This window comes from Rana temporaria, chromosome 9 (assembly GCF_905171775.1).
Source record: "Rana temporaria chromosome 9, aRanTem1.1, whole genome shotgun sequence".
In the NCBI taxonomy this organism is placed as follows: Eukaryota; Metazoa; Chordata; class Amphibia; order Anura; family Ranidae; genus Rana; species Rana temporaria.
In genome coordinates, this window is record NC_053497.1 from 125438570 (window position 1) to 125582748 (window position 144179).

General features: G+C 44.5%; 2 protein-coding genes across 8 annotated transcripts; one reads left to right on the top strand and one right to left on the bottom strand.

The window, feature by feature from the left end:
* The first annotated feature begins 377 nt into the window (after positions 1 to 377).
* SPACA9 (sperm acrosome associated 9) lies at positions 378 to 12938 on the top strand. Of its 4 annotated transcripts, none has more exons than XM_040324429.1 (5): positions 415 to 504; positions 3214 to 3274; positions 4532 to 4699; positions 6510 to 6712; positions 8407 to 9006. In XM_040324429.1, exons 3-5 carry the CDS (start codon positions 4556 to 4558, stop codon positions 8756 to 8758), a joined length of 699 nt encoding a protein of 232 aa, XP_040180363.1. In that variant the 5' UTR covers positions 415 to 504; positions 3214 to 3274; positions 4532 to 4555; the 3' UTR covers positions 8759 to 9006. The 4 variants fall into 4 exon arrangements, with proteins under 4 accessions (XP_040180365.1, XP_040180363.1, XP_040180362.1 ...); XM_040324428.1 differs by lacking the exon at positions 3214 to 3274 and adding an exon at positions 12860 to 12938 and having other exon boundaries at positions 419 to 504; positions 8407 to 8762; XM_040324430.1 differs by lacking the exon at positions 3214 to 3274 and adding an exon at positions 12860 to 12926 and having other exon boundaries at positions 419 to 504; positions 8407 to 8621.
* Positions 12939 to 16352: 3414 nt separating this feature from the next.
* On the bottom strand, positions 16353 to 82830 carry TSC1 (TSC complex subunit 1). 4 transcript variants are annotated; one of them, XM_040324434.1, is made up of 23 exons: positions 82741 to 82830; positions 69000 to 69188; positions 67190 to 67293; positions 65707 to 65859; positions 64362 to 64506; positions 63475 to 63629; positions 63059 to 63132; positions 58434 to 58600; positions 57511 to 57608; positions 51799 to 51928; positions 50076 to 50188; positions 49948 to 49990; positions 48217 to 48309; positions 40905 to 40919; positions 39019 to 39574; positions 35316 to 35359; positions 31408 to 31574; positions 30814 to 30996; positions 29872 to 29982; positions 28176 to 28298; positions 25844 to 26031; positions 25158 to 25319; positions 16353 to 19042 (listed from the first exon to the last, which is right to left on the bottom strand). In XM_040324434.1, the coding sequence occupies exons 2-23, from the start codon at positions 69103 to 69105 to the stop codon at positions 18571 to 18573; spliced, it is 3402 nt and encodes a 1133-aa protein (XP_040180368.1). In that variant the 5' UTR covers positions 69106 to 69188; positions 82741 to 82830; the 3' UTR covers positions 16353 to 18570. The 4 variants fall into 4 exon arrangements, with proteins under 4 accessions (XP_040180368.1, XP_040180366.1, XP_040180367.1 ...); XM_040324432.1 differs by having other exon boundaries at positions 51799 to 51931; XM_040324433.1 differs by lacking the exon at positions 82741 to 82830 and adding an exon at positions 82656 to 82729 and having other exon boundaries at positions 51799 to 51931.
* Between the last annotated feature and the right edge of the window lie 61349 nt (positions 82831 to 144179).

A 144179-nucleotide genomic window follows, 5' to 3' on the forward strand; every position in this document is an offset into this window, starting at 1 on the left:
CAAAGAACTATAGAGGGTCAGCATCCCAGCCAGGCATTTGTTAAATTTTTAATGCACAGCTCCTCCACTTTGCCTAGATATGCCATTCGAGACAACTTATGGCATGAAAGCAATATGATTTGAAGCTGATGTAACTAGGTCGCCCTTGGAAACCCGATTTTCCAGTCTTCGCTAGAAGAACGCAGGTACGAAAAATATTGTTAGCTTCAGGCAATACTATTGTACTTTAAATCTTCATCTTCTTAGTTTTTACCAGGTTTGTGGCTCAGAGTATTGACAACCAGGGGGGGCTAGATTTCCTATTGTAAAGGCTTCCTTTAATTTGTATACAGGGTTTGTTGGCCCAACTGGCTGTAGACGTCACAACGGTTACCTAGCAACGGCCCAAACAATCACACTGCTGGAGTCTCCAGACACACAGGAGAGTGATCACAGATCTCTATTATCTCCGAGACTTACACACAGTGCCCTCAGGGGCTACCTAGCCTCATCTACCTGCTGCAGGTAAGTGTCTGCACACAGCATTCAGGGGTTGCGTCAGTTATCACCATCTACCATTGTATATGTAGCAGTTTCATACTACAATACTGCTAGATCTCCCAACCTCCAACATGGGGAGACAAAAACTTTTTAGCATAGAATATTTAATTATTATAGAGGATTTATATAGCGCCAACAGTTTGCACAGCGTTTAACAAAATGAAGGCAGACTTTACAATTTGGTACAAGAGGAATAAGAGGGCACCGCTCGTTAGAGCTTACAATCTAGTTTTATTTAGGCAATGCATGCACCTCCTAGACATACCGGTTATATAGGGACCGTGACAAATAAAAGCCCAGGGATGATCATGTAACGTAGATGTGAACCTTAACTGGATGCCGTTTAGTTTGCTAAAGCACTGCGTATCATGAACAATTGCTATTTTTTTTTTTAGGACTGCAACACTTTTTTTCCTTATTACCCAGTGGGGCTTTGTGTTGACTGTTGCCTGTACACAAGCTTCTTTGCGGCAGAATTGTGCATTTTCGGCCCCTTAGGGCTAGTTTACACTTGCTTCGGCTTCAACAAGGCTTCGGACACGCTTTGTTAAAGCTCTCTGAACGCTGATCAAAGCCCCTGTCACTGAATAAAATGGTTAGCTTACAGTCCTGTTTACACCTGCTTTTGTTTTGCTTCAAAAGTTATACCCCATGTAGCTTCAGTGGTGCTTCAAAGCCTCCATAGAAGTCTATGACAAAGCTCGCTTAAAGCCCCACTGAAGCCCCGCAAAGCCCCACTGAAGCCTCGGCAAGGTGTAAACAAGACTGTACACTAACCATTTTATTTAATGACAGGAGCTTTGACTGGTATTCAGAGAGCTTTAATAAAGCCTGTCTGAAGCCTTGTTTTAAAGTAAGTGTAAAGTAGCCCTTAGGCCTCGTACACACGACCAAACATGTCCGCTGAAACTGGTCCGGCGGACCAGTTTCCGCGGACATGTTCGGTCGTGTGTAGGGCCGACCGGACAATTTTCCAGCCGACCGGACAGGTTTCCAGCGGACAAGTGTTTCTTAGCATGCTAAGAAACATGTCCGCTGGAACCATGTCCGCCGGACATGTCCGATGGTCAGTATGACTCATCGGACATGTCCGCTGGCCCGAGAACCCGCGCATGACGTCGAAGTGATTCGACGCATGCGTGGAAGCATTGAACTTCCGGGTTCGCGCACGTCGACGCGGACCGTTTTCATCAGACATGTTGGGTCGTCTGTACGAGGCCTTGGACTTCAATGGGATCGTGTTTTCGCACATATTTCCGGTGCTCCAATTTAAGCCCCCCATTCACACCTTGTGCACTCCAGGAATGTCCAAAAATGCGCATTGCGCTTGTGGTGCCATTAATTGTTAATAGCACCCCAAAAGCGGCTAGAAAAAATGTGTTTTATCATGCAAACAAAAAAAAAAAAAGCCATGAGAGCTTCTTTTGGAGCATGTGCACATGCAGGGTAGCCCAATTAAAGTGAATGGGCTGCCCCCATTCGTACATTGTGTGAAAAACATGCCAAAAAAAAAAAAACACATGAAAAATACATCTCATACTGCACCCGAGAAGGCGGGGGATGATGTGTGAGATCTGACAGTTGACAGACTGTCAGATTGCAGGTAACCTCGGATCCTACAGAAGCTTTTCCAGGTACTGTAACCCTCTTTTAATATATAGGCCACCATTGCTTATTTATCTTTACGAAAATGCTAGTATCCAAGCTCCTATGTTGATTCTGTGCCTTTAAGGTTTCTGAGTCACTAACTTTACTGGGCTAATGAATCCTGAGACAGCCAGGAAACTAGCCCAACACTGGGCTTCCCACACGTTTCCCCTCTCTCCTGGAGGTTCCCCCAGCGTGTTTGCTATATGCAAGGCCGTCTTTAACGTGGGGGAAAAGGGGAAGCTGACCCAGGCCCAGTCATTGTTGTGGGCCCAAAGCAGCTGAGCTGCCCCTTGAGCCTGCGCTGCCTGCAAATAGTGGCTAGGTGGATTTGGCTATCACTCAGGAGATACATGCCTACAGCCTGTGAGGATTGGCCAGCTCAGTAAGCTAAAATTTGTCTGGGGAGATCGCCCATCAGTCCTGACCACAGTCACACCAACCCCTCTCCCTCACCATGTTCAGCAAGTCGCACACCATTGGCCCTCTGAAGAACTTCTTTGCCAAAGGGTTCAGCAGGGTGTGCTTTGATGATTGACATCCTCTGGACACAATCCAGGTGAGATTGCTGGGGGGAAGGTTATGCATGGGGTCTGTGGAGGGAGGGAAGGGGGTCCTGTGTAAAAATGGGGTAGTATGGAAGGGGTCCTGTGTAATGATGGGTGTAGTATGGAGTGGGGTCATGTGTAATGATGGGGATAGTATAGAGGGGGGTCCTGTGTAATGATGGGGGTAGTATGGGGGAAGTCCTATGTAATGATGGGGGTAGTATAGGGGGGCGGTCCTGTGTAATGATGGGTGTAGTACAAGGGGCGGTCCTGTGTAATGATGGGGGTTAGTATGGAGGGGGGGGGGGTCCTGTGTAATGATGGGGGTAGTATGGGGGGTCCTGTGTAATGATGGGGGTAGTTATGGGGGGTCTTGTGTAATGATGGGGGTAGTATGGGGCACTATGATGACACCATGTACTCTCTGTATGTACGCAGTCTTCTGAGATGCATGACACTGGGCATCATTTAATCTCAGATGAGCGAGGACATCTTCTGACAGAAAATAAGTATTGCGGAGGACAGCGCTGGATTAAAAAGTGAGCACTGCAGCTGAAACTTGTTTTTTTTTTGCTTTTTAATACTGCTGGAAGGAGAAATTAAAAGAAAATAATCCCAGAGTTTGGCTTTAAGACGAAATCCAGCAATCTGACACTATTCCCTGCAATACTTATTTTCTGACACAAGATGTCCTCAGTCTTCCAGGTCATCTAACTCTCTGTGTGACTGTGAACCAGAAAGACTGCTGCCATATTGTGACAGACAAGAGGTATTGCAGGGGACACTGCCTGATTGAAGGCGAGTATTGCAGCCTGAGGTTTTACGTGATTTATTTATTACAGGTATTTATATAGTGCTGTCAATTTATGCAGCCCTCTACGTATTTTTTTTTCTATTTAATACTACTGGGGGAGCATTTAACTGAAAATGAAATTAGCCTGTGGTTGACCTTTAAGAAGAATGTCATCAATGGCAGCCTTCTTGACGTTTATGCTATTTTTTTTTGTAGTCAAGAAGCTCTTGGGATGATTAGGGACTGGGTGTGCAAGGGGGAAAGTGCCAAAAGCAGGTGAAATTTTATTCAGGCTCTTATTTTAAAAAAAGCCAAAGTATTTGGGGAGGGTATATCAAATAGCGCAAATATGTAGGAATGCAAATGTAGACTGAATGTGTAAAGCTACAGTAGGTACATTTAAAATGAATAATAGAAAAAAAAGGCACTGTTACTATTCAATCTACTGTACATTCAAGTGTATCTTGTTCATATTGATATGGATCACTCAATGGTTTCTTGTATTGCTTTAGTCCTTTCACAACTGTTTTAAGCTTCACCCTTTTTAATCGCCCAAGTCTTCCCAATTTTACTGCACCATGGGGCATCACATGCACACAGAAAATCCTTTATTCCACCTCTCCTCTGCCATGCAAATGTGTTTATTACAGTAAAGCACCCATTCTGCTCTAACTGTAGGTCTTTTATAGACTGGTATAATAAGGGGGGAGGAATATGCAATAGGCTTTCTCCTCCCATCATTATGCTTCTTGTCAACACATGAACAGATTGTCTCCTTGTGCTGCTTCTACCTCTGACTCCAGCCCTGCTGCTGTGCAGGGACTGCAAGAGGTTGTTCATAGTCAGGCATTTACACGACTTGTGTTTTACAATGATGCAAATTATGTATTAATGAGCTTGATCAGTTTGTGTCTTTATATCTGTCTGGAGTTTAACTCTATATAAATAAAATAAAAAAACAAAAACAAGTTTGGCTTTAATTATGTACAGCTTTCATTTGCAGAGTGAAAAAAATATAGAAGTCACCATGAATGTTACCAGACAGACCCTTAAGGCCCTGGAGCAGCGTACCAAGCTCCTGCAGCAGCAACAAAAGACTTTCATTAATGCATTGGAGCGGACACGGGAAAGTGCCCATGACAGAATCAGACCCGTGAGGACCCTGGCACAGGTACAAAGCTGGTACCAATTTTTATTCTTCTTCTTTGATTGGTGTTAAATCAGTTTTGATATTTTTTTTTGACAATGCAGGCTTTTTCATTTCATAAAAAAAATTAAGGGTCAGTACATTAAAGTGCTTACATACAGCATATACCCAGTGACGTGAGTGGCCTCAGGGGATACACAGAGATAAAACAAATCCTCCTACCTAGGTTGTATCTGTTTCTCTGCAGCCCTCTCTTCTCTGCATCCCTTCAAAGTGCTGAATTTATAAGCCCGTGTTAGAGTTAATTTTTCTCTTGGTATCAAGAAAACTTACGAAATTATTAATGCTGATATCAGAAAATCAATCCGCAGACATAAATGACACTTAGTGCTCCTAATTGAGACACTACACACAAGTACACACTATATAGGCATATGCTTTGTTCACATTTCATGTCTGAAGTTTACAACCACTTTAAAGGGAAAGTATAACGGATTGTCAGGGAGTGCTGATGTTGTGTTAATATTGCAATGTTAAAGAGGAGTTCCGCCCACCCCTTTAGAAATTAAAAGTCAGCAGCTACACATACTGTAGCTGCTGACTTTTAACATTAGGAGACTTACCTGTCCTGGAGTCCAGCGATGTCGGCACTGCCAGCCCATGTTATTGCTGGTGCTGCCGCCGCCATTGCCTATAACGGAACCTGGTCATGTAGCCTTTTGGCTTCACGCCGGGTCCCTACTGCGCATGCACAAAATGCGCTGCGCTCTCACTGGCTCGGCAGACAAGGAGGGAGGCCGAGCTGCTGACGTACTTCACCAAAGCCTGGTCTCCCGAAAGTGGCAAAAGGGTACCTGTAAAAAAAAAAAAAAAAAAAAACAAACACACACACACGTAACCAAACCCCCCGCCCCCCCCGAAAGACGCCAAAATGTGGCACCAGAGGAGGCAAAAGTTCCACTTTTGGGTGGAACTACGCTTTTTAAATTTTAAACAGCAAAGGAATGAAAAGTAATTTTAACTTATTTTTTTCATGCACTTAGAGGGAAAAAATAAATAAAATAATACATTAAAAAATGCTCTTGTGCAATTGCACTGCTTTGTCACATATATTAATTCATTTGACGTTTACCTGCGTTACCCTAGCAGCAAGAAGACAACCAAAAGCCAACCTGTTCCAATAAAGGTCCCAAAAAATGGTTGTCATGTGGAATGCCATAGTTCCTTCTATGATTCCCTCCCCAAACCTAGAATGGAAACATGGTGATGCCTACATGTGTGCCTCCTCACTGCTAGTGATGGGCCGAACACCCCGCGGTTCGGTTCTTACCAGAGCTCCAGAACATGTAAAAAGTTCGGTCCCGAGCCGCGAACTCTATTAAAGTCTATGGAATCCGAACTTGAATAATCAAAAGTCCCCATTTTGAAGGCTTATTTGAAAGTTATTGGCCATAAAAAGGGCATGGGGGCCCTAGGTACTGCCCTGGGGGACATGTATCAATACCATTTTTTTTTTTTTAAAGTTATTACAAGAGCAGTGATTTTTATGATGCCTAAAAATAAAAAAGTCCTTTATATATCGTGCCTGGGGGAACCTTTAGTCTGTCTTTAAAGTGACGCATCTGTACCATGTATAGAACCTGCTTCAGCAAAACTGACATACTGTATATAAAGAACAAAAAATGTGATATTCCTGGCTGCAAGCCATTGCCAGCAATACAAAAATGTTAAAAAAAAAAAAAAAAAAAAAACAACAACATACAGTATGAGTAGTGTAGGGGACTAAGTGGCCATATTTCTTTTTGGTAATGTTTATATTTAATGGAATTTACAGGTACGCAACTACTTAGACAATCATTGCAACAACAGTACAGATCAGCGTATCCTCACTCTGTTTTTGGATGTCTGTGCGGATCTGGCCGAGTTCTGTATCCAGCTGGAATTTATGCAGAGGGACACACAATCAGCAAAGGGGATCATAGAGCAAACCATTGCTCTTCTCAATCCAACCAATGACCTGTCTGGTCTGAGAGTCAAGTAAGTGCGCAACATTAAATGGCAGGCCTAATAGTGGACATAAACCCTACCTGAATTACAATTACTGGTAATCTGCTACAGAATTACATATACCCAGTGGAGTGACTGGCCTCAGATGATACACAGAGATGAAACAAATCCTCTTACAGAAATTGTACCTGTTTATCTGCAGTTTTCTCTCCTCTACATTCATTGAAAGTGCTGAATTTATAAAGCTGGTGCGAGCGGTCAGAATAAAGGGGGTGGAGAGAGGAGATTACACACTACAGAACTCAGTGAGAACAGTGATTGGAGGGAAGGGACACACCCCCTTCACACAGAACACAAGAACAGAGTTGAGGTTAGCAATCACAGGCCATGTGCTGGAGGGTGCCTCCCGTCACCATTTTTCTCTTGGCGTCAGGAAAACTTCTCAAGTGGCTTATGCTGATAGCAGAGGAACAACGCAGCAGACAGAATAGACACTTATGCCTTGTACACACAGTCGGACTTTTGACCGTGCAGATGGAGGCTACACACGGCCGGACTTTCCTAGAAAAAAAAAAAAAAAAAAAAAAAAAAAAGCCCATCTGACTTTTTTTCTCTGAAAATCCGGCCGTCTACGAGGCCTTAGAAGGTCCCGAGGAAAGAACCACAGCTCTATAGTGTGTACTTGCCTCAGAGCACTAACAGGCCAGGTTTGCAAGATAACTGAAATACATCACAGGTGATATCATTTACTGGACAGTGATTGCAGTATTTTAGTGAGCATTTCCCCCAAGGTAATACTTAAAATCTGTCAGGTTAGTGGGTCCTGTCCTGAGGACAGGAGTTGAGAACAACTGCTACAGCGGGATATGCTTTCTTCACATTTAAAGCGGATGTGCCATCGCTCGTCTCTCTGCTGCTCCCCCCGCCATCCACGCTGAGGGAACCAGGAAGTGAAGCGCTGCGGCTTCACTGCCCGGTTCCCTACGGCGAATGCGCGAGTCGCGCTGCGCCCGCCGATTGGCTCACACGCTGTGTGCTGGGAGCCGAGTGTTCCCAGCACACAACGGGCGACAGACGGGAAGTCAGAAAAACCCGTCTTTTGCCCGTAGCGTGTGGCCGGAAGTGGGTGCAAATACCTGTCTTTAGACAGGTATCTGCACCTCCCTCCCCCCTGAAAGGTGTCAAATGTGACACCGGAGGGGGGGAGGGTTCCGATCAGCGGGACTCCACTTTAGGGTGGAGAACCGCTTTAATGCTTACACTTAAACCTTTATACATCCTTTGTCAGATCTTGGTGCTGCCAATCTCCTACAGCCTATTTAAAGCATCTTCCTGTCTACATGCACTCCAGCAATGGCTATATGGCATTTCTCAGGATAGTTTTCCTGATGGTGACAAAGGGGAATCTGACTAGGTGCACTACTGGTGCAACCCAGGTATAATTTTTTATTTTGTGTGTAGTATACAAATTTTCAAGAAACAGTAAGATTCTTCCTTTCACATGGGTGTATAGACGAATCAGACATACAGTCAGGGCTGGAACAAGGGGTGGCCAGGAGGGGAAGCTGCCCTGGGCTCAGTGGTTTAGTGTAGGGATGGGGGCATCTCTTGGTACAAGCCTGGGCAGTTTAGCATCTTTACCCTGGGCGCTGGATTGACCTTGTCCCAGCACTCCGATCAATGAGGTCCTGTGTATTTCATTAATACATTTGTCATGTTCCCAGGTATCCCCACGATGTTTTGAATCACCTCAGCTGTGATGAAGCGCGTAACTTCTATGGTGGTGTCGTGAGCATTGTTCCCATCATCCTGGATAACATCCGTGAGGCTGTGTTGAGGCTGGAGAAAGCCCAGCCACTTGCGGAGGACTCCGAGACCATGGACAGGCTTGTGGCTATTCAGAAGAACAGGCAGAAGCAACGCAAGGCAGAAAATCAAGGTGCGATACAAAACGCAGGGGTTCAGACCACTCTCAGTCAGGGAAATGCCTCTGCCCTCTCAGTAAAAAGAAGGAAAGGCTATCCACAGTCCTTCAAACCAGCCTGGAGGCCCTCTGGCCGCTACTATACCACCTAAACTGGTAATCGTCATCCCTTTACATGTGGTTTAAAGAGCGAGCAGTTACAAAACATAATTTTCATAATTCTTTAACCAATACAGCAGTCCCCTATTAGCTCCATCATATTGTCGTACTTTGTTAGTATTACCCTAAAAGTGTTTCAAAGTGTAGCCACTTTCTAGAATCACTATCCTACTTAAAGCGGGGCTCCACCCTAAAGTGGAACTTCCACTCATATGAACCTTTCCCCCTCCGGTGTCACATTTGACACTCGGCTCCCAGAACACAGCAGGGAGCACAGCGCACACGCGCTGTAGGGAACCGGGCAATGAAGCCGGAGTGCTTAACTTCCTGGTTCCCTCACCAAGGATGGCGGTGGGGGCAACAGAGTGATGAGCGATCGCTCGTCCTCTGCTGCCAACGGCGCTGGACTCCAGGAAAGGTAAGTGTCTTAATATTAAAAGTCAGCAGCTGTAGTATTTGTAGCTGCTGGCTTTTAATTTTTTTTTTTCGGCGGACATCTGCTTTAAATTCCTACAGGTCTCGTGCATACGGAGTAAAAAAAAATGCCAATTTTACAAAAGTATTATATTTAAATAGTATTTTAATGCAGAGACCGTACTCAAAGGTTACAAAACCATATCTCTAATCTCTATCTCATTAAAAAAAAAAAAAAGAAGAAGGAAGGGCACAATATAAGTGCAGCAAATTAGAACATTTATTCATTAAAGACACAAAAAAATTTGCCATTCACATGTAAGATAGAAGAGTGCATAGAATATAGCTTATGAAATGCACGCTTCTATCCTATTACACGTGACCAATTTGTTTTTTATGACTAAATGATTTAAGTTGCTGTCCTAAGAGTGCGCCATCCTGTGCCTTTTTTTTCTTTTGTATAACTACAGACAATCTTATCTACTGCACAAAGTTTTTAAAGTCAGCTGAACTGACCCTTGATGTACCTAAATGTGGATAGGATGAACTTTTCAGCTATTACGTCACCACTTAAGAGTGTACTGGTTGTCTTTTTCTTCTCCAACGAACTTGTTTGCCGACGAATCATTCACATTATATAAAAAAACAAACACACACACACACACACACACACACACACACACACACACACACACACACACACACACACACACACACACTTTTTTGCAGGTTAATAAAAAAAAAAAAAAAAAGAAAAAAAAAATGCACATTTATTTGTTTTTAGAGCCGATCAGCTGGTGCCATGCAGGTCTCCTGCAGACCTGTCAGTGTATCTGTGTATCCATACAAGCAGGCAGATACACGGACAGGAAGAAATCAATGAGCTACCACAGCGCTTTGTTTTTCTGGGACGGCAGACTCCCGTCTTAGGAGGCTTTTGAAACCAAGGTTTCATAGGCTGGAGCTTTTTAGTGCCAAGAGGAGACAGGACAATACAAAATCCTTCGGCAGACATGCAGGTACTGAGAACTGCTGATGGGGGACACAAATACAAACAGAGTAGGGGTAACTTACACCACATAACAGAGGATAGAAGTGTCACTGGGTTATACTTTGACTATATATATATATATATATATATATATATATATATATATATTACTATGCAGTGACCCTGCAATGGGACAGGAAGTTAAAGGATGTGTAAAATACATTTTATTGCTGTATGTCTGTATAACAAACACTTTTTCTTCTATTATGGAGACTTCTTGGTATCAATTCCCATAAAGATGCACATTTTCCCAGTCCCATCTTTTCCAGTAATTGGAATTTCCACTCTTTGCTAGTGTCCATTTCACCTGTAGGTGGCAAGATAACCCTAAACTGCATAATTATCAAGCTGTGTCCCTCAATGGACCCAGAGAAGGATTATATGAAGAGTGCAAAAATTCTATTTTTATTGGCAGCTATCGGCAACAGCTGCAATTTTTGATTGGTTATAGAATAGCCCCCCCCAAATCAGTATTTGATCTCTTAAAAGTGTAATAAAAACTTGAGATTGGAGCAGTGACCCATCCGATATAAAATGCAGCTACTTTGTAAACCGTATTCTGGAGAATGCAGCCTAGGGCAGAGTTACAGGGAGATTCGCAGAAACTACCTGTGCAAACTCGTTACCGAACGTGTAGGTGCAACTCTGGACTTTTATGGTTTTGGATGGAGTAGTGAAAATCAAAGACTGCCATATTTTTATTGTTGTCTAGGTCTTCAATGAGGAAATTTCCCATTAGAGCCTGTTAATGGGACAGGAAGTTAAAGGATGTGTAAAATACATTTTTATTGCTGTATGTCCTTATGGCCAGTCAAAGAGAAATTCATACAGATACCATGGGGTACGTATTTGCGCGTTTGCATACAGCGTCGTCCGACGTTTTTGTACTTCGACGTTTTTTATTTTAGCCAATAGGAAAAATCATCATCTTTTCATCACTTGTTGCTATGTTGGTAGATTTTTTTTATCTTCTGCCTGGGTGAAATGTTCTATTGATTAAAAGCGACAAAACGCCCGTAGCAAACGCTCGTTGTCGCGCTAGTCACTTGAATCGAGCGTTTCCATTACTTTCTATAGGAAATACAAAACGCTTAAAAATGCCCAAATCGCCCCATTTGCGCGACAAAAAAGGGTCCGTAACTAGTTTGAGCTTCAGGCGTACGGCGTTTTGAAGTGGAGATGTGAACCATCTCCATTGAGAATAATGTATTTTTTTCCCCCTCTAGCGTTTGAGCGTCGCGCTTCAGGCGACAAAACGCTCAGGTGTTAATGGGCACTAATAGTACAAGGTGCTGTGCCAATGCCTTCTGGGGCCCATGAAGTCCTGTGAGTTTATGGTGCCCAGCACTTACAGGACATCTTCAGGTTGAATGGTGCCACACAATGACAAGATGTCCTGTCTTCTTTGTTGAATGACAATGGGCATCATTCAAAACAACTTTCTGCCAATGCTAAAGGAGGCACAAAGCACAGGCAGCAAGGGGAAAAGGTATGGGGTGATTCTGCATATCTGCCCATGTGTTTACAAGTAGAGCTCCATGGACACTGGGCATTTAGCCCTAGTGCATGGGGCTCCATTGTTTAGGTGTGGGTGGAAGGCACAGGTGCTGCCGGCAGCCTGTAAAAGTCTATAGGAGGCTAAAAGCTGCTGGGACTAGATGGGGTAAGGAGTGCTACTAATGTTTAGGGGAGTATGTGCCCATAGACGAGCAGTCATGAATTAAAACTTACAGCAGTCCAGTCAGTAAACACTTATTTTGCCAGGATGTTGCACTACAACACGTCACAGCCCCCACATCATTTTTTTAGCCTATCATTCACATCAGAGCCCCTTCTTTACACCAGTATTCTCAACCCCCCCCCCCCCTTTTGCATCACAAAACACCTAACATCAGAGTTTCCTCGCTTACATCAGTGTCCATAGTCCCTCGCCCCTCCACAGCAGTCCCAGTGTCCGCCGTTCCCGTACCCTTTCAATATAAGCCTCCCCTGCACTGTCGAGGCACTTATCAGCTGTGTGAACTCCCCAAGTCTCCAACAAAGTCACTGCCGTCATCCTCACAGCAGGGCAGAGGGTAGGAGAAGACGCAGCTCTAGACGGAGGCTGGACGCTGCTCAACTTATGTTGAGAAGCAGTTCATCCGAGGATGACAGCTGCAGCCAGGCAGGAGACTTGGGAGAGCACACAGCCGATAACTGCCAGCCACAGTCTGGACAGGACGGTCACTCAGTCCACGGTCCACCACTTAGTGATCCCTGAGTCTGAGTTTTACAGGCTGCTGGCTGGATTGTGCACCGGTGCCTTCCATCTGTATCTAAAACATCAATGTGCATGGAACCCCAACTGCACAGATTGATTGAATACATTTTGGGTCATGCATCATTGCTTTCTATAGCAAATATTTAAAAAAGTTATTTAGCCAATAATTGAATCCGTCTTCTTGGTTTTAAAGTAATTTTCAAGGAGTCCAGGTTGCTATAACAACATTTATATCACAGTATAATCACCTTCTCATGTGTGTGTGTTGTAAGCAATGAATTATAATCACTGGCGGTTATTCTGTACATTTAATAAAATTAAAATGAGTTACTCATGTAATTCCATGATATTTTTTTTTCTTCTTTTTAGGTTAAGTGGGCCTGTTCATATTGCTTTGGATTTTCTCCATAAATAAAGAGAACATAATGCAAATCATCATTTGAGTGTATTGTGCATTTTACAAACTTACAGTTATTGCGAGAGTCAAATGCATGTGTAAAAAGTTTTTCAGAACAAGCATCTGTATCATCATCCATATAGCTTTATATTATATCCCCATCTCTGCCTCATAAGTAAACCTGTGCTCCCCAGCAAAACATACCTTCCTTCAATCCCCCACTGCTACATTCAGATGCCCAGGACTAGCAAAGGATGCTCTGTGTAAACTAAGTCAAGTCACTCCAGTTGCTTACACATGGCTGAGGACTCATTATTGAAAGTGGTGCTAGTTCCAGGTCGGATATGCAACTGTGCCGTATACCACACAGGTTTGTCAAGCTCTTATTGGAGTGCTTGCCACCCCATTAAAAAGCAATTCATTGCGGATCGCTTTTCAGAGGCAATAAGTCACCTCCTTAGCTTAGTGCCCATTTCAACCCTGAAAATGCTATACCACGGCCTTTTTCAACTGCGTGCATTTAACACACAGTTGCAGAGTGATTGGGACTCATTCACTTGTTGTGTTCTGTGGGCAGTACTGCTGCCAATCACAACCCATTCGAGAGGGTAGATAATTTTTGCTGCAACCACGAAGCAAAGCATCACATTTGTACACCCCCGGAATAAAAACTTCGCTCAACCACTGGGAAGTTGGGCAACACAAATCCCCAGTGTGACAGATACAGCAAATCTGTCAAGCTGTGAATTTAGCCTGCTGTCAGGATTGAGGTAATACAATTCCACATACCGCAGACAGATGCATTGCACTGTGGGCATTTTGTGCATTTCCGATATCAAACTTTTAGTTTTAGGCTGCATTCACACCTGAGCGTTTTGTCGCCTGAAGCGCGACACCCCAAAACGCTAGAGGAGAAAAAATACATTATTCTCTATGGGAGATGGTTCACATCTCCACTACAAAACGCCTGACGCCGAACGCCTGAAGCTCAAACAAGTTCTGGACCCTTTTTTGTCGCTCGAATTGAGCGTTTTACATTGGTGACCCTAGACCTGTACAAAATCGCGGTAAAAAACGCTGTGTTTTGTCGCGGTAAAAAAACACGCTCAGGTGTGAATGCAGCCTTAGTCTCAAACACTAAACATTTTTTATTGTATGAGGAGATTTTTTTGTTACCAGTCAACTGCTCAAAACAATTAAAATCTAAAAATTGAATAAACTTCATTGGGAAGTTGCCTCAAAGAACCAAATACATACTTTAACACCCCCCCCCCCATTAAAAAGAGTGGCTTGGGAGCATCTTTTTGTACAAACTATACAATTTAGTACAGCAATCTCTTAGCCATTTTGTCTTAACCAGGGGGAGGACACACAGACACACACAGCCATTGGGAGGGGGTACAGATGCTGGAACAGGTTACATGTTCCACCCTAAAAAACAGGTGGTGCATGAAACGTGTTCCAAAAGGAGAACTTGGTAACCTGCAATAAACAATTGAAATCCCATGTAGTCCACTTTTTACACTTCTTAACTGTGAATCCTGAGTGGCTGCAATTGTAAATAAGCATTATTGTTACTGAAAAAAGTGCTACCATGTAAGAAACAAGCAATACTAGTGCAAAACAATAACCTGCTTTATTTGTTCACAGTTAAAACACAAGCAAATAGTCTTAAACATTTCTGGGCATCCTGGTTTGGGCTGCTTCGGCCCAACATACAATTTCTGTAGCCAGTCCAACTGCTAGCAGAACATGTGGATTCAATATGAACTGTGGCCTGCTGGACAGTGACTGGGAACGGCAAGAATGTGACATGTCTGAGGAAGGAAGGGGGGGGGGGGGGTAGTGTGGCAGAAGAAAAAAAATAAAAAATAAAAGCTATGCAGTGAAAACTGTTACACACGGACTCGCAATTAGCATTCAGCTGAGGAAGCAACTGTGAATGCTCCAACATGATCACGTGAATAAAAGGTGTGGCGTTATACAAAATGATGTCTAAGCAGAAATAAGGTCAAACTGCAGTATGCATCTTTTTGCAAAGCTCTACCAATCATGTGAAGTATCCTGTCAAATGCTGTTTAACAACCAAAGAAGGTCCAGTGCAAAAAAAAATGCAGCATGAATATGATCATACAGGAGTATTTCAGCCAGAAATGTTCTTTGTTCACCTGCACTATACCTGTAGATCTCAGAATGGTTATTGACAACTCAGACAGCCAGAACACACTTGCTGCTAAAGAACTGGTCTGAGATCCACTACAATACATCTGGGAAAGCATTGCCGAGAGCTGCCATATTTTTGGTTATGAACCAACCCAATAGACCAGGCATGGCCTGATTGGCTTAGGATGCAAAAAGAGGACATGCCATCTTTGCTGGTTGACAGGCATTAGGGCCAAAGTGCAGAGGAAGGATGGATGGGCTACTTCATTAGAGGGGAAATTATTCTGGCACATCCTGCGTTCATTTGACTGAATTCCTGCAAGGTTTTGAAAATAATGTAATAAAACTAGAACTTGTCTAAACCTTGAGGAAAAAAAAGGAAAGAGTGGGCCTCTTATCTTCGATTCATTGAAAGAACCAGAGTTCCCAGAGTAAGTAGATTTCACCCAAAAATTGAACTTCCGCTTATTGGAATCCCCCCCCCCCTCCGGTGTCACATTTGGCATCTTTCGGGGGGGGGGGGGCCCCTGCTGTCTTCCGGAAGACACAAAGGTCCCTGAAGACAGCAGGGACCATTCAGATCGCGCAGCGCGACTCGCACACACGCAGTAGGGAGCCATGAAGTGAAGATGGCGGCGGCAGCACCCAAGAGCCGAGGGACAGATCGGCTTTGGGTGCCGACATTGCGGGCACCCTGGACAGGCAAGTGTCCATTTTAAAAGTTATCAGCTGCAGTATCTGTAGCTGCTGACTTAAAAAAAAAAAAAAAAAAAAGTTTGGCGGAACCCTGCTTTAAAGTTAAGCTTGAGGCCCTTTCATGTACTGAACCATGTCCCCTGTCATTCAGCTGTTAAATACCAGAGTCTCAGTGGCCAGTAGAGTCCCTGGCGTTTCACAGTTGAAATACACAAGGTGGGTCATAGTCAAGGAGAACCAGGGGCTAAGACCCCTTTCACACTGAGGAGTTTTTTAGGCGGTACAGCGCTAAAAATAGCGCTGCTATACTGCCTGAAAAACTCCTGCCCAGCAACCTCAATGTGAAAGCCGGAGGGCTTTCAAACTGAGGCGATGCGCTGGCAGGAGAGAAAAAAAATCTCCTGTCAGCAGCATCTTTAGAGCGGTGAGAGGAGCGGTATGTATACCGCTCCTTCCCATTTAAAACAATGGGAAACCGCGGCAATACCACCCACAATGCGCCTCTGCAGAGGCGCGTTGCGGGCGGTATAAACCCTTTATCGGCCGCTAGCGGGGGTTAATACCGCACCGCTAGCGGCCGAATCCCGCGGCAAATCCTGCGGTATAGCGCCGCTATTTTTAGCGGCGCTATACCGCCACTGCGGCTCCCGCCCCAGTGTGAAAGGGGCCTTAGTAATCCACTGAGAGATAAGTCAAAACCCTATATAAAGCCTGGGCCTAGGATCAAGGGTCCTCCCCAGACACAAAGGAGCAGATCTGAAGACAAGAACAGATATCACAAGGTGTCAAAACTTAGCTTATACACCTCAGCAGATACAACAGGTTCACTTTAAATATACAGGTCCATTTTAAGAGTACCTGTTCAAGACACTACATAGTCACTTGCATTGCCCCAATGCTTAATGCTGTGTGCGAGAGAGATTCCTAAACATCTTTAGGGAACAGAGGGCCCTACGGATAGAACACAAACCAGCTTCTAATGCTCCTTTGGCATATTGGTGAAGGATTGACAAACAAAAATGTAATAGTGTGTTTTAGTGTAGTAATAGATTCTTCTCTTAACCTGCAGGTTTCAAAACTGTTACTATTGGAAAATACAATTGTCTTTTTTACAGATTTGGCCCAGAGTTATCCGAGCAGTTTCAGAATGTAGTGTCTAAATTGGGAAGTGTTGTGTTAAAGTGCAAAAAAACAAAACAAAAAAACAAACCTTAAAGAGCTTAAATGTAAGGACCAACTGCCTTGAAACTGTTCTGGAACGGCTTCTCTGCCCTAGGGCTTACTGCAGAATGAAACGATGAAGGAACCAAAACGTTAGCTTAGCTTGTTGCAAAGAAACAGGCTACAATTACTGGGCAGGTCCACACAAAATTGGTAGGTCTGCTCTAGACCCAAAAGCTTGCCATATCTTTCAAGATATACAACTCTGCACAACCTCTGGAGCCATTACAAGACAATCTCTTGATTTATGACAGAGAATGGCTACTTACTGTATATTATGAAATCAAACCCAAAAGAGACTCCCCTGCAACAGAAGGAGCAGCCAGATCCCAAGAGAAGTAGAAAAAAAAAAAATCTACAGTGGTCTATGGAGTAACTGACAGATCTAAGAAACCATTGGGGTGCCTCAGACCCCTTTGACTCCACCGACAAGAGAAAGAGCAGTTTAGAAACAACCTTTAAAGTTAACCTGTGCTTTGCCCATACACAGCAAAGCAAAAAATGTTCACTCCAATGCTGGCATTGCTAGCTGCCCACACTAGTCTTTCTGCTCTGTACAGTCGCCTGGTGCACAGCGATAAAACCTTGTGCAAGCTGCAAATCAAGTTTTGGCTCTTACACAGGTGAGGAGGAGCCTTTCCCCAGACCAAGGTGGCTACCCTCCAACTATCAGTGCTGGGATGTTTGGAAGTAGAATGACTCGCATGCTTCTCCACACCTGGAAGTACCCAGTAATTTCCCTCACTCCAGTGGCTGATCGGACTGGTGGGAAAGTAAGGGTACAGCAAGTACGTGCAGCTGGTTGGGCAGCCATTACAATGAGCCTCTTGCTTTGCCTGAATGGACAAAGCAGGGGTGTTCTTTAACACAATTGTGTGCCAGAAAAAAAAAATGCCTTATAATTGAAGAGCCCAGAAAAAGAAGAGAGAAAAAAAAAAAAGCTCTTGGTCCCTTGTGACATTTTGGCATCCAACTAAAAATTAAGGCCACTTCTAACAAGCATTATGCTGGACTCAGCTGCCATTTTCCAGCGCCGGGGGAGGGTCTGCAAGAATGCTAGATGATTTGTCATTTGAGGGAGGATGAACATGGCATAGTTCTGACAAAAATAAATGTTCCTTCCAGTATGCAAATATACAGGCTACACTAATAAGAAAAAAAAAAAAAAAGAAAAGAAGAAGGATATCCATGACCAATGAAAACTCATCCCAGTGAGCAACACCAGCACATGGATACAAGTCATGACAGCCGCCAAACAGGGCTCCTGTCTCAGTCTGTACTGGACAGTGTAAGGATTATGTAAGCGCTTGGACCAGGGTACCCGCATTATTTAGCCAATTATAGGTCTACCTTTTACAGAAGGAGTGGAAGAAAATGGTTTACTGTGGAGGGGGAAGTAGGGCTGTAGTTGAGATGATAGGGAAAATAAAATAAAGCGGGGTGTGACGTGATGAGATTTCATCCCTTCCAGTTCTGATGGTCCGCTACTGTTGCACTGCAGAAGTAGTGAAACTGTTCCTGAAAGTTCAGATACTTTTTGATTAGACCCAGGAATGAGAGGGAAAGTAACACTGCTCGCCTCCCAACTGTGGTCATGATGTGTCTAATCGTAGTCCATTATCTGAAAATCCCGCACACTTGAGGGGCCAGCATTGCCAGCAGATGAGCTCACAGCTCTGGCCTCAGCTCCAGGTCCCTGACACAGCTCTGTCTTCAGGATCTCCGAAAGACTGCTGATCCCTTCCTCATCACAATGGCTCTCGCTCTTGTTCCGAAACAGCTCCCGTGCTCGGATGCCTAGAAAACTCTTGGCATTTGGGTAAGAGCCAATGGTCAGAGGACCTCCAGAAGGTAGCTCCAGCAGCTCTCTCCTGCTAAGCGGTAGATTATATCCCCCTTTCTCTGGCGTGGACAGGTTGCTGCTGCCGCTTCCACTGAGACTGCTTCCACTGCGACTGCTTCCTCCGCTGCTTAAGACACTGGTGTGCATGGAAGGGTTGGCATCATTGCTACCATTCAACTCTTCTCTGATGAAGTCATCAGGACTGGAGACAGCCGGGCACTCCACATCATGTCTGCAACAAAACAAAATACAAGGAATATCTAAAACATTTGAAATATAATGCTTGGTTCAAAAGTAAAGCCGGAAGAATTTGTAAGCCACACACAAAAAAAAAAAAACCCAAACACATACCACATTAAATGCCTAGTACCTACATCCCATGATTATGGAAAAACATGGAATAGGGGGGACTAAAGGGACTTTCACGGTACCACTTGTTAGCTCTCACAAATTCTTTAAAACATATTGTGTTATTGCAACACGTAACAAAGATTTATTTTTAAAACAGTTCCTAAGACTATTACATACAAATATCTGTGCAGTTAAAAAAAAAAAAAAAAAAAAAAAGATCTCCTTCATTGTGATGGGAATATCTCCGACTCAGTACCCCTATAAGCAATAGGGGAGAAAAGATGTTTACCTGCATCTTGCACCAGTCTCTTAACATGTTTTGTGGGGGTTATCGCTTTCTCAGGAGTTTAAGAGGAGCTCATCTGGAATAAAGGCTTCTCAATCGCGTCCTTACAAACACACTAGGTATGGTGGTGGGTGTAACGGTATGGCCCCTGGGACCCAGAAGGGTGTGGGGTACTCCTGTTTCAGCTTTACCAATGACATTCACCAACTGACTCTAAAGAGCAAGAAACGTCCCACGAGGGAGATACCAACTCCAGTACAAGTAATCCTCCAAAATATTTTAACTAAAAAGGTACACCTAACACTAGTGGTACTACTAAGGCATCAATTACAAGGGGATTTTCTAGACCAAGCTACGGCATTGGCAGAGGCCAAAAAAACAGGGGAATCTCCCCAGCTGTATGGTTCGCAACCCAACCACTCAAGCTATACAAACCAATCAGAATTAAATGTTATTAATTTAACCGATGTGCAGCTTATCCCTGCACACATCTCGGTACTGTGCCTGGGTTTGCGTTTCTGCCCCTCTCAACCTATAGACATTATAGAAACAATTAAGGATCTATATAGTTTTTTTTAGAAATCTGACATAAGTACGATTGGTCTTTAGACGAGCTACAAAATTGAGCAACAAACTCACAAGTAGTCATTATGATTCCTCTACTTCTATTCGCCAGGAGGGACTTGGTGTTGTGGCGATTGTCAAAGATGCCCATGGGTAACAGGGTCGAGGAATTTATTTACCAAACAGACATGGACACCAATTTATGTGCTTTTGCAGATTGCAGAACACAAGGTGTCATTTATCTTACGAGTTACCACTGCAAAGCTTTTAGGACGGCAAGACCTTCCGAAAAATCTGCCAGAGGATTGGGGTCCATGTATACTAATCTGGTATTGGCAAGATCGTTACCCCGATTTTTAGACACATTTTCCTCCACCATAAATTTGACAATTTTTTTTTTTTGCATTGGAGGTAACCCTCTGGATCGAAAGATTGTCAGCTACTGTACCTCCAGGAATACAACTCTTACAAGCCTTCTTTAAAATGGAAGTAAATCTCCCATCTCCCTATACATGGTCCAAGTACTTAAACCCCTATTGAAGCACTATAGAATTACACTGTCTAAGCCTTCCCCCTTTCCATCCTAGCATTTTGTCCTCTCTCATCCCCCCTTTTTCCCCCCTCCATTCCTTTACCCCCTTGGAGGAAAATGTATTACATGTTTGGGATTGCCCCTACTTAAAAAAAATGCAAGATTTATATAGCTACCTTTTTTCTATTGCATGTATTTTTCTGCCCCTTTTGATTTTGTGATAATTGATTGCTACAAGGTGTTATGGTATATATTTGTTTTCCCTCTTTTTCCTTTTTAGTTCTCTATGGATGGGCCCTCTGCATTGTATTTATTCATCCAGGAGACAGTATGGCTCTATGGAAATGGTCTTATCCTGCTGCTCCCTGTGAGTTTGTTGAACGTGGATAATCTTTGGTCATTATCCTGGCATGTGTGCAGCTCCATGGGGTTCCTCACCTTCCGCCTATTTGACACCAAGGCGGCTCACTTGCACTAGGTGTGGTTTAGCCATCTGGTCACTGGCTGCGGTGAAGCCGGGTTTGGCTGGGGACTCAGAGGGGCGATTGTATCATACGCCTCGGTTGACGAATTCTGCAGCAATGCGCATTTAGGAGCCGGGTCTGGCGACGTCATCCACCAATGCAGTAAGCGGCGCTGGCGGTACAATTGCCAGGCAGGAATCAGACACAAATAGGAGGCACTCTGGACACTCACTTGGGGGTGCTGCAATTGGACCGAGACCGCAGGTACAATGACTTCTGTCAGTGTTTTTGGATGAGTCAGACAATGGGATAAGAGGATTTAGCAGCCTTGTTCAATAGCATCATTTCATGATCTCAGGCACTCACCTATTCATGAAGGTGCGATTGTCTGCATAACTCTCATATAGGATGTGACAGACTCGGACCCTCTTATGTCTAAAATCATCCTATGTCCACTAGGGGCATAGGATGACAAAAAAATGATATCTTGGACTACCTGAGATGGGATTATTATGTAATTATTGTCCACAATATATTCCAGGATATCTGTAAAGAACTATTTACTAGTTTTTGATTCTGAACTCAATGGGTTAATTGTAAGAGTGACTCATTCATACTTTTAGATACTAATGCCGTCACCTTCAGCCATCTGTCTGTTCTCTTTGCTAATTGACCCTGCTATTGTGTGAAGATGTCCTGTGTTTACACTTATGATAATGTGTATTGTATAGCAGGTGAGCGGAGTCGGGACGTCTACTCTGAAATGTCATATCTCAGAGTCAACTCGTCTGGGTCAATGATTAGTTAATTAGCTCATGTTAATTTATGTTCTGGTTACCTCCTCTTTAAAATGTATACAAGGTTGCATTCTGGGTTCTATTAACACTCCATGTTTAGCACACAAACAAGTCTCATCTTGTGTGTTGAGGGCAGCTGGAATATCTGATATCTATATCCAGACTGATAGGAAGCGGTATATGACGGAAGCACTCAAGCGGAGTGTGGGACGCTCCGTTACATAGGATTATACTTGATAAAAAAAATATCTGAAACTGGTACATCTGCCTGACTGGGCTTTAACACTTTATTGCAACTTAAGCTGTATCTGGAAGTTGAGTGGCGTGGCCTATGTATACAGGCTTAGTACACCCCGTTTTAACTCTTAGAGACACCGTCTCGGTATGCTGTATAAATATTTTATATAGATACTATTGACCCATACTCAACACTACAGACCACCTGTGTTTCCTTTCTTTTGGTCCTCGTTGCATATAGCGCCAGGAGATAGTGCAGTTATGTCTTACATATTGTCATTGTTTGATCCCACATTGGCCAGGGAGACCTCTTGCTTTCCAATGCTTCTGCCACTCCTGGGCATTTGCCGGGTGAGTTTGAGCTGTATATGCATTGTTGGTGACTCACTCGGGAGCCGCTGCGCATGCCTGGTGGCCGCGATGTCTGCTGGGCACCCGATTGCCTGTCACACAGAAGGACCGTGGAACTGTGTGTAAACACACAGTTCCACATCCTGTCAGGTGAGAGGAGATGGATGATGTGTTGCCAGTACTGTACAGAGGAACACTGATCGGTCTCCTCCCATTGCGAGTCCCCTCCCCCCCAGTTAGAATCACGCCCTAGGATACACATTTAACCCCTTGATCGCCCCCTAGTGTTAACCCCTTGCCTGACAGTCACATTACATTAAAAAAAAAAAAAAAAAAGCAGATCGCCGCCATTACTAGGAAAAAAAAAAAACTTCCATAAATTTATCCCCTATTTTTGCAATTTTTTTAAATAAAAATACGTAGAGGAATACATATGAGCTTAAACTGAGGATATTTAAAAAAAAATAATAATTCAATGGGATATTTATTATAGCAAAACGTATAAAAATTGTGCATTCTTTTCAAAATTGTCACTTTATTTTTTATTATAGCGCAAAAAATAAAAACCGCAGGTGATCAAAAGGAAGCTTTATTTGTGGGGGGAAAAAAATTATTTCATAAGGGCACAGTGTTGCATGACTGCGCAATTGTCATTCAACGCGTGACAGCGCTGTAAACACACAGCTCCCGGTCCTGTCAGGGGGAGAAATGACTGTTCGCTGTTCATACAATACAGGAGGAGGAATCGGGTTATGCAGCTTATGCCCTCTACTACAGCGCCAACTTTACAAGCAGTCCCTCTGGTTTGCACTCTGTGTGATGCTCTGAGATGGTGGGTCAGCAAGCCAGAGTGCCATCTACTGGTTGCTGACCCACGGCCAAGGCATTCTCAACCTGACCATTTACAGCTGATCTTTCCTCAGTCCTGATGCTACTGGGGTTGAATCCTCAAGATCTGTAATGACCCTCCCAGTGACAGTGGTGAGTAAAGACATTCCAACATACTGCAGAGAGTTTTCTGTGTTAACTCTATTAAAATGTGTAATAGTATAAACTAAAGTTAGTTTCGTTTTCTCTGCATAGATTCATACTGGGGATCATTTTTGTCAGTTTCCTTTTGCAACCCCCCCCCCCCCCCATCTCTTGCCCTCTATTGGCCAATCAGGATGTAATAAAATTGCAGTGCAACCCTCCTGATCAGTCAAGCCCCTCATCTGAGCAGATGTGCCCATTTTGCTGCCTCCACCAACCCCCTGCAATTTTCCTCCTATGGATCTCTTCTCTGCCCCTGCCAGTCCCCATAGATCTTGCACTTGCTTGTTTGAGAGGACAAGAGAAGAGCACAACAGCAGCAATCTGCTCTTGAGCCTCACCGGCACTGTGCTATGACATCTGGCTGTTCTGTGAAGTCTTGTTACAGAGCTTAGGAGCATGCAGAGGTAGGGACAGAATTTCAACTGCTGGGCTCCCTCCTTGTACACAGCCCTTCCTCCCTTTACCAATACTGGTGTTGTCAACCAGCATAGTTTAATTATAAGATTACTCCCTCCCCTATTGATATATTGATATTGCGTGGAAGACTGATAGGAAAGCTTGCTTCCTGCACAGAACCTGCCTCTTCCTCTGCCAAATATACAGCCCTAGGAAACTGTTGACAGCTTTACTACTGCTGCCTCCAACTCATCAGCCTGCTGTCTGGCATAGTAGAGAGCAGGCAGAAGACAGACAGCAGCCAAAAAGCTTCTAGGCAGTCTGTCATCCATTGTGTCAGAATCTCTGGCTGTGTGAGCAGGGAAAAGGGCAGGCTTGGTGCAGGGATGAAGTCCGATCAGCATCTATGCTGGCTGGCAGCATCTTAGTAGCTGCTGCTTAGTGCACACTACTCCCTGCACTAAATCATCCCTCCTACAAGGTCAGTCAACCCCTTCACCCACAACCCCTCTTCCTGCAATGTCAGCAAGCATGTGTCACCTCCTCACTGCCTCCTTTGACACCTAAAAGCCTGCACCACCACCTCATGTATTGCACGCAGTTGTGTCATGGCTCCATTTGCTTTAAATCGGTCACGTCTAGCAGACAGTACTGCCCACTGAACATGACAGTGGGTAGGTGGAAGGAGCACCACTGTACCTTGCTTATGTTGTATACTTTATTTTGTAACCAAGGACATCTTTCGCTAGAGTAATCAGTGATGTCATCACACCCACCGTCCCAGTGCAGGGAGGCTTACATGCCAATTTCGCTTTTCTTTTGCGAGTACATCTATGTAATAAACTTATGGAATTTTAATGGTGCTGCACTATTCGGCCGCTTCCTTACCTTCGCGGCATATGATCATTTGGCAGAGAACTACAATTTTAATACTGGGCTATGAAGGAGACATTGGTTGGGGCTGCTGGGATGCTTTATTGTATGAGCACTTATGACCTCCTATAACCTGGGGGTCAATTGATCTGGTAAGAAGTGTTTGCACCTTGCCACTGCAGCGATTTAAAAAAGGACCAGTTCACTTTATAGAAGTTTCCTATATACAGTAGTTGCTTACATTTTCATGCGATTTGCACCTTCACAATTTTCAGATTTGCACATTTGTATTACTAGTTTATACGCATTTATGATAATTTATATGAAATATTTATAGGGCTAGCAGACCTTCCTTTGTAATTAACCCATCTAGTATTCTAATGTTCGAGTGCTGCTGCCTTACACCATTTTTTTTTATAAATTTATTTTACAGAGTGCAAAGTTTGTTTTTCTGTGCTTACCTTTCTTCTGCAACTTCTGCCGTTTCTGCCTTCTCTTCCATCCGTTTCTTCAACAGACCTTCACTCTCCAGCTGGCAGTACAGAGATAAGATTTCTCTCTCAAAAGACTGGCTTATCCTTTTCTGAGCATTATACTTGCTCTCCACTGCCTGCAAGTGACCCCTAGGAGCCAAGCAGAAGGATAACAGAAGATAATTTACAGCTTACATATTGAATTCAAGGACCAATTATGAAACATGCTTGCCTCCAACCAACTCACTGCAATAAAAGGTACTTGATTAATTTTAACACACAGAAGTGGGTCTGTGAAATGACAAGTGCGCCATTAGGCATGTCCAGCAAAAACAAAAACAAAAAACGTGCAGTACCCATAGCAAACAAGATCCATCTCTTACTTTGAGTGAGAGAAGGAAGTAAATTCGGATTGGTTGCTTTTGGTCATGGAACTTTCCATCTGTAGTTTTAGAATAAGCCAATATCCTTTCTAGCCAAGCTGTAATGCTGGATATAACCTGTGGGTGCCACTGTAGGGCACAGTTGTAATTTCAGATTGGGAACCGCTGTGGTGGTGAAGGGTGAGGGAAGCAGTGATGACATTAAAAATGGACATAAAAACTGGCTAGGATAGTCCCAAGGGATACAGTAATCGGGATAGGCGTACAAACATGCAAATTCACAACCGTTACCTGTTCTTGACTTTCATATCTTCCAGAAACTTCTTCTGTTCCTGGAAGAGCAGTTCCTTTTTGGCCAGCTGCGCCTCCAGCTCCATTATTCTTTTCTGGGTGCTCTCCAGCCTCTGATTATGCTGAACCACCATACAGCGAGCCTTTTCCAGTTCCTTCTTAAAGGAGACCTGCAACATCTCCACTTCCTGTGCAAATTACATGATTTATGTCAGCCAATATTTACAGAATTGTCATATGTGCTACAGCAATCCATAGACCACCAGGCAATAAGGGAACTACAACTGACATTCTGTTTCAGCCACCGCTGCCAAGTTTGCCTTATCTAGTTCTAGATTCCAGAGTTCCTCCCCAAGTTCTAACTGTCATCTATTGAGCCATGACACGCCATTATCAAAATCTTTAGATATAGTGACATACCATGTGATCTATAATTCAAGTTAAATAAATGTTAATATAAATGCTCAATAGAATTTTTCAACTTGCCATAAGATTTTTAGGGGTTCATTGATGAACACAGAGATACAGTCAGGTTATGCTGTAGCCTACACTAGGATGGGACACAGGCACACAGAACATTTGTGGGACAGTCCAGTATAAAACCATATTACCAAGCATGCCTCAGTTTTGTGGCAAAGCAGTACCAAGAGCACGATCCCAGAGGGGGCAAGACCTGGGTTTCCCAATGAACTCCCAAGAAAAGGCCTTTTCATCATGTACAAAAATACTCTTGTTCATTGAGGGACACAGATACAGTTGGAATGTCTAAAAGCAGTCCGACACGTGGGCAGCGTTACAGCCCATACCACCCCTACTAGCTGACTATAGCCATGGAATAACTGGGGAAGTTAGGTCTTCCTACTGGTGAGCAGAAAGGCTCGTTTGATGTCTAAATTCTAATACAAGATCCACTTGAGGTCAGTAGAGAACCCATTACTTTGAGCAATACTGGAATCAATGCATAGACTATGGATTATATGACACTGCCTTTGTGTGATTGGCTTTGGGCAAAAGCTTTACTGGGTCCCCTCCCTAGTGTGTGTCCCTATATAAAATCTTGTCCATTGTGCAAGGCTCCAGTTTTTATTAGTAAGCAAGGCCGAGGCAGCGGTGCTCTCCGCGGATCACAGATCGGTCACGATCCGTTGCATCACTAGTGGCAACTGACGGCCCGTTGCGCGGGCCACATGGAAAGGTCTTGCGGGCCGGATTCGGCCCGCGGGCCTTGTGTTTGCCACCCCTGGTGTACATGGTCACATTGAATGAGTCCGTTTAGCAAGCGTCCCGTGTACATGGGGCCAAGACGCAGAATTTAAAAAAGGCACATCAATACTCTCATCTTTATAACACCATACAGGCCACAGAAATCTATTCACAGAGCATGAAACATCCTCAAGCACTAATTGAGGGGTAGAAGACAATACAGCTAAGCAGAAGCAAAAGACCCAGAGGAACAATAGGGATCAACAGACCCAAACAAACTTAACCGTAGAACAACCTCACTGCTGGAGCAAGCAACAGCAGAGCGATAACAGCTGTCAGGCACCAGATGCAAGAAATCAAGTTCAGGGGGCCACAAGTCTCTTCTTGATTGGTTCTGGGGCTGTGAGGGCCACCGACCTGGAAGTTGCTAGTGAGCCCTGAGGGCAGTTAAGCAATCAGATACCAACATGTCAATCTAAAGAGGTTAATAAATCAGGTTAAAAATAAAATATCTATCTAAATCTTTTTAAATAACAATAATAACAATAACAATAATAATAGGGACACAGACCACAGCAAAAATTTAACAGGCTTTAAAAAGGGGTTGTAACGGTTTGTTTTTTATTTTCTAAATAGGTTCCTTTAAGCTAGTGCATTGTTGGTTCACTTACCTTTTCCTTTAAGCTAGTGCATTGTTGGTTCACTTACCTTTTCCTTCGATTTCTCTTCTAAATGTTTTTTTTCCTTTGTCTGAATTGCTCACTTCCTGTTTCTCCTCAGTAAGCTTGCCCCTATTATCCGAGTCGTTCTGGCTGGGGGTTAGTCAGCCAGAACAGCTTACTGAGGAGGAACAGGAAGTGAGAAATTCAGACAAAGAAAACAAAGAAAAAACATTTAGAAGGGAAATCGAAGGAAAAGGTAAGTGAACCAACAATAAACTAGCCTAAAGGAACCTATTTAGAAAATGTAAAAACAAACCTTTACAACCCCTTTAATCCTTTCCCTGCATTACGCAAATAAGTGAAAACTTTTTGGCTAGTGTGAGTCTTCAAAAATTGATACAGAGGGGAATAGTAGGCTTTTTACAAGGCAATTTCAGTAGTCAAAATGTATGCATAATACAACATACCTTATCTGCATTGGTGTTTTTATGCTGCAGCTGCTCCACATAAAGTTCATTTACCTCCCCGAGAATAAGAAGCTGCCGGTTCAGGAACTCCATCTGATGCTGTACAGACTCGCTGTTTGACAGCTTTCCAAAGAAGAAGAAAAAAAGAAGACCGGTGAGTCGAAGAATTATCTATGAAAGCATACCTGTGCCACCAAGTATTCTTGCACTCTCCTTAAAATAATTTTTGGGAGTCCATTAGGGGGACAGCAATTCTTGGACTGTTGGGTTATACTGTCCTGCCTACAGATGAAATGGACACCGGCAACAAGAAAACCACAGGCTAACGCAGGATGTACTGATCCCGCAGAATCGCTAGAGAATCCACTGCTTTCTAGAAGGATCCATTTACCTGGGACAGCCTGTTCAGTTTGTTGTTGAACCTAAAAAAGGTCAGAAGGTCCACATTTGGCATTACCCAGCTGCTCCTGAAACACCAAAAGGTGCAAGAATCCCTCCTCCGAATACAGGTACTGAAGACTGCCTGGCGATCACATAAGCTAGGGTGGAGAAAGCAGCAACGTGAAGCTTTGTTTAGGACAGGAACTACAGTCAGGTCCATAAATAATGGGACATTGACAACGCTAATATTTTTGGCTCTATACATCACCAAATCAGGTGAATTTTGTAGGAATTTACAACAGTTTGTACATGTGACTCCCCCCTTTTTAAAAAAAGGGACCAAAAGTAATGGGGCAGATTAACAATCATAAATTAAACTTTCACTTTTTAATACTTGGTTGCAAATCCTTGGCAGTCAATTACAGCCTGAAGTGTGGAACGCATAGACATGGTTCTCCAGCATGCACAGAACGTCGGACGGTATTTTTTGTACCAGCAAAAGGTCTCGACATTCTGCCTGTGTATGGGAATTTAGAATTCCAAATATTCCCGGACTACAGACACTTTAGAAAATGTTTTACTAGTAATCCCAGATAAGGGCTCAGACTTTACACAGCCCTCAGCTCTTCCCTGAACACTGATGAACTCTGAGATGCAAGTACATGAATAAAGTTAAACATTTCCTTGAAAACTTCTTACATTAAAATTGGATAAGCTCTGATCTGAACACACAGGAGGCTCTTATGCCAACACATGGTGGTTAGGGCATCAAGTAGTATATGACAAAACAATGCAGGAAAACGAAAAAAAAAACGAAATAAAAAAGTCAAAAAGGACCAATACAAAAAAGGTAAACTATAGAGCATTTTAGTAACTCAGTGAAAAAGGTCACCTTATGTTATTGCTGAATCTTCTCATTGGCTCTCTGCACGTTTTAGCTATGAGAAATACTGAGGACAGGACTTAATGTTGGGACAATGTGAGTGATTGATAAAGTAAATTGTGTGAACTCTTTCATGTACCCATTTATACTTTATAGTAGGAATACTGATGAGACTAGACTTATTTCTCTGTCATTATAGGACCCCCATGGCTCTAAAGCCATCAATTCTTTTACATTCCACGCTACAATACCATAATTTGAGGCCAAGAAGGACTTTGTGACTTTCCAGGCACTGCACTTTCTAGCTCTGAACCAATACAGCCCTGCAGATGGGCACTGCAATATACGTAAACAAGGGCTTTAGATACTTCTCAGACTAAAAACACACACACACACACACACACACACACACTAGTGACAGACAATTCTCACCTTTTGAGACACCTGACCGAGTTTGAGCTCAGTGTTGCACACCTTGTTGTTAGCTTGCTTCACCTCAGACCGCAGGTCAGCTATCATATTACGACAGTCCTCTAGCTTAGTCTGTGTCAATGCAATAAGGAGCAGGTTAGTACTAACCTAAAACAATATGCAAGTTTATTCAGTTAAAGTGATAAAGTCAAAACTTTTTATTTTTTTACCTTACATGCTCTGTGCAAAGGCCCCTACCTCCTTCATTGGCAGTCCCTCCCCAGGCGCTGTCACTCTTATTCCAAGTGCCCCCTTAGCAAGCAGCTTGCCATGGGGACACCCATATGAATGCGCTCCTGACCTAAGAACCACTTTAAAGCGGATGTTCCACCCCAAAAAATTATTAAAAGCCAGCAGCTACAAATACTGCAGCTGCTGACTTTTAATATAAGGACACTTACCTGTCCTGGAGTCCAGCGCCGTCCGCAGCAGAGGACGAGCGATCGCTCGTCACCCTGCTGCTCCCCCCTCCATCCACGGTGAGGGAACCAGGAAGTGAAGCGCTGCGGCTTCACTGCCCGGTTCCCTACGGCGCATGTGCGAGTCGCGCCTGCCGATTGGCTCCCGCTGTGTGCCGGGAGCCGAGTGTTCCCAGCACACAACGGGGGGGGCGACGGGATGTGACGCAATGCCCGTCTTTTGCCCGTGAATGCCGGGCCGGAAGTGGGTGCAAATACCTGTCTTTAGACAGGTATCTGCACCCCCCTCCCCCTGAAAGGTGTCAAATGTGACACCGGAGGGGGGAGGGTTCCGATCAGCGGGACTTCACTTTAGGGTGGAAAACCGCTTTAAGTCCATTTTCAGGCGAACCAACCCCCGCCCCCCCCTAAACCTTCCCAAGTTTCAGCAGGAAACCCATGTTTTAAAAAGATAAATAGATGTTGACTGGATTTGAAGTATTACCTGTAATTCCTGGCTCTGGTTGTAGAATTCCTCTCGGTCATGCTGGAGTTGCCGGATCTGGCTGTGAAGCTGGGTGACCACTGTGTCCTTTTCTTCCTGTAGCTTCTTGTACCGTGCCTGCTCCTTATAAAGGCTTTGCTTTATAGTCTGGAGATCAGATTCCTGCAACTTTAACTGGCCCTTCTGATGAAAAAAATAAATGCCTTAGCCCATGTAAAATACTCAGCTTTTACCAAGCTGCTTATGAACTTTATAGACATGCCAGAGCTACCTGACTACAATACATGTCCCCAACAAAAACAAAACAATCAAATACACCCGATACTCTTAATGTTCTTTCAGCTGGAACCATAAATGTGTTTTCTATGCAGAAAGCAGATTAGAACCTGTATGCTTGACGACAAACCTCAATCTGCTCATCAGTATAGTTTGGGTCAGTCATGTGGTTAGTGTGAAAATGTTTGAAGCTCTGAGTAGTGTTTTTAAATTGAACCGATGTCCCCATTACAGAAAGTGAAGGGTAAATGTTATGGCTGTTGATACAATTCTCTTAGATAAAAATTAGTTTTCCCCCAGGAGTTAGAAAGAACTTACCATGGCAGCATTCTGTTCCTCAAGTGATGTCACCTTGATGACCTTGCGCAGAAGACGGCGATTGCGCAGAGCGTGCTGCTGCCTCTTGAATCGCTCATACAAAAGCTGGTTATGTAGAAGCACCAACTGGTTTCGCAGTGTGTGGATCTCATCAGATGGGGGGGAACCTGATGAGTAAAATCAAGTCTAAACAACTGGTACGATGCAATATAACAGGGGTAGAGAACCTGGAAAGGAATGCTGGGATTTGTAGTTAAACAAAGGAGGAAAAGGTTCAGGCTGCATTACCAGGACATTATGATTCTAACAATATTGAATTACTGTAATCATTGGAAAGAAAACTCCACAAAGAACCCAACTGAGGGTCACATTTTAAGGTTAAGCTCTATCTGATCAGGGAAGTTTACATTTTTTTCTGCAATGTATAAAACACACACACAAAACGTGGCATGGTTTTTGGTGCCAGAAAGGCTGGTCTGAGTATTTCAAAAATTGCTGATCTACTGGGATTCTCACGCACAACCATCTCTAGGGGTCAGAAAAAAATCCAGCGAGTGGCAGTTGTGTAGAAAAAACAATAAGGATATGGACAGCCGCACTCCAGTAACTTGAAAAAGACGTGCCCTTTATTGGGTACAGGAAAAAATGCACTACAGATATCAGCACACAGTGGGATAAACAGCTGACGCGTTTCGCATTGAGTGTCAATGCTTAATCATAGCTATCATTAGCTATGATTAAGCATTGACACTCAATGCGAAACGCGTCAGCTGTTTATCCCACTGTGTGCTGATATCTGTAGTGCATTTTTTCCTGTACCCAATAAAGGGCACGTCTTTTTCAAGTTACTGGAGTGCGGCTGTCCATATCCTTATTGTTTTTGCACATCCTGTGCATTGCCAGCACCCATCTGCTTCTGAGTGGACATCAATTACCCTAGTGAGCTCACCTGGAGCGGCAGCTCTCTTACCTGGCAGTTGTGTAGACAAGAAAATTCTGTCAGAGGAGAATGGGCAGACTGGTTCAAGATGACGGAAAGGCAACAGTGACTCAAATAACCACTAGTTACAACCAAGGTATGCAGTATACCATCTCTGAATGCACAACACATTGAACCTTGAAGCAGATGGGCTACAGCAGCAGACAACCACACCGGGTGCCACTCCTGTCAGCCAACAGGAAACCGAGGCTACAATTTGCAAAATTGTACATCAGAAGATTGGAAAAATGTTGCCTCATCTGATGAGTCCATTTCAGCTGCAACATTCAGATGGTAGGATCAGAATTTGGCATTAACATGAAAGCATGGATCCATCCTGCCTTGTTTCAACGGTTCAGGCTGGTCGTTGTGAAATGGTGTGGGGGATATTTTCTTGGCACACTTTGGGCCCCTTAGTACAAATTGAGCATCGTTTAAACACCACGAGTATTGTTTCTGACCATGTCCATCCCTTGATGATTACAGTGTACACATCTTCTGATGGCTCCTTCCAGCAGAATAATTCACCATGTCACCAAGCTCAAATCATCTCACCACTGGTTTTCTCGAACAGAACAAAAGATCTCCAATGGCCTCCACAGTCACCAGATCTCAATACAATAGAGCACCTTTAGGATGTGGTGGAATTTTTTGATAACGTGAACAGCACTGTGTACTGTCCATTGTATCATTTGCATAGGAGTTTGAGGGACGTTAAAAACGTCTGTTTTCAATGCCAGTGTGAACTTGGCCTAAGCTGGCCATTGTACATGATGAAAAACGCCACAGCAGTACAATTTATTTATTTTTTTCTTCTGCACCGATTTTACATTGATGATCACTGTGCAAGAAAATGTTCCTCTGGGTCAGACAAACTAAAGTCAAACATTGTTTTTTTCCTTGTTGCAATTGTCCCAAGGCTCAAGTTTCTAACTACATCAGGGTTTTCTATAGGATTTCATCATATTGGTTATAAACTCTACTCTCACAAGCATCCAGGACTTCTTGTGAAGATGGCACATTTATGATTATATGCTGCGTTTTGCTTACTACAAAGGGTATTGCTCTCATGGCCAAAATTATGACTTTGAAAGCCTACTGTGAGTTCTCCATCTGGCTACCTTCAGTTGCTTGAACACTGTATACGAGATGTCAAGAGTTTTAGTCAACAGCAGCTTTTGCCACTATCCCATAAAAGCTTTAACAGATGAAGCACCCAGGCAACAGTTGTATGCAGAGCCTCCCCAATCATAACCACAAAAGCCCATAGCTTTTTCAGATTGCTGATGGGTATCTTGATGGCTTGTCTTTCTAGTAGTACTGCAACCATTTCTGAATGGCCTATTCTTCAGATTTACAGTTGTGCCATACTCTGTTTTTCCCATCCATTTCTTAAACCACAGATTTAACTGTGCTCAGTCTATTCAGTGACTTGGAAATGTTCTTCTATCCAAAGTTATGCTTTGCAATCACCTTTTCATTACAGTGGTTTAGCATTCTCTTTTTGGTGCAGTTTGTGCCACAATACTGAATAGTCAGAAATCAGACCTCCTAGATATACATGTACTTACACTAGAATCAAATGGAACTTCGTGACTACAAAACAGGTGACCTCCATTTTAACCAATGTGACTTAGGTGGTTTACATTAAAAATATATATATAAAAACAACAAAGACTTTACAAACATGTTACACTTACCTGCTCTGTTGCCGCAATTTTGCACAGAGCAGCCCACATCCTCCTCTTCTTGGGTCCATCTTTAGTGCTCCTCCATCCTCATGTTCAGTGTCCTCCACAGAAAGCAGCTTGCTATGGGGGCAGAGCCGAGTCCCAGCTCCATGTATCTGTTCAGAGCGAGCCATGGCCCAGCCTCACCCCTTTTCTCTTCCGATTGGCTGACAGACAGCAGCGGGAGACAAATAGAACTGTGCTGCTGTCTCAGCCAATGAGGAGTGGAGTCACAGGCAACTGAGACACTGCTGGATCTAGATAAGGCTCAGGTAAGTATTAGGGGGCTGCTCCACACAGGTTAATCTTATTGCATAGAATTCATTGAGGAAAAAAAAAAAAAAAACACCTTTTGCCTTTACAAGCACTTTAAAAATGGTGTGTAGACAATTAGTGTTTCTTCATTGTAAATAATTTACATTTGCAGAAATCTGTTTATATCTTTGCCGTTAAAGACAGACAAATATACAAACACATAAAAAGAAATAATCAAGTTTCCCGTGATCCACTGTGAAAAAGGCGAGTTGATCAATTTTACTCTGAGGCGAGATGGGTCATTACACATCACAGGCACATGTGATCACAACAGTCACTAAAGTCAGTATTAGCAAACAAATCTGCACAACATGTAGTTCTTTCCTCTCAGTATTTTGGCTACTGGACGAGTATTTGTGAAGCAGACTGTTCCCAAAGCTGTTTATGTACAGATAAATCAGGTCATTTAAAAAAAAGAAATTTTTGAAAAACGGAAGGTAAAGGATTCAGGATAGAATACCTGTTAAGGGGACTTATTTTGTCACGGTGTTACTGGCCGTGTGCGTAGCTGAGGCTCCATTCACACCTAGGCGTATTGTCGCCTGTAGCGCGGCGCTATTGCAGCCTGCAATACGCTGGAGGGGTGATTTAACATTGTCGGCTATGGAGATGGTTCACATCTCCACGCCGTACGCCTGAAGCTCAAAACAAGTCCCGGACCTTTTTTTCAGGCGGCTTTCGACATAGCCGACAATGTTGATCACCCCTCCGGCGTATGTTAGGGTTTAAAAACGCGGCAATTTGTCACGGCAAATCGCGGTAACATACACCACGTTCAGGTGTGAATGCAGCCTTAAACGTCATGAAGCCCTCACCTAGACATACGTATGGATACAAAATGTCTACACAATTGTTTGCCATAAAACGAAAACAAAAAGGCATACCTCCAAAATGAGTCCAGTCAGCGGATTTGCTGGGTAAAGGCAACCTAAACAAAGTAGAATAAACATGAAAACGTTAAACAGGTTTTCCAACAATGAACAGAGCAGCAACTGTAATCTTCTGAGATACATGAAACCTCTTTAAAAAAGATAAGTTCACAAAAAAATAGATAAATAAATACATTTGCAAGTGAAGACAAATAAATAAAAAATGTACTATTTTTCTCACAAGTTTGCAGAGCATTGCACCGTGATGAGCAGATATAGGGTGCAATGTCAGGCTTCTGCAGATAATCAGTACAGGTGTCAGCCCAAACCTCCCATAAAGGGCAGACAGTTGCTGAAGTGCAGGAAGAGTATTGAACTACAAGGGCACTCATCAGCGTCTCATTTCAATGACTACAAGCAGTCTGCCGCACCTGTAGCTCATACAAGCTCACTTGTATCTCATCTAGTCACAGATCTGTGTGAATGATGTGGCTGGGCAGGCAGAGCCATGCAGTTTTACAAATTTAAACAGCGGGTGCAGGGAGAGGATATTTCGCCCACTGTCACTTGAGGGGAATCGGGGAGAGGTGTGCAGTAATAGGTTACACCAGGGCTCGAGTCCTGCGGGAACGCGTGGGAACGACGTCCCTGCACTATTTTTACAGCAGGAACGCGCGTTCCCTTTGCAGGACGAGCCGCCCGAGCCGATCAGAGTCCAGCCTGGCCTGTATGAGATGGGTATGCGACACCCTCCTCCTCTGTGGCGTTGCTAGCGGGGGGGGCGGGGGTTGCACCCGGGTGACACCAAGGCAGAGGGGGGGGGGATCGTGAAGAGATGACAGTGCGTGCAGTGCAGGCTTAACTGTGCCCGATGGCAGATGAACATGGCATGCACATCGGTACACAGTAACAGATAGATCACTGCTGAAGTCAGACCCTGCACAGAGCTGCAGCGAGGTGCCGAGTGCTGGAACGATCCCTGCACTCCTACACTCAGCAAAGTAGATATCCATTCCACTGCACCCCACAGATTATTTCTAGTCCCCGCCTCTGACATGATGTCATTCAGAGGCTGGACAGGAAGAGAGAGAGAGGTACCGCGCGGGAATGAGCATGTTGCTGGGATTAGGTAAGTGAGCAGACTGTGGAAAATATATGTTGCAGTGACTCTTTTCCAGTGCACAGGACTTGTTAATGTCTAATTCAGCACAAGGAGTTAATGAATACTGCCATTGATCTCTAATGCAGTAGTGCCCAGTAGAAGTTAATTAACCCCCTTGTGCTGTATTAGTGGTCAGTGTCAGTGTTAATGAACCCATTCATGCTGCAATAAAAAGGGGTAACTAACACTGACCACTAATACAGCACAATGGAGTTAGTTAATACAGCCACTGGCCACTACTGCATTAGTGATCCATTGCAGTGTAAATTAACTCCTTGTGCTGCAGGGCTTTAAAAAAGCATTAATACCACTGACCATTAATTCCAGGGCTATTATTGTAGCTACTGCACCAATGCTTTGAATCATTGTAGAAATGGACACCAATGCTGACAATTATTTTTGCAGAAACTGACACTGTACTGGCAGCTATTATTGCTGAAACGGGTACTGATCCGGACGGGGGGTTGTTATTTCCTGGGGAGTTCTAATTTTTTTCATATCATATTGTTAGTTAAATGTGCTAATTGCTTTATAGTTGTTAACGACACTACTATTGGCATTATATGCAGTCTTATATGGGAAAAAATACAATGGGGGGGGGGGGTGACACCATTTCTTACCGCACCAGGTGACACCAACCCTAGTGACGCCCCACCCCTGGCTGTATACAACCCCCTACCACCCCTGCCTGTGACTAACCCCCTCCCTACCACCCCTGCCTGTGTCTAACCCCCTCCCTACCACCCCTGCCTGTGTCTAACCCCCTCCCTACCACCCCTGCCTGTGTCTAACCCCCTCCCTACCACCCCTGCCTGTGTCTAACCCCCTCCCTACCACCCCTGCCTGTGTCTAACCCCCTCCCTACCACCCCTGCCTGTGTCTAACCCCCTCCCTACCACCCCTGCCTGTGTCTAACCCCCTTCCCTACCACCCCTGCCTGTGTCTAACCCCCTCCCTACCACCCCGGCCTGTCTAACCCCCTCCCTACCACCCCTGCCTGTGTCTAACCCCCTCCCTACCACCCCTGCCTGTGTCTAACCCCCTCCCTACCACCCCTGCCTGTGTCTAACCCCCTCCCTACCACCCCTGCCTGTGTCTAACCCCCTCCCTACCACCCCTGCCTGTGTTTAACGCCCCTCAATACCACTCCTGGCTGTGTTTAACCTACCACCCGTGGCTGTGTATAAACCCCCACCACCCCTGGCTGTGTCTGAACCCCACCATCACTGTTGCATGTAAATCTGACTTACTGATACATTTCATTTGGGTTTTAATTGCAATGATATAAAATAATTAATGTGGGGGGCCTTTTGGTGGGCAATATTTTTTATTGGAGGGGGGGGGCAGCACTTCATTCCTGGGCCCAGGCAGCACAATGTCTTGGGCCGTTCCTGAATATATATATATATATATATATATATATATATATATATATATATATATATATATATGTGTGTGTGTATTTTTGAGGTGGGGAATCTTGGGTGAGTTCCCACACTTTTTTTCCCAGGACTTGACCCCTGGGTTACACCCTAAATATAGGTGCAACAGGTTAGTAAAAAGGTGAACTTAGCCTTTAAAGTTGAACACTAGCCAATCCAGTTTTTTTCTTTCTTTTTAAGTAGAGAAGGGTCTACTGTGCTCTAGCTTCCACTATGAACATATCCTCCTTACATCCCATCTTGGTAAGTGGTACTGATTGGAACCCAAAGTAAAGAAATCTTTCCAGCGAGAATACAGATTGCAATAAAAACAAAGCTGGTTACATACAACCTGGTTGTACTATCTACTTCTGTTACAAATGAGAAACATTGACGTCACCATCGCAGACCTCTCCCTTCTAGTTGCCTGGCTGCAATTATGAGCTTCATGCTTTATGAGTCACTAGACCAAAACACACACAGACAAGGATATTTGACTTGACGCCGACTTTCTAAATCTACATTTTAGTTCCAGGTCAGTATAATCAGAAGTATACAATCCAGTGAATTTGCATAACAGCCAGGCAACTAGCATTTACAGATTTCCAGTCAACAGCAGGCCAATAACTTTATAGAATGTGTCAGTCACTACATATTGAGAGAAATTTATCAAAACTGGAGCAGACAAAATCTGCAGCAGCAGTGCATGCCAACTTATCAGATTATATGGTACATTTTTGAAGCTTGACAGAACAAGCTGAACATAGAAGCTGATTGGTTGCCCTGCACAGCTGCTCCAGATTCGGTCTGCTCCAGTTTTGATATGGCAATAGATGGAGCAAATTTCTTTCCTGCAACCAAGAAAAGATGAGTACTTTTAAGTGGCAGACTTTTTCACACCTATGCAATCTTCCTGTATAATCTTACTTTACAGTTCTCTATACTCAGTTACATGACATCTTAGAGCCATAAAGTTTGTGCAGGAAGGCTTTTCTCTGCAAACACTGTTCACGGGTCAGAGGAGGGAGCACTCGGCTATGTGTTACCTACAATGGGTCACTGACTGCAGGCCCTACTCCGATTGATGTGCCAACATATCTTAGTACTGGTCTAGAGGTCAAATGCCAGTGCTTACTTGTTCAGCTCTTTGGTATGGGCATCAGCACCTAGCTGTATGAGCCGGTCGAGCACCTCCGCAGGAGAGACTGATGTGCTGTCGTCCTCGACTTCCTCGTTGCTCCCTCTGAATTTTTTGTACAGCTCTTCTGTCTTTTTGGAGATGAAAAGGCTTGCCGTTTTAGGCAGAGCCAGCTCAAAAAGGTGCTCATAAGGGGCAGGATTGAAGCAGGATCTGCAGTGCGCCTGAGATTTGCAAGGGCTGGGGGTAAGGATGGTTCTGTCACTGGGTAAAGAGTTAGTAGTCTGCGACTTCCCTGAGTTGTCATTCTCTGTGCCGTTTGGTGGCTCAATAGGAGTGAATGCCTGTTTAGGTGTGTCCTGGGACCCGTGGCAGTTGAGCTTGTCAGCAGCTCGGTTGTCACCGATTTGGGTCACATTGCAGGTGTAGTTCTTTTTCGGATGGGCAGGTTGGCTCTCGTTATGAAGATAGAAGGGGGAATCAAAGCCTCCACGACGTATAACAGGCTCACGTTCAGATGTTGTGATCTGACACAGCTCCTGGGATATAGCAGCTACAGAAAAACAAAAAAGAACATGGAATGAAAAATTCAGGGGCTTGGTTATTGAAAAGCATAATGTCCAGAATAGTACAAAGTGACAATTTAAAATTTCTTAACCTTGGTCAAAAAAAAAAAAAAAAAAAAAAAAACCCCCTAGCCTAGACCTATGAGGTCAATTAAAAAATGTCCTGGTTTCTGAAAAGGTTAGGGCTGTTGAGAAATAAGTGAACCTTCTAAGCTATACACCTGGGAGAACATGTTTGTGCCTACCCCGCTTTAACGCAAACCTGTGCTTTGTCTATGAAGAGCAAGTCAAAAAGAAACCCAAATGCACCCCTCCACAATAGCGCATATTTATCTCATAGCTGCTTCAATGCCACTTCATTTAGCTGCCAGGAGTGAAGAAAATACCCAGTAGATTTGCTTACAGAGGAGCATGTGGCATTACAAGTGCTTGATAACTGGCCTGTCACATGGCAGCAGAGAGTCTTCAGCCATATGCAAGCTCAGACTGGAGCACCGCAAAGCTTGTATAAAGGTCTTTATTACTTGGGTTTTGGCATGTAAAAAAAAGTAGAGGGGGCAAAGCACAGGTTTACTTAAAGATCAATTTGAATAACTGGTACCCAAGCTGGGTCTGTTCCTACCCACACTATTTTGTCACGAGTGAAAAAAAAAAAAAAATGAAAGCCAGTGTTTGTAATTTGAGCCAAAAGCTCCCGATTCAGAACTAAATCAGGTATGGCATACATGGGTTAGGAAAAATTTGTTTATATATATATATATATATATATATATATATATATATATATATATATATATATATATATATATATATACACACATATATACATACACACATACATATATATATATATATACACACACACATACACATACACACACACACACACACACACACACACACACACACGAGAAAGGAAGAGGGGGACGAAAGGAAGAAAAAAAAAGGAAGGGGAGGAGGAAGAAGAGCGGACATTTTTTGAAGCAACCTCGTAGATATATTTTTTCACACAAATGACTGTTGAAACCACGGTCTGAAAAATAAGTGTATACCCTCTTTATAAGTTCCCCCCCCCCCTTTTTTGGCTATATTGTATTATGTCCAGTCTTAATGGAAATGGTGTTTAGAGTTCTTCTTCAAGAATTGTATTAATGAGCGAAAACCACAAAACGTTTCTCCAGTGCACAAAGTAAAACACAGGTGTAAAACAGCGATAGCCCTCTCTTCCCACCACCACCTTTCGAGAAACCATTTGTGATCACCAACCATGATGCCAGCTTGGCATTTTGAGTTACCTTTCCAGTCTTACAAACCTACCATTTTTCTTTATTCCTGCAGATGGAGAAAATTAAGCAAAAACAAAAAGAGAAAAGCACCACTACCTAAGTGTAGCACTTATTAAAACACATTTATGAAATGAAAAATATGCACACACATTTGAACAGTACTAAAAAGTGTATTGATGATTTGTCAAAAAAATGGCATCTTGGCTTCGCACTTATCTTCTGTGATGTAACATATAAAAAAATAAAAAAAACGACAAGTCCAACCTATGTGTGTGATTATATGTCAGTATTACCTTGTATATCCCTGTATGTTGCGGTCGTTGAGGTGCTTATCTAATATTTTTTTTTAAACCAACGATGCTCCATGCTGAAACCACCGCCTGTGGAAGGGAATTCCACATCCTTACTGCCATTAAAGTAAAGAACCCTCTAGGTAGTTTAAGGTTAAACCTCTTTTCTTCTAATTTAATGTTTAGTCTGTTGTGGTGTGCTGGTGGTGGCTAGCACAGTGGAACCTTTGGAGAACACTTGGGAGATCTGAATGGCATTAAAAAGAAGCACCAACCTTTTACCTTTACGTACAGTGAAAAAAAAAAAAAATAAATAAAAAAAAACACCCCACAATGTTTTTCTTCCCCCGCACAAACTTCCAACTTATGTTTATGAAGTCTAGTTTCAGGTTAATCGCACAATTTTTTTGCGGCAAATTTATTGTACGATACATTTATTCACTTAAGGTATTTTTTCATTTTTTTGAGCGCTGTACTTTTACATTTAGCATATTGACCTCTAGTGCTAGCTGCTATAGTCTGCTGAGCGCCGACTACATTTGTATACACGTGAAGGCATTTATCACCCATACGAAGATGCACAGGTGTTCTGTTGATCCCGGCACATTGCTGTCAATTGGAATGCAGCAGCTGCACGGACGCAGGTGGAATAGACCCCCCCATCCATCTGTTTTTGGCAGAGGATCAAATTGGGTGTCAGCTGTCTGCCGACATCCGCCACTTCATAGAGAAGGAGGGTCCAATATAGTCTGCCTAAAAAACTGACAGGAGGGCCAGATCACATCACCCATGTGAAAGGGGCCTTATGGCGATTAGAGGGGGGGGGGGGGAAAAAAAAAAAAATGCTCTCACCAGAAAATCTTTAACTTCGGGAAGTACAAAAGCAGTACAACTGAGGGGGTGGGTGACAAAATAGACAATAACCAGCCCAAGGAACAAAGAACTACCTGAAGAACCATATGCTACAACAGTGTTTCTCAACCTTTTTCCAGTCGGGGCACCCTTAAAAAGTATTTTCAGTCTTGAGGCACCCCAGTCCAAGGCTTGGTTCACATTATGGTGTGTCGCAGAACACGCGCAAAATCGCGCTCATTCCTGACACACAGAAAAATGCTCTGCTCTTTAGGGGTACCATTAATTCTTAATGGTACCCCCACACATTGGAAAATGTGGGGTGCTTTTGCTGCAGTGCAATTAAAAAAAAAAGAAGAAGGTTGGGGACTTGTTTCCCTGCATTTTTGTGGGTACAGAAGCCCATTGAAATGAATGGTCTGCCCTACATGCAGCTGCACAGATGTGAACCAAGGGCTTGTTAACATGTCAAAGTGGCGGTAAAACCACATGGTTGAGCCGTTTTTACCACCCCCAACTTCTCTACCTTTAGCTGCAGAGGCAGCAGCTGGGGTGTTCACATGCTGTGGCTGCAACTGGAGGTATACCGAGGGTGAATGGGGCTGCACTGCAACTACCCCGCAACTGTGTGCATTGCACGGTTGCGGTGTAGTGATGCTGCATTTACGGGCTTAAAACAGGTAGTAAAGAGGCAACATAATGCCTCTGTACCGCCTGTCAAATGCCTCTGAAAAGCGATCTCTGCATGGATTGCTTTTCAGAGAAGCAGCAGTCCTTGCTATCAAACAAGCCCTACAAAAGCCATTCTCATGGTACAGGAATGGGGGGGGGGGGGGTCAGGATTAAAAGTAACATACATACAGACTACAGACACAGGCTTACACATGCATACACATACATACATACATACATACATACCAGGGTTGCCAACTTTCAGTAAATTTACGAAGTTTGTAAAATCCGTACTTTTTTCATCTGTCCTTGAATGTCCATTGCGGACATGTAGGCTGCATGTCTGTAACTGACATTCATGGACAAATGCAAAAAGTATGGATTTTACAAACTCTTTGTAAATTTACTGAAAGTTGGCAACCCTGATACATACATACACACACAGACAGACAGTCACATGTGCACACACACACACATACAGTCACATGCGCACACACACATACAGACAGTCACATGTGCACACACACACATACAGACAGTCACATGTGCACACACACACATACAGACAGACAGACTACATGCACACACACACAGACAAATGTATAAAGCCATTTTTAAAAAAAATAATGTAGCTTCTAGCTCAGTACCTTTTCAGATTTCTCTTTAGCCGGGTACTGCACTCTAGGGGGAAGCAGAGAGCACAGCACACTCCTCTGCACTTTACTTTCATTTTTAAAGCCGACAGAGATTCTCACAGTTCGGCAGGAGAGCTCATCTGACAGCCTTATCTCCACTGACCCCCGCGGCACACCTGAGAACCTCTGACGGCACACCAGTGTGCCGCGGCACACTGGTTGAAAAAGGCTGTGCTACAAGATGGTATCAGATGGAGGTCTAAAAGTCCACCAACGTACAGAAAAAAAATAAAGGGTAAAACCAGTGACCGCCTTGCATATATGGGAAACTGTTGATGCCAAAAAGCAAGAGAGCCAACAAATTTATTACAATGCACTTTGACATAAAATGGTCATTGCGACCATAAGCTTGGATGGCCTGAGACACCTAGAAATGGTGAACCTAGACCAGGGATAAGCAATTAGCGGACCTCCAGATGTTGCCAAACTACAAGTCCCATAAGGCATAGCGAGACTGACAGCATCAAGCATGACACCCAGAGGCAGAGGCATGATGGGACTTGTAGTTTGGCAACAGCTGGAGGTCCGCTAATTGCTTATCCCCGACCTAGACCCTTTCCAGGATGACAAAAGGAGAAGCAGTCTTTCTGAAAGCAGCACTGGCTGAAAAAGACTAAACCACGGCCAGTGGAGGGAACTTTCCTTTTTGTGAGCTTCAGTTGAGAAGAGGAACAGAAGTAAAATATCCTGGTTGATACAGTCAGAACAGACAGTCAGAATAGACAGAGAATACCCAAGACAAAAAGAAAGCCCTGGGGCTTCAACCCCATGTCCTAATGCAAAACTAAAATGTTCTTTGCAGGCTAGAGTCACAACTCAATATAACCTACAGGGCCAATCGCTACCAGACAAGCAACCTTATGGATGATAGACCGCAGAATGAAGTTCAAATTATGTTTTCTGAAGATTCAGACCCCACGTAGTCGCAGAAGAATGGAAGTGGAAGAAATCCCACGGGACCCAGCTGAAAGATTCATCCCACTAAGAAACTAGTGGGGTGGAGCACCAAGTGAAATATGCCTTCCACATTTGATGAGACCCTGGCAGGAGCTGAACTTCCTAACTTTCAGCATTGTAGGAGCTACAGATCCAAGGATAACCCTGTCCCTCAGAACCAGGACTTTAAGGGCCATGCTGTTCCATGAAGCAAAATGACAAATCAGTAATTGGGAATAAGTAGATCCTGATGATCTGGAATTGCTCATGCAACATATGCTACGAGTTTTACCAAGTCAGCATTACACATTTATCCGAGTCAGACCACAACAATAAGAACTAATGGAGTGCCCTCCATCTAGATACTGCAAAGACAATGAGAAGAAGGTTCAGGGGAGGGCAGGGTGTACAGATTCCCTGTTGTCAGATCCAATATGCGGTTTCGCATTGCAATGCAAGGTCTTACCTGAAAAAGATGTCGTCTGGATGGAAGCATATTCTGCTATAAAGCCTGCATATATCTTTTAACCACTATTGTACCCCCATTACCATTAAGATTCAGACTTTTAAACTAAAAGCCGATAAGCTGGAAGGTCGCCATCCTCTTTAGTCCAGAGAATGCACCGCCCATGGTTGCCCAAAAAAATAAAAATAAAAAAGGGGAAGGTAAAACTTTTATTTGTCTGACCACAGAATATTTTTCCCACTTTGCAACAGATCATTTTAAATTATCTTTGGCCCAGAGAAGACAGCGGTGTTTCTCGATCATGTACAGATATGGCTTCTTCATTGCGTGATAGAGCTTTACCTAGCATTTTTGGATGGCACAGAGAACGGTGTTCACAATCTGTGGTTTTTGGAAGTATTCTTGAGCTCATGCAGTGATGACCATTACAGAATCATGCCAGTTTTTACTGCAGTGTCTTAAGCCCCATACACACCATCAGTTTTCCTGACGGTTTTCTCTTCAGGTTTACCAAAACCATCTAATATGAGGTCAAACCTCAAGAGTTTCAATTTGTATGCAATCAGGCAGGCCCTTGCACTACATGGTTTTGGTAAACCTGATGAGAAAACCGTCAGGAAAACTGATAGTGTGTATGGGGCTTTAGAGGCTGAAGATCATGGGCATTTTTATATTGCATTTCAACCTTGTCCCTTGCCTGGATTTCTCCAGGATTCTCACAATCGCTTAATATGTACTGTAGTTCAGCCTCTCTCAACCAGGGTGCAAGAGCATCCTGGTTGAGGCAGGCTGTCAGATCTGACCAAGCTACCACTTCGCTGAACTGTACATCTCAGCAGCAGGAGCATGCATGTCTTTTTAGGGCTCCTTTAATAACAAGGACTGACCTCTGAAAAGTGATCCATGCTCGGATCACTTTTCAGAGGCATTTGACAGGCAGTGAAGAGGCAATATGTCGCCTGCTCACTGTCAGCCCCCCAAATCCAAATCACTGTGCCACAAAAGCATGCTATGCACGTAGTTGCAGCAAACCCATTCACTTGGGGTATACTCCCAGCCATGGCCAACGTTTGTACGACCCTGGATGTTGCCACTGCAGCTAAAGGGGAAGCAGTTGGGGATGGTTAAAATGTGCCTCAACCATGTGGTTTTACTGTTCAACATCACGTGTTAATGAGCCCTTGGTTCTCATCTATGTGGCGGTGTATAGGCAGACCATTCATTTCAATGGGCCTCCCTACCCACAGAAACAAAAAGATGTCCAACCTCATCTTTTACTAGATTTCGCTGCCTTTGCCAATGTGTGAGTGTCATGCAAGAGTTATTGGCACCCCTGTACATCTGCTAAAGAACAGCGCATTCATTTTGTGCACGTTTCACGACACGCAGCAAACCAAGCTGTAGACTGGGGTGCCTTGAGATGGAAAATACGTTAAGGAATATTATTCTGAAATTTTGGGACAATTTTTAGATGCAGCTTTTCACAGATGAACCGCTGCCCATCTTTACTTCTGAGACACTGACTCTCCAAAATGCTCTTTTTATGCCAAACCATGTTACTGGCCTGTTACCAATAATCCTTATTTGCTGCAAAATTTTCTTTGAGCTCTTCCTTGTTAGAACCACTTTGCCAGCTTTTTGTTGGCCTGTCCCAAGTTTGAGGCCTGTCACTGCCATCAATTACCCCCCCCCCTTTTTTTTTTAATTGGTACATTTTCTCAGTTTAACCACTTGCCGTCGCCGCACCGTCATAATACGTCCACAAGGTGGCTCTCCTAGGCGAGATCACGTATTAGGACGTCCTGCCTTTTAGCCGCCACTAGGGGCGCACGCGCGCCCCCCGCTCGCCCCCGACTCCCGTGCGTGTGCCCGGCGGGCGCGATCGCCGCCGGGCACACGCGATCGCTCGGTACAGAGCGGGGAACGGGAGCTGTGTGTGTAAACACACAGCTCTCTTTCCTGTCAGCAGGGGAAATGCTGATTTTCTGTTCATACAATGTATGAACAGAAAATCAGTGTTTCCCCTAGTGAGGCCACCCCCCCCCCCCCCCCACAGTAAGAACACACCCAGGCATACTTAACCCCTTCCCAGCCCCCTAGTGTTAACCCCTTCACTGCCAGTGGCATTTTTATAGTAATCTAATGCATTTTTATAGCACTGATCGCTATAAAAATGCCAATGGTCCCAAAAATGTGTCAAAAATGTCCGAAGTGTCCGCCATAATGTCGCAATACCGGAAAAAAAAAAAAAAAAAAAAAAAAAAAAAAAAAAAAAAAAAAAAAAAAAAAAAAATCGCTGATCGCCGCCATTACTAGTAAAAAAAAAATAATAAAAATGCCATAAAAATACCCCCTATTTTGTAAACTCTATAACTTTTGCGCAAACCAATCAATAAACGCTTATTGCGATTTTTTTTTACGAAAAATATGTAGAAGAATACGTATCGGCCTAAACTGAGGAAAAAAAAAGTTTTTTTATGAATTTTTGGGGGATATTTATTACAGCAAAAAGTAAAAAATATTCATTTTTTTCAAAATTGTCGTTCTATTTTTGTTTATAGCGCAAAAAATAAAAAACGCAGAGGTGATCAAATACCACCAAAAGAAAGCTCTATTTGTGGGAAAAAAAGGACGCCAATTTTGTTTGGGAGCCACGTCGCACGACCGCGCAATTGTCTGTTAAAGCGACGCAGTCCCGAATCGCAAAAAGTACTCTGGTCTTTGGGCAGCAATATGGTCCGGGGGGTAAGTGGTTAAACATCTGATATACGTTTGGTATTGTGAATAACATATGGGTTATAGTATAGCATACTTCCTTTAGAGCAAGTGAACCATTTAGTGGAATTTAGAGGAAGCAGCACGGTAGCCAATAGTTAACACTTCTGCCTTCAGCTACACTGGAGTGATGAGTTTTATGTAATTTGTAAACACCCCCTGTATGTCTCTGTACAAATACAGGAAATATGTTAGTCATGGAAATACAGCACAGTACTAGAGACATGAAGGAAAAAAACCCACATGCAAAAAACAAAAAACAAAAAAACAAAAAAAAAAACAGACAGGCGGATCCGAGCAGGCCGATCGTGTGAAAGGGGCCTAAAGCGGCTGTCAGACTCATCAAGATCCTGGGGGTGGCAGAGGATTTTAACTAAAAGGCATCAGCAAAAAAGCCCCACAGGTAGAAAATACAGAATATAGAAACTTAGACCGTGGCTGCCCGTAGCTGTGCGAACTGGCTCCATTGAGAGACTCACACTCTCCGACCTGCATATATGTGAACCCGGCCTTAAAAAACAATCATGCCAATTACTGCTGCCCCGCCCCCTTAACACCATTTAGACAAATAAAAACAAATATATAAACACTGTATGTATTTGGTAACAGAACAGAGCCGACAGGGTGACTTGCTCCGTTATTAGACACAATGCTCACCTTCTTCTGTATTACTGTGGTCAGCAGCCAGCACTCCTATAACTTCAGAAAGCTCACTTAGAGACACAGTCTTCACAACTTTGGGAGAGTTTTCTGCAGGTATAAAAAGTAGAACACACACCACAACTTTAGATGTCTTAACTGTTTCAGCAGCCAAAAACAAAAGAAATACACCGCTGACATATTAACACTGTCACAACCAGTTCTTCATTCAGACTGGTCATGGACCTACCATTTAGGAGCCTGCTCAATCACCCTCACTGCAGTCATCCTCATCAAGCAGACATTGGCGGGAGGACAGCTCCACATGGGCGGCGGCGGGGGGCACGAGGCCGATATCTGAGGCAGCACAGCTCCGGAAGGAGGGTGGGAGTTTAAGTTAACAAGCAGGTAATTGGTAGCTAGAAAGAAACCAGTCACCAGCTGGTTACCAGGAAAAGTTGTGCAGCCGTCCTACTTCCGATGTCAGCCTCCTGCGTGGAGCTGTCCTGCTGCCAATTTCAGCTCTAGACTGATGTGCCTCCCGCCTTGTGTAGATGTGACAGCTCTCTCCTAATTGTCCTTGGTGTGAAGGGGGCCGAGGACAGAAATGTAAAAAAGGGGGGGCTGTGATGTAAAGGGGGAGAGTGGGGTGGGGGCTGAGAACACTGTTGTGAAGACAGGATTGTGATGGGAAGGAGGATAGGTTCATAAAACATTGTAGAACACTGTGTTCTACATGTAGGCATCCTATTCATTTCAATTAGATGTCTTGCATGCAGAAAAAACAAAAAAGTAGTGCCATTAACCCCCTTGGTGGTATTCCCAAGTCTGGCTCGGGGTGGCATTTCATTACCAAAATCGGTAACCCCGAGCCAGACTCGGGATCGCCTCGCAGCAGCCACAGTTTACTTACCTTGTCCCTGGATCCTGCGATGCCGCTGCGCTGTGATCGAGCGGTGTCTCCTTGCTCGATTCACAGTGTCCCTGTGTGCCACCAAGCTCCGTTCCCTGTGACGTTACAACCCCCGGGGCGGAGAATGGCGCCAAATTCAAAAAAGTTAACACAATACATACAGTATACTGTAATCTTACAGATTAAAGTACTGTATGTAAAATACACACACCCTTTGTCCCTAGTGGTCTGCCCAGTGTCCTGCATGTACTTTTATATACCGTAATAAAAACTGTTCTTTCTGCCTGCAAACTGTAGATTGTCCATAGCAACCAAAAAGTGTCCCTTTATGTCAAAAGTGCTTTTAGACCAGCTAGAAAACAGCGATAATAAATTATAATCACTTGCAGAATTGAGCGATAGCGATTTGTGGGGAAATTCGTCAAAAATAAATAAAAGTAATGACAGCGACAATTCTGCAACGGAGAAAATTTCAGTGATTTTGAGTTGATTACATTATTGAATAATTTTTATTATAATTAATCTTATTTGTTATAATTATTATATTATAATTTATGATTTTGTTTTTCAAACCCGGGATGTCTACTAGACTCTGGTTTGGATAGATTTAAGTGAGTTATTCCTAAGAATTACAGGCCTACAATGTAAAACGCCAAATTTCCTTGCAAAATAATGGTACCGCTTTCAGCACCTAAAATCTGAATTAATCATACCGCCAGGGAGGTTAAGAATCAAACATACAAAGAGAGGAGGGTTGAAAAAAAAAAAAATTACGATTCGGACCCCTGCTAAACACAAAAACGCACAGATATCACTACAGTAAACTTGCAGCTTACCAGAGCCCTTTTCTCCCCTGATGGTGTGCTGATTGACTTCAGTCTACAAGATAGAGAAAACCACATTAGCAATGCATTGGGTAGAGGAGTGCAATAACAAGTCTTCCAATGCCATCAGTTCTACTTACCTTTTTGGGAGGGGTTGCAGTGTAGGAAATATTAATAGGATTTGCAGAATCATCAGAGCTCATAACAGGAGGAGGAGAGGTTGCTGGTGTGCTCATGGGTGTTATTTTTCCACCTATGTTATAAAGGATAAAAGCACAAAATTAAAAATTTGATTTTGATGGGAAAATATAATTTTTTGTGCGCACCATAAAATCCTTTTCTTGGAGTCCAGTGAAGGACACAAGCTCCACCCCTTCATGCTATAATCATAATTTCAGTGGCTTTGCAGGTGTATAATAGTTTTTTCTTGCCAGTGTCCAATTATCCTGTAGGCAGTAGTTAATGACTTCCATGCCCCGTAATGGACGCCAAGGAAAGCATTTTCACAGCAAGTACAAAATCCTATTTTTTCGTTTCTTGCCTATTGAGGGACACAAAGAAATAACCTGGTTTTGGACAGGATGTTCAAAAAGTCCAACAGAATAGTGGACAACAAAGCCAACAATGCTAACAGAGCCAAGAAAAGAGAAGAGAAAAAATAAACCCCAATACACACCAGAATCAAGGACTACCTGAAGCTCAGAGCTGTCTAAGGGTCCTTGCATGCAAAAGCTGGCATCAGAGGATGCCCAAATATACCCCTGGTAGAACTTAGAACTTGGGCCTCCTTATTATGCACGTGAAGGCTGCTAGTTCAGCCATTGGCCTTGCACTGGAGATGTTACAAGGAAAAGCAACTTGTTGTCAAGAGTAGAGAGGAATGTCTTATAGGTTTTACAATGTGGATTCTAAAGCACAGAAAGAACTAGATTCAGATCACACACACACACACGAAAATGGGCGAGGGAAGCCACATTAGAGACTTAATCAAAAAGTGGGATGCCAATGGTATCAAGAAAAAAATAGAAAAAAAGGACAGAAAACACAACCGATGACAAAGTTAAAAGCCAGATGCTGGTCCCAATTCAGTCCTAAGGAGAAGCTCCTGAAGTGAAAAACTTCCTCAGTCTTGTGCATGGTAGGATCACAGGCTGTAAAGAAGGAAGGCAAAAACCACATCCAATTCGTAAAAGTGTGAACCCAGGCCAAGACTTCGGATGTCTAAAAAATGGACGCGCAGAAGCACTGTCACTTAATTTTACTTCCTTGCTCTTCTGTAAAATAGATTCATGCAGAATTACATATAATCAACCAAACTGCGTGTCACTTAGTTACCCAAAAAGTGATACTAAAGTCTTTTTTTCCCCCTACAAAAATACTTACCTGCTCTTGAAATGGTTTTGCACAGAGCATCCTGGATCATCCTCTTCTTGGATCCCTCAACGCTCCTGGCCCCTCCTTTTTGTTGAGGGCCCCCACAGCAAGCAGCCAATCAGGAGAGAGAGTCCTGGACACACACACAGCTGGTTGTACAGGAGTTGATCGGTAGACTTCTGTAAAACCAGCCTGCCTATGCGTGGATAGAAATTTGCCTGAATACCGCTGAACTTCGATCCATGTATGACCGCCCTTACACAAAAGCCCAGAGCCTGCTGAATGAAGCCAAAACAAGCTCATTGCGGTTACTGTTAACCTCTTCAGACTTTGGATGTACTAGACATGTTTATGTGTTTAACTGAAAGCACTATGAAGTATTTTTTGATCACTTGATCTTTAAAGAGTAAAAGTCAGACAGGTTGGCCTTCGAATATAGCTTAGCTTTATAACACCCCAGCAAACAAATCATTTTGCTACAAGACCTACCAGGTGTGATCAGTGCTTTGCTGGGAGGACGGGAAGGAGGCAAGGAGAAATCTGGTGCTGGACCAACAGGAGAGCTGGGGGGCGTGGTCATTCCGCATAAGGTAGATGGGCTCCAAAAAGAATCCTGATTCTGCTAAAAATAAATAAATAAATAAATAAATAAATAAATAGAGAATTACAAGGAAATTCTGTACACAGTACATGTAGGCGACAAAAGCTAAAATCTATGATACACACACACACACACACACACACACACACACACACACACACACACACACATATATATATATATATATATATTCATATTATTCAATTTCTCTGCATTATTGTTCATGATCTATATTATGTACACTTATTATACCAATCATCAATTACCCTTAAATTGCGCTACTATTTTTTGCACCAATTAAATGTATACATGATTTTTCCAAATATACACTCACTGGCCAATTTATTATTAGGTACACCTGTTCAATTGCTTGAAAAAGACAAAATTGCTAACCAGCCAATCACATGGCAGCAACGCAATGCTTTTAGGCATCTGGACATGGTGAAGACAACTTGAAGTTCAAACCAAGCATCAGAATGGGGAAAGAAAATTTACGTGACTGTGAAAGTGGAATGATTGTTCGTGCCAAAAGAGCTGGTCTGAGCATTTGAAAAACTGGTGATATACTGGGATTTTAATGCACAACCATCTCTGGGGTTTACAGAGAATGGCCTGAAAAAGAGCGGCAGTTGTGTGGATGAAAATGCCTTGATGTCAGAGGAGAATGGGCAGACTGGTTCCAGTTGATAGAGAGACAATCGTAACTCAAATAACCACTCGTTACAACCATCTTTGAATGCACAACATATCAAACCTTGAAGCAGATGGGCTACAGCGGCAGAAGACCACAAGGGTGCCACTCCTGTCAGCTAAGAACAGGAAACTAAGGCAACAAATCGCACAGGCTCACCAAAATTGGACAATGGAAGTTAGTAAAAATGTTGCCTGATCTGATGAGTCACGAATACAGCTGCGAAATTCAGATGGTAGGGTCAGAATTTGGCGTAAACATGAAAGCATGGATCCATCCTGCCTTGCATCAATGGTTCAGGCTGGTGGCGATTGGTGCAACATGTGGGGGATATTTTCTTGGCACACTTTGTGCCCGTTTGTACCAGCTGAGCATCATTTAAACGCCATGGCCTCCCAGAGTATTGTTGCTGACCATGTACATCCCTTTATGAGTTATGACTACAATGTACCCATCTTCTGATGGATGCTTCAGGCAGGATAATGCACCATGTCACAAAGCTCAAATCATCTCACCACTAATTTGTTGAATGTGACAATGAGATCAACCTTAACCCCGCCCCCCAAAGTACTCGCCTATACCAATTCTCGATGCCATGTTTTTTTTTTTGTTTTTTTTTAAAGGTCATGCGACAGTGGCACCAATATGTAGCATTGATGACACGTGTACTGTGTCAGCGTGTTTATTTTGTATTATTTTTACAATTTAATTTTAAATATATTTCATCAGCCCTGTTAGGGGTCTGTTAAGACCCTTGATGTCTCACCAAAGCCTCCCCCCCCCCGACATCTCCCTTTTGAGACACAGAGAGAGACCAAGGACAGAGATTCCCCCAGTCCCTCAGCAGCTTCAGCTGCACTGGAGATGAATAGAGGGGAGAAAGGCTCCTCTCCATTCATAAGTTGAAGCATTGTAAACACAGTTTACGATGCCCAGTTATGAATGGACAGAGTCAATTATTATAATACAGGATTTATATAGCGCCAACAGTTTACACAGCACTTTACAATATAAAAGGGAGACAATACAATAAAATACAAGAGAATTAAGAGGGTCCTGCTCAGAAGAGCTTACAATCTAATAGGGTGGGGCAGGTGGTACAAAAGGTTGTAACACTGGGGAATAAGCTGAAGTGGTAAAAGATTAGTCGGAGACGTGATAGGCTTCCCTAAAGGGCTGAGTTTTCAGGGATCGCCTGAAGGTAGCAAGAGTAGGGCATAGCCGCACAGGTTGAGGTAGCGAGTTCCAAAGGATGGGAGAGGCTCTGGAGAAATCCTGGAGACAAGCATGGGAGGAGGAGACGAGAGAGCTTGACAGTAGGAGGTCTTGAGAAGAGCGGAGAGGACGGTTTGGGATATGTTTGGAGACAAGATAGGTGATGTAGCTCGGGGCAGAGTTGTGGATGGCTTTGTAGGTTGTGGTTAGTATTTTGAATTTAATTTGCTGGGTGATAGGAAGCCAGTGTAGGGATTGGAGGAGAGTTTTGGCAGAGACTGAGCGGTTGGTAAGGTGGATAAGTCTGGCAGCAGCATTATGATAGACTGAAGAGGGGATAGCCTATAGAGAGGCAGACCAATAAGAAGGGAGTTGCAATAGTCAAGGCGAGAGTTAAGGGAGTGAATGAAGAGTTTGGTGGCTTCATTTGTTAAAAAGGGGCGAATTTTAGAGATGTTACGAAGGTGAATTCTACAATCTTGACAACGATTGGACTTGAGGCTGAAATGACAAGTCAGAGTCTAGGATTACATCTAGTGCCCTGGCGTGAGGGGAGGGACTGATGGTTGCATTGTTGATTTTGATGGAAAAGTCATGGAGGGGGGCACGGGCAGGGGGGAATATTAGTAACTCAGTTTTAGAGAGATTTAGTTTAAGGAAGTGGTGCGACATCCATGCTGAGATGTCAGTTAGTAAGTTAGTAATGCGAGAGGAGACTGAAGGAGTGAGGTGAGGAGTAGACAGATAGATTTGGGTGTCATCGGCGTATAGGTGGTATTGGAAGACGTGGGCGGTTATCAATGACCAAGGGAGGAGGTGTATATAGAGAAGAGAAGTGGTCCAAGATCAGAGCCTTGGGGGACCCCCACAGAAAGGGGCAATGGAGAAGGAGGAGACAGTTGTAGGTAACACTGAAGGAGCACTGTGATAGATAGGCAGAGAACCAGGATAGAGCAGAATCTTGGAGGCCAAGGGAATGCAGTTTATTGAGAAGGAGCGGGTGGTCAACGATATCAAAGGCTGCAGAGAGGTCAAGTAGGAGTATGGAGTACCGGCTGTTGCTTTTAGCAGTTAGTAAATCACTAGTGATTTTTAGTAAGGCAGTTTCCGTAGAGTGCTGCAAGTGAAAGCCAGACTGTAAGGGGTCAGGAAGGTTATTTTCACTGAGGTAGGAGCCAATAAGGTTGAAGACTAGGCGTTCTAGGAGTTGAGGTGAATGGGAGCAATGAGATGGGCCTTAAGTTGTTCAGGTTGGTGGGGTCCAGTGAGGGCTGTTTAAGTATGGGAGTGATCTGTGCATGTTTTAGAGGGGAGGGGAAGGTGCCACTAGAGAGGGAGAGAGATTGAAGATGTGAGGGAGCATAGGATAGAAGAGGGTGACCGTAGTAGTTGCGAGGGAACAGGGTCCAAGGGACAATTGGTTGGGTGGTCACCTGAGAAAAGTTTTGTAACCTCTTCAATAGTAGCCAATTCAAAAGAGGAGTGTGTTGAAAGTGCCGTTAGGCAAGTTCTGTTGGGTGGTGAAGATGTACGCACAGTGGAGGGGTCCTCACAAATTGCATCAATCTCGTCTTTGAAGTGATTGGCAATCTCTTAGGCAGTGAGTGAGTTAGTGGTGAGAGGGGGTGGGGGACGAAGCAGAGTTAAAGGTTAAGAAGAGCTGATGGGAACTGGATGACAAGGTATAAGAGAGAGACAAAATAGTCTTGTTTGGCAGCATGGAGGCAGGAATTGTATTTTAGAAGGGCAGATTTATATAGGGTGAAGTCCTGCAGGCATTTGATTTTACGACAGTGTCGTTCAAGAGCACAGTAATGTCTCTTGAGATTTCTAGTGTTGTCAGTTTGCCAGGGTTGTAACGATCGGGGCCTAAATCTGCGTGTGGTTAGAGGAGCAAGTGTATCTAGTGATGAGAGTGAACCGTTGTAGACAGAGGTGGCCAGGTCAGGATAGGACAGGGGGAGAGATGTCATGTAGGTGGTCAGTAGCAGAATAGAGAAGAGAAGGGTTAAAGTTGCGAAGGTTCCTACAAGTAATTGTTTGCCACTTGGAGGGATGGTTGGTTGGAGGCAAGGATACAGTGAAACTGATGAGGTTGTGATCAGAGAGAGAAAAGGGGGTGTTTTGTGAGGTTGGCAGGATTGCAGAGATGGGAGAATACAAGGTCAAGAGTATTACCTTTGGAGTGAGTGGAAGTATGCGTCCATTGGGTTAGGTCAAAAGATGAAGTTAAGTTGAGAAGTTTATCTGTAGTTGGGCTGTCAACATTGACAGGAATGCTGAAGTCACCAACAATGAGAGTGGGTATTTCAGAGGAGAGAAAGTAGCATAGCCAGGCAGCGAAGTCATCAAGAAAGCGCAATACCGGTCCGGGAGGCCGATAAATTGCTGCAATTTTCAAAAGAAATTGGAGAAAACAGACGGATACAGTGCTTCTCGAAAGAAGAGAGGGATAGAGAGGGAGTGATAGGAAGGACTTGGAGGTGCTTTGTGGGGATAGAAGAAATCCAACTCCACCTCCTTTCTGTCCGTTATGTCTGGGGGAGCGAACCCAATGGAGGCCTCCATGGGATAGGGCAGCAGGAGAAGCGGAGTCCAAATTTTGAAGCCAGGTTTCGGTTATGGCAAGTATGTTAAAGCCTTGAGAGATGAAGAGGTCATGTACCGATGTTAGCTTGTTAGAGATGGAACGGGTGTTCCAAAGGGCGCATTAGATTGGTGGGCTGCTTTGAGGAAGCAGGGGTATAGAAATTATACTGAGTGGATTGCGGTTGCCAGAGGAGGGGTATTGGACATGTGGCTTACAGTTGGAAAATGGCGAACCAGGATTAGGAGAAATATCACCTGAGACTAGGAGACAGAGGGTGATGAAGGCACGATGGGAGTGGGATGTGCATAAGCGCACATGTCTAATGGCCCTGGTGTTTATGTCAGCATGTGAGTGCAGCAAATGCAGAAGATAATGGGTGCAGTAGTAGGGAGAGAGTAGGAGTGAGGGCGATATGTGCATGCTGCAGGGTAGAGAGAAGGGGTAGAGTAAAGATAATTTGAGGGTAGAAGACACAGATGTGAGAAGGAGCATGATATTTGATAGAGAGTGGGAATCCGACTTCATATAAAATGTCAAATGCTGGCTTGCTTGTAGTCTCAGAGTGGAGCAGAGTTCTTGTTTTATCCTCATCCAGCTTTAGTTATCCTGCTATCGTTAAACTGTGGCGGTGAACTTGTGCATCGCTCGTGACAGAGCCATTTAGGAAAGAGCCAGTGTCTGCGCCCCCCCATAGACCGCTTTAAAATTTATAGGGAGACTGAGCAGGCATGCATTTCTCAATTGGTCATTATGAGGTCAGATTTGAGACACCTAAATATGGAAGAGGATATGGGCAATGCCAGACCAGCTACAGACACAGGCGAGAGAGAGAGCGCGAGCGAACTCCACTGAAGCAAATGAGTGCAGATTGTGCTCTATTGGCTACAGCAGCCAGTGAAAGTAAACAGCAGATACCTGAAGTGACTAAATCCTTGTAAATTCCAGGTTCTCACTAGCTAGGGGCCCGCAGGATAAACAGGAGTGCAAATCTACCAGTGGCTCCCCTTTCATACAAGTTGGACAACTAATGCAAGAGACTACACCATTAAAATCCCCTTTTCTGGAAAGTTGTTTCAGAGGTTAACAAAAGTGGCACTCGCTTACCTGTGTTTCTGCTTGCAGACGAAGTGCTTGGGTGCCAATATAAAGTGGATCCTGTGTGCACAGCCTGGGAGTAGAAAAGGGTGTGGAAGTGCTGCTTCCTAAACACCAGTAATACAGTTTAGAAAAAGAAAAATATCTTATGGAGAATCTAATCTTAACACATATCCTACCACTGTTGAAATTATTTATTTTTTATTTTTTTAACACAAGGTCTGGGGCTTCCATCCATATTCTTGCTTTACCAACAAAGTCAAACCCAAAAGGAAACATGCATCAAGTGTCCTAATTGCAACATACACCAACCAGCCATAAGACCCCTTTTAACACCGAGTTGCTTTGCAGGCACTAGAACACTAAAAAAAAAAAAAAATAGCACCTGCAAAGCGACCTGAAACAGCCGCTGCAGTCTCTAGTGTGAAAACCCGAGGGCTGTAACACTGGAGCGGTGCGCTAGCGGACGGTAAAAAATAAAAAATAAAATAAAAAAAAAGTCCTGCTAGCAGCATCTTTGGAACTGTGAAGCAGCGGTGTGTATACTGCTCCTCCACGACTCCTGCCCATTGAAATCAATGGGGCACTGCGGCTATACCGCCTGCAAAGCACCTCGGCAGAGGCGCTTTGCGGTGGTTTTACCCCTTCTCTGCCGCTAGCAGAGGGGTAAGAGCGCCCTGCTAGCAGCTGAATAGCGCAGCGAAACGGACGGTAAAGCACCGATAAAAATAGCGACGCTTTACCGCCGATGCCCCAGTGTGAAAGGGGCCCAAAAGTGTATAGTGGAAAAAAGGTAACGTTTGTCTTGAAGTGATAATTTAACAAAAACACAACCTTTATCACCACGTATTCATTTTCAGAAAACGGGCCACAACACCATTAACACACACACACACACACACGATGAATGTTATGTACTGCCTTTTACATACCAGAGTTGCTGCAGATATCGGGATAGGGACTGGATGCCACGTCCTGCTGCCTTTGCCGAAGGCGAGTTGAAAGGGGAGAATATCCTTCTTCATAGGAGGCTTCATTGGGGTCCAGAGAGATTTTGGCACATTCAACAACAATGTCATGAGTTTCCAACCTCTTCCATCTAAGACAAGCATAGCAGTAGCAGTCAGGAAGAGATACTCTGAGCCAATATATAACTAAAAAGTCAAAAAAATATGGCAGCACAAAAATGGACAAGCAGTTTACGTGGGCACTAACGAACACATGTGAAAGTCAGACGAAATATTATTGAAACTGGAAATCAAAATGTCATCTGTCACTAACAGGTGACAATACGGGGTCTACAGATAGATGTCCATGCACGCTGTACCATAAACTGACAATGCACTTGTCACAAGGCACTACAATAAATAAAAAAAAAATAGAAAAAAAAGGGGGGGGTAATCTATAAAATGCAATCCTAGGAGCATGCATCAGTAGTTTATCCCAGGGGTAAGTTATTAAAAATACAGGTAAACTAAACACATGGACTAGGTGACGCCTCTATGTCCGTTTCGTTTGACACGTCTTCAGGAAGCGTCTGAAGACGTGTCAAACGAAACGGACGTAGAGGCGTCACCTGGTCACATACTGAGGTCACCTCCGGTTTCCTTTGGCTCACTGCGGTGCAGGGTGGAACGCACGCCAGCGCACACGAGTCGGGACCATCTCCACCAATTTGATTCTATGCCATCCAGCCTCAGCGCCGGGCCTTGGGCACTCCTAAAGTAAGCAGCAATTTGGCTTTTTATATTTGAAAATTTTTAAGTTTAATAAACGGGATTACACTATTTCGGACCTTATCTTGTCATTTGCATATGCCGTCCTGAGTCTCCATAGGTTAAGAGGTTGTTCAATTATCTGCTTATTTCATCTGTTAATAGCAAAGTCCAACTTGCTATGAAGCACATGTGACCACTTTAAAAGGGTCAACTATTTGTGGTAAGCTGCCACCTTTTGAGCACTTTTGTGGGTGTCCTTATCAGTCGGTGAAGGTGGACTATTACCTTTTATCACTGGATATTATTTCACTGGATGTTCGTGGCAATTGTTGTGGATCTTGCAGTACACTACAGTTCTATGGACTGATAGCAGCACATGAATGTATTGAATTTATGTTATTGTGATTATTTATGGAATATTGTTATACTCTGTTTTTCACTTAATGATCACTAATTATCAAGTTTATCTATTAGGCACCTGTCACGTTGGGGACTAGATAACGTGTTTTTTTTTTTAGATATTTAGGTTATATAAAAGGTAGGCTGGTGTTTCACTTGCTGTTCATTTATTTATTAATTTATTTTTTATTATAATTTTATTTATTAGCTATTAGCGCACTCACCAGTCTTGGGGCGCTGTTCACACTAACCCGACGCCAAATTAGTGCTACTTTCAGTGCATCTTTGGAGTCCAACTTTGATGTGCCTTTTTACACTCTGGACAGACTTGTGTAGAATCAGGGAACATTGTATTTCACATGTCATCCGACTTGGATCCCACAAGTCAGATCCCATGTCGCAATGAGATTTAGGCATGCGTTTGTTTGTAAATACTATCCCAGTTTGTGCGATAGTGCCAACCAACTCTCTCCACAAGGGCCTTTTCACATGGGTGGACCAACCGGGTCTACCTGTCAGTTTTGTAGGTGGACCCGATCTGACCCTCCAGTCCCCTCTATGAATCAGCGAGTGTCAAGGACATGTGCCCTATCCCCAAAAAACAGACAGGTGAAGATCCATTCCCCATCCGTCTGGCAAGCGGTCCATTTGCATCCAACCACCCATAGGGGAGAGCGGGCTGTGTCTGCTCTGCATTAGTAGAGCAGACACTAACCAGCCATTCACCTGCTCAGCAGACAGACTCCAATGGAACCACAATAAATAAGTTTGGCATTGGGGAACAAGGACACAGGTGTATGGTGTCTTGTGGGAGACCAAAAAGCAGCCGTTTAGAGCTTGCGCACCAGGAGCGGTGCCAGAAATGAAACAAACTAAGAAAAAAAAACAGCCACAAACAGAAGCGCTGAATGGAAACTCTGTTAGAAAGAAAGCAGAAAATTGATATTTAACTACTACTTAAAACAGCCCCCGATAGTGCCGATATAGTAAAAGTAAAAAGACGTTTATTAAAACAATGATGTGATCAATAAACAGATGCAAAAAACCTTCTCAGATGGATGAAATTGCTAGTTGACGTGAACACTGAGTACCTTAACAAGCGATGGGCTATGATCCAGCCCTATGGAACGGCGCTGCAGTGATCAAGCCAAGCTCCTCATCTGTGATGAGCAGAACCAGATGTAGGGGGATGGGTGTCAAGCCACATGGATTGAGTAACCAGTCAGGTTGGAGGACACACGATGAAGCAGGAGCTCAGCCACTTGGAGGAGCCAACCAGCAGCCATGTGGATAGGCAAGGGAAATGCCCGAAAGCAATGTCAATCACTCGGGAAAACACTGATCCAAAACGAGGCTTGATACACGGAGGTGTAAATGGAACGCAAGCCAGGGGAGGGAGTGCAGAGATGGTTGCTGGTGTCTCGACAACACATTTCGGAATGACTTGACAAGGGGCCACGCCCCTCACAAGCTTCACATAATGCACTTTGCCCTACAATAGATCGCACAATTGCGGCAAAAACGCACTGCACCTGCGTTTTGCAATTGTATTGCAGAATTGCACTGGTTCTGAGACAATCCCAGAACACCCCAGTGTGAACAGGGCCTCAGGAAGTGGACACCAGAGCTCGATTTGGCTGCTCAGCATACACTTTTACCACCCCCTTATTTACTCGCTCATCAGAACTGCTTTTGCTGAGCATTTTTAGAGCCAGACACTCCCCTTTCCCAACAAGCACCCAACAGGTGCTCGTCACACTGCAAGATCTCTCCCCTCTCTGCTGGTCCCTTGGGTGTGGTGCTACAGACGGAGGCGAGTAGGAGATAAACAGTGCAATATTAAAAACCATTATAAAAAAAAAAAAAAAAAAAAAAAAAAAAAAAGTTTAAGAAGCCTAAAGCCCCTTTAGGTTTTTAAAAGCACCTCTGCCTAATAAATAAAAAACAAAAAACACATCAAATATTTTATCAGGACAATTAAATTGTCCTGAGGGACAAGTAGATTGGGTCCCGATTTAGTCCCTTGGACAAGTCGTAATTCTTTTTTTTTTTTTATTTCCACACATGCTAATAACCTTAGATTGTTGAAAACTTGCCAATTGAGGTTTCTGTCGATTAGACAAGTACAAATTGAAATGCTCAAAAAAAATCCTTCTGCCTCCATGGGACTAGAATATTCTCTCAAAACTCATTGCAGATGTGCGACATGTCCCCAATAGGCAGAGCCTTCCACAGAGCAACATCGATCCAGAACTGAAAATATTGCCGACTTTAAAGCAGATATCCAGGTTTATCATTTTAAATAGTTGGTCTGGGCCAAGCACAAATTGTTTTAATGCCAGAACAGTCTGTCCACTTGGGCTGCTGTAATAGATCGTAGTACTATTAGCTGCATAGGAGTAAGCGGTGCCGTGTTCCAGCAGCAGAAAAACACACACACACACACAATCTCTGCTGCCTGGTAAAGATCATGTCAATCATTCCCACCATTCAGGAGAATCTTGTATTTTTTTTTTTTTTTTAATACAAGGCTTCCCATAATTGATAGGAGGTGAAAACCTTGACATCTGCCCATCTTGGCCAATCAGAAGGAACCTTGTATTCATTAATAAAAAGGCAGAGATTCACCTACACTGACTCAATCTATACCAAAAAGCAGAGGAACTGTCTCACACTGCTGCCAGCACACACAGCACCCACTTGCTATAGGTAATGCTACTATTGTCTATTACAGAAGCGAGACTGTTCTGGCAAGGAAATAATTTTTTGGGCAAGCTTGGCCCAAAAAATGAAATAAACCCAATTTGAGGCAGTATTAAACTCATAAGCAAACTATAAAATTGCAGCTTACCAATTCTTAGAGAAGATGGCTGCAATAATTATTTTTTTTAGGCTTTCTTCTATTTTCATTTGGTGATCTAACTAGCCTGTTATTTAAAAAAAAAAAAAAAAAAAAAAAAAAAAGGAGCTCTGTTCCAGACGTATCAATTCGCAGGGATGAAACAAACCATTCAATACCGACAAGGTGCTTAAAATGATCAGCTTTTATTAATGCAAAACCTTTATCCCAAAAAAAAACAAAAAAAAACCGATTATAAAGTAATAACTAAAGTTTGGCTTCAAATTGTTAGTGTGTTTAAAACTACATAGTTCATGTAGCACTCCCCTTCCTACATATTGACAATGCTGCTGTCCAGAAGGTGTCCCCTGCTCCTTCATCCAGAGTGGGGGAACCCCAATACAGGTGGTGTGTTACTGGCCAGTAACCAGGTGAAAAAATGCAGCCACCACATTGGCTGAAATATATCACACTTCTGGTTTAATACCACTTTAAAGTGAGGAAGTAAACCTGGAATTTTAAATTTACGACAATGCACACACTTTAGGTCGGCTGTCCACGGTTTGAATATTAGGAAACGTCTACATTATAAAATTAATACCTGCCAGGGTCCAATTCATGGTCTTTGGAACCAGTAACCAGTTCAGGATGAATTCTCACATGCTCCATCATTGGCTGGAAAATAAAAATAAAGAGATTTATGGAGATCTCTAAAGCCTGAATTTGAAAGTAAAAATTTACAGCTGAAGTTGAGCGATATGCCGGCTATTATCTTGGTATCTCAAACAGCAAAATTTCCGACCAGATTTCCCAGATCCATCCAATTAGCAGAGTTGTTAGAAACCTAAAATGATGGTCCCATGCTAGACCAATAAATTCTCTGAAAATTTAGCAATTATATCACAGTCATTAACTTTTTGAAAGCAGAACGTGAGTGGTTGCTATGGACAATGGCACCATTTGAACCTTGGTGCTGGTTCTTAAGAGACATACAGCTTTTCCCAAGAATGCTTTTACCTTGACTATTTCCTCAAATGTCTCCAGATTTTCCTTCATGCTGTAATGAGATCGTAGGAAGGACACAAAGTTGCATGGATACATCCCGTAGAGGCGATGAAAGAGGGCGTACACACTGGCATGAAGATGGACAAGACATGTCTCTGCTACATGACCTGCCATAAACAGAAAGCACACGTTACTTTAACTGCCCAGTCTTCAGATGTCAAGCCAGTGGTAGTGGCTTTACACATTAATAGAGGAACATTTTGCACAAGTATCAATGGCCTTTAGAAAAAATACATTGAAAAATAGCATATACACCTTCAATGGAAACCCCTTTCATACGTGCAACAAAGATTAAATAAATCTTTCCAGCATCAGTGTGAATTTTTTTTAAGGATACCGTACTACTTCTCAAATGGTACCCCAATACAAGCTTATACAATATCTCAGTGCAAGGAAGCAAGAGAGTGGAAAAAGCACAGTAACCGCTAGAGCAAAGAAAAAGATGGACACAGGCATCTGACGCTCCTGGAATTGGTAAAGACTTTAAACAGTTATTCTATATAACCCCTATATAAAAAAAAAAAAAAAATTTCTTTGAAACATGCAGTTACAAAGACAACAACAGGACAAATATAACACAAGCGTTCACAATTTTAACTGAAGTCAGCTGGAACAGAACGCAACCTAATTTTTTATAGAGACAATGCCCATGTAGACCGGGGTAATGCCCACTGCGCCATCTCCTGCCATTAACAAGACCGTTCCACAAACCTGTTTAGCACAGAAGCCTTTACATTGGTCCATTTCACTAAACCCACTGCTTATATAACAGGAGTAGGTGCCGACTTTATTCCAATATAGCCATCACCCAATACAAGAGAAAAGCCTCTCAGACTCACCTGGGTTTTTCAAGCACCAGCCTGACAGGCGGCCAAAAATGTCAAAGAACTCGTGCAGATACTGTTTCCCTGACTGCGGAATCATTGGCAGCACAGTGATTAACACTAGGACTCCAGTGGTGAGAACCACAACATCGGTGTCTGTCTGTAAAGAAAAACATGTCGTTTAAAAAAAAAAGCAAACTTGGGCGTATTTTCAGAAAATGCATACAAGCAAATTACTGGTATATTTAAGGGACAGACATTTTTCATCCATCACATGCTGCTTACTGGTTTTGACATTTCTTATGCATTATAGAAATTCAAAAAGTGAACAAGCAACATGTAGCGTCATGTTTTACTAAGTATACAAACAGAGGCTCCTCCAAGTAGCAATATGGTTACATTTAATGAATGTACAACATTTAGCAAGTCACATTAGCGATGATTAAAAAAAGGCACAAGTATGCAGGCATACGGGGATAAAGCTGTCCACAGACTGTCCTCCGCACCGCCATCCCTTACATGCTGTGCTTCATGGGCGCTTCAAGCCTCGCTTTCATATCACTCTACTGCAGGGTAGTCTTCCCGGTCATGATTGCAGACTGACAACCGTGAGAGCCAGCGGTGAGGATGTGGACAGCTTTACCCCAGATGCCTGCGTACTTAGATGTGCCTCTTAATCAACATTTAGCAACTCACATGCTTGATGATTAAAACAGGCACATCCAAGTATGCAGGGATCCGGGGTAAAGCTGTCCACATAGACCGTCCTCACCACTGGCCCTCACCGTTGTCAGTCTGAAATCGTGACCAGGAAGACTACCCTGCAATGAAGTGATCTGAAAGTGAGGCTTGAAAAGCCCATGGAGCACAGCGTGGAAGGGATGGCGGTCCGGAGGACGGTCTACGTGGGCAGCTTTACTCCGGATGCCTGCATATTTAGATGTGCCTCTTTTAATCATCAACCACGCGACTTGCTAAATGTTGTATGTTCATGAACTGTAACCATATTACTACACCTCGAGACGCCTCTCTTTTGTAGCTCCTGCTGGATTTTGCTTCCAATCCCCTTCTGATGCTTTCATTTGTGGATGGACATTTTATGGTTACACAACCCAGTCAAATTGCTATCATCTTTTTATATGGACTTTAAACTGAAGGAAATAAATGGTTGTGGAACAAGTCATCTGAGTTTCTATGGACAATTCACTTTGATATACAAGTGCTTAGGATTACAAAGCATGTTTCCGGATCCAATAATGCTCTCAATCCAAGGTTTTTCTGTACTTTAAGCTCCAGACTACACACTAGAGATGTAAAAGGTAGGCACATAAGAAAGTGAAGAATAGTAGATTAAAAGTACCTTAAGACACTTCAGTAAGGACTGCAGGACGGGTGCTTGTGACAACTTGTGCTTCCAAGACGGCTGACGACGAATAACATGGCCTAATAGTGTCAGAGTTGATAAGCGGGTAGCAACTTTTCCCAAGTACTCATTTATCTTGTCCAAAAGGTGCTGATACAGAATAGAACAGTTATTAGCATCTCAAAATTTACAAAGTTGAAGTACTGCAACTGTACAAAGAGTATTCTTACTAGGTCTTATGAGTGATAAACACAAAAACAAGGTTTCCTTCACATTGAGTAAAATAGAGGCTTTCTAACCTGCCGTAAAAAGTAATAAAAAAAGACAAACACTTTTGTTTGCTTTGGATAGAGTGGCTTAAAAGGTTTCAGCCTCTGCCATTTATTTCTGTCTATGCTCCCTTTGGGAAGATTATCCCTCACATCCACATGTAGTGAGAGAAAACCTTTAAAATGGGGGGGATGCAAGCAGCAATACCAGACAAACATTTTAGCTCATTCTCTCTAAAACAATTACAGAAATTAAAGTTTTGACTTAAAAAAAAAAAAATAAAAAAAAAAAAAGGAAATACCAGCTTGTAAATGGCTTAAAGCTTGAGTTTAGCAACAGCATAAAGCTCAAGTGTACCATCGCTTCCCACAATGAAAAGAGCTCTATGAATGGAGGCATGGTGGATAAAAGAAAGGTCTACCTTCTCTTTTCATTGAGAAAATTGATTGCACAAATTTATGCATTGAGCACGTGGGCAGGAAGGGAGGGCATAGATGGAATGAGGAGTGCATGCGACGGGTCCAATGGCTCATATTAACCCTCATAGTAGCAGAAGATTACAGCTGTGAGGGTAGAGGGGCAGAGAAATAAACATTCCACTAAACAGAGCAGCCACCAGCTAAGGGATACGCCTCATTCAATGCAAGCACCCTCCCTTTGTGCTGATCTAAATAAACAAAAATGTAATTTAATGCAAAATGTATGTCACAACTGCAAAGCTACCAAGGCATGGCCACCCACCTAAATCGTCAGGCGGGGCAAGGAGAGCATTAATCAGAGAAGCAGCCAAGAGCCACAGCTCAGGTGGGAGAATCTGTCTACAGGACAACTATTAAGCTGGATACACACTATACAACTTGTTTTTCTTTAGGATTTACCTTCAACCATGTAGCACCAGGGCCTGCCTGGTTGCATACAGAATGAAAGCATTTAGGTTTGACCTCATTTTATGGTTTTGAGAAATAAAAAAACCTAAAAGAAAATTGTAGTGTGTATCCAGCTTTAGTCGTGCACTCCACAAATCTGTCCTTTATGGAAAAGTGGCGAGAAGAAAGCCAGCAGACCATCATGCTCCTGGGCAAATGATGATTTTACAGGGATTCAGCAGGATTTGATGTGCCAAGATGTAGTAACTACTTATACATAGAAGAAAAAAAAAAATCATCTTCTACCCTCAATACTGGCAAGAGAAGAAAATATCAAGTCTTACCTTGTCATGGGGCTCCTGTACCATAGAGAGGATTAGCATTGCTTGTTCAGAATTTGTTTCCAGATAATGATCCACCAGATTGTTCACTAGGACTGGAAAGCGGTCTAGGATTGAGAAGTAACCAATGAATGAGGAGGTGAAATACAGACAACAGTCATTCGTTTGCAGGCAGACACTTATCCAGGGCCTGTGCCAGAAGATATACACAGGGATTGGTTATACCTGCCAAATCATTTATAAAGAAAACACTCTTGTTATGTGGACCCACCTTTTGTGCCAATTGGCTGCTCTTAAAGCCCATCTCTGCTCACCCCCAGCAATGACCACCGTGCTAACATTTCTATCACAGCAGGATTTACTTTAGAACACATCTACACATACAATGTTACAGTAACAAAGTAATTTGTTATCTCGCTGGAACCTTAAGACACGATTACCATGCAGGACACAAAGGCCCTCTCCCATATACGCACCTTACACAGCTGGCTACAATTCAGGGTATGGAGTGGCACAAGACCTCCTCTCTCCTGTGACAATGCTCAAGTAGCAGCCAATCCATTGGCCCGAACATGGCCACGAGACCCATCACCCCCCTAGGTATTAATGGGGGAGCGATAAGCACTAGTGAGGTTAGTATGGGGGGGGGCAGAAGTCTTTGCAGAGGACACTTTGCCACGCATGGGGATATTACCTCTCAGAGTAATAGTCTGCCATGGCTGACCTGCTTCTAATATTCCCCAGCTTGGCTGCAACAGGCCTTAAAGCGGAGTCTCCCTCTCCACATACTGTAGCTGCTGACTTTAAATATAAGGACACTTACCTATGATGGAATCCAGTGATGTCAGCATCCCAGCCAATGTTTACATCGTCTGTCAGGTGCTGCTGCCACCATTGCCGGCAAGTAACCTACTACTGCTGCGCCCTTACTGGCAGTGCAACAGGAAGGAGGAGGGACGAGGGGGGGCTTGGGGTGAACTGGCTCCCATGGTGAGGTCTGATGAAAGTAGGGACAGGGTACCCATCAAAAACAGGTACCCGCTCCCTCCTCCCCCTAGAAAGGTGCCAAATGTGGGGGAGGAATCAGTGAAGTGCAAGTTGCACTTTTGGGTGGAACTCCGCTTTAATGTTTTCTATTTCACAGACCAATCACAATTAAACAGCCAGTGGCATTGGCATTACTAATCTCAATGCCTGCTCAGAAAATACTGAAGCCACAATCAGTACAGCAGACAGAAAACTAGCATTTTCAGGAGGAAAAGTCAGAAATATCAGCTTATTGTATTCCCTCTAAGTTTTCTTTTAATAAACCTTGGCTGAACTAAAGGAGGAAGTCTAAAGGACTGTGGTTTTCAAGCACTGTGGATCTCAAAAGGCGATACACACAACCACCCTTCTCACTGCGACAGCCAATATTAAAAAATATATACTGACAACAGTTCCATCGAGGGAATATATATATATATATATATATATATATATATATATATATATATATATATATATATATATATATATATATATATATATATATATTAATATATATATATATATATATATATATATATATATATATATATATATTCAGTATTCGAGCCACTGTTAAGTTTTTATTGTAACATTGTTTCTATCTGGGAGCCATTCCCTTTACTTTTTGGCAAGACTCGGTCTAATGGGGTCATTTTTTTTTTTTCCCTTTTTTTTAAGAAATGAGAAGGGAAGGACCCATTTATTTCCAGTAATCCACCCCAGTGTTTCAGAAACCAAATTGGAATAAATGTAAGACCCGACATGTAATATGCATACACTATACCAGCATTGAGGTGATCCCTTATAAGCTTGTGGATTTCATCCAGTTGTTGCAGATCCGGAGACTCGAGCAGATAAAGGTGCTCCCACACATTGATTTGTTGGGCCATGCTGCTGGACAGGTATATGTGCTGGTGACAGGACACGGGAGGATAAAGGTCACAGCAGGGTCCTCATCTGTGCCTCCTCCAACCTAAGAGTGGGGGGAAAAAAAAAAAAAAAACACTAAATATATTGATCTGTACAACATAGATATTTTAAAAGGGGCTGTAAAGGTACATTTTTTTTCCTAAATCGCTTCCTTTTCCTCAGTGCAGTCCTCCTTCACTTACCTCATCCTTCCATTTTGCTTTTACATGTCCTTTTTTTTTCTGAGAAATCCTCACTTCCTGTTCTTCTGTCTGTAACTCCACACAGTAATGCAAGAATTTCTCCCTGGTGTGGAGTGCTGTGCTCGACCCCTCCCTTGGACTACAGGAGAGTCAGGACACCCACTAACACAGCTACTTTCTCTATATGCAAAAGAGCAGCATCCTGACTCTCCTGTAGTCCAAGGGAGGGGTCGAGCACAGCACTCCACACCAGAGAGAAAGCCTTGCATTACTGTGTGGAGTTACAGACAGAAGAACAGGAAGTGAGGATTTCTCAGAAGAAATAAGGACATTTGAAAGCAAAATGGAAGGATGAGGTAAGTGAAGGAGGACTGCACTATGGTAAAGGAAGCCATTTAGGGGGAAAAGATTGTGTCTTTACAATCCCTTTAAGGGGGACATACATGGTTAGAAAATAGTTTGAAAAAGCGTTCGATGCACTCAATCATTTGACTTTCGAAAGGCTAGTGGGCTCATTTCAATTCTCGAAATGCAAAGTTTTAAAGTGGTTGCAAAGGCAGAAGTTTTTTTTTTTTTTTTATCTTAATATATTCTATGCATTAAGATAAAAAGCCTCCTGTGTGCAGCAGCCCTTCCTAATACTTACCGGAGGTCCCCCTCTGTCCAGCGATGTCCATAAGTGTTTCAGTCATCCAAGATTTTCCTTCCTGATTTGCTCCCGCTGCTGTCAAAGTCAGCTAGCCAATCAGGGAAAAGAGGGGGTAGGCAGGGTCAGGGGTCGGTGTCTGAATAGACACAGGGAGCTGCGACTCAGCTCGGGTGCCTCCATAGCACGCTGCTTGCTGTGGGGGCGCTGAACAGGAGGGAGGGGCCATGAGCACAGAAGAGGAGGATTTGGACTACTCTCTTTGGTGGCATTTGATCACCACTTATTTGTATTAATTAATTAAAAAAAAACAAATTTTTAAAAACAAACATTTTCTGTTATACAACATGCCAGATAAAAATAAAAAAATAAATCAAATTTGGGCCAAGATGTATTCTGCTACAGCTCTTTGGTAAATAAAAAGCTCAATAAGTATATATTTATTGGTGTGGGGGTGTGTGCGAGATAGTTATAGCATCTACAAACAATGGTATATATGCTGGAACTTTTTATTTTATTTAATTTCTAAACTTGTAATGGAGGCGATCAGCGACTTATAGTGGGACCGACATAGCGCCGCAGGCAATCTGACACTTTGTGGGAATTGACACCAATACAGTGATCAGTGTTATACACTGTCACTGTACTGATGACACTAGCTAGGAAGGGGTTAACATCTTGAGTGATCGAGGGGTTTAATGTGTGCTCCTTTTCATTAAAAATCTGTGCGTTTCTTATCTCTTTCCCTCTGTACAGAGCCCTATGTTGATTGTCAACACAAGGCCCTGGACTGTGATTGGACACAGCTAATCAGCAGGTCCTGGCTATGAATCATTGGCCAGGACATGCTGACAAAGTTCCCCTATGCTGAATCACAGCAGAGCCAGCAGTTGGGGGGGGGGGGGGGGGCACGCACCCTAAATCCTGAGGAAACCTGCAACATACAGGTACATTCTGGGGCCTGTACAAGCCACCCTGCCACAGTATATGCACTGCGGTGGCTTGGCAAGTGGGTAGAGCGCAAACTAAATGATCTAGTTTAGGGTTTGCATCTACTAAGAGGACTACTTTGGACAGAGCTGGCCCTGTTGGCTGCAAGTAGTAAACATGAGACGTATAACAATATTTCAAAACATTTTCCTTTAACCACTTAAGGACCTCCTAACGCCGATATACGTCGGAAGAATGGCACAGGCACGTACCTGCACGTCGCTTTAAGAGCCCAGCCGTGGGGCGCGTGCGACCCGGTCCGAAGCACCGTGACCGCGGACCCAATCGCCGCCGGTGTCCCGCGATCGGTCACAGGAGCTGAAGAACGGGGAGAGGTGAGTGTAAACACACCTTCCCCGTTCTTCTCTGTGGCAGTGTCACTGATCGTCTGTTCCCTGATATAGGGAACGACGATTAGTAACGTCACGCCTACAGTAAGAATCACTCCCTTAGGGCACACAACCCCTTAGCGCCACCTAGTGGTTAACCCCTTCAATGCCATTGTAATTTTTACAGTAATCAGTGCATTTTTATAGCACTTTTCGCTGTGAAAATGACAATGGTCCCAAAAATGTGTCAAAAGTGTCCGCCATAATGTCGCAGTCACGAAAAAAAAAAAAAGCTGATCGCCGCCATTACTAGTAAAAACATTTTTTTTATAAAAATGCCATAGAACTATCCCCTATTTGTAAACGCTATAACTTTTGCACAAACCAAACAATTATTGCGATTTTTTTTACCAAAAAAAAAAAAAAGTAGAATACGTATCGGCATAAACTGAGGAAAAAAAGTATTTTTTTTAATATATTTTTTTGGGGGATATTTATTATAGCTTAGCTGGGGGATATTTATTATAGCTATTAAAGTTAAAGATATTGCATTTTTTTCAAAATTGTCGCTCTATTTTTTTTTTATAGCGCAAAAAATAAAAAAACACAGAGGTGATCAAATACCACCAAAAGAAATCTCTATTTGTGGGAAAAAGGACGCAAATTTTGTTTGAGAGCCACGTCGGACGACCGCGCAATTTTCAGTTAAAGTGACGCAGTGCGGAATCGCAAAAAGGGGCAAGGTCCTTAACCTGCATAATGGTCCGGCTCTTAAGTGGTTAAAACTAGGGTTGTCCAGATACCGATACCAGTATCGGTACCGATACCGAGTATTTGCGCTAGTACTCGTACTCGCGCAAATACTCCCGATACCAAAATAGAATACTTTTTTTTTTTTTTTTGTGACATCGAACACAAATTGGATGGCACCATTGGATGGCACTGATAGGTGGCACTGGCATTGATTGAATGGCACTCATAAATGGATGGCACTGATAGGTGGCACTGGCATTGATTGGGTGGCACTGATGAGATGCACTAATAAGCTGCCTCCCTGCACTGATAGGTGGCACTGGCTAGCTGCACTTTTGGGCACTGGCACCGATGAGCTGCACTGGCAGTGATCACTCCTTCAATGATATGTAGTTTTCCAGTACCGTATGCTAAAAAACAGCCCCACACCATGATGTACCAGTTCTTCATAATTCTAAAGAAAATATCTTTGGTCTGTATTGTGGTTTGAAAACGGTCACATGACATTAAAAAAAAGTATCGGTATTCGGTATCGGCGACTACTTGAAAAAAAAGTATCGGTACTTGTACTCGGTCCTAAAAAAGTGGTATCGGGACAACCCTAGTTAAAACACATGCTTTAGAGACATAAATGCAGGGCAAGGAAAGGGGTAGCGATATATTTTTAGTAACAAATGTTTAATACCTGCATATGAGTGTACCTTGGGATTTCAGGGCTCCTGTACAAAATGTTATCACCTTACCTACTTTTCGCATGAAAAGGGAAAACGGCAAAAATGTTTGCAAAGAAAAAACAATTGTGCATGCCAAGAATGACTGCGTTATATTAAAAAGGGCGAAAAAAATTAATAAAAACCTGGCGACTTTCCTTTAAGTGATAGTAAAGCTTTTTTTTTTTTTTTTAAACAAACACACAACATACCGTATTTATCGGCATATAACACAAGCGTATAACACGCACCCCAACTTTAAGAGGGAAGTTTCAGGAAGAAAAACTTTCCACAGCCCCCTGCGTATAACACGCAGGCACAGTTTACCCTCTATTTTCAGGGTAAAAAAGTGAGTGTTATACGCCAATAAATACAGTACATATACGCCACTGTGCAGCTCGTTTTTCACAGAGTGGCCCCCGATCCTCCCCTTCTGGGGGCCCTCGGGAGTTCCGATTTCTCCTACCAACATTAGATAACCCTCTAGTAGAAGCGATCTCCTGAGGGGGTTACCTTGCAGCCACACTCCTGAGTCATACACTCTGTGTCCAAAGATGCCGCCCCCGGTGTCATTAGATTTGATTGACGGCAGTGGGAGCCAATGGCTGCGCTGCGTTCAATCTATCCAATCAAAGCTGGGACTCTGTGGAGAGAAGTACAGCGGGGATGCGCCCATGGAAAATCGGGGCTCAGGTAAGTATAAACAGGGGGGGGAACACTGCAAGATGTTTTTTCACCTTAATACATCAAAAAAACACAAAGGTTTACAACCCCTTTAAAAATCTGTATTTGTTAACATCAGTGAAGACTTTGTAGCAGGGAAACAGTTAACAGTCACAAGAAAGCACTTATGCTAGGCCAAGGGATGAGCAGGGCTTGCTCTAATCCCTCTCAGCAAAAGCTGTACTTTAGCTCCATAGATTGTTTTACTTTCTTCTACCTTCAGTCTGAAACATTTATACAATAAACCCACGCTACTGACCAGATTTTAAATGTCTACAGAAAACAAAAAAGGCTCATAATCAATGGGCAACCTGGTGGTAGCATACTGGTTAGTAAATATTAAATCAGTGCAAGGTCCTAAGGAAAAAAAAAATAAAAAAAATTGCATGGAGGTTGTATTTGTTTCTACAGTTCAAGTTTCCTCTTACATCCCTTAAAATATTATTTTGCTTAGAATTATATCAACTATATGACAATTACACCATGATCTTCTCTGGGGGCAGGAAGGGATCGGAGCACAAGCTTATTTGGGGGCAGGGGGCTAAAGTGGAAAACCCTTGCACAGAGAAGTAGAACATGTTTGTTAGTTAACCACTTAATCACCGCCCTATAGAAGAAAGACGTCTACAAGGCGGTTCCTTAACTCTGGGAGGACGTCCTCCTAGAATCGCTCGCACACGGGAATGTCCGTGACTGCCGGGTCCGGGTCACGGTAAATCGCCGCTGATGGCGGTTTACTACGTGATCGATCCGTCCAATGACGGAGCGATCACTTGTAAACAAACTGGCATAATGTGATGACGCCATTTCCTCCCTCCCCTCTCTGTACCGAACGGTACAGTGTGAGAGGAGAGGGGAGAGAGCGGATGCAGCACGAGTGCTGTGGGCTGGACCTGTGACAAAAGCAGTCACAGATCCAGCCATCCATTTGCTCCCGGACTGTATGCACATTTATATTTATATATATATATATATATATATATATATATATATATATATATATATATATATATATATATATATATATATATATATATATATATATATATATATATATATATATATATATATAGTAACCTCCATGTGCACTAAAAGCAGCTTCATAAATATCCAACATCTAAAAATAAAACACACTGATGGATTATTTTTAACACGAAACACCAGAAAAGCAGCCATCTACCTTGCTATATATGAATTGCTTTATCTACTTGGGCAGGTGAGGGGGTCACCACTATTTCCCCATGAAGTTATGTCATTTCCTCCATCACCTGACTGTAGACTGGATGATGAATAAACAGCATTACATTGCAGCCTTTCCCTTCTAAAGGCATGTACAAGATCAATAGCCCACACATTGCTGGTGCCATCCTCTACAAGAATCAAATGGCTGTTGGAACGTTGTGCTTTTTCCTTTAACTGACACAAGTAGCAGGGAATTGATATGTGTACTGTATACTTATCTGTGCGGAGAACACGCATTGCCTGTCAAAGTAATCACCGCACAAGACCACCACCGGCTATCTATAGATTTCCAGGAATCAGAAGTCTAAAATAGAGCTAAAGACTTCTTTCTACTTTCCAGAGTAACCCACAAATAGAAATACAAGAGGCAAAAACCACAGACAATATGCCTGATTGACGCCATTTCATTGCTTTACTTTTTAACCACTTCAGCCCCGGAAGAATTTACCCCCTACCTGACCAGAGCACTTTTTGCGATTTGGCACTGTCGCTTTAACCGACAATTGCGCAGTCATGCGATGTTGTACCCAAACAAAGACGTCTTTTTTCCCCCACAAATAGAGCTTACTTTTGGTGGTATTTGATCACTTCTGCGATTTTTTTTTGCGCTATAAACAAGAGCGACAATTAAAAAAAAAAAAAAAAAAAAAGCAATTTTTTTTGCTATAATAACCCCCCAAAAAAAACATTTCTTCAGTTTAGGCCGATATGTATTCTACATATTTTGGGGGAAAAAAATAAATAAAAAAATGCAATAAGCGTATATTGATTGGTTTGCGCAAAAATGATATTCATTTTATTAGTAATGGCGACGATCTGTGATTTTTATGACTGCGACATTATGGAGACACATTTTTGGGACCATTGTCTTTTATACAGCGATCACCCCTAAAAACTGAATTGCAGCATACACCAACCCTTTATCTCTGAAAGCTGCACTTCTATTTCTAACTTTGAGGACAAGCAGTGATTAAATCTCTAGAGGTCAGAGCTTGGCTCTCCACAACACTTTTCTTGCTGCTCCATCAGCGGGAGTCTCATACCTCTAGCTACAATCACCACATTAATAGGGAAATGTCAACAAGGAAAGAAAAAAAGGAACGTTTTGTACATATTTTGCTTCTTTATTATTGGTATAAAATGCTACATATAAATATTAGTTCAGCTTGTTCATATCTCGTTGGTAGGAATTTCAGGCTCCTTCCATCATATAGTACTGTACTAAAGTTTTAGGCCAGGTTCACGCTAGCTGTGGCCACAGCTTGCAGCAGGGGGTCTTGGTGCATCCATGTTCCCCCGTTTCGGACCTGAAAACTGAGCCAAAGACACACAGGACCCTTACCCAGTGTGGACCGCGGCCGCCCTGAAGGTGTGCGATCTGGCTCCATAGAGAGCCGGTCTCAGTCTCCTGTCATGCAAATTGGATGCAGAGAAAGCCATATCCAAGTTGCATAAGTGAGACCCCAGCCTTATGGCCCGTACACACGATCCGAAAATCGGACGATAAAATACCACTTAGGAAGCGATCGTACGATAATCGGATAGTTGGTACACAGCTTTAGACTCTTTAGGCCTTATGCACACAAGACATTAAAATAACATTATAAAATACGCCAGTAGCTTTGCAGTAAGTTTTTCAATGTTTTAGCATTTTTTCCAAGTTAGCGGTTTTTTTTTCCCCAATAGATCAACAAGAGCCAAAAACGCTGGCGAGCCGTGTTTGAGCGTTTGTCAACGTTAGAACGTTTTTACAGCTGAAAAACATCTTTTTTTTTTACTACTCAAAACTGCTGATAACAGTCTGTCTGTAAGAACACATAGGATAACATGGAGAGTTTAATGACTGTAGAAAAAAAACGCCTACAGCCAAAAACAGCTGCTGTAAAAATGTCAGCTGTGACCTCCAGACTCTGCTCCTGCGAGTTGCAGCTAGTGTACAGGGAAGGATAGTGTCATTTACTCTCCTCATCTAGTCGTAAAACATCTCGTATTTTTTATCAAAGCATACAAGGCATCCTGTGATTGGACAAGGAGTGGTCCTGTTGATAATTCTCTCCTAAGTTCACCATAGCAACGCAACGTGCAGAAATCCACCATGCTTCACGGTTGTCTGCAGACACTCATCCTTGTGTCACTCTCCTGCCTTTTGACAAAAAAATGCTCTCTGTAAAAACCAAATATTCCAAGTTTGTACTCATCAGTCCAAAGCACCTGCTCCCAATTTTCTGCGCCCCACTTCTTGCGTCTTCATGCATAGGAGAGTCACTTGGGCCAATTTCCATATCGGAGGTTTGGCATTTTAGTTACAAATCTGACCAGACCTCCCCAGACTGTGGATGGGTACCCAATCAGGGTGAAATGTGTCAGTGGGTGTGGCTAATGGCTGGGACTGTTAGACCTGAAAACAAAAAGTATTTTCCTGTAATAATGCCATTAGTGACATGGATAATGCTACAGAGTGTGTACAGACACCTGTCACCACCCCAGGCCAGGGCAAACAGTGGAGTCTGGAGCAGCGCTCAAATGAGTGGATAACCCAGACAGGCAGGCTTCGGATTTATCTGTGCCACCAATGCAAGTTTTTATTTCAGAGAGAAATGAAAAGAAACAGTGGTGGGTTCCGTGCCTACTTCAAAGGGATCGCACCAGACCAAGCCTGGCGTGTGGAATAGTAAACTCTCCGAAGACAACCTGCATACAGACAGAAAAATGACAATATCCTGGCATAAGCAACAGTCCTTCTCCCCCTCGCTCTCACTGAGCAGAGGGGCGGCGTAGGGAGCTGGAGAAGCAGCTGCAGTCCCCATTCATTATTGGGGAGTGCTGGCTCAAAAAAAAAAAAAAAAAGTGTTCAAGGGTGATTCATTCATATACGTTTCAAACCGCCACCTAGTGTCTATAGCCGACATTACACAAAACAGGAAATTACTAGGAAATAAATGATACTTGTAATAGAATAGGACCATGTCCCTCGAGCTATTTCAGGAGTATACGGCCAACTGTGCAGCACCATTCTGCACGGCTCCCAATCAAAAGTGAGAGAGAAAAAAGATAAAAATCCATCACTCATCAAGTCCGCACCCCTAGAATTCTGCATGCAAGCATTGCCCCCATACATGGCAATGTAAAAGCAAATCAGAGAAAGTGCTCAGAACTAACTCAATGCAAAATGAACATACCTGAGAGCACGCTGCACCTACCTGTCCACACAAGTCCTAATAAAAGGTGAAGGTGACAAAGAGTGAACAATACTAAAATGACATAGTAATGGCAAACTAGTTCCAGCTAACTCCAGCCTTCCCCCCTAGGCTTCATGTACACGGGACGTTGTTCAACCTCTCCTGAAAGATTTAACTTGACAGCTAGAAACCGGCGTCTAAAAACGTCCGCATTTGCGTCTAGAAGCGTTTGATTTTTTCTTTTTGGTTAAAATGAAAAACAGTCTAAAACAAAACGCTGCTAAACGAGAGTTAGCGCATTAAGTGCCGGTTCACACTGCTGCAGTATGAATTTGTTCCGTTTTTTCAGTCCATTCTGAGGTAAAAATTAACAGCGATTTTAATGCGACTTTCAGGAGTGTCTCTAGCCAATGGAATCAGAATTGGAAAAAAAAAAAAAAGGGTGTTAACTTCCTATGTACTTCCTGTTTTTTTGTGGAGAATGGTGTGGTGGAATTCGCACATATGTGAACCATCAAATGCGATTCCAGAACGATTTACATTCATGTCTATGGAGACTATATTCGCAACGCTGCAAACTCACACAAGACCCTTTTTACATCGCATTCTGGGAGGAATCACAACGCATAGGTGTGAACGACAGTCATTGAAAACAATTACTTTTTGGATGACATGCGAATCTAGTGTTTAACGCATCGCATTCGGTATCAACTCGCACAAGTGTGAACCGGCACTTAGCGCTTGAAATGCCTCTAAATTCAGCTTCTGAAGGCATTTTTTGGGGGTTCCAGAAAAAGCCTCTAAACGACTATATAAAGACCCTGTGTACATGTACTGATAAGATAACAGAGGAGGGTTCAGGAGCAGTTGAAAAAAATGCCCAACTGATCCTAAACGTCCGTTTACCAGCATCAGTGTACATGAGGCCTTAGTCTGGCACAGCTGTACGGCTCCTCTTCTGTACTGAAATCATTCCCTCAATCACGGGGGGCTCAGCATAACAGGTGGCCATTACCTAGTGTGGTCCGTCTAGTAACAGCAATTCCTCCAGGCTTACATCCTACTATCAAGGCATTTTAACATCTGTATAACTCCACCTAACAGCCAGACCACTGCTTGCATCCTTACTGAGGGCTAGGGTTGCGCCGACCGAATACAAGTACCGATACTTTTCAAGTACTGTAATCCCACTTTGTTTTGTTTAAGAAGTTTGCTTTTTTTACAATTTTATTTTTTTCATTTTTTTTACAATATATTATATTATTTTTACAATTTAAACTTGATTTTCTTTTATTAACCCTATTTGGGGGAGGGGGGTTTTGGTGAGGTATCGGGGGTCTAAACAGACCTCGGACATCTCCCCTTTGAGACAAAAACGAAGGACACAGATTCACCAGTCTGTCTCTCAGCAGCCTCCGCTGCACTGAAGATGAATGGACAGGAGACAGAGGCTCCTCCCCATTCACAAATAGAAGCATTGTAAACATAGTTTAGTATGCTCAGTTATGAATGGACAGTCAGTGATCACTGACTGAGCATTCAGAAAAGAAAAGAGCTAGTAAATGACGGAGGACGACACCCAGAGGAAGACACGGGAGGACAAAGGGGACATTCTGTGTGCAGTTACAGGCACCGACCCCTGTATAGCGTATCAATAAAGGGGGAGTTGGAGAAGCGGCTTTCAGCTATTGAAAGGCTATACGGGGGGATTGGTGCTTGAAACTGCCTACAGCAATCATCTATGAGGCTGCCCAGCACCCCCTGCTATGCTGAGGACGTCTGACCCAATACAATAGGCGTTGGATCAAGCATCTGAGCCTTTGCATGAGTACCGATACTCAGGCAAATGTTTAGTATCGGTGCAACCCTACTGAGGGCTCTTGGGGAGTACAGGGCACTGTGATGTTTTCAGGAAGCCCTGTACAGCACCCTGCCGACTCCTCCCACAAGCCATGATCTGCTTGCATTGCACAGAGATCCATGCTAGTAAATCTGACACTCCCCTCCCCCCGGCATTGTCACTGCTGTCCCTGTTCTCCTTCAGGAAGTGTGAGTGGGGTGCTCCAATACAGGAGGTGGGTTACTGGCCAGACCACTAGATGAAAGAGGGAAAAGCCTAAAAAAACAAAAACAAATGCAGTCACCACATCTAACGATTGGCATGTTGCAGTATATGACATTTTTAGTTTAATACCGCTTTAAAGTGGAACTAAACCCTATAATTTCAGCCAAGCAAGCTGCCATCTTGGTCTCTGATCTGCAACTGCCATGGTGCTGCACATGTGATCAGTTATGACATCAGCCAAAAGGTCTGACAGTCTGGTTGAGAACACAAGCAAAATGTGACCGTTAGCAATCCCAGCCTGCCAACTTTTTTTTTTTCTCTTAAAAGATTTTTTAAAGTGGGTTAAGTTCCACTTTAATGGGGAGAAAACAATGTGGAACTAAACCCTCCCATCCTTTACAGCTAAGGAAACTGCTTCTGTTTGATCTGCAACTGCCATGGTGCTGCACGTGTGATCAGTTATGACACCAGCCATTTGATGGTTTGGTTGAGAACACAAGCAAATGTGAAAGCAATTCCTGCATTCCAGCATTCCAGAAACGCAACTGTTTTTTTGTAGCTTTAGTTCTGCTTTACCATTTAATTCTGTTCAGAAGCTCTGGGCTTCAGAAAAATGGCCGCCTCCAGCAAGAAGACAGGAACAATGCTGGAGGCAATTTACAGCACACACTAATTTTGGAAGTATAATTATTAACGTAAAATGTATGTTCCTGGCTAAAAATATTTTTTTTATCAAGTTATGGGTAAGGGCCCTTTCAGATGTGCGGACCGTATGCGGATGAAAAAAAGACATACATGGGTCCCTATGTGATTGCGGGTGTCAGCGGATAAACATCCACTGACACCCGTTATCCCCCGCCTCCGTAAAGATCTGATTTTTCAGACGGAAGAATGTCCTATTCTTTCGTCTGCGGATTGGATGAACACGGACACACGGTCCGCGTTCATCCGATCCCCCCCATAGGGGAGAGCGGAGAAAAGACAGGGCGGTCCCTGCACAGTGTGCAGGGACCGCCCTGTCAGCCGCCGGCTCAGCGGGGATTTACGGAGCGGTCCCCGCTGAGCATACGGACACACGGAGGCGGATCATTACTGATCGGCCCCGTGTGAAAGGGCCCTAAAAGTTCTGCTTTAGTGGCACTGCAGAGAATGTATTAAAATGGAACTAAACCTTCCTATCAATTTCAGCAATGGAAGTTGCCATCTTGGGTTCTGTTTAATCTTCAGCTGCCATGATACGGCACGTGAGACCAGTTATGACAACAGCCATTTAAAGGTTTGACAGTTTGGTTGAGAGCACAAGCAAACGTGACAATACGACTGGGTTCACATATATGCAAATTGGATGTGGTTTTCCCCGCATCCAATTCGCATGACAGGCAAACGTGTCCGACTCTCAATAGAACCAGTTCACACAGGTGCAGGGTGGCAGCGGGGTGCAAAAGGGTCCTGTGCGCATTTGTGTCTGGCTCAAGTGCCAAGGCAAAAATTCGGACTTGAATCACACCTGAAGCGGTGAACAGACACGCACCGGAGCCCAGGCATGAACCTGTGGCTGCATGTATGTGAATAGCCTCACATGCCAGGATTCGCGGCGGCCTTTCGCACGGCACTCAGTTTGTTTCGTCACGTTTTTTTAAAGTAAAAATGGATCAGCTTCTCAACAGTTTTTACATGCACTACCGATGCAAAAAATGTACTGTTTATATCCGTTTTTCGTCTGTTTCGATTATTTCTACGGAACAAAAAAAAATAGGGCTTCCTTCGATAAAAAAAAAAATATACGTGAACAGAAGTGGATGTAAAACGGATGATCATCCACAAAATTTGACTTTAAAATCACTTTGGTGTATGTAAAGCCAAAACGTTTTCCTCTTGCACCCCCTCCCCCGGGGCAGACACGGGCCCCTGCACTGGCATACCCCCATGTGAACAAATCTAATTGTTCTGCCGATTCCTATGTGAGCGTTTCCCACACTCCTGGGAAATTTCCTCTCACTTCCTATTGTATGGGAAGTAAAGGGAAATCCCCACAATTGGAAGATTAACCCCCAGGAGGTGCTCTCCTTCCATGAGATACGAGGGCACTGCCATTCCATCTACCAATAGACTCCTGTGTGCCCACCCACCACTGAGGAATCCTCAACAACCAATGAACTTCTCCTGCACTGTCCCTTCATATAGGAGGCAATGGCTGACAGCAGGGAGATGCAATTAGCAGACCTTCAGCTGTTGCAGAACTACAAGTCCCATGATGCATAGCAAGACTCTGACAGTCACAAGCTTGACACCCAGAGACATAGGCATGATAGGACTTGTAGTTTTGTAAGAATTGGAGGTCCTCCAATTGCATATGCCTGGTGTACATCATTCCATGTATTGGACACTACCCCTAACATGAGTGCCCCCCTGGATGACCCCTGTACAGCACGGGTAGGGAACCCGGGACCCTCCAGCTGTTTTGGAACTACATTTCCCATGAGGCATTGCAAGGCAGACCGTTACAATTACTCTCAGAGGCATGATGGGACTTGTAGTTCTGCAACAGCTGGGTGGCCCCAGGTTGCCTTCCCCTGCTGTACAGCCAGGCTGAGCCTTCCACCCCCTGATTGTCACCAGCAACCCCCCTCCTCCACTTCTCTAATAAAACATGGCCGCCTCGTGTCAGGCCTCTTGCCTTCCCCGGCTGACCTCTCTTTCCTTCAGCAGCCCCCAGAACCCGACACGCCGCCTGGATTTCTGTGTCTGTCAGCTCCGCAGCCCACAGCCTGTTTACCTCACAACTCCTCAGGGCGCCGCCATCTTGCATCGCAGCGCTCACCTCTTCCGTCCTTCTCCTTCCGCCGGAGACACAAAGTAGTCCCCCCGCATTTCCTCCCTCTACCTCCCCAATAGCCTGTCACCCCCCACTCAGCCGTACCCCGTGAAGACCAATGGATCAGTCCCTGTCATCTGTGGTGACGGCAGAAGCAGGACCCCCTTTGAGAGAATAAGCCAATCAGCGCGGCGGAAGGATATCAGAGCGGAGGCCGTATGACTCGTGACTGAGGGGAGCCGGGACTTTTCGGCTGCGGTGACGTCATTGGATTCTATTAAAGTCTTGCATAGGGGCGGGGAGGGGGCGTCACGTGAGGTGAAAATGTCAGAGGCTGAGCCCAGGAGGGGGAGGAGTCAGTGTAATCAGCCCCCAGGAGGGGGAGGGGCCAGTGTCATCAGCTGCAACAATGTAACATGTGCAGGGAGACACTCCACCCGGAGAAAATTCAGAAAAACATTTTTTACAGGAAACAATGTAACAATACAGTGTAACATTCTCCCAGGAAACAAAGTATACAATTCAGAAAAACATTCTTCCAAGAAACAGAGTAACAATACAGTGAAACATTCTCCCAGAAAACAAAGTACAGGGATACACCCCCCCCCCTGGAAACAAAGTAACAAATACAGGGAGACACTCTTCCAGGTAACAAGTAAACACCCCCCCTTCAGATAAAAAAAAAGTATATAAAAAAAACACCAGGAAACAAAGTAGATAATACAATGTGAAGTTCTCACAGGAAACAAAGAAACAAATTCAAGGAGACACTCCCCAGGAAAGAAAGTAACACATTCAGAAAAACATCCCCCCAGGAAACAAAGTAACAAATATAGGGAGTAAGGGATACATTCCCAGGCAAGGTGTCTTGTTGCTGAGGTCCCCAGGCCACATTTCTGCTCCACCCGAGGACATGAGAACACCGGCTCAGCTTTATTTTAGGAGGGTCCCCCCTCCCCCCACACACACTGCACTGCAGGACATGAGCATTTATCACAGGGCTTTACCTATCAGCCGAGTATTTGCTTACCATGGTTTTATAGTAGATTCACCATGTGCATGTACGCTGGACTGAGCACATGTAGGCTTCCTGAAGACACTCGGCTATTGGGTGCAACACATTGACTGGGCACATTTAGGCTTCCCGAGGACGCTCAGCTATTGGGTGAAACATGTTGACTGGGCACATATAGGCTTCCTGAGGACGCCCAGCTATTGGGTAAAATGTGTTGACTGGGCACATATAGGCTTCTTGAGGACACCCAGCTATTGGGTGAAGTGTGTTGACTGGTCACATATAGGCTTCCTGAGGACGCCCAGTTATTTGGCGAAACGTGTTGACTGGGCACTGAGAGGCTTCCTGACGATGTCCAGTTATTGGATGACACGTGTTGACTGGGCACATATAGACTTCCTGATGACTCCCAGTTATTGGGTGAAAAATGTTGACTGGGCACATATAGGCTTTCTTACGATGACCAGTTATTGAGTGAAACAAGTTGATTGGGCACATATAGACTTCCTAAAGACTCCCAGTTATTGGGTGAAACATGTTGACTGGGCACATGTGTGCTTCTTGACGACTCCCAGTTTTTGGGTAAAACGTGTTGACTAGGCACATATAGGCTTCCTGACGACACCCAGTTATTGGGTGAAACATGTTGACTGGGCACATATATACTTTCTGACGACATCCAGTTATTGGGTGAAACATGTTGACTGGGCACATATGGGCTTCCTGACAACTCCCAGTTATTGGGTGAAAAATGCTGACTGGGCACATATAGGCTTCCTAACGACTTCCAGTTTTTACGTGAAACGTGTTGACTGAGCACATATACGCTTCCTGACGACTCCCAGTTTTTTGGGTGAAAAATGTTGACTGGGCACATATAGGCTTCCTGAGGACGCCCAGCTATTGGGTGAAAAATGTTGACTGTGCACATATAGGCTTCCTGACGACTCCCAGTTTTTGGGTGAAACATGTTGACTGAGCACATATAGGCTTCCTGAGGACGCCCAGCTGTTGAGTGAAAGGTGTTGAGGTGGAGTTTGGGCACGTGTCACTTCCGGGGTCAATCTTTCTCCCTGTAGCAGCTGGCTCCTGAACTCACTCTATACATTCTGTACATATCTGGTGCCCGATAATGAGGCACATTTAAATGTGAGGTCACTACCCGTCGTTTTGAAGCAAGACGTGGTGCCCAATGAAGGTTGTTACTTCTGGTGCTGTACGGTTCTGATGCAGATATCTGGGCCGGGTGGCGCTGACATTCAGGAGCCAGGAGCATTGGCATCTTCATTGGGCGCATACTGACCCATAATTCCTGTGAGGATAGCAGGCACTTCAGATGCATGGACTGTCTGATGATTGGATAGGACTTTGGTGATTGCATGGTGTACATTGCACTAAAACCAGATGTTTTGGAACTACATTTCCCATGATGCTCAAGCACTCTGCAGTGTAGCTGAGCATCATGGGAAATGTAGTTCTAAAACATCTGGGGTGCCAAGGTTCACCATCACTGCACTAAATCCACTTCCATGTATGTATATTATGTGTTATAGATTCCTACATGTTCCTTTTACATCTCATCATAACTCTTCATTAGCAAGTCAAAGGGACACAAGGATCATTTCCTCACCTAGGGATCATTGAAACATTGCGCACTCTTTTATTTCATAAAATAAATCTTCAATCATAGACTGTTAGCTGTTCACCCAATAAGAATGTGGCCAAGAAACTGCTGGGGATGGTGTGTCACCATTCAATAGTTTTACTGTTCTGCTTGTAAACAGCCATCTAATGGTTCTTTATTCATGCGCCCTCTAGAGGACATTTAGCAAACTGCACGTTGTTTTTCTGCAAGAACAATCGTATGTATGAGCAGTCAGTTGAGCATAGCTGCAGTGTCCTAGCTGTAATCTATGGCATTTCATCTCTGAATCTTTTTTTTGCAAATCATTGTAGCCTCTGTGCATTAAAAAGCACCCAACATACAAACTATGATCAGGATTGAGTAGCTGATACATAAACATTAGACATTTCTGATTTAAATGAGCAGAAAAATGAATTTTATGGACTGATCAGTGCCTCCAAACAAAGCATGGTGAACCGTTTGTCTCGGGACCGGTAGTAGAGGAAGCAAAACCAGCAATGTGGCATAGATAGTGACCTAGTGAAATGATGTCATTACCAACTACGTTATTGTAGTTCTGCATAAGAACTGTTTTCATGGGCCACTTACTGCTGGTAAAGGATTTCGCTTTCCCAGTAGCTTTTTCATGATGAACAATTTCACTCATAGGAGTGTATTTATTTTAAAGCGGTAGTATAGTCCATTTTTGGGCTTTTACCTACAGGTAAGCCTATAATAAGGCCTATAATAAGGCTTACCTGTAGGTAAAAAGATTATCTCCTAAACCTTTACGGTTTAGGAGATATTCGCCTCGCAATGAGCCGCTGACTGCAGCGGCGCATGCGCACAGGGGATTCTCGGCTTAAGGCCCGGCAGACGCCAGACCTTGCTGGAAAGAAGTCTCCCACGCGCATGTGCAGGAGTCACGACATCGCGGCTCCAGCCACTCACAGCACTGGAGCCGCGATACCCAGAGGCGAAAATGTCATCTCCCTCGGCATGGACCAGGTAAGTTACCAATGCCTCGTTCTAAGGTAAGTATTTCATAATGAGCTAGTATGCGGTGCATACTAGCTCATTATGCCTTTTGCCTTACAGGAGATTAATAAAAATAAAAAAAGCTTTTGGGGACTATTCAACCGCTTTAAAAAAAAAAAGGAACGGTATAGCTGTTCATCCATTAAAACTGCGTAAACATTTATTCTGATGATTAAGCACTAGCTCAGTGCGAAACGCGTCGTCTGTTCCCCTGTTCCTTTGCTGTGACCTTGTGAAGTGATGTATTTGCTGTTCGTTTGAATAAAAAGACAACCTTTTTGGTTATTGGAGTCCGGCTATCCATTTCCTCTCTTCGTATCTCATGCATGGTCAGTGCATTGCCAGCACCCACGGAATCCTGAGTCAGTCTACTCCACATAGCGACCCACCTGGAGCGGTGATCCTCTTTTTTAAACATTTATTCTTTGCTGGGAGGCAAAATCAAATGTTCCCAGGATATAGGGCCAGATTCACGTAGAAATGGGCTACGCTGCGGCGGCGTAACGTATCCTATTTACGTTACACCGCCGCAAGTTTACAGCGTAAGTGCCTGATTCACAAAGCACTTACCTGTAAACTTGCGGCGGCGTAGCGTAAATCCGCCCGGCGCAAGCCCGCCTAATTCAAATGGGGCGGGGACCATTTAAATTAGGCGCGTTCCCGCACCGAATGTACTGCGCATGCACCGTCCCTAAAATTTCCCCGACGTGCATTGCGCTAAATGACGTCGCAAGGACGTTCGTGAATCGGCGTAACTAGTCATTTGCATATTCTACGCCGACCGCAATGGAATCGCCACCTAGCGGCCGGCCTAGAATTGCAGCCTAAGATCCGACGGTGTAAGTCACTTACACCTGTCGGATCTTAGGGCTATCTATGCGTAACTGATTCTATGAATCAGGCGCATTGATACGACAATCGTATCTCAGAGATACGACGGCGTATCAGGAGATACGTTGTCGTATCTCTTTTGTGAATCTGGCCCCTAGTCTCTGCAGATCGAATGTTATTTATTGAAAAAAATGGAGGTGGAGGTGATGGAGCATACTTATTTGCTATAAAATAATCAGCGCCACCTAGCGCCCATAATGTGGTATTTTCCCCAGGCAAACTTTTTTTTTTCTGTTTCAATTGTATTTATTGACACTTTTCAATTCAAAGAGCAATGGAGGTAACACGGATCCTCAAATTGTCCCCCCCCCCCCCAATTAATAACATTTGATATGCAGAGACTATAGCCTAAAAACTTTTGATTTTGCCATCTAACACAGAGTGAATTTACATTCGTTTTGAAGGACGAACAGCTATGCAAATTTTACACCCCATAAAGTTACCGATCAAAAAACATATAAAAAAATGTAATATGGTGCAGCTTACCAGCCCTAAGTATTGGTGGCTGCATCAGTTTGATTTCTTGCTTTATTTTAGCCTGATAACCCTGCTAGGAACACAGGGCCAGATTCACGTATTTCCGCGTAACTTTGCCGCGGCGTAACGTATCCCATTTACGTTACACCGCCGCAAGTTTACAGCGTAAGTGCCTCATTCACAAAGCACTTACCTGTAAACTTGCGGCGGCGTAGCGTAAATCTGCTCGGCGCAAGCCAGCCTAATTCAAATAGGGCGGGCACCATTTAAATTAGGCGCGTCCCCGTGCATTTTTTTACGTCGTTTACGTAAGGCTTTTTTGGGCGTAAAGTTACCCCTGCTCTATGAGGCGTAGATGAGGCGTACCAATGTTAGGTATGGACGTCGATATGGAGGACAAATTTTTACGTCGTTTGCGTAAGTCATCCGTGAATGGGGCTGTGCTTAAGTTACGTTCAAGTCGAAAGCATTGAGTCTTTGCGGCGTAATTTGGAGCATGCGCACTGGGATACGTCCACGGACGGCGCATGCCAACCACTTCCACATTTGAATTAGGCGGGCTTACGCCGGCCCAGTTACACTACGCCGGCGTAACTTAAAGCGCAAGTTCTTTGAGAATACGGGACCTAAGTTACGGCGGCATAGTGTATCTGAGATGCGCTGCGCCCGCCTAAAGATAGGCGAATCTACGTGAATCTGGGCCTAAATGTTTAAATTGAAAAAATTTACCATTTTGAAATTGATAACAGCAACACTTCTCAAAAAAAAGTTGTTTATTTCCTATGATCAACAGCTCCATCTAATGGCTATAATGATGCAGCTTCCTGATTGAGGTTATTCAGGAAAATACCACATTAACCACTTGCCGAGCAGCCAACGTAATTATACTGCGGCAAGTCGGCAAGTTCCCGCGAGCCGTTGTAGCTGTACGTCGGCTCCTTTAAGCGGGATAGCGGGAGCGCATCGCGGGGGTGCCGATGCTCATAAACACACACACGTCCCTCCTGTCCTGTTCTGTGAGGAAAGATAGATTGTGAGTTCATAGCTAGGAATCACGATCTGTCATTTCCTCTAGGTCAGTCCCCTCCCCACCACAGTTAGAAACACACGAGGGAGCACAATTAACCCCTGTCATCGGGAACAGCGATCAGTGACGTGTCACTGGTAGCCCAGCCCCCACACAGTTAGAATCACTCCCTATTACACACTTAACCCCTTCCTCACCCCCTAGTGTTAACCCCTTCCCTGCCAGTGACATTTACATAGTAATCAGTGCATTTTTTTTCGCACTGATCGCTGTATAAATGACAATGGTCCCAAAAATGTGTCAAAAGTGTCCGATGTGTCTGCCATAATGTCGCAGACCCGATAAAAATAGCAGATCGCCGCCATTACTAGTAAAAAAAAAATAATGATAAAAATGCCATAAATCTATCCCCTATTTTGTAGACACTATGGGCCAGATCCACAAAAGGGATACGCCGTCATATCTCTGTTTCTATCTATGCGACTGATTCACAGAATCATTTACGCATAGATATTCCTAAGATTCGGCAGGTGTAATAGTTTTACACTGCCGGATCTTAGGATGCAGTCCCGTGGCCGCCGCTGGGGGCATTTCTCGTCGAAATGCCGCTTCGGGTATGCAAATTAGCACTTACGGAGATCCACGAAGCGGTTTCCCTTCGTGAAGTCTCCGTAAGTTGTTAGTTTGCAAACGCAAAATTAGGGCTACTTTTACAAAGTGTAAAGTTAGTACACCATGTAAAAGTAGACCCTTCTTTCCCGCGACGCTGTCAATTTTTTTTTAAAAAACATTTTTTTCCCGACGCAACTTTTTTTTCCCGACGCAACTTTTTTTTCCCGGCGCGATTCACAAAACTCGGCGTAACGTAACTTCGCGCAAAGCACGTCGGGAAAATCGCGTCGGGAGCATGCGCAGTACGTCCGGCGCGGGAGCGCGCCTAATTTAAATGGGACTTGCCCCATTAGATTGGGCACGCCTTGCGCCGGACACATTTAAGTTACACAGCCGAAAATTTCTAGGTAAGTGCTTTGTGGATCGGGCACTTAGGCAGAGATTTTGCGGCGGTGTAAACTTAAATAGGAAGATTTAAGTTAAGCCCGCTGGCTGTGGATCTGGCCCTATAACTTTTGCGCAAACCAATCAATATAGGCTCATTGCGATTTATATTTCCAAAAATATGTAGAAGAATACGTATCAGCCTAAACTGAGGAAGATTTTTATTTATTTTTTATAAATTGGAAATATTTCTAATAGCAAAAAGTCAAAAAAAAATTTTTTTTTTCAAAATTGCCGCTATTTTTTTGTTTTTAGCGCAAAAAAATTAAATCGCAGGGATGATCAAATACCACCAAAAGAAAGCTCTATTTGAGGGGGAAAAAACAACGTTGATTTTGTTTGGGTGCAACGCTGCACGACCACGCAATTGTCAGTTAAAGCGACGCAGTGCAGGATCTCAAAAAATGGCCTGGTCATTGAGCAGCCAATTCTTCTGGGCTGAAGAATTGGAAATATGGAAATAGCTACATTCCCTCATGTACCCTACAAAATTGAAAATCATGAGGAAATGAAGATATTTAACCACTTCAGCCCAGAGGATTTGGCTACCAAATGACCGGGCCACTTTTTTTGCGATTCGGCACTGCGTCGGTTTAACTGACAATTACGCAGTGGTGCGACGTGGCTCCCAAACAAAATTGGCGTCCTTTTTTTTCCACAAATAGAGCTTTCTTTTGGTGTTTTTTGATCACCTCTGCGGTTTTTATTTTTTGCTCTATAAACAAAAAAAGAGGAACAATTTAGAAAAAAAGCAATATTTTTAAATTTTTGCTATAATAAATATCCCCCAAAAATATATAAAAAAAAATGTTTTTCTTAGTTTGGGCCTATACGTATTCTTCTACATATTTTTGGTAAAAAAAAAATCGCAATAAGCGTTTATTGATTGGTTAGCGCAAAAGTTATAGCGTTTACAAAAGAGGGGGTATTCTTATGTCATTTTTATTATTATTATTTTTTTTTACTAGTAATGGCCGCGATCTGTGATTTTTATCGTGACTGCGACATTATGGCGGACACATCGGACACTTCTGATGCTATTTTGGGACCATTGTCATTTATACAGCGATCAGTGCTATTAAAATGCACTGATTACTGTGTAAATGACACTGGCAAGGAAGGGATTAACCACTAGGGGGCGAGGAAGGGGTTAAGTGTGTCCTAGGGAGTGATTTTAACTGTGTGGTGGATGGGCTACCACTGACACGTCAGTGATCACTGCTCCCGATGACAGGGAGCATTAGATGAGTATCATGTCACAAGGCAGAACTGGGAGAACCCTAGTTTACATAGGCATCTCCCCGTTCTGCAGCTCCGTGACACGATCGCTGGACACCGTTGGACACAAAGTCCGCGGGTTCCGTGGGCACGTTCACTGAGCTCGCAGCCATGCCAGCCGTGCCATTCTGCCGACGTATATCTACTGGCGGCGGTCAGCAAGCAGTTAAAGTGCCCAAAACAGCACAAAAAAAAATCTAAATACAGCAGCATTAAATTACATAAAATCAAGTTTTTTTTACTCTCCAGAAATAATGAAAACGTTCTAAAAATGAATCATTGTCAAGTGAAGATATCAGCCACAACCCCAGTATCGTTTTTTTCAGCTGGCGGTTGGCTTTCTCATGAAACCGTTCTGAGTGGCTCAAAACATTTTCCAAAGCGGCGGGAGGCCCCCCCCTGCAGCTTGCTGGGATCCCTCCCCCCCCCCCTGCAGCTCGCTGGCGATTCTCGGGATCATCGTTTCCGCTGGTTCGCCCAAAGAAAAGATCATACGGCGTGGCCGACTGCTCCCATAAGCGATTTAAAAATAGGCGATTGAGCCACAGTTTTACTGCCCCCTGACCACCCACCTTAAGACACAATGTGGCAAAAAATGATATGACACGTATGACATGTTCGGGCAGTATTTCCATCAATAGGCTGACGCAGGTGTGAACGTAGTTCGTAGTTACTGCTCAGCAATTCCATATTGCTAACATTAGCAAGTAAGTATTTGTAGCGCTACCCCCTCAGGAGCCGCTGGTTGTTGTTGGGATCGGCATATTAAGTTACCTCTTACCGCTGTCTAGGGGTGAAGTTGATGAGTAGATTAGTGAGCGAATGTCCAGACAATAAATTAAGGTTTTCTGAATGCTTTATTCTCGGTCCAACATGACCAACATCAACAGGAGGTAGAGAGAAAAGGTTGATGAATCAATAGAGAACTTTGCAGTATCAGGCCTGGATATGAGAAAGAGCAATCCTGCTCTCAGTAGTAGTAGATGCGATTCGTCGCCACTTTAGCCAGAGTGGGTGAAGTGCCTCCGGACAGACTCCTGCCGCGAGTTTGGCGGCCGAAGCGCCACTTTAAGGTTGCTGGGAGGAACAGGCCTCTGCCACAGACCTGGCTCTAGGGACCTCTGCCACAGGCCTAGTACTTGAATGAGCTGAATGGATTGAGCGAATCCACCCAGTACATTAGATTAGGGTCACCGGGTGACAGTTGAAGTGTACCTGTCAATGTCCCGGTCACCAGATCCCCGATGGTTCGTTCAAGCCCCTCAGATAACCTGCCTCTGGGTTCTCCTTGAGCCGATTCCCCACCGTTCAGCACATAGCTTGACATCTCTTCAATAGAGCCGGGGACCCAGCAAGTCGCTGGGGCCCCTTTCAGCAACATGGAGCTCCGCGTAGCATGCGATCGCCGGGGTCTGTTGGATGCGCACACCCTAAAGGTGGGTGCCGCACCTGGAACCTGGAACCCGCGAAGAACCAACAAAAATGGCGTCTGCCACAGATATACTCTCCCCCAGCATGCCCCGCGAGGGAAAACTCCTCTAATTGGCTGCTGGGGAAAAGTGGCTCTGCCAGAACCCCTCTAGCGCCAACTGTCGCCCAGGGGTGGGATCGGCACCCCTGGAGCGCAGACTGACCTACAGGACAGTTCAGGAATGACAGCAGCCCAAATTTAACAAATTATGAATGGGAGCAAAATAACTCTCCCATTCCCCACTAACTTTAGCGTAGTGCCCATACTGAAAGTAAGGGGGCGCTACATATTAATAAGCTATGAATGACTCTATAATTGTGTAGCGCTTGGCTATTTTCAGAGCCGCTGCTATGTTAAATTTAGGGGAAAGTTCAGAGAAATAGTTAGCTCTGAACTAGTTTGATTGTTAAATTTGGGTCTGTGCTCTAGCTTGACTGTGCGCTATCCTTTTGTCTGGGGACTCCCGTCACCCCCGGACGGCAGGTGGCAGCAGTGGGGTCAAGCGTTTAGGTATCACTCCTTAGCAGCCAATCGGGAGGTTGGGTCACCTCCCGCTGTGCATGCTGTGGAGGGTTATTTAGGGGCCGACGTCATTCGCTCGAGGTTGTTCCTCGTGTGGTGCCCACCAATAGGGTAGCCATTCCACGACACCCCGCAAATTCCATGACATCCCGCAAATGGCCCTCCTGACCGGGGTGTGCGTGTGTCGCAGTGTTCCTGGTTCCGGGACCACGTTGGCCCTAAGCAATTGATCTGCTGTGCGGACCCAGTGATCAACTGGGTCCCCAATTTGGAGGGGGTTTGAATCCCGACCACGACACCATCTGCCTGGAGTTTGCATGTTCTCCCTGTGCCTGCGTGGGTTTCCTCCCACACTCCAATAAATTGGATCATGTCCAAATTGGCCCAGTATATATATGTATATCTGTGTGTATGACTGTGTGTCCCAAGTGTGTCACGATCCTACGGGGTAAAATGATCGCACCAGCCAAGCTGACACTGGCTGGAAAAAGCGCCCAGAGGCGATCCAGTTCGCATGAATAGCGCTATACAAGTCATTCATTCATTCATTCAGGCGCCGTCGTATCTCTTTCTGAATCTGGCCCACTCTCTTTTCTACAACTCTCATCAAGTACCCTAGAGGGCGGAGATACAGAGGTAACATGGCACCCAAAACAAACCAGCAGCTCCTTCAGGGGGAGGGCTACAATAATAATAACCAGGCAGGACGTTATGTGCGACACAATGTTGGATAGACTAATGTTCCCTGGGAAAACTCAGAGATCCACACCCCTTAAATCAGTCTGGAATGAAACTATATTTATAGAGGCAGCTGAGTATGACAGCAAATAAAGCAGAGAATGAAACATATGGGAACAGGTGCGATGCGGGTGACAGTATAGGCACGGTGCCAGGGAACCATAGTTAGGTAAACAAAGCTGTAATATAACTTCAGAGGAAAGACAAGGGTTCTGTCTATGTCAGTACTAATATCATGTTAGAAAAAGCAGCCAAGCTCAATAACCCAAGGGTAGACTACACATCATGACCCATGCCTAGAAACTCAGAGGCCCAGTGACAACGTCAGTGTACTGGTTGAAGGACCTACATAGGATACCAAGTTCTTAAAGTCTATACCCTGGCACAGCCTGAGGGCAACTTAGTGATATTAAATCTCCAGCAACTGCCGTCGGGTTGTTCTTCCATGTGAAGTGTTCAGTACTGGTCCTCATATACCAGTGATGGTGAACCTTGGCACCCCAGATAGTGTGACCATGTGTCCCGGATTGCCTGGCACAGTCCCGCATTTTGCATGTCTGTCCCAGGCACCTTCATTCCAGGACAATACAGTGTCCCAGAATGAAACTGACACAGCCACCCCCCCTCCCCTGGCCGATCTGATGCACCCAAAAAAGGCCTCCACGGGTCTCGGCCGGCCAGGACAAGTACTGTCAGTGAGTGAAGTGGTGATGCAGCGGCCTTTTTCGGGAGCGTAATCAGTGCTTCTGGGTAGAGCGCGCACCCGCCGCACCAGCTGTGCTGTGCATTGGTACATCACAAACTGATTTTACCCTGTGCTGAGCCCTCGATAAAGAGGGAGTGGTGTTGCCCCCCAAACGCGTTGGTTGTTTTTATATAACTTATTTTATCAACAAATAAATATATCTTTGACTCTTTTATACAATTTTTGTCTGGTGCTCCTTTCTGTATTTTTAAAGTTATTTATCGTTGTGTCCCAGTTAGGCCTCATTCACACTGACGGACCGTTCGGGTCCGCCTGTTAGTTTTGACGGCGGACCTGAACGGCCGCCCATGCACCCCTTTGGAGCGTCGGATGTCAGCGGAGACATGTCCGCTGATATCCGACCCTATCCGATCCGCTAAAAACAGACGTATGGGGGGCACGTCTCCATCCGTCCATGGCGGATCGGATAAGATCTGATGAAAACGGACATGCTGTCCGTTTTCATCAGATCGCTCCATAGGAGACAGCGGTGTCCGACAAGCCCCTCCCCGCTCAGTGAGCAGAGAGGAGCTTGTCATTCGTCGGCTCAGCGGAGATCTGCGGACTGATCTCCCACTGAGCTGGCAGGAGCAGGCGGACTCCGTAGCAACGGAGTCCGCCTTGTGTGAATGAGGCCTTAGGGAGATACATTCCCACTCTTTGTCTTGATGACTATTGTCACCAGGACAGAAAGTGAGGGGACATCCAAAATGTTAAAGTGTTTGTTACCCCAACATTTTATATTCCTGCTATGCGCCTACTGTACCATGTACTTGTGTTCAAAAGTATCCTGTTCTATTTGGATTTCTTCCTTTGTGTGAAATGCCTGGTGATCCTACCTATGTCTCTGCTTTCCTATTTAGAACTGACCACATTAGGCATAGAAGCTTAGTGACCCCCCCATTCATGTGTCCAGCCCCCATACAGGATGCCGGATGCATGAATTCCAATGAGGGTTTTTTTTTTTAAGCATGTGATTAGAGCCAGAGGCTTTAATAGGCTTCAAAACGGGTAGGCTCAGGTTTCAGAGCGCTGCAAACTGAGCCCACCCAGTTGCGTGACAGTAGCGGATGAATATTCGCTATTTTCACACTGATTCTCTTCCAGGCCTATCAGGAAGCAGGTCTGAGACCCGTTTCCCGATTGGCCGAAAGGAGAATCGTTCCGATTGGCCGCCAAGGAGGAGGGAGGAGGTGGAAGCCACTGTGATGCCCATGGAGGAGAGCAGGGGGAAGGGGAAGCCAAAGCTGTCCCGGGTGAAGCACCGCCCACCATAGATGGGGTAAGTGCTCCAGTCCCGACCGAAGGGGGGGCTCAGCTGGCCCTGAGCTGAACTAAATTTACCTACATTAACAGTTCTACAATAACAAGGCTACACTATATATATATTTATATATAGAAATGTTTTGTCTTGCATTTCTATTTTAAACTAAATAGGCTGCTTTACGAGGTGAGAATTCACACATACTTTAAGGTAGTCACCAAAATGCGAGTAGTTCATTTTTTTTTTGAATGGGCACAACTGGTCTGGTGACAACTGTCAAAGTCTAGGCTTCCCCTCACTTTAGGAAAATTCTGCTTTCTCTTCTTGGATCTTATCTGAAAAAGGAAGTGAAGGGGATACAGAAAGCACTACAACTTGACTCCTAACCCTACTCTAGCTAAAACTTTATAAAGGTTTTCGAGTTCTACTTAAATCTCCAACAAGAGGCGAGGGCCCGATGCTGGTTTGCAATTCAGTATGGGTTTGCTGTGACATGGGCTTGTCCATGTTTCCACGAAGCACACAATGGCCCAGATTCAAGTAGAATTGCGCGATATTTGTGGGGGAGCAGGGCAACGATTTTGCCCTGCGCCCCCGCAAATATTTTGCGCTGCCCTCGATTCATGGAGCAGTAGCTCCGTGAATTGCGAGGGCGCGACGGCAAATTTGCCCGGCGTAAGCGCGCGCAAGTTAAATGATCCCGCCGGGGGCGGGAATCATTTAAATTAGGCGCGCTCCCGCGCCGAGCGTACAGCGCATGCTCCGTCGGGAAACTTTCCCGACATGCATTGCGGCAAATGATGTCGCAAGGACGTCATTTGCTTCTCAGTGAACGTGAATGGCGTCCAGCGCCATTCACGTTTCACTTACGCAAACGCCGTGAAATTCAAATTTCACGGCGCGGGAAGGCCGGCTATACTTTAGCATTGGCTGCCCCTACTATTAGAAGGGGCAGCCTTGCGCTAAAAGTAGCCGTACGGAAACTCCGTACCTGGCTTGCGCGGGGCCCGCGCAAGCTTGTGAATCAGTGGTAGTATGCAATTTGCATACTACTCGCTGATACACAATGGGAGCGCCCCCTAGCGGCCCCCGCAAGAATGCAGCCTAAAATCTGCGAGGCATAAGAGCCTTATGCCGCGCAGATTTTAGCCTGCAGTCGGTGTAACGAGGTTCCTGAATCAGGAGCACTCGTTACACCGGAGCAAGTAAGCACTTGCGCTGCGTAACCTATGGTTTGCGCGGGCGCAAGTGCTTCTTGAATCTGGGCCAATATCTCTGGTTACTTGGGAGGTTTACTGTTTCCTACAGCTGTCCTCCTTAAAAAACATTCAAACCTAGCCTTGGAGCACAATCAGCAAAGACACAGGGAATAATGGCTAGAAAAGACTTACTAGTCCACCTCCCCGCCACATCACAAGGCTCACTAGCCTATTTGCTTAAAGTGGATGTAAACCCAAAAAATGTTATTTATTTTTTTATGTCACAATGTATTGGCGTTCGGCCATACAAAGCAATGGGAAGACTTTGTTAAAAAAAAAAAAGTTACACACTCGCGGCAAAATACGCCGTGTACGCGGCGTATCTTGTTGCGGAGGTGTGAATGCAGCCTAACCATCTTCCAAAATTAGAATAGATAAAAAAAAATAATAATAACGATTATTCTAACCAAATTCTTGAATCAGGAAGTCTGGCAACTCGAATGCTCTTGAATTAAAGTACTTTATTTCTTACATGGGTACAGGCTATTACTGACGCGTTTCGGCTATGAAGCCTTCATCAAAGCATGGAATAGAGCAGAATGAAAATAACCGTTTTACGAAATTAGAATCGATTCAAAAATAATGATCATTCTAACAGAATCCAAATATATGAAATAAATTACGAATATATAAAACAAATTCCCGAAAACCAATCATTTTAACATTATGCATTAACAACTGTGACAAAACATAATTATTAACTTAACAAACAGATCTGAAACAAAGTTAATTTTTCCATCATGCACAATGTCTACATTTTACATCACTTACTAACATTTCATACTCCATATTAATAGTTGAACACCCCTTTACTGTAGGTCAAAATCATCACCACTGAAAAAGAGTTTTCTTTGGCTACTCTATCTACCACCTCTATGAACCTTGAAGAGCTACCTTGATCTTTTAGGCATACAGGGCCAGATCCACGTACCTTGGCTCATCTATACGTCCGGCGTAGCGTATCTCAGATACACTACGCCGCCGTAACTTACAGCGTATTTTCCGTATCCTCAAAGAATTTGCGCCGTAAGTTACGGCGGCGTAGTGTAACTGTGTCGGCGTAAGGGCGTGCAATTCAAATGGATGAGATGGGGGCGTGTTTTGTGGTAATTCCTATTGACCCCACGTAATCGACAATTTTTTGGAACGGCGCATGCGCCGTCCGTGGGGGTATCCCAGTGCGCATGCTCGAAATAAACCCGCAACAAGATTCAGATCGATTCATTATGTTACAAGTATTTTTTTCGGTGAGGATCTTTTCCGAAGAAAATTTTGGGGCCCCTTACACAGCTTTAGACATGGCCCCCCTGGAGCAGAGAACGGGGGGGGGGGGTTGTTTCATTTTTTTTTTATTTATTTCTTTATTTTTATTTTTGAATTACACCTGTAAGGGGCCCTATGGTCCCCAGGGCCCCTTACAGGCCGGCCCCGCTCCCATTTATTTTTTTAATTGTAATTTAAAAAAAAATTAAAAAAAATAATAAATAACAGGAGGGGTGCCAGTCGGGCCTGTAAGAGGCCCTGGGGACCATCGGGCCCCTTACAGGTGTAATGCAAAAAAAAAATAGTAAATAAAAATTAAAAAAAAAAAACAGGAGGGGGCCAGCCGGGCCCCTGGGGACCATCGGGCCCCTTACAGGTGTAATGCCTGTACCCCCTGATGGCGGCCCTGCTCCCTGGTTCAGGGGAGGAAGGAACCTGAGGTCACACATCCAGCCCCTAGACTTCAGGATAGGGCTAAGGACCCACATCCTTCATCCTATTGAGAAAGAAACACAAACAAGAGTGCAAAGTGACAATCAGTGAGGAAAAAAAATAAAAAAAAATAAGTGTCCATACAGGTACACTGGCTAGGCCCTGAGGTCTGGTAACAAAAATTGCCCAATTGCCAAAGGCCAAGCCTAAGAGGTGCAGTGCAGAAAAAAGCATAGTGTTGTGGCCATGTGCTCAATTCTCACAGTGGGTTTCCAATGCCCAAGTGATGCTAAGAGCACCCCTGTGACGACCATTACCAGTGGGCACAGCACCGTGGATTCTCTGCCTTCCCAGTCCATGGACAGACAAGGTAGACCCATTCGAATCAGAAGGTACTGGGCCCCTACAATCTTTACTGGGGAATTTCTCTCATGCCCCACATCCCGTGGGCACACTTTTTTCTGTTCCAGCCAGTACTAGACTTCAGAGTCCCCATCACACCAGCAGGTATACTATATAGCCAGCCATTCCTAGCAAAAGGCCAGAATGAGAGCGCTGCACCCCTACAGTGGTCACTGATAAGAACAGATACTACACTTGATCTTAGCCAAAAGGCTGATCCACCCTGATGGTGTATAAACCATTTCTTACATCATGTACTGCTGGGCCGATATATGAAATAGGTCTGATTGTGAGAATACACTGCTCGTGGAGGCACCGTAGCTCCAACAGGAATGATTAATGATGATTATAACAAGCAGAGGTAGATGAAGAAAATGTCGCTTTATTTTCGGAATTGCATAAATTACTGATTAATGTGAACCTGTACTTTGCCAATTCAAGGCAAAGAGAAAGTTGACTAGGCAGACTGCCCTCACACCCTTTCCAATAATGCATGCCTTCTGGTGTTCCCTTGCTACTTCATTCACTCATCTGAGTCCTGAGTATAAATCCTATGGAGGTTCTATCAGTTGCAGTCAGAGCTCACACAGGGCTAAATATCCTTCCCACCCCCTCATGTAAGAGTGTTGGGGTCCAGTGAATAGTTTGCGGCTGTAAACCCCAGCCCGGGCCTTGTGATGGAACTGCAACAAACACCGGTATGTGGGATCCTCCAGGTATGCGTGGGTAGCAGTATGAACCCAGAAAGTCGTCTTCTAGTGCCTCAGACGACGTCATTGTATGACGAAACGTACGTCGGGAAAGAAGACGTATTGACGTGTGTCGTTACAGTCCTGTGTGGACGGGCGTTCGTGAGAGCCGGGCCGGCTTTACCTTTTTATCCCATGCTTTTATGAAGAAACCATGTTGTAAGTGCAATTTTTCTATTAAATTTATGTTTATTTTACGGTACATCACTATTGTGAGTATTATTTCTTTCTGGGTTCATACTGCTACCCACGCATACCTGGAGGATCCCACATACCGGTGTTTGTTGCAGTTCCATCACAAGGCCCGGGCTGGGGTTTACAGCCGCAAGCTGGTTATGCTTGCCATCTGGTAAGCTTGCATCCCATACGGTGATCTTTATTGGTGGTGGTTTATCAGCATAAGATTCACTTTGGAATTATTCATTGCACCCTTAATAGGACTTCCTTATCAATAAACATTTTTATTTTCTTCCATTTTTGATTCACTTCATTGGATTTTGTCATTTTTTCACATGTTATTTAATTTTTATAGCGCAACTAAATTTTTTCCTTCTTGTACTTTGGTGTGTATATCACTTTTTAGTTGCAGCTTGTATAGGGCTTTAGCGCGGTATTTTTCTCTGTTTCCAGTGAATAGTTACTTAGACACCCATCTGCATCTTGATAGATAATGGAATATGAAAATGCTTTCATATGCTTGGGTGTGCTGGGGCATTTCATCTGGTTCCAGAGAGAAGAGGAAAGGGTAAGGTAATTATCAGGGTAGGCCATTAAGCAAACCAGTTATTTGCTCTGGGTAGCCAAAGTAAAAGTTCACGTTTAGCAACCTAAACAGAACTGCATACAAGTCTACATAAAACCTAAGGCTCAGATTCTCATACAATTACGTTGCTCCTAGGCAGCGTAACGTATGTGTTTTACGATACACCGCCGCAGGTTTAAAGCGTTAGTGCCTGATTCTCAGAACACTTACCTGTAAACTTGCGACGGTGTATCGTAAAAGTGCTCGGCGCAAGCCCCGCCCAATTCAAATTGGGCGGGCATCATTTAAATTAGGCGCGCTCCCGCGCCGAGCGTACTGCGCATGCTCCGTCGGGTAAATTACCCGACGTGCATTGCGCTAAATGACGTCGCCCCGGCGTCATTTGCTTAGACGTTAACGTAAATGGCGTACAGCGCCATTCACGGACGTCTTACGCAAACTACGTATTTTTTTTAAATTTCGACGCGGGAACGACGGCCATACTTAACATTGGTTGCCCCTCATAATAGCAGGGGCAACTTTACGCGTCGCTTAAGCTACGGAAACGTCGTAAATTCTCAGCGTCGACCGCGCGTATGTTCGGGAATCTCACGTAATTACCTAATTTGCATAGACGATGGGGAAAACGACGATGCGACACCTAGCGGCGGGAAAAAAAAATTGCATTTAAGATCTGACAGCGTAAGAGCCTTACGCCTGTCAGATCTAATGGGTATATATGCGTAACTGATTCTAAGGCCCCGTACACACGAGAGGATCTATCCGCTGGAATTGATCTGCGGATCAGTTCCAGCGGATAGATCCGCTGGTGTGTACAACCCAGCGGATCTTTTTCCGCTGATTTTTTTCGGGCCGACCGATTTCCAGCGGATAAAAATTTCATAGCATACTAAGAAATCTATCCGCTGGAATCGGCTCCAGCGGATCGATCCGGTGGTCTGTACAGACTCACCGGATCGATCCGTCCGAACACATCCCTCGCATGCGTCGTAATGATTCGACGCATGCGTGGATATCCTTATATGACAGCGTCGCGCACGTCGCCGCGTCATCATCGCGGCAACGGCGTGACACGTCACCGCGGACGGAATTCCGTGGGGATTTTGATCTCCTGGTTAGTACAACCAGGAGATCAAAATCCGCCAGAGGATTTATCCGCGGATACGGTCCGGAGGACCGTTTCCGCGGATAAATCCTCTCGTGTGTACACGGCATAAGAATCAGTCGCATAGATACCCAGGGCCAGATTAGGACGCCATTGAGAATCTGGGCCTAAGTAGTCAAATTTGTCAGGAAGAGACGTAGGGGAAATGGGTCCAAATCAGAGACATTTGGAAAACATGCATCTGAATCGCCGGGCAGAAATCACAAACTCTGTCACTTTAATCTGGGTTTGTTTGCTAATCTTACTTATGAATACAGCAATTAGGAATGAAATTCAATCACTACGTTTGAAGAGTGATGCAGCCTACAGCCTGAGAATACAAAAACTGCCCACAATAAGCTGGAACTAAGCAAATGGAGCAAATGTGACATGGTAAAGATTTACAGACACCCTTGCCAACGTAAACATTATCAGGAACTGAGAAACCCACAAGTGTATTCACATGACTTTGTATACAGAACACTTGCTGATACTGCTGATAAGCTTTGTATGAAGAAATGCAAATGACTGCTTGATTATGGCATTTCAAGCTATTTTGGAGGAACTATAGTAAAATACAAGGGTTATAGGGAGGTCAGAGCATCACATCTCCAAACTGTCCCCATCCTGGAAATTGTGATATTTCAGACCTAATTCCATAGCTCCCAACTGTCCCTGATTTCGAGGGACTGTCCTTGATTTCGAAGGGACTGTCCCTGATTTCGAAGGGACTGTCCCTGATTTCGAGGGACTGTCCTTGATTTGGATCGGAGTTGTCCCTCTTTCATCCTCATTTGTCCCTCATTTTGGTCTAAACTGTATATAAAATGTACTATTTGTCGGCAAGTGGTTACATTTCCTTTAAAAGGATGAGGCGTTTCTTTTCTTTCTTGATGCTCTTATGTTATCCCAATTGGGAACCCTGTATCTCAGGACCCATGGTATTGGATTCCCGAATGCTGTGTTGAGACTGTACAATGACAAGTTGTGATTCTTTTATTTTTGTATCACTATAACTTTAATAAAAAATCATTGAAACATAAAAGGGTGAGGCGGGGGGTGGGTCCTATACCTACCTACTTTTGCTAATAGTTATCCCTCGTTCCCATCTCCAAAAAAGTTGGGTTTTATGCTAAATGGGTAGATTTGCTGCTAAGGTTCCTACTCTTATGCCTCGTACACACGATCGGTTTTCCCGACGGGAAAACTGCCATGTTTGCTTTTGGCCGGGAAAACCGGCCATGTGTATGCTCCATAGCAGTTTCCCCGCCACGAAAACTGCAAGCAAAAAAATGAGAACTTGTTCTCTTTTTTCCCGCCGTGATTCTTTGCGTTTTTTTGCTCGGCAGTTTTCCTATGGGAAACACTGCAGTGGAGCATACACACGGCCGGTTTTCCCGACCAAAGCTATCATGGCAGTTTTCGGAAAAACCGGCCGCGTGTACACGGGAAAAGCAATCGAGCAGATTCTCGGTTTTCCCCTCGGTTTTCCCAGCAGACTTTTGACCGCCAGGAAAACCGATCATGTGTATGAAGCATTCGAATTAATAGGCTCCCCATTGCTCCAGGTCTCCACTGGTACCCCAACTAAAATCCATTATTTTTAAGTAAGGGGCACACCTCACCTACCTACGATTTTCAAGGCCTTGTGGAAGAGGATCAGGTTGTGGGAAAACCATGGTAAAGGCAAAAGCAAGAACCTAGGTTTCCTAGGGCTTAGCAGAACTAAAGTTATTTTTAATGCAAACTATCTTAAATGTCAAGTTAAAAATTGTGAGTGCATCCACTCAATGTGTTTTGTGGCTATCCAGAAGGTCTCAAGGCTGCTATGTCGGCATCTGCAGGATCTGAGATCTTCCATGACTTCTATTTCAGCTCTTCTTACTGCACAGCTCCAAGGTCATAGGTTTTTCATATCTCCTACTTAGTATGTCACTATACTTATATTTTTATAAATCCCAACTCCAGGATTTTAAAAAAATCTACCCTTGCAGTGCCACCCCACCTTGAACATTTTAAGTGTAGACAGGCCCGGACTGGGATAAAAAATAGGCCCGGGCATTTTAGACTGAGCAGCCTGGGGAGGGCTTCACGGCTGCGGCGCTTTGCAGCGGCGGTTAATGATGGGATGTGGGGTTCCAGCACCTTGTACCTCTGGACCCCTTTACATTACACAGCACCCTGTACCTCTGGACCCCTTTACATTACACAGCACCCTGCACCTCTGGACCCCTTTACATTACACAGCACCTTTCACCTCTGGACCCCTTTACATTTCAAAGCTACCCCCGAATGAGCTTCTGGTTTGTTTTGGGTGGCATGTTACCTCATGGCTCTTTTGCCGGCCTAGGGGTGTATGGTGCATATAGCAGTAACGGAATGTCCACGACAGGTGTCTTTTGCTGTGCTCTTTATTACCCAGCCAGGAAAAAACATTAAAACTTGGGATAAAGAGTAGAGGTGAAGTAGAAGTAGAAGAAGGAATAGCAGACTCAGGCGCAACAATAGGGAAACAGTCCTGCTCCCAGCAATGCTTTGTATACTCCGCCACTCTCGCCAGAGTGGGTATAGCGTACCTGGACAGGCCTACTCTCACTAACCTGGCAGCCAGGGTATCGCTCAAACTTGAAGGAAAAGTCTCTGCCACAAACCCTCCTGAAATGGACTCAGGGAAAAGCCTCTGCCACAGGCCCTCTTTGTGATTGAGATTACGGAGATGATCCTCCTTGATAGAATTGCGTCTGGAACGCCTTCGAATAGTTTTCAGGTACCGACTGAGAGGTGACCAGTCTCTCAGTGTCCGGCTACCTTGATCCCCGGTGGTTTGTCTAAACCCTATTGGATCGCCAGCCTCTCATTGGCTCTCCTCGGATGGACTGACCACCGAACAGCTACCTTGCTTGGGATCTTCAGGATTGGCAACCCAGTCGACTACTGGGCTCCCTGCCACAGCTCAAATGTTCCGGACCAACATGGTCCCGGAACCAGGAACACCGCGTGGCACGCGCACCCCGGCCTGGAAGGCCATTACGCCGGGGCGCCGTGATGCGCAGAAACCCCAAAGGTGGGTGCTGCACTTCGAAGAAGAACCCAGACAATTGGCGTCTGCCCCATAAATACCCTCCCCAGCATGCACAGCGAGGAAACTCCCTCCTGATTGGCTGCTAGGGAAGAGGACCCAAACCTCGACTCCACTGCTGCCACCCACTGTCCTGGGGTAGGAACTACACCCCAGTAACAATAGACAGCCCACAGCACAGCCAAGCTAAGACAGAGACCAGTTTTGAACATAATAATTGGATCAGAGTCAGTTAACACTCTGATCCCTCTCTAAATTTAACTAGCACTGGTACTTTTTAAGTAACCAGGCGCTACATATATAAAATGCACCATTTATCTATCAAAAAGTGTTTCCCAGTGCTAAAGCTTTCATCCAATTTCTAAATTGATGCATTTGTAAATTCCAAAAGCCAATATAAAGGAATAGTAGTGGTAAAAAAAAGCACTTGTGGGTTTAATCAATCTTGTTTTTTGTGTGCAATTCTCCTTTAAGGGGGCGTGGCAAGGGGTGTGTCCTATGCCTGCATACTTTTGCTGATAGGTGTCCCTCATTCCCATCTCAAAAAGTTGGAAAGTATGTTTTCTTCAAGGGCAAATCTGCTGAGATTCTTGGTGAGATTGGGAAAATACATGAGTAGAGTCATGACTATAGTATAGCCTATGCAAACCTCATATTACATCACCCCCCACATGACCTGTTAAATAACCAAACAACACCTGTTTTGGAGTCAAACCATAACCTTTATTAACAAAAACATTATCCCCCCCAGATACATCTTTTAACCAATGTTGAGGATCCTTGGAGGCACTAACCAAATTTATCACCGTATCAGCATGTCCACACAAGGTCCCCAGTCGTGGCCGCACGGACTTGTGGACGACACCAGTCCACACCTTACACGCTGATACCCATCTCCCTATGCCCGTTAAACCTCAGTTAAACCCTTTTTGTTGACTTTTACCTATAGGTAAGTCTAGAATAAAGCTTACCTATAAGTAGTGGAAATATCTCCTAAACGTGAGCCATCTAGGAGATATTTTACTTGTATTGTGCCGGTAATGTAAACGGCGCATGCACTGGGAAGAAACTAAACTCTGTGCCGTTTCTTCCCTAGCGTGCACCGTTACTGGCTGCTCCCGTGCGCATGCGCGGGAGTGATGTCATCGCGGCTCTGGCCAATCACAGCGCCGGTGTGATACCCGGAAGTAACCTACGGGAGAGATGTCTGCGGCCGGAGGGGGAGACGAGGACGGTTTGGGGGGCTTCGATCTAAGGTAAGTAATTCTTACTGAGCTAGTATACTAGTCATACTAACTCATTATGCCTTTGCCTTGCAGGCAGGGCTGGACTGGGACAGAAATTTGGCCCTGGACTTCATCCAGACTGGCCCACTTTGACAGGTCTCTCCCATGGCCGCCGGGCAACTCCCACCCCCCCCAGCCACCCAAGCCCCCTCTTCCCCTTCACTAGCCACTAGCCGTTCTACTTTTATTAGAGTAGAACGGTTGGTACTGGTCCTCTTATAGGCAGTACCAGTGGGGAAGCTAGACATTATTTAACCCGGGGCAAAGAATCAGTTCCGTGCTTCCCCCCCCCTTATGGGACAAGATTAGGCAGAAGTGAGAAACTCCCAGGCCATAGCTGTTGAGTCAGCTGTCTGTTCCCTTCCCCCATGCTCCCCTGTCGTCCCCCCTGCTCCTTTGGTCCTCCCCCTGCTCCTCTGGTCCTCCCCCTGCTTCTCTGTTCACCCCAGGTGAACGCTGCGGGGAGGGAGAGGAGGTGAGCGCTGTGGGAAGGGAGAGACAGAGGAGCAGAGGGGGGCGGCAGTCCACTGTCACTGAAGCCGGCCCACTGAGCCATCAGCCCATCGGGAAACTCCCTGTAGTCCCAATGGCCAGTCCGTCCCTGCTTGCAGGTTGTTTTTTGTTTTTAACAGGCTTTACTTCCTCTTTAACTGGCATCAACCGAGGATACCATACCAAGATGGTTCCCCACTTCTGCCATGTTGTCCTTAATTCCTAATGCCTCCAAAGATCCCCAACCGCCATCCCACCATCCCATTATCAAAATCAGCATAAAACATCACCCATAACCTAAACAAAAAATTAAGGGCGGGAGGGTGGGAGCTGCTTCTTTGCCACCCCCTACCCTGGCCAGTACACTTCCCTTATACTTAACTCCTTAGTTGCTGGTTTTCCCTGCTACCCTGTCATTTCAGCCCTGCGCCTAGCCTGCGTCCCACTCCGGGCTTCTCTCTCGATGGATGTCAGGAGCTGAATCCAAATATTGCGCTCACCATGAGCAGTTCTCGTGCATTCCTTGCATTCACTATATCTGGTCTCTCACAGTACCCAGAACATAGAAATGCAATCATTTTTGTAAATATAAACTACTAAATACCCTTTCCCATCAGCTGTATATAGCAGTCTTGTGACTTCTATCCGTGTCTGGTTAAAGCTTCTAAAAGGAGTTTTCATTCTGCTCTTTTAGGCTGCAGGACCCTTGACCCTGTGTCTGGACAGTGCTGGTTGGCCCTGTGATGATCACATGCACTCTCCTAAGAACAGAAAAACTCTTTAGCAATACACCCCAAACTGAGCATGTGCCCCCTAGCCTCCGTTCTATCAGCTGATAGATTGGGGAATGTGGAAGAAGGGGAGAAGACAGGATCAAAAAGCCTTTTTACACAATACGGAGGATTAACTCCCTAGGTTCCACAGTGAGTATAACAAGCATGCTTTACTGTATATACAGACTGATTTTACTGTTGTGGGTTTAGTAACACTTTAACACCCAACCCTTTACTGTATAATAAAGTGCTGTTACACACAGACTGGAGTACTTGTTGAAGGTTTCTGAAGGGTAAAATGCTTTGCCCCTAATGCCTTATTTCTTAGACAGATTATAGAATAAAAGAAAGATGTTAATTGGTCCTAAGGGCAGTACAGACAGTTTTCCTTTTGGATACTTTAGATTTTGAGGGCTGTTTTGTTAAATCATTTTTCTTTCTGTTAACCCCCACCTATAACTAACAATAGGAGTGTTGTGGCCAGGCTGGAACTGGAAGTGTCTTGTTTTATGCAAAGTGTCCTGCGAGCCGATGATCCACCGTTCTTTTCATGCAAAGCAGCCTCACTGTGCAAAGATCTCAAATTCTGAGTACAGTGGTATTGGAATGATATACGATAGAGCCCTGAAGCAATATCATGAACTTCTTGAGGCTCCAATCTTAAAGGTCAACTCCAAACAAAACTGATATTCCAGATTTGCATAGTTACTGGAAATATACTGTATATCTCATGTTAACTTATATGATATTATTATATTATTATTATTATACATGGTATTGTCAAAAGTATTGGGACGCCTATCTTTACATGCACGTGAACTTTAATGGCATCCCAGTCTTAGTCCGTAGGGTTCAATATTGAGCTTCAAATCTTCTGGGAAGGCTGTCCACAAGGTTTAGAATTGTGTCTATGGTAGGGTGACCAGACATCCCCAGTTTCAGGGGGCAGTCCCCTGATTGAGGACACTGTCCCCGGACCAAATCTGTCCCTGGTTTTGTCCCCAGATTGGATTCAATAGGAGGCCGGGGCAATTTCAAAGACAGCCAGTGCAGAATTTAAATTAAAAATATAGAATTACACACCCCAACTCCGCCGTGCCTACTAGCATAGGGGGATTGAATTTTTCCCATTATCTGTGCCCTTTTCTGATGATCATGTGCTGGTCGGAGCGGAGGGAATATTTCTTCAGTTTTGGGCGCATGCCCATTCAGCTTGGCTCAAATCCTGGCCAGCCACCTGCCTATCTGCTTGCCTTCCCTGGTGGAGTGATCTTCCTCCGCTCCCCATCCAGTAGTAGCCGGGGCCCGAAGAGTAAGACTTGAGAGGCTGTGAGGCGGGCGGCGACGGGCAGAGAGTCGCTGATTGTTGCCATTACTAGTAAAGAAAAAATATGTCCCCGGATTCCATTTAAAAAATCTGGTAGACTTAGTCTATGGGAATGTTTGACCATTCAGGCACTGATGTTGGTCGAGAAGGCCCAGGTCACAGTCTCCACTCTAATTCATCCCAAAGGTGTCCTATCGGGTTAAGATCAGGACTCAGGCCAATCAAGTTCCTCCACCCCAAATTTGCTCATCCATATCTTTATGGACCTTGCTTTGTGCACTGGTCCAAATCGTTTGGTGGAGGGGGGATTATGGTGTGGGGTTGTTTTTCAGGGGTTGGGCTTGGTCCTTTAGTTCCAGTAAAGGGAACTCTTAAAGGGGTTGTAAACCCTCATGTTTTTTCACCTTAATGCATCCTATGCCAAGTTTAGCCCATCCTATGCCAAGTTTAGCCCACATTCAAATAGAGAAGTGCTGCACACGGTTGCACCGCATTATCGTAAAAAATTTGACTAAAACAGGCGATGAGGAGGTACTCTAAAAAAAATTTGACTTTTATTTTGGGAGAGGTACTTTGGGCATATATTAGTTTTTCATTTGTGTTGATAGAGTTTTCTTTACCTGCTTTTTTTTATTATTCTTTTTTTTAGGAAGGCTTCAATAAAGGTGAAAATAGCAGCAGCGCATGTTACACGCGTTACTAGCAGGGATGAGCTCAGGCGTGTTCAGAACCTAGTCCCAACCTTCCTGAGCTACAAGGTACATGAATATTTGCAGCTTTCTGGTGGGCAATGCTTGGGCTGCTTACCATTGGTTCTGTATAGTGGCAGCTTTCTGGTAGAATAGTTCAGGTGGGTTCAGACTAGGATCCAAGCACGCCTGAGCTCATCCCTGGTTACTAGTGCACACAGAGGGCCAGATTCTCAAAGGGCTTACGACAGCGCAACGCCATTTGCGCCGTCGTAAGTCCTAATCTGGCCCGGCGTATCTACGCATAGATATCCATTAGATCTGACAGGCGTAAGGCTCTTACACTGTCAGATCTTAGATGCATTTTTTTTCCCGCCGCTAGGTGTCGCCGACGTCGTTTTCCCCGTCGTCTATGCAAATTAGCTATTTACGCGAGATTCCCCAACGTACGCGCGGTCGACGTAGTGAATTTACGACGTTTCCGTAGCTTTTGCGACGCGTAAAGTTGCCCCTGCTATATGAGGGGCAACCAATGTTAAGTATGGCCGTCGTTCCCGCGTCGAAATTTAAAAAAGTACGTCGTTTGCGTAAGTCGTCCGTGAATGGCGCTGGACGCCATTTACGTTAACGTCGAAACCAATGACGTCCTTGCGACGTCATTTAGCGCAATGCACGTCGGATATTTTTAGGGACGGCGCATGCGCAGAACGATCGGCGCGGGAACGCGCCTAATTTAAATGATCCACGCCCCCTACCTGGATCATTTGAATTAGGCGGGCTTGCGCCGGAGAATTTACGCTACGCCGCCGCAACTTTACAGGCAAGTGCTTTGTGAATCAAGCACTTGCCCATAAAACTTGCGGCCGCGTAACGTAAACGAGATACGTGACGGCCGCATAGTTTTACGCCGATCTACGAGAATCTGACTCTAACACTATCTATTTGCTCCAGAGCCCCGACTGTCTCAGAGTGCTGACTCTCCCTCTCCCAGGCTGAGTGCTGCTACACAGGGACAGCAGTATGCTAAAATCAGATTGCATAGTTATGCTGGCTTTTTGTAAAAATAGATGTTTTTTTTGCTTAATATACTGCATAGCTGGGCAAAATTGTGTTTTTAATATTTTCTCTCCAAATGTATTCGCTAATGTAAAAATGTTGTAATGCAGTATTTCTCCTTTTATTAAGTTATGTAACTACTGAATTTATTATATCAGATCATGCAATTCAGTTTTTCTCTGTAAGTATCCTCAAATGTCAAAGCCAGCAGTTTTGGGTCACTTGCAAAATGACTAGTTAAAAAAAAAAAGACAATGCCAACCAAAAGAGAGTTTTATTTTTTAAACAATAAAAACATACACATTGCAGCATCTTCTGTGCGGAAATTATTTTTGCAAAAAAATATTTTTCGGTTGTTAAATTTTAGCAAGCAGACCCTGTACCTATCAGAAATTCTAATACTGCAGGCGTTGCAAGCATTTTTACCACCAGAGGGTGCCGCTGTCAAGTATTGGAGTTCATGGAAGAGATTCTTTAAAGTATGCATAAATTACAGATTTCTTATTTATTTCAACAAAATTTTCTCATTATATGGGAGTAGATCAAAAGATCAGCCAGGCAACTTTGCATGTTTAAAATAAGGTCAGTGATGGAAGCCCCATACTTCTATCTTAGTTTAAAGTTTGGTGCTGATTGTCCTCTCTTACCCACACTGACTTCCCTTTTGGAAAATAATGCCCTATGAATGCAATCTTATTTGAGCTTTATTGCTCTTCATCACTTTGTATGTGTACTTTGCTATAACCATTTTGGCGTTGTTGTACTAGTTTTTTTGACAAAACTCCAATAAAAACACTACAGAGAAATGGGGGGGGGGGGCTATTGCCTTTTAAGTGGCCACATGTCTTTGAGGCTGGGTTCACACTACTACACTACTTTCATCCTACTTTGCTCTGTGTTCAATGTTTCCCTATGAGAGCGTCTTGTAGCGTCCTACACAAGTCGGTCCGACTTTGAAAATGCTCCCTGTACTACTTTTGGTCCTACATTGATCCTACTTAAGGCCCATTGAATATCATTGAAGTCGGACCAAAGTAGTATCCTGTTCATGAAAGTAGGATGGATGTAGGACCAATGTAGGATAAATGTAGGACCAATGTAGCAGAGCAAAGTAGGATGAAAGTAGTGTAGTAGTGTGAACCCAGCCTGAATCAGTGTGCACCTGCCTAACTTCAGCAGGTTGATGGTGAGCACCCTAATTACAAAATACATTTAAAGTGCCATCACTTTAAAGCACAACTTGGAGATACAGTGCCTTGAAAAAGTATTCACACCCCTTGAAATTTTCTAAATTTTGTCATATTACAACCAAAAACGTAAATGTATTTTATTGGGATTTTATGTGATAGACCAACACAAAGTTTAACATAATTGTGAAGTGGAAGGAAAATAATAAATGGTTTTTAATTTTTTTTATAAATAAATATGTGAAAAGTGTGGTGTACATTTGTATTCAGCCCCCGAGTGTCTATACTTTGTATACTATCCATGGGCAGCCATAGTCTTTTTTCTGCAAATAATCCAAATGAATTTTACGTAAAGGGAATATGCACATACAACTACTCTAGTAGTAGCTTCACATACCTCCCAACTTTCTGAGATGAAAAGGGACTCATTATAGCACAAATATCCCTACTACGTCCCCAAATACGTGGTCCACAAAATGATTTTTAAAACCCTCAAGTGCTTCTTTTCACCATTTGTCTTCTTTATACTGTCTTTTCAAAGAAAACAATCATTTAGAGGTTGGATGAAAAGGGTGTAGTATATAACTTTTGATAGGTAAATAGTACATTTTTTATTGAGTTATGCCCCGTACACACGATCGGTTTGCCATTGTAAAAAGTCAGATGAGAGCTTTTGGTTGGGAATCCCAACCGTGTATATGCTCCATCAGACTTTTTCCAACAGAAAAACTGCTGGAAAAAGATAGAGAGCAGGATCTCGTTTTTCCTGTTAGGAATCATTAAAGCAGGTTAAAGTCAAACCAATCATGTTAGTCTATTACATTTGAACTCATATAAAATATTATAGAATATTATGATATAAACGGAACCGGATATAATTATGATATGAACTATAGCTATGGAGCAATTGTAATTTTAGCAATGAATCGGTTAAAAAACTAGACGAAATAGGGGGGAGAAGGATCTTATTCATGTTAATTATTAAAACAATAGGAGCAAAATTAGATATCGTATTTACATATTCACATTTACCATTGTATATGATGAGATAGCTTGAGATATATATTTGAAGAAGTGAGAGATAAAAAGAAAGAAAAGGGACAGAATGTGGTGTATAAAAAGTGGAAAGTGATGAAAACAATAGAATAGGAAAGGGAGTACAGGATAGAGGTAAGGCTCCGGGATCGTTACATAATAGAGACAGTAATAATATTGAAGAACTGTATCCAGAATGTTACTGGCTTACAATATCTTACCAAGGTCTCAATAGAGAATCATCTGGGTTAGATGAGATAGTATAGGTCGCCTATGGGTTTCATATTGTTTCATATATGTCTATGGAATCATTGGTTATGGCTTCTGATTTTGAGTGAAGCATGGCTTGGTGTACTCTATTTCTGGTTTCAGAAACTAGAACCGTAGCTGTTTTCCAAGCTTTGGAGATGGTTTGCTTTGAGGCTGTGGTGATTTGTAGGAACAGTTTAAATTGAGCATAGGAAATACAATCCGGTTTTAAATTTAGGAGTGCGGTAGACGGATCAGGAGTAATGGATTTCTTGAAAACGGCTGAAATCATGAGGAATATTTATTTCCAGTAATTTTTTTGTAACAGGGCACTCCCAGAAAATATGTAAATGTGTTCCCGGATCACCACAGCCGCGAAAACAAAGCGGGGAATAATGGGGAGCAAATTTTGCTATTCTAACAGGAACCAAATACCAGTACATCAGAACTTTATCATTTGTTTCCATAGCAAGTATATTTTGGGAGGACGTTTTAGTATTTGACCATACTTTTGCCAGGTAGATATATTCCAGGTAGATATATCTATATTGAAACCAAGGTCATTCATCCATTTTTCAGCATATGAAGGCAATTTTGCGGTAAGCTTAGTACTTAGTTGGCTATATAGTATTAAAATGTGTCCTCTTGCATGAGGATCTCGTTTACATATTCGTTCAAACTGCGTCATGTCAATCAATTTATTTATACCTTATAAATATGGTGCAAAGAAGTTTTTAATTTGTAAATAGCGAAAAATTTCTGATGCCGGAAGTTTATGACTTTCACGTATTTCTGAAAATGTTTTAACTGAGGCAGGTGATGAAAAGTCACAACATTGGGTTAGACACGCTGAAATCCATCTTGTGAAGGTTCTAGGAAAAGTGAGGGCTGGGTAAAACTTTGAGTTTCTCATAAAAGATATAAGGGGTACATGTGGGGATTGTAAACCCTGGGTCATTTTGAATCTTTCCCAAATAGAGATTGTATGTTTAGTAATCTTATTGTCGATTATTTTGTGGTAAGAGTAGGTGGACCAAATGAGATTTGGTATAGAGATTTGGTCGCTATCAATGGTTTCAATTACTACCCATAGTGGAATTTCGTGGCTTACATGGTATTTGGGAATGTTTTCTATTCGCGCAGCATGAAAATAAGTGGCAAAGTTTGGGAAACCTAAACCTCCTTTAAGTTTAGGGAGGTATAGGGTGTGTGGAGAGATTCGAGATTTTAAAGTGCTCCATATAAATGATTGTGTTTTTCGTTGTAGGTTTCTGAGGAAGTAGGCTGGAATAGGAATGGGTAAAACTCTAAAGAGATATAACATTTTGGGTAATATATTCATTTTTATAACATTTATTTTACCTAACCAAGATAAGGGGAGAGTGGACCATTGCTTTAAATAATTTGAAATTATTGACCCAACTAAGGAAATGTGGACCAAAGCCCTGTCTTTGTAAAGTGAAATGTAGGTAGGGCCACGTTACCGTGTCAAAGGCTTTTTTGATGTCTAGTGACAGTAGACACGTAGGGATTCTTCTTTTTTTGGCTGCTTGGATCAGCAACAAGGCCCTACGAACATTATCAGTTGCTTGGCGCATTGGGATAAAACCAACCTGGTCGTTACTTATTAAGGTGCCTATTATGCTATTCAATCGGGTTGCAATCACTTTCACTAATAATTTTATATCTAGATTTAAGAGCGATATAGGTCTAAAATTAGCACAGGAAGAGTCATCAGATTGTGGCTGAGGAATCATAGATATAATTGCCATTAGAGTTTCAGATCTGAATGATCGGTTATTAATGATGATCCCATGAGTTGAATGCTTCTAACATCATGGGAGTTAATATATGTGAGAATTTTTTATAGTTAAGGGCTGAAAACCCATCTGGTCCCGGACGCTTATTAGGTTTGAGGCATTTGATTGCTTGTTCAAATTCAATGGGAGTGATGGGGCTTTCAAGGCTTTCATAATGACTTTGGGATAGAGTAGGGAGTTTTATTTGTGAAAAAAAAAGTTTCTGCTGAGGATTGGTCGAAAGAGCCTTCTTTTTTATACAAGGAGGTGAGATGTTTGTGGAAGGTATGAAAGATATTGACTTGATTACCGTATTTATCGGCGTATAACGCGCACCGGCGTATAACGCGCACCCTAATTTTAGGAGGGAAGTTTTAGGAAAAAAACTTTCAACAGCCCCTTTTATATTCCAAAGCCCCCTGCACATTACATACAGATCCCAGCACATTACATATAGATCACATCCCAGCACATTACATATAGATCACATCCCAGCACATTACATATAGATCACATCCCAGCACATTACATATAGATCACATCCCAGCACTTAGATCACATCCCAGCACATTACATATAGATCACATCCCAGAACTTAGATCACATCCCAGCACATTACATATAGATCACATCCCAGCACTTAGATCACATCCCAGCACATTACATATAGCCCCCAATCCTGTGGGAAAAAAAGATTTTTTGTTGTTTTGTACTTACAGTTTTGATGTCTTGCGCGGCGTCCATCTGCGGCCTCGTCGGGTCCGGCGTCCTTCTGCGGCCTCGTCGGGTGTCCTCTTCGGCGGGTCCGGCGTCCGTCTTCGGCGGGTCGGGCGTCCATCTTCGGCGGGTCGGGCGTCCATCTTCGGCGGGTCCGGTGTCCATCTTCGGCGGGTCCGGTGTCCATCTTCGGCGGGTCCGGCGTCCATCTTCGGCGGCGTCCTCCCGCTCGTTTCCCGCCACGACTTTGAATACTGCGCCCGCATATAGCGAGCGCAGTACACTCGTGAATCTTCGGGCAGGCTCGGGCGCCTCTCGCACTGACGTTCTGTACGCTCAGGACGTCAGGACGTCAGTACGAGAGGCGCCGAGACTGGCCGAAGATTCACGAGTGTACTGCGCTCGCTATATGCGGGCGCAGTATTCAAACTCATGGCGGGAAAGCGGGTATCGGCGTATACTGCGCACCCACGATTTTGCCCTGATTTTCAGGGCAAAATAGTGCGCGGTATACGCCGATAAATACGGTACTTGTATAATTATCATGGGAGATTTTCAGTCGGATTGGTTTGGATGGGTTATTTAGTTTTTTAAGTGTACGTGCAAGGAGAGTGCCAGGTTTATTGGCTTGGAAGTAGTATTTTTGTTTGGATTTACGAAGAGTTTTATCTACTGATTCTGATAAAAATAGGTCTAGAGTTAAGCTAGCTTTCTCAAGTTTTGTTTTATTCTGCGGTGTAGGGCTAGATTGGAATTTTTTTTAATGACAGTTGTTAAATTCAGTTTAAATTTTTTTTTGCAGTTTTTTCTTTTCTTTCTTTTGATGTGATGCTTGACGTAAGCAATACCTTCTAAGGACAGGCTTCCCATAATGTTAGTGATGATATATCTGAGGATTTATTATTTTGTAAGTATTCTTTTAGGGCAATTTCTAGGTCTTGAGAGAGTGAAGAGTGTGATAAGAGAGAGTTGTTTATTTGCCACGTTGAGTCTTGTGCTTTTGGAAGTAATGAGTTAAAGGTGGAAATTATAGTGCAATTATCGGTATAGGGTTTGATATATGAGGTGAGCAATTCAGAGGATATACAAATAGAAATTAAAACGTGATCAATACGGGAAAAGGATTTGTGAGGGTGAGAATAGAAGGAGCATTGACGTTTGGATGGGTTCATTTCACGCCAGGAATCTATTAATGAATGTTGTTGAAGGAGTCTCTGAAACAATCTAGATTGAGAATTAGATGTAGGGGGTAATGGTGATTTATCTAAATAGGGATAAATTGTTTGATTGGAATCTCCACAAATTAGGAGTGTGCCTACTTTATATGTATCAATAACTTGAAAGAAGGTGGGATACAAATTATGTTGGTCTTTTGTTGGGTGCGTAATATGAGACTACTGTGATTGGGATATTGCATAGGTTGCCTATAATTATGAGGTAGCGACCTTCTGGATCTTTGATTTCTGTTTCTAGGGAAAAGGGTGTAGTTCGGTGAAATGCTATTAACACTCCTCTGTGTTTGGACTTGGCTGAGGCTGTATAAACCTGGGGTAAGCTTGCACCAAAATATTTAGGGGTGGAGGATTCAGTGAAATGAGTCTCCTGGAGGCAGACTATGTGTGCTTTTGATGCTGAAAATGACCTGAAAACTTTAGTAGGTTTATGAGGTATGTTTAGACCTTGTGTATTTAGGGTAAGTACATTCAAGGGAGCCATATAAGAGTTTTGAGAAAAATATAACAGTACATATCAAATGCAAATTGTGGTACTAGACAAAACCCAGAGTAAGAAAGGAAATTGGACAAAAGGAGAAGAAAAATAGGATAGAAGAAAAAAAAGGAGATGATAGACAGTAATCTAATTAGATTGAGATGGTTAGAATCCATAGCAAGAAATAAAAAGTAGGCTTTCTGAGCTCAAAAATTACAGGAGCTCAGAGGCACAAAGTCTCTCTGAGGAGGCCCCCTACACTATAACTACAGTGAGGGAGAGTCCTAGGACAGAAAAATGAGAGGCGCAGGGAACTCTTCTCGCCTTCTCAACGGTTAAAATGTATTCAAGAATAAGGGGGAAAAAAAACATATTAAACTAAGACAACCAGACTTGGCAAGGTAACCAGCTACAAACATGTATTTAATTAGTGACTAGTTATTCCTCAATTAAGAACATAAGATAAACAATTAACCTTATAAATGTCAAAACTAGAAAAGGCATATTTCAATTCTATTATGATCATAGGATTGATACACCTCGGGGCTGCTGTAAGTGTGGAAGATAATTAAGTATTCACTCTGTAGGAAAGGGTTATTAACAAAAATATTAGTTTAAATACACAAAGCCTTGGAGATACAACTTCTGTCTCTGCTTAGTGTATGAAGGGGAGGAAAGGAAAGGGGGAAGGAAGGGGGTGGGGGAGGGAGGAGGACGAGGTAGTTATAGGAGAAGGGGGAGAGACAGGATGTCCCCCCGTTCGGTTCGCACCAGAACCTTCGAACGGACCGAACGTTCGCGCAAATATTTAGAACCCCATTGACGTCTATGGGACTCGAACGTTCGAATTCAAAAGTGCTAATTTTAAAGCCTAATATGCAAGTTATTGTTGTAAAATGTCTTTGAGACCCCGGGTCTTGCTCCAGGGAACATGTATCAATGGAAAAAAAGTTTTAAAAACGGTCGTTTTTTCAGGAGCAGTGATTTTAATGATGCTTAAATAAAAAATAAAAATAAATGAAAGATTCCTTTAAATATTGAACCTGTTGGGTGTCTATAGTATGCCTGTGAAAACGTCTTTGAGAACCCGGGTCTTGCCCCAGGGAACATGTATCTATGAATTTTTTTTTTAAAAACTACCGTTTTTAAAACTTTTTTTCCATTGATACATGTTCCCTCGGGAAAGACCCGGGTTCTCAAAGACGTTTTCACAGGCATACTATAGACACCCAGCAGGTACAACATTTAAAGGAATTTTTCATTTATTTATTTTTTAAATTTAAGCATCATTAAAATCACTGCTACTGAATCTTTAGGTGCAAACTACAGAGCACATAGCCAGTACACAACCAAGTAGCGTTAGGTGCAAACTACAGAGCACATGGCCAGTACACACCAAGTAGCTTTAGATGCAAACTACAGAGGACACAGGCAATAAACCACGTAAGAATACTGCAGCTAGCACAATCACCTGCCTGCCGCCAGTAAATTAGGAAGAACTGATCTAGATAAACTATACAGTGTATAAATATATGTACAACACCTGGGATGTATATATATCCTCTACACACTGTAACATTAACTGACTAGCCTGCCTGCCTGCTCTATCTACCTGCAAAAAATGACACTCTCTCTGTCCTCTTTTAACCACCGCAACACACTACACAAGGCTGACCTGCAGGCGGCCTTTTATAGTGTGGGGCGTGTACTAAACCCCTGAGCCATAATTGGCCAAAGCCTCCCTGGTTTTGGCCAATTATGGCTCTCCGTTTTTTGCAAGCTGTGATTGGCCAAGCATGCAGGTCATAGTGCATGCTTGGCCAATCTTCAGCCAGCAATGCCGCAGTGAATTATGATCTATGAAACGTAACTGGAATTTGGCGCGAACGACTCGGTTTGGTTTGAATTTCGACCAACGATCGAACATACGATGTTCGAGTCGAATACAGAGCTCATCCCTACTTATGAGGGTATAACAAGGCGATTTGGCAGAGTGATTTTAGGTGTACTGATACTTATCTTCTATGGGTAGGAAAAATGTGAATGAATTAAGGCATGGCTAAATTAACCATGGAGTTTGGAGGAAATACAAAGTGAATTACTCAGTCAAGTCAGTCCATTGTGTCCTGCTGGTCAGAAACTGGAGGATTGAAACGGCCTCTTTTTGGGGTAGCCTGTCTGTTTCCATCAGGTTCAGGGATTGATGAATTTGGAGGAGAGTCAGAAAGGGCACGGCGTCGCGTATTTGCAGATGACTTATTATAAAGCTAAAGTTTTTGCAGCATGTTCTTTAGTTCTATAGTGATTTTGCTGGAGTATTTGGCTCCTTGATAAGTGAACCTATTTGAAAATGGAAATCCCCATTGATATGGGATGTGGTGGAGTTGGAGATTTAGGAGCAAAGGTTTCATCTCACAATGTTTAGCTTCTGTTATGGGAGATAAATCCGCAAAAATTAGGTATATATGTCCTTGGAAAGTAAGAGATTCTTTCAGTCTAGCTGCAGCCATAATTTGATCTTTGGTGTGGGAAAAGTGGAACTTAGCAATTATATTGCGAGGGGGGCCATCAGCTTTGCGTGGCCCTAAAGCTCTGTGGATCCTATCCATTTCTAATCTTTCTATAGGAATTGATGGTGTTAGTTCTTGAAAGAGGGTTGTCATAGACGATTTGAGGTCAATGATTGACTCTGGTATACCTCTTATACGGAGATTTGAACGGCGAGCCCTGTTCTCAAAATCCTCCAAACGGGCTTGCATTGCTGCATTTTCTTCTTTTAGCATTTCAAATTCATTGTCCTGGGTTGCTATGCTAGTTTCAATATCATCCATCCTGTATTTAAGGTCCGCAGTGCGCTGACCTATGTCTCTGATTTCTTTAGTCAGAGTCTCAGTAATTTGTTCAAAGGACACTTTCAAAGCTTTTTGAAACATTTTCTCTATTTGTTTCAATATTTTAGGTTGTAATGTATCAGTTTGTTTTGACTGGCTTATGGCACTGTGTTCATAATCAGTATCAAAGGAATCCTGTGATAAGTGATGTTGTTTCTTGTCAGAGTGGGGTTTGACTGCCTGAGGAGAATTTGACAGTGCCATTTTCTGATGTTCGAATAGATCCGAATGTACGAATACTAACAAATTCATACGAAAATCCATTCGTTACGAACGGGAACGCACATGTCTACTAGGGAGTGATATGGTGTCATTTATTTTGTAGTTACCCTGCCATTCGTGCGTCTGTGAGAGCCGTTAAGGACAGAGCTTCAGCAGGACACATCCATCGCCGGCCACTCCCTCAGAAGAACTGTTCACCAAACTTTTGTGTGATCGTGTGTATGCAAGGCAGGCTTGAGCGAAATTCGGAAATCCGTTTTTTTTTAGACGGGAAAACCGCTCGTTTGTACTGTCTAAAGGTCTAAAAAGAGGGGCAGAGGAACTTGTTCCAAAAAAGGGCCAGTCCACCAAATCAGGGACATTTGGGAGTTATGACTTCAAACTAAATAACATTGTAGTTCCTTTAAATTAGTGGTGAATTTGAGCTTCTGGCACTTGACCAATCACTACTTGCCGTCCTAAGATTTTCTCTCATTGTTGTTTTTGTAGCCCTGGCCCGATAACATAATGCTATCAAGCAATCAGGGTGTGTGAATGGGAGGATTCTCACTGCTGTGACTTTAACTGTGAAATTTCCCTTGTGCTATCTCTAAAAATGACCCATGACAGGTCTTATCTCTGTTGGCCAACTTATCGCTATTCAGATTGCCAGCTCAGAGCTGCACGGATTCACATCTCAAGTTATGATATTTATACTATCTGCTGAATGCCGCTGAGAATACAGTTCTGTAGAGTACTCAGGGATGCCGGATGATGATGAAGAAGAAGAAGAAGAAGAAGAAGAAGAAGAAGAAGAAGAAGAAGAAGAAGAAGAAGAAGAAGAAAAAGCTTATGACTTTACATTTTTAAATTTGCCATAGGTTAAAGCTTAGAAATAGTTAAATAATGTATATATATATATTTTTTAAATTTGGACCAGAGATGGGAATTGCACTGAATGAAAAGTGCCCTTTGTGCCGGTGGCTGCTATTTTTGTTAAAAGTTTCCTGTCCTCTGCCCCCCAATACCCCCACAGCAAAGATCTTCTGGTGCTTTGGGGGTTTATACGAGCCACTGGACCTTTTGACTATGTTCATTCTCGAAGAGCCAAATTTAGAGACACCTTGAGTGTGAATGCATACATTAAAGTCGCTGGCAGGCTGCCATGTTTTGCTCTCCATAGAAAAGAGCTTGGATTTCAGTGAAGCGCTAACTCCTCAGGAGCCGCTGGATTTTGGGTCTCCCTTTGTCTGCACAGGCAGGCAACATGCATTTTCAACAGGCACATGTAGTCAGAAAACCAGTCCAAGGGCTATGTTTTTGTTATTTATCAGGGTAAATAACTTGGATAGGGTTAGGATGCCCAGAACCTGGTCAATGTAGAACTTTGAGGACAACTTGAATGATCACAGACTTCTAGCAATAATCCCAGACTGTACTCCCTCCAGAATAACTGTATATTTGCCAATTTGACTTCAGGTATTTTAGTCTTCCCTGCAAAATGCCAGCGCACCTGGCTCCAACTGAGAATTCTCCAAGCAAGAGATGAAGGTAAGGGGTCTTTCAGATTCCGCAGACCCCCACAACCACCAGGCAAGGACCGGGATAAGCACTGAGCTTATCTTAGCCCGGTATGCAGAACAGATATATAGTAAATTGAGTGCAGTGTTGGATGACACATTTACATGTGCACATATAATTAATAACTTGCAGGGCTGGGAATGCTGTCATGCATAGAAATTAAAAGAAAGGGGAAACAGTGCCTTGTGTTCTAAAAACACAAAGCACCGTCCCCCATAGGTTGGCAGCTGCGATCACTACCTAAAGAGGAAAACAGAACATTTTTCTACACACATTTACTTCCTTGAATTGTGTGACACATAGTCACTATGCCCTGTGAGTAGCATTGCTGTGTCACACATTTCACAGAGTCTGCCTTCTGAACTACAGAGACGCTGAGAGGAGCAGACTCTGTACAGGAATCACTGCTTGCAGGCAGCAAGGTACCATGGGATATGTAGTCCTTAGAAATAGAAAGTAAACAGATGTTGCAAAGCATGCAGGGAATCCAGGAAGTTGTGGAAAGAGATGACCAGCAGACAGGCATCACTTACAACATAAGATTTGATTTTTCAAGTAAGATTATATTGGATTGTCAAATATAACTATTGTTGGGAGCTAGCGGCCGACATGTGAGCAGTGCTGGTCCGGAGCTCCGTGCAAGGCAGAGTAATCCTGCAGACATCCTGGGCGTCAGAGCCGCCGAATTTCACCGCCATGGGTGGCCCCCGACTCCTGGACCTGTGCTGAACACTCTGCGATGGTCAAATACGGCCGTGCGCCGATGGAAATCCCCGGAAAACGTCTCTCCCAGCTTGCCTGGGGATCCCAAGATGGCGGCGGCCATGAGGCGGATGAGCAGGGACCCAGCTCTTCACAGCCGGATGGTGCTGACTGGCCTCCTCTGTCGGATAGCTGCCCCCCAGAACTAAGGGTCAGAAGAAGGGCTCACACCGGGCCGGATTGCAGCCGCAGGCAGAGGGGGATGAGGTTCCTGACACAGGCGCAGGGGAGCCCTCCCTGAAGCAGATCATGGAGGCCATTTGTAACTGCCAGGCCACGCTGACTGAACATATTGATGGCATTAAGACTGAAATGTCGTTTCTTAAACATGACATGCAGACTATCAGGGAGAGGGCAGGTGAAGCTGAGCAGAGGATTAGTGACTTGGAAGATGTGGTCCGTCCCTTAGAGAACAAACTGCATGATGTCCACTCTGAGGTGGGGGCTCATACTGATAAGTTATGGGACATGGAGGACCGCCAAAGGAGGAACAACATACGCCTGGTGGGCTTCCCTGAGAAGGTAGAGGGCAAGCAGCCTGAGGACTTCCTTGAACTGTGGCTTAAGGATAATATGGCAGACACTACATTCTCCCGTCTATTTGCTATAGAGAGGGCCCACCGTATACCATGGAAACCCCCCCGGGCTTCCATCCACGCCCGATGATTGCCCGTATCCTGCATTTCAGAGACCGTGAAAATATCCTCCGTGCAGCTCGCACTGTGGGTGATCTACAATTTAATGAGAACAGAATTTCTATTTATCCTGACTTCTCTGCAGCTACGCAGAAACAGAGAGCTAGCTTCCTGCATGTTAAAGTGGATGTTCCGCCAAAAAAAAATATTAAAAGCCAGCAGCTACAAATACTGCAGCTGCTGAATTTTAATATTAGGACACTTACCTGTCCTGGAGTCCAGCGGCGTCCGCAGCAGAGGACGAACGATCACTCGTCACCCTGCTTCTCCCCCCTCCATCCACGCTGAGGGAACCAGGAAGTGAAGCACTCCGGCTTCACTGCCCGGTTCCCTACGGCGCATGCGCGAGTCACGCCGCGCCCGCCGATTGGCTCCCGCTGTGTTCCCAGCACACAACGGGGGGGGGGGGGGCGACGGGATGTGACGCAATGCCCTTCTTTTGCCCGTGAATGCCGGGCCGGAAGTGGGTGCAAATACCTGTCTTTAGACAGGTATCTGCACCCCCCTCCCCCTGAAAGGTGTCAAATGTGACACCGGAGGGGGGAGGGTTCCGATCAGCGGGACTTCACTTTAGGGTGGAGAACCGCTTTAAAGAAGAGGCTGAGAGATGTTCACATGGCCTAGTGCAGTATGATGTACCCAGCAAAGCTTAGAGTGGTCGATGAGGGTAAAGTTTTTTTCTTCACTTCTCCTACAGAGGCTTCGCGCTGGTTGGACACTAGGGGGCGCCCTAGCCAAAGAAATGGCCACTGAAAGACTAATATCTGCCTGGCCCTTATTATGGGCCCTTTCTGTCTACCTCTTTGCCCTGCAGCAGTTGGATTATTGCGGGTCTATCCCGCTCTGCATTCTGCTCTGACGTTACAGTTTTCCTGGGCTATGCCTTGCCCGGTCCTACCAGCAATTTGACTGAATTGGTTCCTGTTTTTTTTTTTTTTCCTTTTGACTCCGGTCGGATTGCTGTTGCTCAGTTCGTGGCTGAACTTCCCCCCCCAGGCCCCCCCCCTCACCCCTCCCCTCCTCCTCTCCTGTTTTTGTTTTATTTTTGGCCATTTACTAACTCCCCCCCCCTTCCCCCCCTCCTCACCCCCCCCTCGCCCTCCTCCCGTGAGGTGGTTTTTCTGGGGTCTGGAACAGTGACTCTGTGCCTTTGGCACTGACATTGTAAAATACGTACTCCTTAGGGGGTATTAGTGGACAGGGGGTGGAGACCTTATAACCCCCTGAAGTTTTGTTTTTGTGGTTATGGGATGCAGGCACTCGGCATGTTGGGGCTGTGTGCGGGGTGGGGGTGGGGAATTGTTCAATTTTTGTTGGTTAGGGCCGTGTGCTGCTGTCTCTCTCTTTTTCGAACCCGGTCCTCCTTTGGTCGACCGGGGAGTTCCTCAGTACACATTACCGATGTGTCCGCTCACCGGATGGCGGGTAAGATAAATATACTGTCCTGGAATGTCAGGGGTTTGAATTCAAAGATAAAACGTTCTCTTGTATTTGACTTTTTAAAGAGGTATAAACCCCATATTATAATGCTACAGGAGACGCATCTCCAAGGCTCTAAGGTTCTAGCGTTGAAAAAGGCTAATATTATGAGGGTTATACACGCTGAGTACTCTACCTATTCTAGGGGGGTGGCCATTTTGGTCACTAAGAGGGCGGCTGCGCATGTTTTGCAGGTTAAAACTGATCCGATGGGGAGGTATGCTGTCCTAGTGTGTCAGATATTTGGGGTCTGTATGACATTGGTGTGTGTGTATATCCCCCCTCCTTTCTCTTTTCAGGTCCTGGAAGAAGTCCTTAGTGCCGCAGTACAGGTGGCACAGGGTCCGCTGCTCCTGTTAGGTGATTTTAATGTGGTGTCGGATGGGGCACTCGACAGGCATGGATGTGCGGCTGGCCCGCACCCTACTCTTTCCTCCTGGTTGGACAGTTATGCCCTCAAGGATGTCTGGCGCTGTCGCAACCCTGGGGTCAGGGCATATTCATGCCACTCGGGGTCACATAGGACACTGTCCAGGATAGATATGCTGCTATCCTCGGTTGATGCTCTCCCCATCATTTCTGAGGTTAGGTACCTCCCCAGGGCTCTTTCTGATCACTCTCCCGTGGAGGTCACACTGACTCTGGATGTGCCCACCGGGAGACGGATGTGGCGTATGAAGACGCAATGGTTAGAGGAGGAATACGTGACAATAAAATGTAAACTAGCTATGGATCAATATTGGACTGAGAATGCCTCGGGCACCTCGGTGTCTACTCAATGGGATGCCTTTAAGGCCACTTTGAGGGGAGTGTTTACCAGGGAGACACGGGACTTTGCAAAGGCGTTAAACTCGGATGTGAAGCTAGCTGAGCAGTCTGCCGCGGCTGCTGAACGTCTCTATATACAAACCCCGTCCCATACCGCCTACAGCTCATGGCAGGACCTGACGAGAAAGTATAAGCTACTGCTGACTGATCAGACTATGAAACTGCAATTGCAACAGGCCAGATCCATTTTTGAGTTTGGTGACAAGAGTGGCAGACTTTTAACCTTCCTGGCGAGGCCCCTGTATACCCCTACTTCGGTTCTGCAGATTAAGCGCCCAGACGGTAGTTTAGTGAGTGATTCCCAAAGCGTCCTTGCCACATTCCTAGACTTTTATGATACTTTGTATCAATCCCAGTCCTGCTGTTCGGATCAGGAACTTGCTTCCTATCTGGATGGCATGACTCTGTCGTCCCTGACGTTGGGTGACAGGACCACTCTTGACCAGCCCATCACACCTGAGGAAATAGCTGTTGCCATTGCTTCTTTTAAACCGGGGAAGTCGCCCGGTTTGGACGGCTTCCCGGCGGAGTGGTACCGGCTGCATAAAGAGAGCTTGATCCCCCGTCTTCAGAAGGTGTTTATAACTGCAGAAAAAGAAGGTATACTACCGGAATCCATGCGAGAGGCTTAGATTGGGGTGATTCCAAAGCCCGGTAAGGATCCTCTGGAATGCGAGTCATATAGGCCAATCTCGCTGATCAACACTGATGTCAAGGTGTTGGCCAAATTTTTGGCCGTTAGGTTGCAATCGGTGATACTTAAGCTAATTCATTCAGATCAAACCGGGTTTATACCGGGGAGGTGTACTCAGATGAATTTGAGGAGATTATATGTCAATCTCCAAATGTCCCACGCCAATTTCGGTAAGCGGGTGGTGGCCTCACTCGATACAAAAAAAGCGTTCGACTCTGTCGAATGGAACTACCTCTTTGCTTTGCTTCTGAAGCTGGGTCTCGGGCCACGATTCGTGGGCTGGGTTAGGTTGCTTTATAATGAACCGAAAGCAAGTATTAGGGTCAATGAACTTATATCGCATTCATTTAAAATTGGAAGGGGAACGAGACAGGGTTGTCCCCTGTCGCCACTTTTGTTTGCTTTGGCCATAGAGCCCCTGGCGGTTAAGCTTAGAGATCAGGCTGACATCAAGGGACTGTTGGTTGGGGACTTGGAGGAACGCGTATAATTATATGCTGATGATATGCTCCTGTACTTGGGAGACCCAGACGTATCTCTGACGGCTGCTTTTTCCTTGATACAGGAGTTTGGAGATTTCTCCGGATTCCGGATCAATTGGTCCAAATCGACGCTCTTTCCTCTAGATCCACAGCCGAATCTGACTCCTTTTTGTGGGGAAGTGGGGCTGTTCGGGTGGCGCTGGCTGTGTTGCAACTACCAGTGGGGAGGGGAGGTCTGGCAATACCCGACCTCCGTCTGTACTACTTGGCGTCACAGCTGGTCCAGGCCCACTGCTGTATGTTTCCTCAGCTGAACAACGCTGCTGTTGCGGTGGAAGCTGCTGCAGCAACCTCCTATGAGACACTGTTGAACTTTTTCTATAGGGGGGAGGCCCCGATGGAGGGTGGAAAGACGGTCCTTCGGCCAGCTAGAAAGGTGCTTGAGATCTGTATGAAACATGTCCATAATAGTCCCCTACACTTGTCCCCTAATGCCCCTCTGTGGTTCAATCCCAGATTGGCAATTCTCCGCCTGCTGGATGATGGGCATAGATGGGCCAAATTTGGCCTAGTATATCTCCATCAATTATTCGATCAAGGGGAATTTAAGACATTCACGCAACTAAGGGGAGAGCTGGGTGTGCCTGCAACATGGATGTTCCATTACACTAGGCTGAAGCATGCCGTTCGCGCTCAGTTTGGTGCGGGACCCGTTGTTTTGGAAAACACTAAGCTGGAGTCCTTGCTGCTGAAGCCTGAACACACTAAACTGATCTCCACTTATTATGCTGTGCTAATGGGAAGGACACAGCCAAGGGAAGAAAGGGCGAGACTTAGGTGGACAGCTATAATCCCTGAATTGACTGAATCCCACTGGGAGGAGGTACTATTATCCTATCTCCCTACGGTGATCTCCGCTAGGGACAAACTGATACAACTGCGGTACCTGCACCAAATGTATTATACACCACACAGATTATTTAGGATGGGCAGAAGAGATGACCCTGTTTGTCATAAGTGTCTGGTGGCAGAAGGCACCTTTATTCATATGGTGTGGGAATGTGACAGGATCCGTCCATTATGGTCGCAGGTTACACAGTTTATTGTAGATACTTTTGATCTCCCAAATATATGTAGTCCACTTTTGTGCCTTTTAGGCATTATAGAAGATGACGTAATGAGTAATAATATGCGAATATTTTTGAGGTTGCTCTTTTACTATGTCAGAAAGCTGATTGTCCTGAATTGGGTGAAGAGGGAATGTCTCACTCTATCTGCCTGGAAGGGGTTGGTTAACACTAATGTCACGATGTATAAAATGACCTATGAAGCAAGAGGAAGTAAGAAAAAATTTGGTGGCGTATGGGGTAGATGGGTTGACTCCGTGGACACCAATCCTGGAGAGACGTAAGGGACTGTTGGTTTTGACTGAACTAGGTAACATTCATTGTGTACTTGATGTTGAGAGAACTGTGGGGATTGGAGGGATGGCAGCACACGGCACACAAGTGGGGTTTTTCCTGGTTTTTTTTTTGTGGGATTCTTTTTTTTTTGTTTCGTTTTCTTTACTATGTGTTCTATTCTTTGATGGCTATGCCGCACTATGTCGCTTTTCCATAGTATGGATTAATGTACTAATTGATGATTATTAGACAGAAGTGCGAGATTTAGTTGTAGCTACGAGTTTATAAAACATAAAAAACTGCTGTATGCACTTTAGGAGAGCCCATGTTAGGATCGTCTCCTGTTATTTTGCTATGTAGGGACATGCAATATGTGAAGTTCCTTATCCTCCTTGTTCTAAGAATGTGTACTGTTATTTTTGTACTTTATATGCACTGTCGTTTCCTGTGAATGTGTTTACGGCTAATAAAAAACCTTTTAAAAAAAATATATAACTATTGTTTGTATTGATATGTAGGGATAGGCTGAACAGAACACCACACCAGAACACCTCGAACAGGCAAAAAGTTGAAAATTCGAACCCTATTAAAGTCTATGGGACACGAACATGAAAAAAATCTAAAGTCCTTCATTTAAAGGCTTATATGCAAGTTATTGCCATAAAATGTGTATGGGGAACCAGGTACTGCCCCAGGGGACATGCATCAATGCAAAAACATTTTTTTTCAGGAGCAGTGATTTCCATAATGCTTAAAGTGAAACAATAAAAATAAAAACGGTCACGGAGCTGAGGACTGGGTTGCGAGGGTGCCGCCGCCGGCGCGCTGCGCGATCCACGGCTGGGCTCTTAAAGGGGACGTACATGTACGCCCTTGTGCCCAGCCGTGCCATTTTGCAGACGTATATCTGTGTGTGGCGGTCCTCAAGCGGTTAAGGGGAACTCCACGCTAAAATTTAAAAAAAAATTGGCTTGGGGTTCCTCCCAAAATCCATACCAGACCCTTATCCGAGCATGCAGCCTAGAGGTCAGGATGGGGGGGGATGATGAGCGAACACTCCCCCTCCTGAACCATACCTGGCCACATGCCCGCAACACGGGGGGTGGGTGCTTTGGGGTGGGGAGCGTATGTCCCCATGTTGATGGGGACAACAGCCTCTTCCCAACAACCCTGGCGGGTGCTTGTCGGGTCTGTGGGCGGGAGGCTTATTGGAATCTGGAAGCCCCCTTTAATAGGAGGGCTAACAAGGGGGGCCCAGATCCCGGCCCCCCTTATGTGAATGGGTATCGGTACATTGTACCCCTATCCATTCACCAAAAAAAGTGTCAAGTAAAAACCACAAGAGACAGTTTTTGACAATTCCTTTATTTAAAAACGAAAAACATTCTGCCTCACATGGCGTCAAAGGGGACGGGGTCACTCAGTTACGTGTCCAGGTGGCCCTGTTCTTGCATATATAACAGCTGTCAAAGCCAAAAGACAGCAGTCGCCGGGAGGCCTCCCATGGAGGCGGAGCTTTTTATTTGTTTTTCGATTTTTCAAGTCCGTCAATTGGCGTGATTGAAGATGGATGGACATCTCGGGACACATTTTTTTAATTTTGATTTTTTAATAAAGGAATTGTCAAAAACTGTCTGTTTTCTGGGACTCTAACCCAGGACCCGGGCATACACTTGAAATGGCGGGAGGGTCCCGCGGAATCTGGGACAGTTGGGAGGTATGCAATTCATACCTTTTGTTATTCTGAAGTAATAACTGTTTGTTTGTTTGTCATGTTGTGCACCACTAAGAGTCGGTTCACACTAGGGCGACACGACTTCCAGCGCGACTTTCAGAGGCGACTCCGACACGACTTAAACATGAACCACAGGGCGATCTGGGGCGATTTACAACACAACTTGAAGTCGTCTCCAGGACAGGAGACTTTCCAGTGGCCAATAAAACAACAATCAGTTCTGGGAGAGGGAGGGGGAGGGATGGGGGCAGGAGAGGTTTGCCTGAGAAATGTTATCTTCCTGGAAAGTCGCTTCAGTTAAGACAGTGATCCGACTTCTGAGGCGACTTCCATTGAAATCAATGGGTACAAATCGCCTACAAGTCGGATTGAAGTAGTACAGGAACCTTTTCTGAAGTCGGATCACCTTGAGTCGTGTGTATTAACACTGCTCCCATTCACTTCCATTGTTTTTCTCTACAGCGTGACTTGGGACGACTTGAGGCGACATGAAGTCGGATCGCAAGTCGCCCCAGTGTGAACCGGCTCTAAGTCACTGAATCTTAAAGGGAGTGATTTCAGAATATCTCTCAGCTGCTGCTTTCCCAGAATTTAAGTATCTCCTCAAAATATATATAGGGAGATGTGGTAACTGGGAGGGGCACTGTCAATAATTTTCACAGGGCGCCTAAAGGCCTAAGGCAGGCCCTAGGAAGGGCTATACATGCAGTATATTATAGAGAGACAACTTAGAGCTGACTGTGTGGGGTGAGAGAGAAAGTAAAATCAGAATAACTTGATTTTTTCCCCCTAATTCAACCCCACAGATACATAAAACCTCCAATAACGGGCCAAGTCAAGCCAGTGCACCAACACAGTAAACTACCTGCACTGCTCTTTTAAGTGTTTCAAAATACAAAATTCGACGTGTGCTAGGAATCATTGAACTTAATTTTTCTCGGCTCGTTGTAGTGTTCTTGATGGTCGGAATTTTGTGTGACCGTGTGTATGCAACACAAGTTTGAGCCGAAATTCCGTTGGAAAAAAATCCACTGTTTTCTTGTCAGAATTTCTGATCGTTCGTACGCGGCATAAGGAACAACAGGCCATTGAGGCCAGGGAGAAGGCCATAGCAAAATGTATTGTGTGTACCGGATTACTAGTCAGACTGATCTGCTTCTCTATGCTGCCTGTTTGGGGAGATGCCCTGCCTGCCCGGGTCTTCTGCGGCATTTTGAAAGAAACCGAAAGACTGGCTGCTTTGATGTGGATGGTGCTTCTTCCACTTCCTGTGATTTTTTAATATTCTCCTCTTCTTACATATCATCTTTAGAGTCAGACAGATACTCATCTTGTAAGTGGGGCAATGTGGATTTTCTTATGGCATGGGCATAATCCTCTGCCTTCTTAAGCAGTTCCTGAATATTATCATCTGACACATCAACAAGGGTTTTCACAGACTGCAGAATTAACAAAAAAACAAGCAGCTGCTGCAAGCACTGGTGAGAACATTTCATTAGTTAATTGGATTAATTGGATCTAAGAATGAATGAAGCAAAACGCTGGTTCACATTCTCTTTCATTTTCTGTGCAATTGTGCCATTGTCTCGGTAGCTAGTGTTCTATTAAAAGTCCTTGTGGTGGCTAAGTAGAGACTAGATCAAACAGGGCAGGGACATGGACATGGTGTCACATGGTGTCACTCTGGTAAAAGGCCTCTTGAGCCCATTAGGGAAAGAGCCTTGACTGATGAGGGCATGGCCAGGTACAGGACAAGGTGGTGGTCACCCGAGGATTGGCTGTTAGGGGGTATGGGATGGGCCTGAGCTCAGGTATAAGCGTTGCCCCAGGGAATTCTGGGTCTTTCAAATAACGTGTTTGGAAGAGCCGTAAAGGCTGTGTTGACGCCAAGGGGGCAATTTCTGCATGATTTGATCTTTTTCGATGTAAGTGTAATGATTTTAAAATGTTCTAAATAAATATCAGTATTACACTATATGCTCTCTCCTCCGTTTTTGTTGGAACTTGGAACAATACCACTGTGGATTGTTGCTAAAAAGTGTACTGGGGGCGCTATAGAGTAATATGTAATTACACAACTTATCCTATAATATGCAACAACAAGTAAATTAATAAAAATGTGTCCTGTTGTACATGATAAATCAATCAATCAATCAATAAATCAATAGTAAAAAAAAAAAGTCCCATTGGTGCAAACAAAGATACAACATCAATGCTCGAATATCCTCTAGATATATTTCTTGCTGTGATACAAAAACCGTCTCCGGTCGTGCGAACTTAATTGATGTTCCACCACCTGGATAATTAGTACGACACCTAATGTGCACAAGTAGTAAATTGTGCTTACCAGATCTGGTTGACCTCTTTAATGAAAAAGACAGTCTGATGCGCTTGAGCAGGATAATGCCTGCAGACATATAAATGGACTGGAGCATGTACGATACCTCACCCTCGGAATGTTGAGATTTTAGAACATGGAATACAAACAGAGAGCTTCCATAGTGCAACACTATTTTATTAAAATGGAATAAAAACACCAGCCAATTGGCTACTCACATAAAAAAAAAGTGCCCTTCTCTCGGCACTGGGGCTGCAAACTTTGATAAAAAACACTGGGGCCTTCCTGCAAGAGTTGGCGACCCTATCTCAGAAGCCCCCTGAAAACGTAACTATACGAAACGTACATCGGAGGCGGAACCTGGTCATGTGTACTATGTCCTACGTCACTTCCCGATCGTCTGGATAGTGTCAGCAGCTGGTGGAACGCATGCCGCCACCGAGGTGGGAGAGCCAGTGTTTTTTATCAAAGCTTGCAGCCCCAGTCCCGGGAGAAGGGCACTTTTTATGCACCCTGTCATGCTTGGCATGGAGCCTTGCAACCTTGTGCAGTACAGCGACCAAGTGTTTAAAGCAGGCTATAAGGAGGCGTTGTATTGCCTCATTACATAACCTGCTTTGACCCCTTGGAACCCACACTAGCATGCTGCTACTGCGTGCATTACACATGGTTGCTGGGTGTTTGCAGAGTGGCCCTGTTCACTTGATTGGGTCACGATCACGCACCAAAAGCAACAGGGAGTATAATTCTTGCCACAGCTTGTGTCCTCAGATGCTGTCTCTGCAGCTAAAGGGGGTAGAGACCAATGTATGTAATGTGGGCAGTGTGGCAAGGACACATTATCTCCTATTGCCCAGGGGTTGTCAGTCCGCTCCTGTTTGACCCCATTATGTAGATTCCTCCACTCTATTCATCCTGATGATAATGATGACCATTGTCACCAATACAGAATGGATAGAAAATCGAAACTTCGCTGCTGTCACCACAAGAGGTGAACATAAATCTTCCAATGGGAACACTTGTCCACAAGGCCTAGCTATTGTACTGTATAGCACATTGGCACTTATTTATTTATTTTCCCGTCTTTATCTCCTCACTTTTTTATGTATGCTTTTTTACTCACCCTTATGGTAGGGTGTGGGGCGGGCTTACTCGCCCAGCATGTAAGGGTACTTCACTAATGCCCAGGACCAGGCATTATAGGGACCACGCTCATGTGGGTTCAACATTGAGGCGTAACCCCAGATTAGATGTGAGCTGTACACCTTGTGCAGCTGTGTAACACACGCAGATTTCTACTGTGATGCAATCTGTTCTATATCGCTGCCCACCTCATCTTCCAGAATGCAGCAGTTAGAGGGGGGCACCTCTGAGCCTGTGTCCCTCTTTACCGGTCCAGCATTTCTCTGCCACTTCACTCCTAGTGACAGAATGGGGTCCCACCATGTACTAAGTGTGGATCTCATGCACTTTGTTTAACTCTAGTTCTCCCGTCTCCATACTGCAGGTTCAGTCCTGGATACTTTGGGGAACTGATCACTAGGGAGGGAGCCGGATCTTCGACCCCCTCACTACAGGAGGACCTTTCACCCGGTCCATTGATACCGGTAGCAACTACAAACTTCCTGCCAACTCCTTTGCTGAGTTAACCCTTTGAGGTGACCTTCAAATTCTTCCTTTTCACCCTGTATGTGCTTTACAGTCCCAATTTTCCTAGATACATCATATACCTCAATGAACCCATTTGAATGACTTCAGATCAGGCATTAAACAGTTAATCAGGTTTCCTGGACAGCTCAGAAATACAGTCCAAGAGTGCAATAACAGTTCATACCTAACTAGCTAAACCCAGGCTGCCCAGTGCATACATTCCCCAAAGGTGGAATCCTGGTTCAGGCAGACTTTTAGAAGTACACTCCCAATGATGTTGGAGGTTACATTTTCAGGCTTGGCCTCTCGATACCATCTCATACAGGCCATGGACACCCTGAACAGAGCCACGCCCTAGATTAACTTAACCCCTTCCCTTCTGGAGCTTGGAGAACTAACTTACCAACCTGTAAGCACCTGCTTAGACTTCCCCTTCCTTTTTTGGTGAGCCGCCCCAGTTCACCTAAACAAAAGATCAGTACCATAGAGTCTACAGCAAAAGAACAACAGTGATAACAATACGTTAGCAGAACAATAAAAGCAAAGGAAAGCAGTATATTACTCAAAAAAAATGTCAGTCAGGTGACATAGAAGGCAGGGTTTGGGCGTGGCCTGGACATGGCTGAGTGAAGCTGCTTTCTCCTCGAGCTCCCGGCCTTGTCCTCCCCTTTACCGGCCAAAACAGCAGAAAAGTCGGCATGCAATCGACTAAGAAGCGCAACACCAAAACTAACACCCGGGTGACAAGATCTAACACGCCAGCGAGAGATTTACACCAGTATTTCCAATACCAGGCTCAGGCTTCCCCGGGGGCCAGAGCGACGGCACCACGAGGCACAGCACGGGCCAACCTGGCAGACGCACGAGAGAGTGGTGAGTGGCTCCTGTCCCTTGACGAACCAGAACAGACACCCGAGCCAGCGGTAGCCCCGAGACCCCCAGACCTACAAATGGATTCCCCGTCCTCCTCCCCGGGGGGCTCCTCGGCGGAGCAAGAGATCCGGGCCTTGCTGAAGGCCCTACCCACGCGGTCCGATATAGAAGCCCTGATACTAAAACTAGAAGAGACTCACCGCCGCGATTTCCAGGAGGTGAGGGCGGAGGTGTCCACGCTGACGGAAAGGGTGACATCGGGTGAGGTGTCATTTTCGGCCCTGGAACAACGGGTAGTAGGCCTGGAACGGGCGAGGGACCAGCACCGAGACGCGGCGATCGCCCTACAGCTCCACCTGGAGGACGTGGAGGACCGAAGCCGCCGCAACAACGTGCGGCTCCGGGGAGTGCCGGAGACGGTAGAGGCAGAGGACCTGGAGGAGAAGATCCAGGAGTTATTCCGGGAAATCCTGGAAGAGCCTACGGCAGTGGTGGAGATCGACAGAGCACACCGAGTGATGGGCCCCAGAATGGATGACCTAGATAGACCACGCGATGTCCTCTGCAGGCTGCTGAGGTATGCCCAAAAGGAGCGTATTGTCCGAGGGGCATGGGAACGCGGCGAAATGCGAGTGGACGGAGCACCGGTCACAGTCCTACCAGACCTGTCCAGGGCAACTCTCCGCCGTCGGGCAATGTTGAAGCCAGCGCTGGAACTCGCCAGACAACTGGGCTTCACATACAGGTGGGGTTATCCACTCTCGGTCACGTTCAGGAAGGACGGAAGGGCCTACACGGTACAGTCCCCTGCGGACCTACCTGGACTATTCAGATTCCTGGGAGCGGAGCCGGTGCAGATTCCGGACTGGCTACAAATCCTACCACGCGCACCTGGAAGATCGGGGCCCTCCAGCTACAGAGTTGCAGCACAGCATCGCCAGAGACGCCAGGACAGACGACGCCGACGAGTACCATCCGGAGACGCACTACAGGGGTGACGTGAGTAGGCCTTGCGCCGCAGCCCACAGTACACGCTACATCCCCGTACCCCCGTACACGACACACTATCCCTGCCGTCACTAGGAACTGCTGGAATCCCCCTTGAATAGGTTATGATGTCCTGGCATACTGAGATATCGGGGTGTACTGCCCCGCATCTGTCCCCTCCTTTTCAAGGATTGCTGAAAACCTCCTACCACACTGGCCCGAGATATCAGAGTACACCCGCAGGCACAGACTTAGTTGGACAGGCCCTCAGCTGCAGCCCACACTTTACCCGGACACGGGGGTGGAGGGTGGAGGTTGGCAATTATCCCCCCCCTTCCTTTTTTTTTTATTTGAAGAGCTTGGGAGAACCATGCGATGCAGGGCCTCGGCCAGCCTGAAACTGGCATCCCCTGCCGGACCGTAATAACTTTGCGGCACAAGAGTACATCGAACTGACCCCGTACGTGAGGATACCCTTCCCCCCTGCCTCAAGGAGAGAAGGTGGACATGGTACCAGGCTGCACTTTGGGACATACCATACAGTGGGCGGGATGTGGAACAGGACGGAGAGGGTGTGCATTAGAAGCGCTATGATGCAGGGCTAGGCATACGGTTTATTGGGAAGGAAATAACGTGACGGGGGGAGGGGGGCGGGGAGGGAAGTGGATGGTGCGGCTGCTCATTGATATGGTCTCACGTAATAGTCATGTCATACTGTTAAGATGCTTAGCGGGGGTCTCTCCCCCGGGGGGGAGGAGGGGAGTTAGCACCCCACGCTGAGGGACGTGTTGTAAAGACCTCCTGGGTTTAATTTGTTTGAAGTGCTTTATGACCCTATCTTTAATTGTTCCTCTTGTTTCCACCTTAATATTACCTCCCTAAGAATGTTGTGTTGATCCTTGCATGTGTGTTATACTTGATTGCAATGTGGGCTTTAATCTTAACGACATCAGCTGCCGGTGGGGGGGGGGACGGGGTACCGGGAGCTTGCTCTATCGGTCCTGTCCACCCACCTACCCACCTAGGCCTGCGCTCAATTACCAGTGATTCACTGGAGAGTGCTTTTAGCTATTTGAGCTACACTAGTGTTTCTACCTTGGCCACACGCCTTTGTGTAGGCCTCCTAAATCTTTATACCTTACTCTCTACCCCGCTATTACTCCCTCCTATCCCCCTCTACTCTCTCAGTCACACATAGTGTGCGGACTGGACCCCCCCCCCCTCCCGGACCCCTCCCTACCTATTAGTGTCTGGTGACTCGCGATCATGGACAGACTAAAAGTGATATCACTAAACGCTAAGGGATTGAACATCCCGGAAAAGAGGAGAATGCTCCTACACGACATGCGCCGTTTGGGGGCGGATGTGATTATGATCCAGGAGACACATTTCAGAGACCAAAATCTACCCCTACTAAAAAACAGATATTACCCCATAGTATACCACTCCAATTATACAGAATCAAAGTCCCGGGGGGTCTCCATATTGATATCGGCCAGGATTCCATGGTCGCACGGGGAAGTTAAATTGGATGAAGCAGGGCGCTACCTTTTTCTGAAGGGCAAAATAGGCCAAACGCAAGTCACCCTCGCGAACTTATACACCCCAAATGACCACCAAGACACATTCCTGACCAGACACTTGAGCAAACTGTCACGCTTTATGGAGGGCCAACTAATCATAGGGGGTGACCTTAACATCCCATTGATCCCGTCGGAGGACACGTCGACGGGCACTTCCTCTACCTCTAGAGACTCTCGAAAACGAATACATGCGGCGATGCACTCAGCTCAGCTGATCGATACTTGGCGCCTCTTCCACCCTGGAGAGAGGGACTATACCTTCTACTCTAAACCGCATGGCTCCTATTCGCGGATAGATTACTTTCTAGTTCCCCACAGACAGTTGGACGCGATCAAGGAGGTAAAGATCGGACCCATTACGTGGTCTGACCACGCCCCGATTACATTAGTCTACGCCCTGGCAGAAGCCCAGACCACACAGAGACGGACCTGGCGACTGAACGAGAGCCTATTACAGGACTCGGACACCATGGCGGAAGTGGTCAGGGAGGTGGGACACTATTTTGATACGAACATGACACAAGATAGTACTGCAGGTGTGGTGTGGGAAGCCCATAAGGCGGTTGTGCGGGGGCTTTTGATTAAACATGGATCCAGGCTGAAGAAAGTAAGGACAGAGCAGTTAAATGCCCTGCTTGCTAAGCTACACATACTGGAGGCCCAACACAAACAGAATCCGACACCCCAAGTGGGTTCGGACCTGAACATTATCCGTAAGCAGATCACAGACTTGTTACACTATAAGGCAAAGGCAGCGATGCAGGTGTGCAGGAGAAAAATTTATGAGTCGGGTAACAAATGTGGGAGGATGTTGGCACAGGCGATCCGCAAGCAAAACATGGCGTCATATATCCCACATATAGTAGCAAGGGATGGGAAAAAGTTATCGGTACCACACCAAATCTCACAAGAATTCAAGACCTTCTACTCCCATCTCTACAACCTCCCCTCCCCGCATGCGGACCCAGACCGAGACTTGACAACTGCATACCTAGACAGCTCCTGCATGCCGACACTGACATCAGACATAAGGGAGACACTGGAAGAACCAATCACCCTGTCAGAAATTCAAGCGGCGCTAAAATCCTCAAAACCAGGCAAGGCCCCAGGCCCGGACGGCCTCACCACTGCTTATTACAAATCCCTACTCCCGACTCTAGGTAACCGGATGGTAAACCTGTTTAACACGGTGGGATCAGAGGGCACATTTCATATAGACACCCTGCAAGCACAGATAGCAGTAATTCATAAGGAGGGTAAGGACCCCAGTCAGTGTGGCAGCTACCGCCCCATATCCTTGCTAAACACCGACATAAAAATATTCACAAAAGTGATTGCCACCAGATTCCAACAATATCTCCCTGGCCTTATACATCTGGATCAAGTGGGATTTGTCCCAACCAGAGAGGCCAGGGATAATACGACTAAGGTACTGAACCTGTTACATGTAGCGAACAAGACAAAGGTCCCATGCGTTTTCGTAGGTACGGATGCCGAAAAGGCATTCGACCGAGTGAATTGGCAATTCATGTTTTCCACCCTGAAACATGTAGGGGTGGGGCGGAGGATGCTACACTGGATAACAGCGGCATATACGAATCCCACGGCCAGGGTGAGAGCGAACAGCACACTGTCGGACCCATTCCCGATCACTAACGGGACTAGGCAGGGATGCCCATTGTCACCCCTCCTGTTCGCTCTGACCCTGGAGCCCTTCCTGCAACACGTCAGGCGGAACCCAAATATCTCCGGGATTACGACGGGGGAAGGTCACTATAAAATTTCAGCCTACGCTGATGACATGCTGTTCTCCCTGACCAATCCAGCGGTGTCCCTTCCAAATTTGATGCGGGAATTCGAAGAATATGGCCGGCTGGCCAACTTAAAAATTAACTTTACAAAATCTGAGGCGATGGGAGTAGGGATTCCACAACAGCAACTAAGACGACTTAAACAGGACTTTAAACTGAAATGGACGGACGTAGCATTGACATATCTGGGTACACGCATCCCGCCGAAACTTTCTGACATCTACAAACTTAATTTCCCGCCCCTACTTAAGACAGTCCAGCGGCTACTGAATGAGTGGACCACGGGGCTACACTCGTGGTTCGGGAGAAACAGCATCCTAAAGATGACCATACTGCCGAAATTTATATACTTAATACAGGCTCTCCCCATTCACATCCCGACGACATACTTTAAGCAAACGCAGACCGCATTCGGGGAGTTTCTGTGGGCGGGGAGGCGCCCCCGAGTACAGAGAACAGTACTCTACCTACCCAAACTAAACGGGGGAATGGCTATGCCAAACATAAAAACGTACTACCAGGCGGCGCAACTGAATCGGCTTATAGACTGGTGCCGTCACGGATCACTCAAACTTTGGCCCCCGACTGGAACAGGAGCAGAGCGAGGTCCTACTGAGGCGCGCCCCGTGGTGCCAAGCCCTACAACGAATAGACGTACACCATCACCCGATAATAGGAAACACCATAAAGATCTGCTCCAGACTGCTGAGACAGGGCCGTCTTGCGTCAGAAATCTCACCCCTGCGCCCAATTCTGGGCAACCCGGGCTTTACGCCCGGACTTACTGATGCCAGGTTTACCACATTAAGCGAGTCGGGGTATTTCCAGGCCTCACACTTCAGCGAGTCGGGTAGATGGAAGACGTTGGCGCAGTTGATGGACAGCTCGGGCAGTTTCCGGCTGGACTTTCTGAGGGCCGGTCAGCTGAGCCACTTTCTTAGAACCATGACACCCCCCCCCGCAGGCCATACCCTTACGTCACTGGAGGAAATGTGCGTAGAGACGGGATCGCTACCTCATGCGCTCTCGTTACTTCACGCACTACTGGTGGAGCCCCCAGAGAGCTACCAACTCCCGAGCCTCGGGAAGTGGGAACAAGACCTGGGATCCCAATTCACAACTAATAGGAGACAACATATCTTAACATTCACGCACAAATCATCGATCTGCGCTAGGGTCCAGGAGACTAATTACAAGCTGCTGACAAGGTGGTATAGAACCCCAGTCGTGCTGAATAAACTGTTTCCAGACGTGTCGGACCTATGCTGGAGATGCCAGCTAGAGAAGGGGACTCTGATGCATATTTTTTGGTCGTGCCCACGTATTAGGCCATACTGGGAAGAAATCATGCGAATCACTCAAAAATTCACGGATCGCAGGGTGCCGGATGACCCGGCATACTTTCTGCTCCACGCGACAGACACCCCGGCGCGGATCTATAAAAAATCCATTGTAAGACACTTGCTGGACGCAGCTAAAGCCTGCGTTCCACTATGCTGGAAGTCCACCGACTGTAACCATGTGGCTGAAGAAGGTGGACGAGATTAGCTGGCTAGAAGATCTGGTCCTTTCAAAACAAGAAAGAAACGAACAATACTCCCAGACGTGGCAGCTTTGGACAATGTTCAAATACTCAGAGGAGGGCCAGGCCCTCAGAGGTGAACATCAAACCCCCCAGTTAGACTGAATCTCCTGTACCTGCCCCGAAGCCCTCTTGGGTGCGGGGCCGAGACAACCACCGGAAACAGAAAGCCAGATAAAGATGGATGTCCATGATCGCGAGCCCCCCCCCTTTTTTACCCCCCCCCCACCTCTTCCAACTACCCCTCTATTTTCACCTCGCTGGTCTGCTTACTTGAGCAGTTCCCGCAATCTTTCTTCTTTTTTCCTAACTCATTTTGCTCTTGGAAAACGGAAAAGGAATGGGAGGCTGAGCCACGGTTGCATACTGTAATGTTTAGGCTATACCACTTGAATTTATATGCATGTACGCTGATTACAGCTGTTGTTTCGTTGTTGATGTGGTTCATGTGGACCAGCCTCGTATGATGTGTAAATAAAAAAAAAAAAAAAAAAAAAGAAGGCAGGGTTTGGATAGGATACCCACTCGCCTGTGGTCGGATACTTTTGTCCAATTTGATGGGCCATAGGGCGCCCAATACTTCATTCTTTATAGAGACAGTGGCATTTCACCTCTATATTTTGAAGCAGGGCGGTATCCTTCCAGGGTCCAGTTCTAGTGAACAGCCAGCACACTAATTGGTCAGCTGTGTGGTGGGCTTTAATTAATGTCCTGACTATGGTTCTGAGGTTCAGACAAGAGGTCTGGACCAGGAGTCAAAAGGGTTCCACCTAGGAGAGAGGTGGGAGCCAGTGCAGCACAAGGAAATGCTGCAGTGAGGGAAACTCGTGTGCGTTTGCTGAACTTTCTTTTAAATAAAAATGGACAAGACCAGGCCTTAAAGAAAGAAAAGGCGAGTGGTGGTGTCTTTAAAGCTCTACACTTGAAGCAAGACCCTACAATTGGTGGTGAATGCAGTGGGCAGGATTCGAGATCCCTGCAAAAGAAGTAAGTTTATCTTCATATGAACTGTGCTTGGTGCATGAGAATGCACAATCTGTGTGTGCAGGTGAGGAGAATTTGCAAGAGAAATGAGACTTGCTTTAAAAAGTCAGTGCTCGGCCTAAATTATTTGCGCTTTCTTATAAACATTCAGCATCCTCCATTGCCCAAGAACGCAATTATCTTATACTTTCCAGATGGTATTGCTGCCATTCCTTTCACCATAAAATTGACCCTATTATCCCTGACCTATGCTGGCGCTGTTTGCAGGCTCCTGGAACCATCACTCATATTTGGGGCACTTGCCCACATCTTTCCCCTTTTTGGGAAAAGATTTTGCAATTGCACGCTGACCTAGTGGGCAATACCTTTCCCAAGCAGCCCCAACTCACAGTCTTTCCCTTAATCCCGGGCTCCTATAAACAGATCAGAAAGAGTCTGATTAGATTTTTCTTAACTGCAGCTCGTTCCATTATTGCCAGATATTGGCGCCAATCCGACCCACCAACCTTAGCCGCTTGGGCTTGTGAAATGAACCAAATAGAATATTTGGAGAATATGGTAGCATGGAATGAAGTTAAATACGACTCACATAAACTAATTTGGACTGTTTGGAATAATTTTCATTATTCCTCTACCTTGCGTTTACCTCTACTCTGCTGTAGAATGTTGGGTTGCCCTGGGATCCTCCCATCGGCCTACGTCTAGGTCCATGAGGTCTCCATACTGAGGGTTTGGTCCCAGGTACTTCGGGGAAGCGAATTGTCCACTAGAAAGGGAGCCAGAGCATCAACCCCTTCACTACAGGAGGACCTGTCACCCTTGCCAGGTACTACTCTTTGCTGTCTGGCAGCTATTACATTCTGACCAGTCCATGGTTACCCGTAGTAACTACACACTTCCCACCAACTCCCCTGCTAAGTTAACACTTCATGGTGGCCCTCCAATCCCTCCTCTTTACTCCATATATGCTTTACAGGCCCAGTTTTCCTAGATATGCCATATACAGTACCTCCATGCACCCATTTTAAATACTTCAGACCAGACATTAAACAGTTGAGCAGGCTTTACTGGACAGCTCAGGAATACAGTCTAACAGTGCAATAACAATTTATACCTAACTAGCTATACCCAGGCTGCCTGGTGCATAGCTTCCCCAGAGTGGAGTCCATAATTGGTGAAATCCTGGTTCAGGCAGACTTTTAAATGTACACTCCCAATGATGTGGTATCTCATGCAGGCCACGAACCAGGGCTTTCCCTCTATTTATATATCAACACAGGGCGAAGAGTAGAGCCAAAAATGCATGGGAAAATGCAGAGATTGACTTACCCCTTCCCTTTTGGACAGCCTGAAAAACTAACTAACCAACTTGTAAGCGTCTGCTTACAAGGGTGCAAGTCTTCCTGCCTGCCCTGAAGTCTGGAAGGAAAGATGAGTTTCCTTTCGGTACCTCTCTTCCCTGCCTAGAGTCTCTGTTCGGAAGAGCCCCTAACCCCATACTTGGTAGTCAGCTTTGGGTGGCCAAGAGGAGAGGGGTCCACCAGGCCTTTTGGCTAGGTGCATTGCCCCTATCATGAGTCTTGCACCCTAGAGGTTCAGGGAGGTCCATCCTCTTCAGGACACCAGTTACACACCATGTGCACTTTTTTGTGTGTGTACATATGCAGTTTTTAGATTTAAATTCCCCTCACTTTGCAGAGATTTTCTCTTACTTCCCATTACATTGCCAAGACAAAAAGTGGAGGGAAATCTCCTTAATGGCACAAACAAATCAAACATCAAATAGGTTTTTTAATCTGTCCCTATTCCCTAACCCTTGTCTATACACATACTTTAAAGTGAACCATATACCCTGACCCCAACCCCCAAATTTGCCTAAACCATCTAAAGCTGGATTCATATGGGTAAAAAATGATGGCAAACAGATGTGAGTGGTTGGGGTCTTTCAGTGTGGCTGGGTAAATGTTCTGTGTAAAATACGGGAAACAATTGCCTTTGGTTTCTTTCACATTTGCAGTAAGCTTACCACCCTCTTAAAAGTGATCATAGGCCAAATGGCCAATTGGTTGCAGCTCGCTAATCAAGAAAATTTTTCTCCTGTTTGATAGAAGTTGATCATTAGTCCCTGCCGAAGAGGCCAGATTTTGATCCATTTGTGGCTATCTTTAGGGCCGGTTCACACTGGTCCGACATGTGCTCTGACCTCCAAAAGTCGCATGACATGTCAAAATCAATGGTTCCCTATGAGAGTCGTCTTAACTGACTTGTGTCGGTCCAACTTTAA

Excerpts from the sequence above, each read along its gene's own strand:
- SPACA9 (XM_040324431.1), top strand. The coding sequence starts at position 4,556 with ATGAATGTTACCAGACAGACCCTTAAGGCCCTGGAGCAGCGTACCAAG. Across the intron at positions 4,700-6,509 it reads CCGTGAGGACCCTGGCACAG|GTACGCAACTACTTAGACAA; the intron begins GTACAAAGCTGG and ends TGGAATTTACAG. Across the intron at positions 6,713-8,406 it reads CTGTCTGGTCTGAGAGTCAA|GTATCCCCACGATGTTTTGA; the intron begins GTAAGTGCGCAA and ends TCATGTTCCCAG.
- TSC1 (XM_040324432.1), bottom strand. The coding sequence starts at position 69,105 with ATGGCCCAACAAATCAATGTGTGGGAGCACCTTTATCTGCTCGAGTCT. Across the intron at positions 58,601-63,058 it reads CATGAATTGGACCCTGGCAG|ATGGAAGAGGTTGGAAACTC; the intron begins GTATTAATTTTA and ends TGCTTGTCTTAG. Across the intron at positions 48,310-49,947 it reads CAGGGGAGAAAAGGGCTCTG|AAAACTCTCCCAAAGTTGTG; the intron begins GTAAGCTGCAAG and ends TTATACCTGCAG.